Source organism: Mauremys mutica, chromosome 2 (assembly GCF_020497125.1).
Source record: "Mauremys mutica isolate MM-2020 ecotype Southern chromosome 2, ASM2049712v1, whole genome shotgun sequence".
Lineage (NCBI taxonomy): Eukaryota > Metazoa > Chordata > Testudines > Geoemydidae > Mauremys > Mauremys mutica.
The window spans coordinates 123,940,745-124,083,193 of record NC_059073.1 but is presented as its reverse complement, the minus strand read 5'-3'; the positions used below and the strand labels follow the sequence as shown (position 1 = coordinate 124,083,193).

Sequence of the window (142,449 nt, the reverse complement as noted above, 5' to 3'; positions counted from 1 at the left end):
TCCTTCCTCCCACCCCCCCCAAAAAAAAGCTTTATTTTTTTTTTGGAAGGATTGCCTCTGGCTTCCACAGCATCTGATTTGTATGTACCATGAGTGATTAATGCTGTTTATTTACAAAACCAGTTCTTGATGAATTCTGTTTTGGTTGGGAGCAGTCACTTCCCTGAGCTGTACTAATGAAATAGAAGCTAATATGGTATTCTCCATATTAGAGGAAATGACTCATAGCAAGTTTCAAATCATAAATCAATTTTGAAACGTCAACCTACTAGTGCTAAATTAGTGTCATATTTTATCTTTCCTGACATTAGTATAATTGCATTAATTAATGTCTCAATGAGTATTTCAAGAACTGTTCAGTTAATTCATAGCTCCCCTCCCCCCACCTCATAGGAATTTAAACAAAATTATTAGGTGATTTTCTAAAGTTTGAGAATATCAAATGGATAATTTTACAACAAGCAATTTTTCTGTCTTCAAATAGTATCCTAATTATTGATATATTTATTTAATTGCTATCTTTATGATAGCAATGCCAACAACTATTGCTGATTAATATTTATTTAGAGTGCTTGATGTGTACATAGAACTTTATAAGTATGAAAGAAAACATGGTTCTCTGGGCCAATGGTATCTAACTGAGACAATTACAAATAAAAAACGGTAAATGCAAAAGTGGGAAGAGAGGAGACAGCACTCGCAGGCTAAGATAAAGAAGTGGGTTTTAAAGAGATATTTGAAAGAGGAGAGAGGTCATTTGGCACCTAGGAAAACATAAATGGTGGTACAAATAATGAATATTATATTGACTGAGCTAAGGAGGCAAAGTTTCTGCTTAGAGGAGCATTTGAGCAGACAGCAGGGTTGGAAGGATGCAACACTTCAGTAACAAAAATTACTGAAACACCTCTGACCAAATTAATAGCTGCACTGACTGCCTGCAAAGGAATCCACTGTCTAGTTTTTAAACCAGCAGCATGATAACTTTGAAGGTGTGGAATGTAAAGGTGTGGGATGATCTAAGCTCTGACTGTCAGATACTCCTTAGATCATTACTACTTCCAGTGGAATGTTTCTGTCACTAAAGCTCCTAGTTGTTTCATCTGTACCTATGATTTTAAAATTTGTATTTGTAACATTCTAATTAGCTATTAGGTATTTCACTCAATCATAGGTCTAAAACATTTGGGGAAGTCATGACACACACAGGCATGTAAGTGATAATTGTCTCTGTCTCCAGTCATATCAGACATTCTTGGGCAGCCCTGGAAAGACAATCCGCTTCCACAGATTTGAACCATAGCATACACAAACACCTTCAGAAAGACCAGTAAGCCTCTTAAAGATCCTCCTCATCTTCCCTTTTCCCAGCTAGCTGGGGTTGGGTCACTGGATCAGTCTTTTCCTGACTTGCCAGTCTAATACTCACTCCATATTCACTTGGTCCTCCTTTACACAGTCTATCTACCATTTTCTTGTTCATCCCCTTGTTTTCCATCCATGAACTCTAGTCTCAAATGCCTCCCTAATAAGATTTCCTTCATCTGTCCATCTGCCCGTACCATGTCAGCCTCCTCTCTTGGACCATCTAAATGATACTGGAAAACTTGGTCTCACTCCTGATGACATCATTCTGCATCTGGTCCAGTACAGTCACTCCCTCACTGCTCTCAAACATCTAATTTCAATGGCTTCTGGTCATCTCAAGTACCTCTTTGGTTGCCCATGTCACTGATCCATACAGAAGAGCTGGTCATATCGTGGTTTTGTATAGTTGTCCCTTAAGTAGTCTGGGCGTCAGTTTATCTTCTGTCACTCTACTTATCTTGCACCAGACTTTCCCTGCACTCAGCAGCCTTACTTGCAGTTGTTTTTCAATTTCTGCTTTAGGAGCTAGCAAGCCTCCAAGGTACTTAAACTCAGAAACCTGATTTAGGCACTGGCCTTTGATGTTGATATTAATCTGTCTTGGTTTTTCACTAGGCTCCCATATGACTTTAGTTTTCTTTTTGAGGCCATAGTTTATTAGTTTCCTGTTTGAGGCATCAGTCGCCTGGACCAAATCTTCCTCACTATCAGCCCTAGTGCACAGATCAACTTCATACCACCTTTCATTAGGATTTGCTTACTTAAGAAGTCCAGCACAATTATGAATAATAATGGACTAAGCGCTGATCCCTGGTGGAGCCCAACCTTTACCTTGAAACCCTTCATTTCACCATAGGGCATCCCCATTTTTATCATGGAACCATCACACAAACCATCTGGATAAGGTCCTCCAGTACCTCATAGAATTGTAACAGAGGTACCAGCAGTTACCTAAGTACCTTGTAAAATGTCAATTCTCCAAATTGAGGAAAGCACAATCATGCTTGATGTTTCACTCCAGCTTCTTTTTTTACCATCTGTCTAGTGATGAACGTATTGTCGGTTGTCCTTTTCTAAATCCAAACTGCTCCTTTCCTAAAATAGGTTCAACTATTCGGTTAATTCAATTATCTATGATTCTCTCTAATAGTTTCATGGAATGGGACAGCAGCTTAATTCCTGAGTACTTCGAAAAATCGTGTACTTTCTCCATTCTCCAGGGATTTCCTTCTCTTTCCAGTCTTCACACTCGACTCAGATGAGCCAGCATACACCAACCTCTCTCTAGGCTTTGATAATTTCCTCTGTGACTTTATCCGGACCTGCTGCTTTTCCACGTGCCATCTTCAGCAGCACTGTCTTGATGTTTGCCTTTGACAGATCATCAACATTTGTAATTATTGGTTATTAGCATATAAAGGGTCTCATTAAATAGACCCTCATAGCATTTTCACCATTAGTTTAGTACTATGTCTCCTGTCAAAAGCAGTCTCTCCCTACACCATTTACAAATGGTGTGTTCGTGCCATCTTCCTTCCTTTTGTTTTTTGGATGTGAAAATTGCATATATTTTCTTTCTGGAAAGTTGAGGGCAGTTGTTCAACTCATTATACAGCTCATCTAAAGCTAGATTTCTTTTAAAGATAATGGGCCAAACTTAGATCTTCCTTGTTGGGTCTGATGATTGACCAGGGACTGGCTGGTGGAGAACTTTTGTTTTGCCTATGTTCAGTGTTCACCCTAGGCTTTTGTAAGCTTCAGAGAAGCAATTAAGGGCTGTTTGTAGGTCCTCCTTTGAGTGTGCAACTACAGCACAATCATCTGCATACTGGAGTTTGGTTATTGTTGCCGATATTACTTTAGTTCTGGCATGGAAAATGTAGAATACTTTGCCTATCTTGGCAGCCATCTCTCACAGAGGGCAGACATAGATGTCAAGATTCAGTACAGCATCTGCTGCGCCAGCCTTGCCTTTGGCAGACTGTCTCACCAGGTGTTCAACAATCACAACATCAGAACACATATTAGACTTTTAGTTTATAAAGCAGTGGTAATCCCTACTGTCCTCTATGGCTGTGAGACTTGGGTGACCTATAGGAAACACGAACACCTGAAAAACCTTGAACGCCAGCACCAGTACTTTCTTTGGAAGATCCTCTATATAAAGTGGGAGGATCATCACACTAATGTCAGTGTCCTCACAGAGGCCAACATTTTCAGTGTTGAGGCCCTGATTATCTAGCACCAGCTGAGGTGGAGTGGGCACTGTGTGCGCATGCCTGATATATGCTTACCAAAACAACTGGTGTACACCCAACTCACCAAAGGAGAAAGGAAATGTGGAGGCCAAAAGAAACACTTTAAAGACACCCGCAAGATAACATCAAGAGATGTGGCATTGACACCACACACTGGGAGACAACAGCCCAGGATAGGGATGATTGACAAAGACTTGTCAGAGAGGGAACGTTCACTTTTGAGAAAAATCGCCTTTCCTTGGTCGCAGAAAAAGGCCAGAGAAGAAAGGAAAGACAACAGTTATGCAGTGATCACGGCCCAACCCTGTCTTCCAACACCAGCTGCAATGTCTGCCAACAAACCTGTGGCTCAAGGATTGGACTCCTCAGTCACCAAAAGACCCATGAAAAATAAAACCTGTGAAAGATCATCCTCGACCTCGAGGGATTGCCGATGATGAATGGGCCAAATCCGGAAGTCCTTAGTCAGTTATTACGCATTGAAAACTCTCATTGAAGTCATGAGTTGGTTTGCCTGAATAAGGACTGAGGGAAAACTGTATTTGGATCACCAGTTCCAGGGAATTTAGAGCATCTGATTCAGCGTATGTCAAATGACAAAGGTGCTCATTTGGCATGAGACGTAAGTATAATACATTGTTATTGAGCAGATCCCATTATTCAAGTTCACATGTTATCAAACTCTAAGAGTCCATGTAATATAGTTAATATTTAAAATTGATTGTATGTTTATTATTATTTATTGGGGTATTACCATAACAACTGGTGGTGTCAGCTGAGACCATGGCCTCATTGTGTTAGGCACTATACAAACACATTGTTGAGGCCAGTGTTACAAGGTGGCACTATTACATGTAGTCTTCCAAGTTTCTTAGTGTGTAAGTAAATGATCAGTCGTCTTAGTTGTTAATTTTTGTTAGCCAAGATTCTGTGCAGAGGCAGTGGCCTTTGGAGAGGAATAGGAGTTGGGAAAGCAGCAGGGAGTTGGCTCTCTGTCTTGGTCTCTGACTGGAGTCAATCCTTGAAGCAGAGTTGCTGTCTGGGAACCAGGCATTAGTGTTGAGCTGAGATTCAGGAAACAAGGAACTGCCTGCATGCTGTTTAACCACCTCCGTTTCTGGACTGGTGTATATGTATAAATAAAACAAGTTACACTTACAACATACCCAGTCTCTGTGTCACTGATTTTTCCTCCACTGTGAAGCTGACCTGCAAGGCCCCAGACACCTGCTGCCAGCTGGTAGAGGGAGATGATGTGAGAATTGGACACTGGTGTCATATAAAGGGGCAACAACACAGTAAGAGACAATTCTTGCCCTGATTAACTTGCAGTATAATTGGCATGATGGAAAGAACATGGGAAAAAGAAACATTTTACAGATGATGAACGGAGGCACAGAAAGTCACACAGGAAATCAGTGGCAAAATTACCATACCTTAATCACCAGACCTCCCTTCCTTCCCCTCTAACTTAAATTGTGTGTCACTGGGGGAGGGATGTTGACTCCTCACTGGTCTGTAATCACCACCCATGCCCTTGGAGATAAGTGATAATAAAGAAGTAGTTGAGGTAGATTGTGCCTGATAGCAGGGGTGAAAGTAATATTAAATTCTTACTGGTACGGGGGCATGGCTCTGGGCCTCCAGAAGGGGTGGGAACATCAGGTGAAAGGGGCGGAATGTCAGGCAGAAGAGGTGGGGATGAGGGTCAGTCTCCCCCCAGCCAACCCATCCGCGGTGCCTGGCCTGTTCCGTCTGGGGCTCCGGTGGTGATTTTAAAGGGCCCGGGGCTCCAGCTCTGCTGCGGTAGCAGCGGTGGCCGGGAGCCCCGGGCCCTTTTAAATCGCTGGCCCTGGGGCAGCTGCCCCTTTTACTCCTCCCTGTCGGCGGCCGGGGGGGGGGGGCAAAAGGGGCAATGACGTTAAAGTGCTGCCGTGGCAGCGCTTTAAGAAGGGTCCTTTTCCACGGCAGTGCTTTAACGTTGCTGCTCCTTTTGCCTCTCCCCCTTGGTTGGTGGCCCAGCTGGTAGGGTCCCTACTGGCAGGGCCGCCAATGGGGGAGAAAGGGGCAGCACTTTAACGTCGGCTGCATATGGGCCGGTACCGGCTCACTTTCACCCCTGCTTGACCAACATTTGTGGTGGGGTGGAGCCTGAAGAGGCACCATCCCACCCACAGCTCCCTGTACAGAAGGAATGCGTGCTTGCTGCACCATCCCTGCTCTTCTACCTGCCTTCTTAGGACATTTTCAGTGTTGCTAACTCTTGCAATTTTATCACAATTATTAATTATTATTATTATTTATTTTAAACAGCTCATCATGGTCTCCAGATGTCTGACAGCATTCTTGCAAACGTTTGCCCTTTGTCAAAACAGGTTCTATCTCCCAGTACTTTCTAAAGGACCAAAGCCGCAAGCCACCCTCAATAAAGATGTGCAGAATCAAAACCAAATCTGGGCCAAAACAATGTTGAGTTGCTTCTATAGGAGCACTAGGGGCCTAAAGACCCTTTGAAGACACTATTAAAGCATGGAAGGGCCACTTTCCCAAGAGCCGTCTGATCCTGTAGGCACATCTCCTGCCATATGGATGGCAGAAGTGCCAGCTTTGCTCTGAGGTTTTTAGGGATGTTTATGAAAAAGCTTTGGAAGGAATTAGAGGTTGCCTGGACCTCTCTCTCACCCCCTCTCCTCCTCATCCCTCCATTCTCCCCACACAGATCAAGACCTCTCCCTCCTCCCCTCCCCTCTCTGTCTATGGCCAAAGGCAGGAGAACTGGGCCCCCTGGGCTCTCCCCTCATTGCACTCATGATCCTCTCACACCCACCCCCAAACAGGGAAAAAGGGAGGATTGGCTCTAGGAAAGATGCCCTTCTATGCTGCATAGGGCCCTTATTTACCTTGGCCAGTCCAGCAGGGTCCACATGGGGCAGTTAGAGCATAATACCCAGCTTGTGGTTTGGGCGGTGATCCAGCAGCACCCCAACCCATTCAAAAATCACAGCAGCTTTCCTTCTATCAGATCCTCACTGTGCAGTCTGCATGTGTGCCACGGGCCATGTGGAGAAAAATGCCTCCTCAGCCAGAGTGCTATTTGCTGTGTTCATTGGACCCAAGTGATGGTGAGTGACCAGATCATATATATGTGATACATGTGTGCTTTCAAAATTAATAGATTTAAGCCTGAATTGGTAATTTCATAATTACATGGGAAATTGGCTTGATTATGGATAATTAAGGAAGGTTGGCATCTCAGGGGTGGGGAGGTTCCCCAGTGACTGTGAGCTTCATGATGCGGCTCAGGAAGCTTTGATTTCTTGTGGATCAGCCAGTAGATTCCTCATCCAAAGGATGTTCTGATGTCCTATTGCATCCCAGCTCTGGCCTGCTCATGCCACTTTCTAAGGCTTGTTTCTGTGGTTTAATGCCAAGTACTACCTGGTACAATTCGGGGAATATGATCCTCATCTCAATAGTGTCCTTTGTCTTTGAGTCCCCTTCCTGGGCAGCAAAGAGCAAACTAGGGAGCTGTTTTAAAACAAAGAAAATATATATTATAAAAACCTCACCCCACGGTTTGACTAGTACTCATTCCTGGACAATGAGAGCTGGGGTGGTGGGTCGCGGTGCCTGCAGGCGAGAGCTAAGCGGAGCCGCTTGTGTGCCTCCACCTAAGAGCCGGACCTGCTGCTGGCTGCTTTGGGGGGTGCAGCACAGTCCGCGGTGCCAGGACAGGCAGGAAGCCTGCCTCTGCATCCGAGCTGGGCCACTGACCGGGAGCCACCCGAGGTAAGCCCACGCCCGAACCCCGCGCTGCAGTCCCCTGCCCCAGACCTGAGACCCCCCCAAACCCAGAGACCCCCTCCTGCACCCCAAACCCCTCATCTCCAGTTCCACTGGGTCTCGGGCATCAACAATTTTCTTCAACTGGGTCACCAGAAAAAAAGTTTGAAAACCACTGCTCTAGGGAGCAGGGCCGTCCAGAGGATTCAGGAGGCTTGGAGTCTTCGGTGGCAGGGGCCCCCCGCTTCGGCGGCAATTCAACGGTGGGGGATCCTTCTGCTCCGGGGGCCCCCCCGCCGCCGAATTACTGCCGAAGCGGGACCCAGAACCGAAGTGCTGGGTCTTCGGCGGTAATTCGGCAGTGGGGGATCCTTCCGCCCCGGAGCGGAAGAAGCTCTGGGGGCCCGGCTCCGCAAGAGTTTTCCGGGGACCCCGGAGCGAGTGAAGGACCCCGCTCCAGGGGCCCCAAAAAACTCTCATGGGGGCCCCTGCGGGGCCCGGGCAAATTGCCCCACTTGCCTCCCCCTCTGGGCGGCCCTGCTAGGGAGTGAGGTTCAGCAGGTGGGAGTGGAGAATTTCTAATACAAAAGCTACAGACTTTCATTCCAGGGTAAAGAAACTATGCTCATAACAGAGAGTGAGATGTTGGTTTTAGGCAGTGAAAACAGGGACTGTTTAACACTTAGGGCAACATTTTCAAAGGGCCTAAACTGATCTCTAAGTTATACACAATCACTGGGGCATGCCAGTGATCAACTCTGCAGCTACAAATGGCACTGGCCTTTCATTTGCACACACATATCCTGTTTTCAGATATGGGGTCTATCATTTGCACATAGCAATGACTCTGCCTGCAGAATCATTCATGCAAAATTAGAGGGCCTGTTTTGAAAATGTGGTTGTCAGTGTACATTTACCCTGTGCATTTTAAAAAATAATTTCCTATACATCCATGTATTAACGTATTTCAGAGCCTTAAAAATTCAGTAACAAATACACATTTAAAATAATTTTGCATTTAAATAGTTTTAGAGTATTTATTTCATCCACAAACATCAGGTTTTGTTTTATTCACTCCACTGCAGTATTTTTGTAAATGTGCCTATGGATCATTACTCTTTATTCCTTTGCCATTGTTGAGCCAAATCCTGACATCCTTATTTTTTACTCAGTCCTTATTTAGGCAACCTCCCATTGATCCAGTAAGTACTGCAGTAAAAATAAAGTAAGGACCTCAGGATATGGCTGGTTACTTCAGATAGATCAAGTCTTATTATCATATAGTGTTTTTTAAAGCAATCAAATAGCTTTCCCTCTATGCCTCTTGTGTTGTAACAGTGCCATCTTGTGGTCAAACACCATCATATTTTGCTGTTCAGTTTATATATGTATATATCACACAGTGGGCAGGCTCATCAATATTTTGATTTTTAAAAAGCCGTTTGATCACCTTCTATTTTTGTACCTTAATATCATGAAGAATCTTTAAAATAAATTCTGTCAAGCCCTAAATCTATTGTGCAAAAAAGAAAAAAGTGAGACAGCAAGAGGTGGCTGCAACATGTCATGCATTTTGTGTGACAGTTGTTTTTTTTACTGGACAATGCTGATTTGTCAAACTATTCATGGAAAAAGATTAGTTTCAACGAATCTTCCACTATACATTTTTTTGAAAAAAAAAAAAAAGGTTTAGAAACGATTGAAACAAGGCCAACATTTTCAAAATGAAAAGTTTGTTTTCCAGTTCAAAATGATATTTTTTGTTTAAAATTTTAATTAATGTATACTAAAAAAGGTCAAAATCAAAACAAATTGAAAGAAACTGTTTTGATTAATCCAATCTAATTTTTTTTTCAGATTCTCAGTTTGCAAAAATTTTTGAGATTTCAACTTGTCATCCGTGTTCAGGACAGGAAAAGATTTCAAAATCTTGTCAACTCTCATGGCACGGGAACACTATTTCCCACCCAGCTCTAACAGTTACACATCTGGTTCTATCACATCCAGCTGAACTTCAGAAAATCAACAGCCATTCACCTGCAATTGTGCCTTCCTACTGTGTGAAGCTGGAGTGACACCTACTGAGCAAGCAGCTCTCCGCCTTTTCTCTGGCTGCTCGCACAGCTGGATCACAGCCAGGAGAAGATGGAGGTGATGTAGCAATGGCAGTGGCAGCACCAGAATCAGCACCATCAGAAGAATGGCCCAATATTGATCTTGGTCTCTCTCATCCCTCTTGTCAGACCCTATCAGGCACCCCACCCCCCATGCGCCTAGGTGCCTCATACGCTGCAGTCCTCATCCACCCACCAGCAGTCCCAGGCACACAGCAAACATACTTAGCAAAGTTCCCACCATTCCTTGCTACTCAAGCACCCTTCTATCCAAACTTTCCTGCACCCAGAACCCACCTCCAGTACCCCTCCACACCATCTCACCTCCCCTACCCACAAGAGCCAAGTTTTGTGCAAGTTTTGTCCTATTTCTGCCAATACAAGCTGATGGTTGTGGTTATATGAACATTATCCCATTAAATGTTTTGCATGTAATGTACAGGTGGAGCCGTCCAAAACCTGGCAGCTGTTGCGGCCATTTGGAGTTTGTTAAGAGCCTCTTGGTGATCATATACCTGTGTGCAAGCAAGTGAGCTAACTGAACTTCATCTGTGCCCCAATTCGATAGTCAGATGATACCATGACAATTTACAGAGGCCCCAGTGTCAAACACAGCGTAGCATTTCCCTATTCTTAGAACATAAAATAACTGTTATCTTAGATACCACAGTGTAGCTGAGGCTGAAAGTCAATAGGAACTCCTGAGTTCTAACTCCAGCTCTGACACTGATTTGCTCTAAGGTCTAACAACATGCCGATATCCAACTGTATATCACGTTCTCCACCAACGCAACCACCGCCACTAAAAAGATGCCAGAATATCTGAATCTAAAAGTCTGTCTTTAGAAGATACTAAGAAAATCTTCCTCTTTGGCAAAACTTTTACACCATAGCAAGAACGATGCTCACATTGATACCTCTTCTACCTGCTCGCAACACCACCATATTTAATCCCTGCCAAACCAACCCACCACCCACCTTACTCCAAACCTTATACCTTAAAAAGAGAGTACAGCCAAAGATTCCATGAACTCTGTTAGAGACTTTGCTGCAGTGCTGCTAATCCATTTTACTTGGGCTATGGCTACACTACAGAGCTTACAGTGGCGCAGCTGCACTCTGTGGTGCTGCTAGTGCAGATGCTCTAAGCCAATAGGAGAGAACTCTACCGTTGACTTAATTATTCCATCCCCTGCAAGCGATGGTAGTTATGTTGGCGGGAAAAACTTTCCTGCCGACATAGTGCTGTCCACCCCGGTGCTTAGGTTGGTGTAACTTGCGTAGATGGGTGGCTTATTCACACCCCCGAGAGACATAATTTATACCAACGTAATCTGTAGTGTGTGTATATAGCCTTGGAGAGCACGCACTACTGTGGTGACAGGTGGCTGTATAAAACTCTGAAATAGCCATACAGATGCCTTCCACTACTATTACAATAGGCCCCATGGTGTCTATACAATGACGGTGTTATTTCTTACATTTTGGTGTGAATTGTGCATTTCTTTGGATTTGTCGCTGCTTTAGCAGTGTTTAGCTGAATTGTGTTTGTATTTTGAATGTACTAATACTTGAACTTTTTTTGTTTGTAATAGAGCTAGGTGATTTTTTTGGCAAATATTTTATTAATTGAAAAATGCAGTTTTGGGTCAACCGAAACTGTTCATGAGTTCAAGTAGAATTCAGTAAAAAGTTCTGACAGAAAAAAAATGATTTTTTTTTCTGGGAAATATTCTAAATGAAACATTTTGACTTTTCATTTTGAAATGACTTTTTTTTTTGGCAATTTAATCGGAAGGGAAATGTTACAATTGTTGCAGGTCAAATGATTTAATTTTTTTTCCATTAGGTGAGGAAAAAGAGAAAAATTGCCATTTTGGATTGACAGCACACGCTTTCCGCCCCCCTGGACTTTTGGGTTCAGCTACTGCTCCAGTTTATAAGCATGTACAGGCCCAAATATGAAAATGTTTCAGCAAATGGTTGTGATGAGAAACCAACCTTGTAATACTATACCTTTGCCTTGAAAATACAAGATTTGGCTTTGATTCATATGTGTGTGAGAAATATTTTACCCCGAGTGTGAAATGCTAAACCTTAAAGGAAATGTGGGCTGTTTATTTTCTTTCATCATGACACATTTCACATGGCATTATATTTTCAATGACTCTTTACTAAAATTTTCACACTAAAGACACAACAGCTATTGTAGTATAACTGTACCACTGTATGTCAATATAAGTTGAAAAAAGAATAGTAAATCTTTGTAGGTAGTAAATCAATGTTACCTGAGGGTGAGAGAGAAAAAAGAATCAAAGATACAAACAAGTGAAATTAATCCCTTTCTTTAGTAAGTTTAAACAAGTGTCAGTGGATCAAATTCATCCCTGATATAACACCAGTGAAATTATACCTGTATAAATTCAGAGTATCTCCACTACAGTTAATGGAGTTTTACACAGAAGTGATTAAGAACTGAATTTAGTCCAGAACATCAGTAAAAGAGGTTGAATAGATAAATACAAAGCAGGAGTTAAGGAATGTTGTGCAGATATTCATGTGATCTTTTGACAGAATGCAGCCACAAAAAGTTTAGCTCTTTTTGTTTAGCTTGTAAACTCCATAGGCCAGGACTTTCCTGTGCGTTTGTACAGTACCGAGTGCAATAGGGGCCTGAACCTTATTACCTGATAGTTGCTTGGCCTATATGAAGTGAGTTTGGTGATCTGCAACCAATTCCTCATCACAAATTTGTCTCATAGTTGGCACTAATTGGCACCCTTATTGGCAGGGCTAGCACTAGCCCATTGGGGCCCTAATCAGGAATATTTTTGGGCCCCCTCCCACAAAACACATAATAAAAAGCAAATAGCCATCCTCCCCCAAGCTGTTCATGGCACTAAGCAATTGCATAGTCTGTTTAGGCCTAGCGCCGACCCTGCTCAGTGGCAATCTTTATAGAGAGGCCAAGAACACAACTGGGATAGAGATTGAACTTTCTGGTTCCCTGAGGGGTAGTTTCTCTAGAAATGTGAGGAGGCACATTGTTTGGAGAAGATCATGTTTTCTGGAGTTTCATTTTTTCTTTCTGCAGTTCTCACTAGATTCATTAAAAAAAATTAATCCAAGCCTCCTTTTCATACTGCTTCATACAAATAAATAATCTAACCAACTCAGTACAATTGACTTAATAGTAGGATTCTTATATTTTGTGGTGACACCGCTGACTCATACTTGAGTAACGTCTGAGTTGATTTGTTGTTGCTCATTTGGGATATTCAGTTAGAAAGATTTTGTCAACCACAGCTGCTGACTCCTCCATCATGTGGATTCTGTAATGTACATTGTTCAGTTAAGTGCAGTAGTCTGTTTTTCTTCTTGTCTCTTTTTCTTTTAAAATATCTTTACTAGCATCTCTTATTCAGTTGGGAACACTTCACAGAGACTAAAAGTCAAGCTTCAGTTTCTACAAAAAGCATTTTTCTGGTTTAAAATGCATATTTATAAAACCTGTTTCACATTACTCATTTAATATTTTGATGACCTGTAGAGCCATTGGAAACATTTATCTAGGGACATGGTGGATTCTCCGTCACTTGTGGTCAAGACTTTATATCTTTCTAAAAGCTCAAACAGAAATTCTGGGCTTGATGCAGAAATTACTGGGTAAGATTCTGTGACCAGTGTTATGCAGGAGGTCAGATTAGATAATTATAAGGATATTTTCTGGCTTTAAAATCTATGAATCTACAAATCTAGCAAAATCTTGTTTGTGGGGTTCTGCCTTCCAGTGCAAACCAGAGTCCACATTCTTATCATAATACCACAACCTTAAGATGTACAGGAATACAGCTGAAAACAGAAAGACAATCATGTCCACTTAGTCTTTCCATAAATAGGTAACCAAATCCCTCTAGACAAATTATGGAAGAAAAATTGTACCATTGAAGCATGCAGAGGAATAACTACCTAAGCTGTTTCAGAACAAAGAGTCCCAGTAGGAGCCAGTAGGAGGTGGCAAACTGTCCTAACACTGCTCTGCTACCTCATCAGTTTCTGCAGAATTTAAATTTAAATTAAAAAACCCCAAAACATTTCTAACCTTTATGACTGCAAAGGACTCCTTTTGGAATGACTGAGTTGGGAATAAATGGGAAAAGAAATGAACCAGATGCTTGGCTCTACTATGAACCCTTTGAACCATTTTTCTTTCAAACTAGTACATATCGTGTTGATTCCTTGGATCAGGTATCTTAAGGAATAAGAGCCTAAATTTGCCCTCCTCTCCATGGGTGCAAAAGGCCCTAAGTAGAATTTGGGTATCTGCGGGGAAGTGTGTAAGCATGGAGAGGCCGTGAGGGTCTCTGCAAGCCAATGCAGTGCCTCTCTCCAAAGTACTGGAGTAGTAGGGACCCTACCAAATTCAGGGTCTATTTTGGTCAATTTCACAGTCATGGGATTTTTAAAATCATAAATTTAATGATTTGAGCTATTAAAATCTGAAATTCACAGTTTTGTAATTGTAGGGATCTTGACCCAAAAAGGAGTTATGTAGTTGTCACAAGGGTATTGTAGGGAGGGTTGCAGTACTGCTACCCTTACTTCTGCATTGCTGCTGGCGGCAGCACTGCCTTCAGAGCCAGCCAGTAGCTGCTGGCCAGGAGCCCAGCTCTGAAGGCAGAGCCGCCATCAGCAGCAGTGCAGAAGTAAGGATAGCATGGTGTGGTATTGCCACCCTTACTTCTGCACTGCTGCCTGCAGAGCTGGGCCCTCAGTCAGCAGCTGCCACTCTGCAGCTGCCCAGCAATGAAGGCAGCAGCGCAGAAGCAAGGGTGGCATGGTATGGTATTGCCACCCTTAGTTCTGTGCTGCTGCTGCAGGTGGGGCACTGCCTTCAGAGCTGGACACCTGGCCAACAGCCCCCTCTCTCTGGCCACCCACCTCTGAAGGCAGCAGGGCAGAAGTGAGGGTGGCAATACTGCAACCCCCCACCTAAAATAACCTTGAAACCCCCCTGCTATGCCCTTTTGGGTCAGGAACCCCAATTTGAGAAACACTGGTCTTCCCCCTGAAATCTATATAGTATAAGGTAAAAGCACACAAAAGACCAGATTTCACGAGGGGAGACTAGATTTTACGGTCTGTGGCGTGTTTTTCATGGCCATGAATTTGGTAGGGCTGACTGAATAGGTAAGTGGTGAGCAAGTTGCTAGTCCAGCTACCACTGTGCAGATCCATGTGCCCAAAACCCCTCTAGGGGGCACACAGAGGCTCCATTTCTGTAGTAAGATCATCAATATCTAGCAACCACTCCCTACCAAACACCTGGGCTGGAAAAGGGAAGATTTCTTTTTCCCTCCCAATCCCTCTTTGATCCTCTGCTCAAAGCCCTTTTAATTGTGCTTTGCATGGGGACTGGGAGGTGCCTGAATTTGGGACTAGTAGTCCTTTTCTCTCTCTCATTAGTCAGAACATTCTTAGGAAAAAATCTTCATCTAAAGGAGGAGAACTTTTAAACGAGGTTCAGTAACACTTTCCATATCATTTTAGCAAACGTATAATCCAAATACAGGTATGCCACAGCCTTTTCCTCATTCAGTACACTTCTCACTGGCAGTAGGTAGGCAACACATCCCTGCTCATTATTTCATCTCCTTTCACGCAGAGTCACAAATCACTAGTAGCCTGATCCAAAGGCCTTTAAAGCCAATAGGAATCTTTCTATTTTACACTGAATTAAAAATTGACTTCTCTCATGAGTTCTTATAGACCCAATCTCAGACTTCCTAGCTCCTCTTTTCAAGGTATCACTTTTTTAATGTTACTGTAAAATATGTTAATTCACTGTGCAGCACCTTAAATGTCTTCAGAAGCTTTCCCAATAAATAGTAACAGGGCTTGTGGCAATGCAGAAGAAATGAAGACGGACCTGTATCAATAGTTTATTCACCTACTGAGTAAATGCCATTGGGGGCAGGAAAAAAAACCCTGTCCAGAAAACATTTGTTATCTAGATCCATCACCAATTCCTTGTGCAGTCTTTTATAAAATTATGGAATGGCAGTGTCCTCTATTGGGTAATATAATACTCTCGCAAGCATATTTTGTGGTGGAAGTTTAGAGACGCTGGGATGATTGGGCGAGATCCTCAGCTGGTGTAAATTGGTGTAGCTCCATTGACTTCAAGGGAGCTACACCAATTTACACTAGCTGAGCATTTGACCCCTTATTTACAAATCTTACATCTGGGAATCAAGAATCGGTTCCATGCGTAACTGTTAAATCTGCTGAGTATCTGATTATATAGAGGTGAATGCAGAGGGTGTGTTCCTTAAAGCAAAACTTCAAAGGGCAGAGTGTGATTTTTGTTGCCCTTAACAGACTTGTCAAGTACCAACTGCAGAAGCAAGAAACAACATGCACATACCTAGCCCTGCCTGCATTCCTAAAACACAAATTCAAATGAGAAGTTATTTGATTTTTTCAGTTGGTACCTTTTGTAGTGAAAAACGCCAAGTTTATTTTCCATTTAACTGACAGAGGAAAGCCTTATGACTAGAAATGAAATCTAAGGTGTGGAAAGTTTGAGCAGATTTTGATGTTATATTATGTGACTATCAGTTGTTTCTTGTATAAGAATTTATGCAAAGCAATTGTGATAACCAATCCAGTAACACGATCTGAAAAATCAGATACTGTAAGATGGTTGAATAAAATAAAATACCATTTTTTTTGTGTGAAATGTAGACATGGCCTTAAATTGGAGTGTTGGCTCCAAATAATGCCTGTCCTTCCAAATATATACACTCAGCAAGAGGAAACTGAGCTCCAGATTCAGACCAGAACTTTGTGATTGAGCCCCATTTTTAGTGAAACATTTAATAAATATTGATGCTAAAGAGTTTTTTTTTTAAAGTACAGATATTCTGGAAACAAAATTATACCAGAATTTGTTGATCCCCCCCCAAAAAACAAAACAAAAAACCCAACTACTTGAGAAGGTGTATTTCTTCATCCAGGTTAATCACTCAGACATACTGTAACTGCCTGGATTTTGGACTAAACTGACTCATCAGTCCATAGCTTTGCTGACGACATTGGATAAAAGAGAGGGGGAAAAACCCCCAAACCCAGAGCATACAAAAGAAAGAAGTGAGGGAATTTGGATGTTAATTCCTGTGGACTGTCTTCTAATACATCTATTAACTCATCTTACCTCAGACTATTTAGTAACTTATTCTGAAAATGGGTCAGCGATGCCTCGCCAACAGCTGTAATTTTCTGGCATGCATGTGTTCAATTCATGGCTTGAATAATAAATATTTAACAAAGGGTGGGGCAGATGAGATTTTTCTTTCCCGTCAGTCCTTGCTTCTACATATTGTATATTAAATTAGTTTCTACAGTTCAGGTTTAGCTCGCACTAGTTTCCCTCTTTATGAGTTCAGAATGGTATTGTTGTTAAGACATAAGATTGGGACTCAGGAAATAGGGTTCACTTCCTAGCTCTGCCATAGACTTTCTGTGTCACTTTAGACATGTCATTTATGGCCTAATTTACAAAACAGCTCAGCTCCCACTGGCTAGGTTTCCAAAAGTGTTCAGCATGGAGTAAATCCCATTGTTCTCAAACAAAGCTGCTTGGTATTGGCTCTGGAAAATCTAGCCTCAATTGTGAGTGTTGAGCACAGTTGAACATCTGTCCCCTAATCTCTCTGTGCCTCAGTTAGCCACCAATAAACTGGGGAAAACACTACTTCCTGTCTCTCACCTTGTGTCCTTTTTATCTGCTTAGAGTGCATGATCTTCAAGACAGGGACTAACTCATCTCTTACAGTGCCTAGCACAATGAGGCCACGATGTTAGGGCTTGTGGATGCTACTATAGTACAATAATAATAATCAGCTATTAATATTTATAAAGTGGCATGTGTCCATTGCCTGAGCCTCAAGGCACTTACAAAAATTAAGAACACAATCCTATATTTATTATTATGCTGCCAATCTAATCTCTCAAATTTACCCCCACCACCAATCAGGGGCGGCTCTAGGCACCAGCAAAACAAGCTGGTGCCTAGGGCGGCAAAATCTAGGGGGCGTTCCCTGCCGCCGGGGGGGGGGGGGCGGCAGGCTGGGCCGGCGGACCTGCCGCAGTCATGCCTGCGGGAGGTCCACCGGAGCCCCGGGACGAGTGGACCTGCCGCAGGCATGACTGCGGAGGGGGCGCTCGTCCCGCGGCTCGGCTGGACCTCCCGCAGGCATGACTGCGGCAGCTCAAGCGGAGCCACCGGACCCGCGAGCCGTCCGCAGCCGCGGGAGGTCCAGCCGAGCCACGCGGGACCAGCGGTCCCTCTGCAGTCATGTCCACGGGAGGTCCGCTGCTCTCGCGGCTCCGGGGCGCCTCCCGCGCATGACTGCTTGGGGCGGCCAAAAAGCTAGAGCCGCCCCTGCCACCAATACAGTAAAATGCATCCACCCAGAGATAACACACTAAAGAATAATGTGGCCACCCTTAACCATAGAACCTTCCCTATCAGCCTGTCTCAGGCAAAGTCCTGAATGAATAGAAAAGCTTTTCACGACACTCATGATCTTCAAGATAGTACCTCCCAGAGTGCATTGCTTTAGTCCTATGTCACAAGAGCATGGATAACAAGCCAAGGTCCACATCAGAAAGCAGAGACCTCAGTCACCATGGTAAAAAAAGCATAGATGGAACGAAATACCCATGTCACTGAAACCATACATGAGTCCAAGGCAAAGAAAGAACCAAAAGTAACAATATTTAATACCTCCTTGTAGACGGTCGGACTCACCCCCGTGGCGCCTCCTGCTGGTTACTCCGGGAATTAGCTCTGTCCAGTGCTGGAGCGCCCTCTGCAGGCCGGTGATCCACCTGTCCTCTGGCCCCCGTGTCCCTCCCTGGACCCGGTGCCCTTTCACATGGGGTGCTGCCCCTGGCAGTAACCCCTTTCTCTTAGGGTCTCCCCTCCTCAGGGAACCCTCACCCTCTATCCCCACCTTGCCTCAGTATTGGCTACTGCCAGTCATTGTCTAGCCCCACACTCTGGGGCAGACTGCAGTATCAGCCTACTCATCACAGGCAAAGGGGTTTGGACCTGCTGCCTTGGCCTACCCCTGGGCTGCCTCTGCAACCCCTAGTACCTGTTGGCCCACTGCTAGGCCGCAGCCTGGGGCTTTCTAGGCTGGAGCTCCCCAGCTCCTCAGCCTTTCCCCAGCCCTGCTTCACTCTAGGTACCTTGCCTATAGCCCCTGCAGCCAGGCCCTTCTTCCTCTTCAGGCAGAGGAAGACTGTCTGTGCTTCTGGCTTCCCTGGCCTTTTATAGGGGCCAGCTGTGGCCTGATTGGGGTGTGGCCCAGCTGCAGCTACTTCCCCAATCAGGCCAGCTTTTAGAGCCACAGCTCTCAAGCCCTGCCAGGCCGCTTTTAAACCCCTCAGGGCAGGAGCAGGGTCCACCCTGCTACACTCCTTAATAAAACTTGTGTGGAATAGGAATTAACCCTGCTTTACTCTTACATTGTTCTCTCCAAATATCACCTACCTTTTTTCTGGACGTAGTAGACAGTTTGCTCTCATCTAAGTCCCCATTTTAGCCTGACACTACAAGTTCAAGGTTCATTTCCTTTTGGAATTAGGAGGACACGTCTTAGTGCTCAGTGCCTCTCCTGATTGAAGACATCTACTTGCAGCTGTTCTGATATCTCTTTCATAGTTTTAGCAGCTTGTATAGTGGAGGAAGAGATTAATACCAAGTTTATGTGACAGGGAATTTTTATCTTGTAGATATGCGCTATTTTCCTTTATATTTTGATTTCCGGGTCAAATTGCTGTACTACTTCCTTATGCCCTTCCAAATTATTAGTCACCTCCGTCATTTTATCAAAGCATCTAATTTAGTGACTTACTTGCACAAGGTAACCCACACACCTCCTGGGTGTAGTGTTCTGTCCCATCTAGTGGCACCAAGACCACTTAGAGAGAGATTAATGAGTCTGCTCTACAGCCTTAGCTAAGAGCCTTACAGTTTTTAACTCATGCAGTAGAGGCTCATGCATATAGCTCCAGAGGTTTGATCCCGCCCGCTGAGACTGGGGTCTGTCAGCATTACAATAGCACCAAATGTTTGCTAGGTACTTAGACTACTAAATGAAGAGGATTCAGTCTTTTTTTAAGATTGATTTTTGCATGTGGAACCATTTGCCTCCAGTTTGCCAGATCAAAGTTTGGTTCTGACTAAAAGTTGTTGCCATTCAATAGCTCTTTGGTGTCCTGTGTGCAAGAAGTTTCAACCCTATTCTTATTAGATGCATGTCTTCCTCAGAGGTGAAAGTAAGCCGGTGCGGTCGGTACCACGTACCGGCAAGAGCCAGTACGCCGTGCTGGACCGCATCAACTTCCATGGCGGGGATTGAAAGGGCAGCCCTGAGCCCTTTAGATCTCAGCCGCGGCCAGGATTTAAAGGGCTCAGAGCTCCCCGCGGCTGCGGGCAGCCCAGAGCCCTTTAAATCCCAGCCGCAGCTCTGGCGGCAGGGCTGGAGCCGGGATTTAAAGGGCTCAGAGCTCCCCGCGGCTGCAGGCAGCCCAGAGCTCTTTGAATCCTGGCCACAGCTCTAGTGGCCGGGCTGGGGCCAGGATTTAAAGGGCTCCAGGCTTCCCTCAGCGGCAGGAGCTCTGGGCCCTTTAAATCCCTGCCCCAGCCCCGCAAAGCTCAGGGTTCCCCTTGGCGGCCAGAGCCCCGGGCCCTTTAATTTGTCCCTGAGTCCCGGGGGGCTCCCAGCCACCTCTGCAGCTGGGAGCCCCTAGTTGATTTAAAGGCTCTGGGTCTCCCAGCCACAGCTGGTTCCCCAGGGCCTTTAAATCTTGAGAGGCCACGCCTCTTCCAGATGAGGCCACGCCCCCCTCAGGACTCCGGCAGTACCGGTAAGTCCTGTAAATTACTTTCATCCCTGGTCTTCCTCACAATACTATCACAATTGGCAGTCTCAGCAGAGGCATCAAAGCTAAATGGGCATGAATGCTAAGGTCTCACAAGAATTTTTTTGGTGACCTCAGAGTGCAGCCACCAACACTTGCTGGTGGCTGCTCTGACAATTTTTCCTAAAATACTTAATTAACTTTAGGAAAAGCAAGTAAATACGCACATACACATGTCCAAATCATAATTTATGTAGGTTTTTATTGCAGACTCAATAATAAAAATAATGTAAAATTGTCTCTATGCTTTACTGGACCTAACCAGAATAGAAACAAATACGATGCTTTGCACGTTCTTGTCTTTTTGTTGTTGTTGTTTCTTTTGCTTTTTTGGTTACTTTTTTAAAGACTTGCTAGCTAGTAAGTCTGTTTCTGTGAAAAGTGATATTTGTATGTTTGTTAACACTGCTTTGCTCCTCCTCTGCCCACAATCACTGTCCAGGAGGCTGTGGCCGCATGAAAAGCCCCTGGTGGCTGGATGCGGCACGGCGGCTGCATTTGAGAAACACTGCGCTAAATTATCCTCCTGTTCTTAAAGGAAGTCATTCCAGAACAGTGCTTGGACATCAAAAGGCAGGTTTGTAAAAATCTAATTGCTACCCTCCATATTATATTTGTCTGTGGCTAGAGGACTTCAATCTACATGGCTATAGGTGGGCAAACTACGTGTCCGGCCCATCAGACCCTTTAATCCAGCCCTCGTGCTCCCACTGGGGAGTGGGGGTTGGAGGCTTGCCCTGCTCCATGCCTGCTGTGGCTGCACGCGGCTCCCAGGAGTAGCGACATGTCCTCCCTCTGGCTCCTAGGCATGGGGCAGCCGGGGGCTCTGCATGCTGCCCCTGCCCCAAGCGTGGCTCTGCAGCTCCCATTGGCTGGGAACTGTGACCAATGGGAGCTGCAGGGGCAGCACCTGTGGATGGGCCAACGTGCAGATCCACCTGGCCACACCTCCGCATAGGAGCCAGAGGCGGGACATGCTTCTGGGAGCTGCTTGAGGTAGGTGCTGCCCGGAGCCTGCACCCATGAGTCACCCCCCCATGCCCTAACCTCTTGCCCCAGCCCTGATCCCCCTCCCACCCTATGAACACCTCGGTCCCAGCCCAGAGAACCCTCCTGCACCCCAAACCCCTCATCCCCAGCACCTGCACCTCAGCCAGAGCCCTCACCCCCTCCTGGACCCCAACCCCCAATTTCGCGAGACTTCATGGCCCGCCATACAATTTCCATACCCAGATGTGGCCCTCAGGCCAAAATGTTTGCCCATCCCTGCCATAGATGCTAACACTTTAGGAAGAAGAGAGAAAAATGAGAGGGTTAACTGTTTACTGTCATGTTTATGTCCTTTTCAGTGCAGCTGTAGGTATAATACATTATTACTCCTGGTCTATTTTCTTTTAAATCACTTATAGGAGATATTAACGTTAAACAGGGATCAGCACCCTTGTTATTTGAGGAATACAAACCACATGCACAACTGGAGACTTAACCCCCTCCTCCCCGCTATTTTTATTATAGACGTATTTTTAAAATTTAGTTAAAAAAACAAAAAGCTGGCAAATCAAAGTAAAACTGTAAAAATTATTTTGTATAAAACTGACTTCCTTGCAGCACCCTTTTAGACAAAAGTCCCAATTGGATTACAAGACACTTTACATTTCAGGATGGGGAGTACTAAAGTGTACACTAAATTGTTTTATTTGCTCATCAGTTCAGTTCATGGGTGAGTTATCCTGTACCTAAGCCCGGCTATCATTAATAGGGGTCAGGCATGCTAATCCCCTGAACATCAATGGGAGAAAAAAATGTCCCCTAAGAATTGATACTAATAATACTTCACATATACAGCATGCTTTCCATCTTCAAAGTATTTTACAAATATAAAGGATTGAATCTTCATAACATCCTGTGCAGCAGGAATATGTAGTATTATCATCTCCATTTTAAAATGGAGTATGTTTCAGAATTGTCTGATGATTTTGCTGAAGTAAGGGTTGGAGAGAAAAAAGTTTTTTGTCACAGCATGTTGGAACAAAGCTCTCATAAGGTGTTCTAAGGGAGTGGCAGGCAAGGTCTGTCAAGAGATCACTAGACTGGAAAGCTGAGTAAATAAATGAGCAAACAGTTATAAGGTTACTTCTTACATGCAAAGAAAAATACCCCATCTACCACTTTATTAAATAAACCTATATACCCCTGGTGTGTATCTGTTGACTATTAGTTCCCAATGAAGCATCAGCTCATGCTCTTGAAGAAACTCCAGGGAGGAGTGCTCAATGGCTATGCATTAAGCCTATCAGCTATCTCAAACACATCATTTGGTCAGTGATGACAAAGTGAAAGTGGAAAAAAACATAATTGTAAAATAACTTTGGGGTGAAAAGGGTGTGTGCCACTGTACATTTTAAAAATATGGTAGAACTGTTTCTAAAATGAAAACTTTTGGGGCTATTAAAAGTGGGAAAATTACCTGGAAAAAAGACTCATCAGAATATGACAACAGATTATAATTCCAGTCTATGCGAAGTTTTAGACTTTATGTTTAAAATGGTTTCACATGACATTTCCACTCCTCCAGTGCTACCCAGTTTCTTGCAAATTGTGTTTGTTTTCCTTGTTAAAGGAGTTAAATATGAGCCCCCTAATTCATTTGTGGTGGTGTTGTAGCCATGTTAGTTCCAGGATATGAGAGAGAGAGAGGGTAGATGAGGCAATATCTTTTATTGAACCAACCTCTGTTAGTGAAAGGCACAAGCTTTCAAACTTCACAAAGCTCTTCTTCAGGTTGGGGGAAAGGAAACCAGAGTATCTGAGCTAAATATAAGTTGGGATAGATTGTTATGCATGAGGGGGCTGTCCCAACTTGTATGTATCTCAGACACACTGGTTTCCTTCCCCACCTGAAGAAGAGCTCTGTGCAACTCAAAAGCTTGTGCCTTCCATCAACAGAGGTTGGTCCAATAAAATATATTATCTCATCTACCCTCTCTCTCTCTCTCTCTCTCATTCATGACAGGGAAGATATTGGTTATTACATTGTTAGTAAAAAAACCTGTTTTGAATCTATTTATTTTTAACATACTGTGGGGAATTCAGGTCAGAATGTACAAGTCTTGTAAGTGCTTAGAGTAAACTGAACAAAAATAATTGAATGAAGGGTAGATATGGCCTGTGGTAGTTGTAGAAGGTGGTGGAACCAACCATTCAGTCAACCGAGTGAGAAAATTTGCTAAGAAAGAGCCAGCAAGTTTTAGTTGGTGTCCCCTGCAAAGATCAAGTAAAGACTTCATGCTAGTTTCTCTTGCTTTTTCCCTTCTCCCTGACAGAGCAACATTTAAGGCTATTCAAACCCTGCTCCTGAAACCACATATTGTTAATATGAAGGTGTCAGAATTTCACTGCCGTGCTAGCACTAGCACTCATATCATGGAAGCTCTGCATATCCATAGGAGGTGGCGTGGAATATTCCACCTAACCCATATGATATCAGCATTAGTGTCATATGAGTACATCTGTAGATTCACAGGCACCATAATCCCAGTACAGCCTGTTGGTATCATAGTAATTGCACACATAGTATATTCCTCATTATTATTATTAAATGTATGCTAAATAACTTATGTATTGATTCTGCTAACTTTAGAGGGTTTTGCCAGGGTTCTGAAGTGGATGTGTGTTTTGCTGTTGATTTCAATGGAATCAAGATATGGTGCATGGAGCCTCTCATCCTGAAAGCTTCCAAACTCCTTCACAATGGACCAAATTCTATAGTCTTTGGAAGTTTTGCCTTAATAAAGGCTGAAAGCTTTGGCCTTGCATCACTTGTGCACTCTCTGAGTGGAACCCAGTACCTTCTGCATGCAGCAGGCAAGACTCTATTCTAATTCCGCAATAATTTCTCCAGTGGAAACTACAAACAGATATGTAATGATATTATACTGGCTGGTCACCAAGTTTACTATGGAGATACAGGGGTGCTGTGGTCTTTAATTTATGATAATTCATTAAGTGTTTGCTATGTTTTTCTATACACACAGAGCAAATGTATTTGCAGTCAGAATGCCTTTTATTTTACATTAGGAAAAACAAGAAAAGAAGCAAAGCTTTGAGAGAGCATGCATATGTTTATGTTTGTGGGTGCTGCAATGAGCCTGAGAGCAAAATGACTGTTGTCTTCACACAAGGGGAAAACAAAAGCAAAGGTTCCAGCTTCATACAGCAGGTTTGACTTGCAGGACCTTTTAATTAGCTTCTTTAAACACACTACTTCCTTTTTCTCTGTTATGAAGTCACCTATTATTGCAAAATGAAAACACTTTCCATTTCAATCTCTGGGTAAGTGACTGAAAACAAATCCCTTGTCACTTTATGGAATTCAACAGGATTTCATTTGGAGGGTTTGGGTTCAAAGAGCCTCTTTGGGAGCAAGTATAGCTAATTAGGAGGTCACAGCATAGGCTGTTAATCGGAACAATGTGAAAAATTAAATGAGAAACGGCAGCTTCATAATGTTCCTCTCAGCTTTCAAATTCTGATTGTGTCTGAGTACGTATAACATTTGAAGCGAATGGAAAGAAATTCTCTTGTTTCCTATTCCTTCCCTTTAGACCAGTGGTTCTCAAACTTTTGAACTGGTGACCCCTTTCACATAGCAAGCCTCTGAATGCGACCCTCCCTTATAAATTAAAAACACTTTAAAATATATTTAACACCATTATAAATGCAGAAGGTAAAGCAGGGTTTGAAGTGGAGGCTGACAGTTCATGACCCCCATCCCCACGTAATAACCTCACAACCCCCTGACGGGTCCCGACCCCCCGTTTGAGAACCCCTACTTTAGACAACTCTAAATGTCAGAGTTTCAAGTCTGAAAACAGACTTTAATCATTATTTTTAGTAACCATTTTTTTCTATCGTAATAGCACCCAATGGTCCCCGCACATATGACCACATTGTGCTATTAAGGTACTAGCCTGTAGTGGAGGTGATGTGGAGCTCTACTGCCTCAAAAGAAGCTTAGCCATTGTACCACAGAAATACATGATGCTTCCAGGAGCTCCAGGGAAGCACAGGTGCATATGCTCCCCTCTGCAGGAAGCTAGATCTGCTGGTCATTGCAAAGGTGTGGGGGAAAGGGACCCAGCCTTTGCCTCCTGGGTAGCTAGTGTCCCAGTGGGCAGTGCAGTCCTTGCATTCACAAGAGCATGGTATGTAGTTTCAGTAAACCCTTATACTAGAGGTGCAAGAAGAGGTGTGCAACTGGTTCTCTCCCCTATGCACCTGCACAGAGACCAGTCTCAATCTGGCCATGTGCTTTTTAAGAAGAAAGTAAAATGCACACAGGGGCCAATCTAAAATAGTAAAACATTACTTGAGAGCTAAAAAAAGGGAAGGATTTAAAGTGGCCATGAGCACACATGTAATTTGCTTATTTTTCGGTGTCATTTTCCCAAGTGGCATGAGTTTACATGTATCCTGGAGCACTGGTTTTGGTGAGAAGATCGTTTAATTGCTCATTCACTCCTATTTTCTACCTTTTAGACTCTTCCCCCCACTCCAGTGCTCTTGTAATCTGAAGGCAACATCCAAAGACTGCTGCTGCCTGCTAGAGCATGTTGTCATTTATGAGAGGTGTGCAAGCAACAGCAGCACCAGTGTGAATCATTATTTTCCTACTATGTGTGAGTTGCCAAGAAGGATGATTAAGGAAAGAAGAAAAGAGAGAGTCTATGCACAAATTAAGATTGGGAAAGTGGGAGTGGCATTACTTGTCAGGTGAGTTAATAGATTCTTTCTGCTCTGTGGGGTGGCACCACGAACACTTAGTTCTTTCTGCTGTGCCGATTTAATTTTTGTCTCTTCATTTACCAGGATTATTGCCTAGCAAGGTAAGTGCAGATCAAAATTGTTTACTCACCTCTAACTAATATCCATTGTAAAATATCAGCAAGTGGGATAGAAAGGCCGGTAAGAAAAAAATGAATATTTTAAACTGCTGCATGTATTTCTTTTGTTTAATTCAGTAGAACTTTTCAGTTCCACCCAAAGCCAATTTCTTTTCCTAAGTTACCTTCCTCTCCACGGAAATGGTGTATCGTAAATAGTGAATAAGATCAGGCAGCCGTTGTTGTAAAGAGTAGGAATGATTACAATCTTCACACTTTCTGTTGTAGAAATTACTTTCCCTGTGTTACAACAGACTGATTGTGTCAAGGCACCCTTCATCTGTGTTTTAGGATTTAGATTATTAGATTGTTGTAAGAACTTCTGCTGCAGAAGGAATTTTCCTGTCAGTTTCTATATGGGTGTGTACACCCTGCTCTGCTTTCTGTGTACTATGATTAATCCTGACTAGGCTGCGCTGTGGGGCTGGGACATTAACCTAATAATCATTTTGATTTTCAACCTGGCTGTTTAGTCTCCTTAATTCACCCCTTATATACTAGGCACAGTACATTTTTTGGTTCAATTTTTCTCCTTTTCCCAAAGTTTCTTTCTCTTTCATATCCTCTGACACAGGACCTTATCCTTCTTTCAATAAAATCAATGTAAAACTCTTTGCTCACACTGAAGTCAACAGAGCAGACCTGTACTTTGCACAATTTAAAGAAATGACAGTTCAGAGGAGATCATGTCTTTCACATGTTTGTCCTTTATACATCACTGGATGATCTGCCAATAAGAGAACCAGTCTTATTTTCTTCTTCTTTTAAAAAGGGCACACAAAAGCCTTCTAGTTCTTGTACACCTTTCTTCCTTAATATAAACCGGTTAAGGGTTGAACTGAGCCCATTTTTGTTTTAAAGGTCAATGTCCTACATGTCAAGCATGGATATGAGAAGCTGACACTATTTACTCTGCTCAGTGAAAACTTCCATTCAGTTTCAGTCTTGAAGTGAACATATTGGTCATATTGACAGCTCCAGAAATTCAAGTCCAATCATTATTCCCAGGATTGTGTAGATAGCAGCAACAGAGGGTTCCACCCACTGCCAACACAAGGGTGCCCCATGCTTCTTTTTGGGTACTGCTCAGAATAGATGGTCCTTCTCCATGGCTGACCTATTATTTCCATAGGGTGGGGAAGGAAGGATGCAACAGGAGTCTATGCTGCAGTTTTTTAAATCCCCATTCAATTTTTTCTTGACTCCTCCCTGTGATTAATGGCTCAACAGCTGGGTCTCTCTATAGTTTGATTCTTTTAGAAATGTACCAGTGTAGTCTTTCTAGGTCTGCTAATGGGCTTTCCCTTAGTAGATGTCCCAAACTTCTTCTCTTTAGCTATTCCTGTTCCCAAGGCTTTAATGGCAGGGAAATGAGGGACATGGCCCAAGGCTCTCCAACCTTTAAAGGGCCCTGATATTTCATAATATTTAATATAGTAGCTTCCTTTCAAACATTAGATATCAAGTCAAGAGCCTCTAAATCTCATACATCTCTGATAGGAGAACATCATTCACCCGTAATCTGACCATGGCTGCTCCGCGTGAAAGGATATTTAAAACCAGTGATCTGAAGGTTTGGATAGAGTTTGAAGCTGGGTTCTGCGTGATGCTGAAATGATTTTGTTAAGGAAGATAATGCAGACTTTGATTGGTTACCTTAAGCTTTTCCACACCTTGAGGTCTTTAGCCTCCCTGCTTCTCTGATTCACATCCTTCTGCCGTCTTTTTGACCCAGATAGATTATTTTCTTCTGATCCCATCTTTTCCCTCTCTCACTTGTTCCTCCACCTTGATCCCTTCCCTCTGAATAAAAAAGATCAATAGACTGATCATTCCAATCTGGACACAGGGTAATTCTTCTTCCCTATTGTCTATAATCTTGGTGTGGCTCCAAGGTGTGTCCTACCATCAATAGGGATCATAATCTTTGCTAACAGTCTGCCAAATCAGTTGGATGTGGGGGATGGTGAGGCTTCAGCAGATCTCCCAGTCTCTCTTGGACCTGGACTAATTACTGTCTTCAGATCTGGTGTGCTGGGATTCCATGATTCAGAGGAAACCAACTGTGTGTGTCTTTGACTCCTGTAGGACACCACAGTACTTTAAGTTTAAAGATTTGTGTTGGGCCAGCTGCTGTGTTTTGATCACAGATGTTTATCCAGATTGATCCAAACCTTCCATAACATTTGAATTTTACCTGGCTCAAGGTTTAGGGTGAAGTTCAGGCTGGGTATTTTTACAAACTCATTCATCCACCCCAATTAGTGCAGACAAGAGAGTGCAATGGGTGTCACCAGAAGAGAAAGTGCCTTTTGCTTCCTCCCAGTTGGAATGCTCAGCAAGCAAGAACTAGCCCAACCCTAATGCTGAGTTACACTTGCACGGCTCCAGCCAGAGTTGGGGAGGACTGGGACATCAGGAATAGATTCCTGCACTTTCAGAAAGAAATAAAACTACACCCTTGTGGGGAAAGGGTATTGCTGGGGGCTCTTTCCTCTTCCCCTTCACTCCAAATACCAGAAGGAAGGGTGGGGTTCAGCCTTTTCCTGGCTCCATTTTCAAGAGCTATCAGCCAAGGAGGTTTGTCTGTAGACACACTGCCCAACTCAGCCACTCCTTGGCTAACTATCATTCATTCAAGAAAGTTCTTGCCCACCTAATAAGACGGGGCGGGCAAACTTTTTGGCCTGAGGGCCGCATGGGGTTTTGTAAATTGTATGGAGGGCCAGTTAGGGGAGGGGGTCGTGGCCCAGCCCCCACCTCCTATCTGCCCCCCCCCCGGACTCCTGCCCCATCCAACCGCCCCTGTTCCCTGACGGCCCCTCTGGGACCCCTGCCCCATCCATACACCCCCCGTTCCCTGTCCCCTGATTGCCCCCGGATCCCCGCTGCCCCATCCAACCCCTCCTCTCATTCCTGCCCCCCCAGACCCTTTCCCCATCCAACCACACCTTCATCCTGTCCTCTGATGGCCCCCCCAGGATCCCTGCCCGTGCCTGCCCCCTGCCACCCCATCCAACCCCCCCTCCTTCCTGACTGCCCCTAAGATCCCTGGCCCCATTCAACCCACTGTTCCCCCCCGACCACCATCCACACCCCTGCCACCTGACCACCACCCCAAACTCCCCTGTCCTCTATCCAACCCCCCCTGTTCCATGCCCCCTTACTGCGCTGCCTGGAGCACTGGTCCGGATGTGGCCCGCAGGCCGTAGTTTGCCTACCCCTGTATTAGGAGATCAAGTGAGACACTGTAAGTGCTCTGTGCCTTCCCTGATGTGATTCCTTCATAATCTCCAACTTCTCCCTAGGCCAGGGGATCATAAACCTATCTCTAGTGGAGACTATCTGTGATTTCTGCCTGCCCTAGAAACCCCAAAGAAGAGTAATACCCTACCAGAAAGAACAGAACCAGATGAAAACCTTTTTGGTTTATAACTCACAGCAACAATCTTTGATATATGCAAGTGGAAAAAAATGATGGATTTGGCACTATTCTTCCAATCCCAATACAGTGTCTTAGGGAAAATGACAACGTTAGAGCCTTTTGAAACAAACATTCTACGTTTTACTGATGGCAGTCAGATCACTAGAAAAAAAAATTATAAATGTTGAGTCGTTTATCATCCCAAAAATAGAATCTATTTGATAAAAAGTCTCTCAAATAGGACTAATTATTGGATCAATATACAGTACAATGAAAGGTTCTTCATGCAATACTTCCAATTTTCAGTAAGGAATGCACTTGACTCCAAAACAAGCATGGTCATATCCAGTGGTGAGCTGGAGCAGGTTCCCACAGGTTCCCAAGAACCGGTTGCTAAAATTAGACCTCCATGGAGAACCGGTTGTTAAAGGGCCAGGAGGTGGGCAAAGAACTCCAGTCCGTGGGCCGGACCATCCTGTTGCTCCCAGGATTCCCAGCTGGGGAGGCTGAGGCTCCCCCTGCCCTTCCCCTGCTTCCTCCCAGCTGCAGCGTGGCCAGCCACCGGCATCAGCTGGGCAGCTCAGCTGAGCTCCGGAGTTGCTTTGAGCTGCCAGCAAGGTAAGGGGGGAGGGCTCTAGGGCTGCTGGGGGGGCAAGTGGGGCAATTTGCCGCAGGCCCTGCAGGGGCCCCCAGCCCCACAAGTATGTCTCCGCCTGCCCCGGCCCCTCCCCCGCTCCCCCCCTTAAATCAGAACTTTTTATAGGGAACCGGTTGTTAAAATTTTGGCAGCTCATCACTGGTCATATCCATTCATGTGTCTCCAACACTAGTGGAGTTAGGAATAGAGATGGAAGGGAAGGATTTCAAAGTCATATATTGCAGCTTTTTATTGCAATAAGGAAGAAGAATTTCACTTAATTTTGAAAAAAAAATTTTGTACTCTTACTCTCTGGAAACCAAGTCAGACACTTAACTCACATGCATTTCCACAGTTGAACGATGTGCATTAAGTATGAGAATAAAAATTCTATTATGGCTTTGTAGAATCTTTTAGTTACAATCCTGAAGGACCAGATTCAGGTATAATATTCTATTCTGATGGGGAATAGTTTAGCATTTAAGAAGAAAATCTTTCAGATAAGTTGCACATTTCATTCTACATTTTGTAGAGTCTTGCCAAGGAGACCAATTGTCCATTGTCTTTTTGATGATGTCACACTTGTACACCAGTTCCCAGTAATGCATGGCTGGGACCACATTACTGAAAATGAAATGAAATAATCCCTACCTTAATAATGCCAGAAGCATGGGGAAACAAGTTAAAATGTGTGTGCTGGTGGTGGGGGAGGCGTGTATGTAATAATGCAGGCAGCATTGGGAAGGAGTGCGGGAATGTCATATTTTACATATATGCACACACACAAAAGTGAATATGTGTAACTAGCAAGTGCATAAGAGAGAAAGACTCTAGGAGAAATAAAAGGACAGTTTTAACCTGTTCTTTCCTCCCTATTTCTTGTAACTGTTCTATATTCCATGTTTTGTTTAAAGTGGCTGTTGAGCCCTAAACTACTACTGAAAAGGCAGCCTGGCTTTTAGGGTATGGAGAAGAAATTTAAATAGTCCAGGGAAAGGAAAAAAGATAGAGAAATTTAAAAGCTAATAAGTCAAAACAATAAGTACTTATAAATCTTTTCTCTATTTTCTATGAATGCTTTTCTCACAATGGAAGGATACACTGCATAACCTTTGGGTCTCAGAACTTAAAGACATTTTTATAAGAGCTCAATACAAAATGTAAAATGAATGAGCTATACTCTACTAGGAATAAGCCATGCCTGTCTGTGAATATGAGTGTGTGGCATAGATTTGGTTGCAATTCTTGGTATAGACAAGTGGACTCACCCCCGCAGCACCTCCTGCTGGTGACTTCTGGGAATTAGCTCATTCCAGCTCCGGAGCACCCTCTGCAGGCTGGTGATCCACTTGTCCTCTGGCCCCCATGTCCCTCCCTGGACCCCGGTGCCCCTTTAAATGGGGTGCTGCCCCCTGACAGTACCCCACTGATCTGGGTCTCCCCTCCCTGGGGAACCCCCAACCCACTATTCCCACCTCACCTCAGTCTTGGCTACTGCCAGTCATCACTTAGCCCCCGTTCCCTGGGGCAGACTGTAGTGTATCAGCCACTCATCACAGGCAAAGGGGTTTGGACCAGCTGCCTCGGCCTATCTCTGGCTAGCCCTCTGTAGCCCCAGTACCTGTCTGGCTTTACACTAGGTCGCAGCCTGGGTTTTTTTTAACCAGGCAGAGCCCTACAGCTCCCCTGCCCTATTCCCCAGCCCTGCTTCCCTCAGGTTTTTTTTTGGTTTGTTTTTTGTTTCCCTCTCTCTTTTTTTTCTCTCTCTCTCAGCTTCCAGCAGCCAGGCCACTCTCTCTGAAGGCAGAGAGAGACTGAGGCTGCTTCAGCCCAGCAGTCCCATTATAGGTCCAGCTGAGTCCGTTTGGGGCATGGCCACAGCTGCGGCTGTTTCCCCACTCAGCCTGGGCTGTTCTCCCAGCCTGCCAGCCCTCTCTGAGGGCTGGTTCCAACCCTGTCAGGGCTGGAGCGGGTCACCACCCTGCTACACTTGAGTGGTAGCAGACAAGTGGCTCTTTTCCTTATGCCTCACAAAGCATTCAAGGCACGTTTCCAATGCCTTGCTGTGCACACCACAGTGTGGCATACAGCTGTGGTAAAAATATGATAGAACACTCATGGCATATGTTTACCAAAGCATTTGAAAGGTTGCTGGGAAACAGGTGCGTCTTGCAAGGAAATTAATCCATTGCCAATATTCACTGACGCTGAGAAAACCTTTCGAGAATGCAGCATAAATTAGGTGTGTTTTTTAAACAGGGACCTGGTATGATGCCATTTGGTTGCTTCATATACTGGTAATTAAATTGTGAAATATATTTCAATAATCTTTTTACATAGCGTCTTTTAGACTAAAGATATCTCCAAATGCTTTACAAAAGTGAATCTAGAATTACATACCGAAGTTAATTAAAAAGAAATCAAAGCTATTTTTCTTATAAAAGGCCCTCTCTAATAAAAAAAATCTTGACTATTAAGAAGACAAGTTAATTCTAGTGTACAGGAGACACTAATATGCACACATATGTATTCCCATAAAATTTACAAATACTATTGTTTATTTTAGAAGTCTCTACTAAACAGCAAGGGCCATATTTTCAAAGGGTCCCCTATGCAGCATCTCTCTGCATACACACAGCAATGTGCATGAATACCACACCCATACCACACCCATACCCTACAAATGTGCACACATGTTAGAATTTACACAGTCAGAAGTCTTTGCACTTACTATGTATATGGAGGTAAGTGTGTACAAATTCTTTCACAATGTGCACACAAAAAAATGTGCTATATGCAATATTGAACAGGTACCTGATTACAGACAGTCCATTGTGCACATGGCTAGTGGTTCTTATTGCAGTTCCAACATACTCTGCTGCTACTTGGGATTAGGGTTGCCAGGTGTCTGGTTTCAATCAGAACACCCAGTTGAAAAGGGACCCTGGTGGCTCTGGTCAGCACAGCTGACTGGGCTGTTACAAGTCTGGTTGGTGGCGCAGCGGGGCTAAGACAGGATCTCTGTCTGCCCTGCCTCTGTGCGGCTCCTGGAAGCAGCCAGAATATCCTTGCTGCCCCCAGGCGCAGGGGTGGCCACGGGAGCAGTACGCGCTGACCCCGCCCTGAGTGCTGACTCTGCAGCTCCTATTGACCAGGACTGCAGCCAATGGGAGCTACGGGGATGGTGCCTGTGGGCACAGGCAGTGCGCAGAGCTCCCTGGCCCCTCCGTCTAGGGGCCAAAGGCAGGAGCGGCTCCAGGCACCAGCACACCAAGCGCGTGCCTGGGATGGCAAGCCAGGGGGATGCTCTGCCGGTCACCGCGAGGGCGGCAGGCAGGTTGCCTTCGGCGCCATGCCTGCAGAGGGTCCGCTGGTCCCGCAGCTTTGGCAGACCTCCCACAGGCTGCCGCCGAATCTGTGGGACCGGGGACCTCCTGCAGGCAAGCCGCCGAAGGCAGCCTGCCTGCAGTGCTTGGGGTGGCAAAATACCTAGAGCCGCCCCTGGCCAAAGGGACATGTCGTCCACTTCCAGGAGCCGTGTGGAGCCAGGGCAGTCAGGGAGCCTGCCTCAGCCCTGCTGAGCCGCTGACCGGGAGCCTCCTGAGGTAAGCGCTGCCAGGCCAGAGGCCGCACCCCAACCTCCTGCTCCAGGTCAGAACCCCCTCCAGCACCCCAACTCCTTCCCAGAGCCTGCACCCCAACCCCTGCCCCAGCCCTGAGCCCCATCCCTGCACCCAAACTCGCTCTCAAAGCCTACACCCTGCACCCCCCCTCCTGCACCTCAACCCCCTGCCTGAGCCCTGAGTTCTTGCCTGTACCCCAAACCCCTCATCCTCAGCCCCACCCCAAAGCCCACACCCCCAGCTGGAGCCCTCAGACCCTCCCGCACCCCAACCCACTGCCCCAGCTCTGAGCCCCCTCCCGCATTCTGAACCCCTCAACTCCAGCCCAGAGACCCCTTTTGCACTCCCAGCCCCACCCCAGAGCCTGTACCCCCAGCTGGAGCTCTCACAACCTCCCGCACCCCAAGCTCTTTCCCCAACCCGGTGAAAGTGAGTGAGGATGGGGGAAAGCGAGCGATAGAAGGAGGGGGGAATGGAGTGAATGGGAGGTGAGGCCTCAGAGAAGGGCGGGGCAGGGGTGTTCGGTTTTGTGCGATTAGAAAGTTGGCAACCGTAATGAGATCGGTTATGACGACAGAGATGTAAAATAGCTTAGTAAATGTTTGAGAATGCAGCAGAGTTTCAGAGCCCAGGTCAGCTGACTTGGGCTTATGCTACAGAGTCAAAAATAGCAGTGTAGAAATTCCTCCTTGGGCTGGAGCCTGGGCTCTGACACCCGGTAAGGGGGCTTCATGGCTTGATGTCCTGTAACGTCTTAGTATTCTCTTTCATCTCTCTCTTTCTCCTTAGTCTTGACTAAACACTGTGCTGTGTCACCCAGGGTTGAGGCTGAGGAGTAGTTATAAACCTGGGTATTGTGTTTGAGTGTTTGTTGGGATGCATCTTATCTAGGCCTTGCATTGCCTTTCCTGCTTGATTCATTTAATATTCCCTTTTGATCTAATTCTATAGCAAGTAACCCATAACAAACGACCCACAGAGAGACATGGGATGATTTAGTTGGGTTTGGTCCTGCTTTGAGCAGGGGGTTGGACTAGATGACCTCCTGAGGTCCCTTCCAACCCTGAGATTCTATGATTCTATGAACTGTATTCATACAAAACAGTACAAGTATTTCCTAGTTCATCTCAAGCACATAGCTAAGTGACTTTTGTTAAGGTCTCAGGGTACAATCCTAGTCACACAGAAGTCAATGGCAAGATTCCCATTAATGTCAATGTTTCAGAATTTCTGTTTCTCTGTCTCCTTCTGCGTTACTTCGCAGAAAAACTGTGGAGCAGTTAAGGTGAGTTTTTCCTCATTTCCGTCTTCTATACTTCATAGTATTGCAGACAGATCTGGCCCAAATTAACTAAACCAATGGGCCATATTCTTCTATAAATCCAGAGGAATGCTTAAATCTTACTATTCAAATTTGGCTCATTGACTACAGTACAGCTGAGGTACACCTCCTTACACGAGGGCTGAATTTGGCCCAAATCTGTTCCCAATAACTTGACAGTCTACAAGATCAAAATGTTCCTAAACCCTTTCTTAGCAAGGACCACATTTTAATACAAAGATTGTCTCATGGACAATCCCTTCCTGATTTCACAGATCACCTAAACATCCCTGTGGCAATGACAGTAATTGCTTACATATAAAAATCTTAGGAAAGTAATTGCAATGTAAACAGTTGGAAATGATAAGTCAGCATGATAGCTGGGATTTCCATAGGAACCTAAGGGAGTTTGGTACCTAACTCCCATTGAATTTCAAAGGGATTTAGTCTCAAAAGGATACAAAATGAACTTAACTCATTTAGGCTTCTTTGAAAATCCCAGCCTACAGGACCAGCCTGCTCTTTGCTGAGCACTAGTGAGGGAGCCACCAGTCACCATCTGGGAATGGGAACTTCTGCTCTAGAAGATCAACATGCACAAAAATTCACCATAGGCTTTGATGGAACAGTTCATTGTAAACCAAGAGACATGAAGGTCAATGAAACAAATAAAGGGGTGTTTCAGTATCAGAGGTACCTAGCGCGCAGGAAAGGTACCTTTTAAATCTGTGTAGTTTAACTGTATACATCAAAAATAGATTAAATACAGATTTGGCCCTTTGTGCCTCAACATGCACTGTTTTATTTGATCTGACCTCTTCCTGCTGGTGTTATGATGAACAAATCAGTGTTGCACCCCAGAAATCTTTACAGCATGAGCAAGTGGTAGATTTTTTAATTACCTTGGTCTTATTTTTTTCTGTTTCAGGAAAATGGCTATTGATGCTCTGCGTCTAGCAAACACTGGCTTTGCAGTTGATATGTTCAAAAAATTGTGTGAGAAGGACAAAACAGCCAATATTGTTTTTGCTCCACTGTGTACTTCAACTTCTCTGACTCTGGCATATAAAGCTACCAAAGGTGACACCGCAACCCAAATGATAAAGGTGAGCCTCTAGCTTCACTTTTAGGTATAAAAATATGCAACTGGCGATTATAGACAACCTTTGGCACGTAGCCCGTCAGGGAAATCTACTGGCGGACTGAGACGGTTTGTTTACCTGCAGCATCTGCAGGTTTGGCCAATTGCAGCTCCCATTGGTCATGGTTCACCATTCCAGGCCAATGGGGGCTGTGGGAAGCAGCACGGGCCAAGGGATGTGCTGGCAGCCACTTCCTGCAGCCCCCATTGACCTGGAACGGCGAACCACGGCCAGTGGGAGCTGCAATCAGCCGAACCTGCGGACACTGCAGGTAAACAAACCATCTCAGTCCACCAGAAGATTTCCCTGATGGGCCACGAGCCAAAGGTTGCCGATCCCTGATCCATCACCATGTGTCCTTGCATCCTCACTCAGCCACCCCTTCTCCCCCCACCCTATGTATCCCTTTATCCCCCTCTCCTCTGTCCCCATGTGTCCCTGAACCCCCACTCAGCCACCCTCTCCCCCGTCCCCATGTGGCCCTGCATCCCCTCCTCCCATGTGGTCCGGTACCTCAGTCAGACAACCCCATCCCCCGTCCCCATGCATCCCTTGACTCTCTCTCCCGTCACCATTTGTCCCTGTGTCCCCACTCAGCCACCCCTCCCTCCATCCCCATGTGGCCTGGAACTCCCACTCAGCCACACCCCTCCCCTCATGTGGCCCTGCACCTGCTCTCCCCATACCCATGTGGCCCTTCACCCCCACTCAGCCATCCACTATCCCCATGCATTCCTGTATCCCCTCCCCATCCCCATGTGTCCCTGCACCCCCAGTCCCATTCAGCCCCTGCCTCAGTCTGTCCCCCCAACTAGCCCTTCTGAACCCAATTCTGTGATCACCCCCACCCAGCAGCTCCATGCTGTTTGTCCCCATATATACCGTACCTCCTGACCTGGCCCCGTGGACAGGATGCTGTGAGCAAGGCAATGTCTTTCTCTTCTCTATCCATAGCTGGGGCTGCTCGCATCTGGGAGCAGTTGCTGTATTCTGGCAGCCAAAAGGAGTAACTGCATCACCTTTCCAGCAGAATGTATTTTCTGTAAAAAAAAATAATTCTGCACAGCACATGAATTCTCTGCATGTGCAGTGGTGCAGAATTCCCCCAGGGGTGCCAGGGTTCCACTGTGGTTTACTGCACAATTGAGACCACTGAACTTTCTGGAGAATGGCTTTTCATTACAGCACAACTCAGCATGATTGGCAATATCTACTCAGGATAGGCCTGGTGTTTTAACAGCAGGGTGTGTTGCAGGGATGTCTAGGGAAACATGCATAAAACAAATTTTGCCCAAATCCATTAGTGGTACAGTAGAATCTCAGAGTTACGAACACGTTGGGAACAGAGGTTGTTCATAACTCTGAAATGTTCATAAATGAACAAAACGTTATGGCTGTTCTTTCAAAAGTTTACAACTGAACATTGACTTAATACAGCTTTGAAACTTTACTATGCAGAAGAAAAATGATGCCTTTAACTGTCTTAATATAAAGGAAACAAGCACAGAAACAGTTTCCTGGCCTTGTCAAATCTTTTTTTTTAAACTTTCCCTTTATTGTTTTAATAGTTTACATTTAACACAGGACTGTACAGTATTTGGTTTTTTCCCCCTTTTTTGTCCCTACTGCTTTGCTCTGATTGCACATTTCTGGAGCCAAATGAGGTGTGTGGTTCACCAGTCAGTTTTTACTCTGGTGTTCATAACTCTGTAAAAGTACTTAATTCCCTTGGCAATAAAATTCACCCTTTCCCCTGAAAGTAATCAAGAGAGGCTTAATGCAGTAGAACAAGCAGTGATGGCCCATGTGGACACAGCTACAGTGCACTGAAAGGTATGTAATGCACATTGATGTACTGCTGTTGTGCACTGTAGTAGTGCACTTTGATATACTGGTAGTGCCCTGTAGCAGTGTCCACCCTGGGTGCTATTATGTGGCAAACTAGTGTGCTGTAGAGCCTTCCTTGCCAGGTGCCAGTGTCCCCTAAAATAATCCCTGATATAGCTCTGGAAGTGTTGCTATTTGCAAACTGCTGAAGAGTCTCCCACTGCTGGATAAGTAACAGGGTTGCAGCTTTACTAACTGCTTCACGTATGCTGTAATTGCCATACAGATATATTTCCCATGCTTAAACGATAGCAGTCAAGGCATGGGGCTCTTCATGAGGAGATAATGGGTGAGGCTTGGCCAAGATAATTTTGCTATGGTTACAAAGACAAACTGGAAAGAAGATGACATAGGCTTGGAGCTTTTCTTTTTTCTGTGGGGGATACGCATCTCACTGGTATTTACACAACATCTCTATAGAGATAATGCCCTATATATAATAATTGGAGATATACCAATCTTCTAGAACTGGAAGGGACCTTGAAAGGTCATTGAGTCCAGCCCCCTGCCTTCACTAGCAGGACCAATTTTTTGCCCCAGATCCCTAAGTGGCCTCCTCAAGGATTGAACTCACAACCTTGGGGGTTTAGCAGGCTAATGCTCAAACCACTGAGCTATCCCTCCTCCTATATTAGCCAGTCAAATTTCTGGAATCATCCTTGAACGTTTAATCAATCATTTTGTGTGCTCTCTTATACCTGCTGAGGTGGGGCACTTAAAGGGTTATGCTTGCAGGGGAATAAATAAGGTGGCAGGGGATTTAGTGTATGCACACTGGCAGTGAATGGATTACATCTACAGGGGAAGGAATGATGTGGGGAAGAGGCAATTACACCCTACTGTTCCCTGTCCCTCATTTCAGGAACTTGAAATAGATACTGTAATGACCAGTGGGGAGTCAATGAGAGCTGGGTGGGGCTTTTTATTTAAAGCAGTGTGACAAACTTAATGGTATGGATTAGTTTACATTTAGAAGGCGATCTTCAAATTGAAACTGCTAGAAATTCTCCTCCCACTGTCCAAAAGCGAAAATCAGCACTTATATTTAAAGGGGTAGCAGTATAGTCAATTCTCAGGATTTCATTGTGACTTTCGTAATATTTGGTGATTTTCTTAAAGCCCTGGCTCTTAGAGGAAGGTGATTAGTAAAAAGCCCCACTGCTTACATTAAAAAGAAAGTTTCTAGCCCTAATAGTTGCTGAGAAAAGCATAAAAATGTGACCAGAGTGTACCTGAAAGGCTCAGAAACCAGAAGACAATTAAAAAGAATCCAACACTTTTTTTAAATCTCATGACCTTTTGGAACCTGACTCATGATTTTTGAATGCTTGGGCTTTGCATTTCTGAGTTAGCTACCCAATCGTCAGCTGTATTTTTCATGTCACTGTAGCTGCTGGCATCTGATTACTCTTTAAGCAATTCTGCTTCTGCTCCCCCTTCACCTCCAAATAGTTTATATAACACTGTGTTGTTTAAAAACTGCTCTTCCCTGTTAACTAATTCTTTGGGAGGTGTAAATGCATAAGAAGTTTGAACTACTGATATTTCCTTACCTTAAAGTTATAATTCAGTAAAGCTTCTGTAATTTGCTTCAAATTTTTAAAAAGTTTCAGCTGCCCTGATCCTAAGAATGATATTTTCTAAAGCTACAAGAGGTTACTCAGAGTTTTTTTGGAGGGATTGGAATTTGTGGACACGGTGACAGCCCAATGCTGAAAAGACAAATGTGATTAGCATCACTTGCATGAGTAGTCCTATTGATTTCAGTGGGACTATTTCCACAAATAACGTTGCAGGCTCAGGACTTTAGCTTTATGTGAGATTTGCAGACAGGGCTTATAAGGGGAGAAAGAAGCTTTGTTACCATTGTAAATATAAGGAGCAATGATAGTGGCCACATACTAGTGCTGTTTATTACTGAACAGCTAGGGATTTTAAGCCAAGACAGACGCATAATATCTTAACATGTTCATTAACAGGCACTCCATTTAGAAGACGTCAAAGATGTTTTGTTTGGGTTTCAAACAGTAACGTCTGATGTTTCCAAACTCAGCTCTTTCTTTTCATTGAAAATGGTCAAACGGCTCTATGTAGAAAAGTCTCTGAACCCTACCACGGTAAGTAGTTAAGGAATACATTTGATAGGCTGCTTGGCCAATGTATTGACTGGCTATACAGGCCTTATGGTTATTTTAACATAATAGCCTGTCTCTGTTTGGATGTTACTGTGTTGGCCTCAGAATTAAAATGTCTTTATCCACTTAAATTGCATTTCTTTCTAAAAATTTTTTTAATCAAGCCAACTTATCAAAATGCCTAGCTTATTGTTGACACTAAATAAGTTACTAATAATCAAAAATCTCTCCCTTTCCATGCTGTTCTAGTAACTTTAGAAAGTAAGCCCCCTTGCTTAAAATTGATATAATGGTAGTTTACTAATTTCCGTCTAGTTATACATTAGCATGCACTGCTGAAATAAAAAAACAAAGTTACAAAGTCAAGTGCTCAGAAATTACAAAATGCCAGAATTAAACTTGCCCATGCTGCCTTAACTCTGCCTCCTTGTGCACAGTCATTATGATAGTCTTTAAATATATGCTCACATCAATTTTTTTCCCTTCCTCTGGGTCTCCCTTTCCCTTCAAACATAAATGACTTTTCTGTGCCTTGAAGACCCTGCACAACATAGCAGCAGTATTAATCCGCTTTAAAATGTTACTGTCTGAAATTGTTTTACCTAGGACAGGGATTCTCAACCTTTTTCTTTCTGAGGCCCTCCCAACATGCTATAAAAACTCCACGGCCCACCTGTGTCACAACAATGGTTTTCTGCATATAAGAGCAAGGGCTGGTGTTAAGGGGTAGCAAGCAGGGCAATTGCCTGGGGCCCACAGCACAGGAGCCCCAGTGAAGCTACATTGCTCAGGCTTCAGCTTCAGCCCCAGGTGGCAGGTCTCAGGGACCTGGGCTTCAGCCCTATGTGGTGGGACTTCAGCTTTCTGCCTTGGGTCCCAATGAATCTAACACCAGCCCTGCTTGGAGGACCCCCCAGAAACCTGCCCGCCAGGGGGCCCCAGACTCCTGGTTGAGAACCACTGACCTAAGAGACTGTAATCACCTAAAGATAGCTAAAATCTATTTCTCTGTTTTTCCAGGCTGAACATTTAACACAGTGGCTCTCAAACGTTTGTACTGGTGACCCCTTTCACATAGCAAGCCTCTGAGTGTGACCCCCCTTATAAATTAAAAACATCTTTTACATATTTAACACTATTATAAATGCAGGAGGCAAAGTGGGGTTTGGGGTGGAGGCTGACAGCCCGACCCCCAGTTTGAGAACCCCTGATTTAATAGGATTCTGTGTAGTATCAGTTTCACTGTTTCCCCTATAGAGTCAGTTTCACTTTTTTGTAATGGGTCATTTTTCTTGTGATTGTAAAACCACAATAATTAGAATGGGGAGCCAGAGGCAGTCTGTTACCTGAAACTATTTTTTACTCACATCTGGAAACTAACTTGATATCAAGTTAGTGTCACTTTAAATTAAGAAAAACAAGACCAAAGAAAAAAGTTCTCTTCCCCCCAACAATTACTCTATAGCTTCCACCAATTACAATTTATTTTCCCTAATATCAGGCTTGAAGTTTTAATTTAAAGTATTGAGTGGTTAGTGGAAGCTAAATAAAAGTCTCTTGTGATATACTTTTTAGAGGGTATATTAGACTTTGTCAGATCTGTATCACCTGCTGACTCCTATAAAGGGTCACCACACTGAGGACCATTCAATTTTTAGGGTCAGCAGGAAGAGCTATAGTGTTATGATCTTAAATAGGCATGCATTATAGAATTACAATATTGTAAAAAAATAAATAAAATTGCCTATAAGCTGCGTGCTATATAAGTATTATTGTATCTGCTCCCTATTTGTTTAGTAGTAATATGTGTTATGGAAACATTGTGTCAAATAAGTAACAGCATTAATTAAATAATGTACAATGTAGAATGTTAAAATGTTATTGTAATTTTACCTTAAAAAAAAGTTTAAAAACAAACAAAAAAATGAAAAAGTTAATTTTTTAGTAGCAGCATTAACACTTTTGCATTGCACATCCGGTGTGGTTTTATGCTAAGTCTTTTATGATGAATAGATACATATTAAGCTACACATGTTTATCCAGACAAACAGGAGCTGAATTACCACATGCAATACGGGTACATCAACATTACATCTGGAACCTTAACTTAGGCATTTCCTGATTTTTGGAGACTTCCGCTGTGCAATTAACTTTGCATTAACAGGGTTTATTTGCATTTAATGTGGCAGATTTTTTTAAAAAGGAAAATCGTTAAGGCAGCATCAACTCTCAGAATAACCTCATATGATTAAGATGGTTAAGAACCTTTTCTGCTAACTTAAACATTTATGTCAGGATAAGAATGTCAGCTTCCTTACAGCTGCATAAATATTTAAACTACCTGAAATCTTTACAGCAAAAAGGCTTTAAGGCACAATAGGCATTTATGCTGGGTTAAAGATTTGTCACCTCAAATTCTTCCGATCTTAAACTCATGAGTCCAAAGGTGGTGTGTAAATGTGCCCCTAATTTACACACACAGACACACACACTATGATTACGTATGTCAGGTTTGGAAGCTCAGCTGTTTTTTCACTTTTGGGGAAAAAAAACAAGTGTGATTAAAAAGAAAGGAAAATGATTGTTTGCTTTTTCAACTCGCAGAATTAAAAAATGGCTGAAGAGATTTAAAAAATTAAAAACAAAACAAACAAAAAAACCCCCACCACCATCATTCCTTTGGACAGAGCTCAAGCATGGAAAATTTCAGCCCAAAAGCTGATTTTTTTTCAGAAAGCTAAAATCCAGTGAAAACAAAGCTATGATTATGGAAACTTTCTCAGCTTTATTTTAGTGGTGACCTAATAGCATCCATTAAACTCTTCAAATATATTGTCAGGATGTTGAGGATGTAGATTGTATGAATAGTCTGTTTTTACCAATCATTTGCAACAGGAAGACCATGAATGTGGTGTCGTTTTATCATCTCAAATTATGGTAAGATAGGCACTTTTTAAAGGCCATAGGTCAATTTATTCCCTCATGTAATATAATTGAATCTTGACTCCTGTTGAACCTCTGAGCTGATGACATTCACAGGCTCTCTCTGTGTCAAATGAACCCATGTAGTAGGAATATTAAATCAGTGGGATTGCACCTGGGATGTATTTGACTCTTTGTGTCTTTCAGGAGTTTATCAATGCCACCAAGAGACCCTTTCCATCTGAACTGGAACTAGTAGACTTCAAAGAAAAAATGGAGGAAACCAGGCAGCAGATCAACAAATCTGTTTCGGAGCTAACCGATGGCAAGTATAGTTTAATCCAGGAGACCCTACTTAACGTCTCTGAAAAGAAATAAGAATTCTGTTCCCTTGTGACATTTTTAGTTAACATTTTCAGACATAATTATATAGTGAAAGAAATGGGAACATGCTTTTTTAGTGTGATCCTTAAAATTAATGATGTTAAATATATTCTGACATAGAAAAGATGCAGTAGTGAAACTGAACTAAGGACTAGATTGTGAAAGCCTTCCTTATCCTGGTGAGTAGTTACACACTTGACTTCAGTGGGTCAATTTGAGAATATTTGCTCTTTGATGTAAGGGGTTCACATTCGGGCCTAAACAAACATTCAAAGGACCGTATTAATAATTTTAATCCAATATCTGACCTGCTTTAAAGTTATATGCTAATGGCAAATGTTCCCCAGATTCCAAATTTTGTGGTTTTTTCCCCCCCCAAATAATTTCATATAGGCCATTCATTCCTTGGCCTGTTTGCTGACATAAAGATGCCAAATGGTGGTGATGTTTCCTTATCTGGATACGTCTTTATGTAATAATTGGACTGAGATCACTTACTCATATCAAATAGGCCACCAAACAGCTGTCAGAAGTTAATGATGTTTTGGACACCACCAATGGATACCAGACTTGGACCAGTGAGCAGGAGACTAAGGGTCCCAGGGCAGAGCATGCAGAATTCCTTAGGGGAGGGGTTGCCTTCCCAGCTCTTGCCAGCCTGCTGCTGAGTTTAGTAGCACAGGGCTTGATAGCACTGTGTGTATTTACTGAGCACTCACAGGATTTCTTGGTCACTAGTGCCCCCCAGTGGTAGGACTATGAAATTAGATGTACATGATTCAGGTTTTCATTCTTCCAGACAGGTGGGATTGTGCAGGTAGCTTGTACTGCCTATTTTGTGCCTAAGTCTGTGCATAAAGAGAAGTTATGAGTCTAGAATGCTGTCAATCCAGTTCCTTTCGTGACATTGCTAAAATTTTAGAGTGTCTGGAAAACAACAAAAATACCTTTCTATGACTTTAAAGCGTACCATGCAGTACTAGGTAGCGTGCTATAACTGAAACAGCACTTCTTGCTTTTTCCCATTTGTCTGATACCATCTCAATCTGAAATTAGCAGCAACTAGCTTTGAAATTTGCCTTTTGCTCCCAAAATTACAAACTGTATCTCACAGAAACTTACTATAGAAGCCTGCAGCTCTCTAGCCATTACCTTTCTGTATCTAGTGTCTGAATGGCTGCAGTTCTCTCATAATAGCATTTGCTATTTACTCTGACCACAATGGATCAAATTCATTAAACTCCATTACTTCCAAGACAGTTACACCAAATATGAATTTGGTCTACAATCCTTAAAATAGTCCTTGTAAAAATGTAACCAATTATAAAAATAAAATAACCATCTGTAACTATTTCACTAAAAATGAAAGATCAATAGCTTTTAAGAATTGTTTTTATTATAATATACCCAATATAGGAAAAATCATCTGGATTCCAACACCACATAAAATACAAAATAAATATTTTGCATCATTTGGAAGTTCAGGTCCCTCCCCACCCCAAAGTTAGGCTACAAATACTAAAATCACAAGTAGAGTGTCTCCCTCTTGAATTAAATTTCCTAATCTATGAGTACAGTATCTAGCCAACCCTAGTATTGTAACCGGGCAGAGTATTCAACTATTCGAACAACAATATTGCTGTATTCTATTAATGATGTGCTTTTTTAAAAAAACATGTGCACAGGTAAAATGGAGAACATTTTGAATGAGGGGAGTATAAATGACCAGACTAAGATCCTCCTGGTTAACACAGCTTATTTTGTAACAAACTGGATGAAGAAGTTCCCAGAGGCACAAATCAAAGAATGTCCTTTTAAAATCAACAAGGTATGTTTTAAAAAAGCATTTAAATTATCCTGTTTCAAAGTAAGTAAATGTTTGGAAGAACTGAAATAGAAATCTTCAGTATTACTAGGCTGTCATGGAGCTCTCTACTGAGACTTGTTGTTTTGTGTCCTGGGTGCCATAAACCAGTTAACATTTTAATGTGTTGGTGGTTTTATATAAACCTTTCAAAGACCCCACCTCATCAGTTTCTATGATCTGAAGAAAAATTACCAGATATACTTTTCTCTATGCTGTGACGTTTACTACACATGTTCTCAACCTTTTTCTTTCTGAGGCCCCCGCAACATGCTATAAAAACTCCACATCCCACCAGTGCCCCCCCAACAACTCTTTTTCTGCATATAAAAGCCAGGGCTGGTGTTAGAAGGTATCAAGCAGGGCAATTGCCTGGGGACCACAAAGCTAAGTTGCTCAGGCTTTGGCTTCAGCCCCAGGTAGCAGGGCTCAGGGCCCCGGGCTTCAGCCCTGCACGGCTTTATGCCCAGGACCTCAGTGAGTCTAACACTGGCCCTGCTTGGAGGACCTCTGAAACCTGCTTGCCGCCCCGCAGGGGGCCCCAGACCCTTGGTTGAGAACCACTGTACTACACTATGACTAGAGTGTCATTGACAGAAAGAGTGATCATTAACTGCCATTATGTGAGTGAGGGAGAAGTGCAATCTCACAGGTAACTGCACCCCAGAGATTGTAACCAATACCAGAAACTGCATCCTAACCCAAAGAGGTAGCCAGTGCAGGGCACAGAATATTGGTGTTATACACTCAGAATGGCTCCCCCGCTCGAGACACACTGCACTAGCTGAAGACTTCAGATACCCTTGAAGTAACCTCAAGTAGCTCACATTGCAGAAAGCTAGTCTAGAAGTCACAGAACAGTAGATCACTGTGGTGGGATTTGTGTCAAAGGGAATGGTCACAGCCTGTAGGCCACGCAGAGACAGAAAAAAGTACAACACACTACAACTAACTCCTGATGATCCAGAGACATCAACGCCTCCATCATAACCCAGAGACTGGTAACATCACTGGTGAAGGCTAGTCACACCTCCCAGAGAAGGCATACTCACAGTTCCCGCCCATTCCTCAGTCTAATGCTTCCCCCTGCCCATCAGAAACACTTCCATTTTATCGGAGTGGAGACGCTAAACCGGTGTTTTCCAGGGAAAGCACAGACAACAGTGTCTGGGTTCAGCCAGGAGGTGGTGCAAAGCTAGATCTAGATCTTCATGCTAGAGCTTTGGAGCGCCTATCTTAAGGTCATCTACAAACAAGGAACATTTCAGGCCACAGTATTTCACTATGTCATCTAGTGAAATAGCATGTCCTTGGCTTGTGTAATGTGGACTGTTATTTTCTTACTGGGTCAATGATATGTTGGTCCAGCTCAGGATTAGTTAATAGTTTTGTTTGACAGTAGTCAAAATGTTAATGACAGGAAGCATTTGGTGGTATTGTATGATTGAACCCCAAAAGTTCCTTTCGGACTAGTACTAAAACAGTTTATGGAAATAAGTATCAGAGGGGTAGCTGTGTTAGTCTATAGCCACAAAAACAACAAGGAGTCTGGTAGCACCTTAAAGACTAACAGATTTATTTGGGCATAAGCTTTCATGGGTAAAAACCCCACTTTTTCCATGCATCTGAAGAAGTGGGTTTTTTACCCATGAAATCTCATGCCCAAATAAATCTGTTAGTCTTTATGGTGCCACCGGACTCCCCGGAGTTTGTGGAAAATGTAAGGTTCTTTATAAAAAAAGGGGCACTCTTACTGCTTTCCGCTTATAGCAGAGGTGTTGCCAATTTTTTGCTACCCCATGCTGATAATGTTGTGCCTCAGCCATTGGCATATCTTCAGTGCTTTAGGCTCACTGATATTGCAATGCCCTTTAGATGTTATACATTGTAATTTACAGTGAAACTGCTACCAGAGGCCACCAATCTGAGGCAACCTCCTGTCTTCAGAAACCTCCCCAAAGTGTCCCCCAGTGTATTAAGTAGAATCCTGATCCACCATTAGTAGAAAAGCCATTTCCACCCATGTCTGTCATTCTGGAATGAGGCCAGACAGGTTTCACTGTATATGAAGGCAAACAAATGCCCCAATCCAAAGAAATGATGCATAGGTACAACTCTCATCCAAGCACACATACTTTCCTTCCTTCCATCCCATTTGTGAAAGAAAGGGGCTGCCAAGTTGTACTCTGTATGTTTTACAGACTGAAACAAAACCAGTGCAAATGATGAACCTGGAAGCTACGTTTTGCCTGGGCTATGTAAAGGAATTAAAAACTGCAATCCTTGAGCTCCCTTGCCTCAACAAGCACATGAGCATGCTCATTCTGCTACCAAAAGAGATTGAGGATGATACCACTGGCTTGGAACAGGTAAGAGAAACAGACAAGGTTTAAATGTTGTTTTCAAGGGAAGCATTCCATTTACAATAATTCTGCCTCTAAGGTATATTTTCTGTATTACTCTCAAGTTACTAAGAAGGGAACAGGATAGTGGTTCCTTAGGAGTTAATTGTCTCCTTCTGCTTCTCTGCATCTGATGTTGTGTTTGTGAAATCGCATTGCCACCTCAGCTAAAGGAAATCACTTGGAGTGCTGTGTCTAGGACCAAGTGCTTTTGTAGAGCCCACTAAGTGCCTCACTGCATCTTTAGGCACCTAAATACCTTTAAAAATCTGGCCCAGAGATCTAGTTTCCATGTTAATGTACGTGTAGCCTGGCGATTATAGCAAAGCACTTAGGCCCAGATCCACAAAGGTACTTATGCTTCTAACTTGCACTGAAATTAAAATTTGCAGTGTATTTGTAGCCATGTTGGACCCAGGATGTTAGAGAGACAAGGTGGGTGAGGTAATAGCTTTTATCAGACCAACTTCTGTTGGTGAAAGAGACAAGCTTTAGAACTTACTCAGAGTTCTCAAAGTTTGTCTCTTTCACCAACAGAAGTTGGTCCAATAAAAGATATTACCTCACCCACCCTGTCTTGCTATTGAAATAGAGGGTTGTTAGAACCTAACTATATTTGTGGGTCTGGGCATTACAGTCATGATTACTGGGTTCTCCTATCAGCTCTGGCCTGAACTTGTTCAAAAGTAAAAAAACAAGTCACTTCACTTTTCATGCCTCAGTCTCCCTCATTTGTCAAAGGGTATATACTAGTGCAGAGATTGGCAACCTTTGGCAGGGCCGGGCCAGTTTGTTTACCTGCTGCATCCGCAGGTTGGGCTGATTGCGGCTCCCACTGGCTGCGGTTCACCACTCCAGGCCAATGGGGGCTGCGGAAAGTGGTGCGGGCCGAGGGATGTGCTGACCCCATTGGCCTGGAGCGGCGAACCGCAGCCAGTTCACAGTTTAGACATTAAGGGTCAAGGAACCCCACTTACGTCTGTGCTACTCACTGTGAGTAAGGATCTCAGAATCTGGCTCTAATTGTGTTAGCACTAGCATAAGCACATGCAGTTTTGTGGGTACTATCATTTATACATGGAAGTTGTATTCAGATCATGAGACATCCTTTAATTCAAGTTCGAGATGGATTCCAATGAAATCGCCTGCTCTGCACACCCCTCAGACTTTGGGCCAAATAAAATATCTGGAAACAAACACTGACAAAAGCTGATCTAGAACAGGGTGACCAGATAGCAAGTGTGAAAAACTGGGACAGGGGGTGGAAGGTAATAGGAGCCCATATAAAAAAAAGCCCCAAATATCAGGACTGTCCCTAATCTAGATCCAGATCAGAATTTTGAAGCTTGAGTCTGTTGTCTAGTTCAAATGAACACAAGAACATAAGAATGGCCATACTGGATCAGACCAAAGGTCCATCCAGCCCAGTATCCTGTCTTCTGACAGTGGCCAATGCCACATTGCAGAGGGAATGAACAGAACAGGTAATCATCAAGTGATCCATCCCCTGTCACCCATTCCCAGCTTCTGGCAAACAGAGGCTAGTAATTCCATTGCTCGTGGGCATGGGAATCAAGAGGCCTTGGCTCACGTATCAGCTTTGCTATTTCACTTGCTATGTGGCCTTGGGCAAATCACTTAAGCTGTCCTTCCCAATTTCCTTGAGGTACCTACCTCAGAGGGCTATTGTGATGATTACTCACACAGTACTTGTAATGTGCTAAGGACCAGATTATACTCATTCAATGGAGTTACTATAGAAACCTACACCAGTGAGTTAAACCAGAGTGATATCAATGGAACTGAAAGCACCATTTACCCTTAGGCATGATAATTACTATATATCAAGGGCAAGTTTAAGTCCCTTATCTTTGGTTTTTAAACAGAGGAGGACAGTGGGGAGTGTCTTTTCCCCCCTTAAATTGACCATTAATATGCTCCCTTGCTTTATTATTTCAGCTTGAACAGGCGCTCACTCCTGAGACGTTAGTACAGTGGACCAATCCCAGCGTGATGGCCAATACCAAAGTGAACGTGTTTCTTCCCAAATTTAAGGTGGAAGGGGATTATGATCTGAAGCCTGTTCTGGAAAGCCTGGGGATGACAGATATTTTTAACGAGAATGTAGCAGACTTCTCTGAAATGTCTGAGACTAAGGGTGTGGTTTTGTCCCAGATCATCCATAGAGTCTCTCTGGAAGTAAATGAAGAAGGTGCTGAATTGAGAGAGGTACCAGGATATCGGATCCTGCAACACAAAGATGAATTTAAAGCTGACCATCCATTTATCTTCTTGTTTAGGCATAACAAAACTCGCAACATTATTCTTTCTGGCAGATTCTGTTCTCCTTAAATAGGGCATATCTATTGAGAAAAGCAGAATCCATTTGTTGTGATTCATATTTCGGTAAAGCTTTGCATCCTGAGTACCACCATTGAAAGGTAATCTAAGATGTTCATATATCAAACAGGCAGCACCACATACTTTTCACATGCAGCAGTCATATAAAATGATGCAATTTAACTCCTTTTGTTTCACTCACCTAGAATAAGGAATTTAGCACCACACAGGAACTCTCATGTGTTTCATCAGGAAATACCCCATCTCCAGCAACAAACAAACATTCATGTTTCTCTGATGCATTTCATTTTCTAAAAGAAAATTAAATCAAAGTCCATTTTCCTGGAGGAAGGTGAATTGGAATTGCTGAAGGATCTGAAATTTCATAATGAAAGCTAGCTAAGTTTTCTATAAATTTACCTTGTGCTGTGTCTAGAATCTTTCCAAAGTGTATTCCTACTTCCAAAAAAAAAAAGTATTTTGACATTTGGGATTATAGCTCTGATCCTTCGGTTGACTGTGCAGACACAGTGCTGTGCTTCAGTGGAACGTTACTGGCTTCAGTGAGACTCCATTCGGTTTGAGCAGTGTGTCTACACAGTCTATTGGAGGACTGGGGCTGCCATCTGTAATATGGAGTTAACAATTCTTATTCACCTTCATAAACTGCAGCGATATCTAGGGAAGAAATGCACTAGATAATACAATAATTAATGATAATACTTACAGTTGTTACTGTAAGCGCCAGATCCTCAGCTGGCAACCTCAGTGGAGCACTAGTGTAGGATCTGGCCCCAGTAGCTTGGAAATTCCCTAATGATGCTCCTTAAATGATGAAATCAAGTTAGCAATGTAAGTTAGTTAAGTGGCAGTGATGTAGTGATAAAAAAAGAAGTGGGTAAATTAACCTAGACTGAACTCTATATTCCTCAAATGAGAAGTGGGTAAACTCAGTTCACCCTTGACTATGCTACTGCTCAGTGGCAGTTCCAGCTATGAAGAGCCTAGGTTGTGTATATTCTGAAAATGAAAACTGGAAATATTGAACGTACCAAACATTTGCTATGGAGTGAGAACTGCCACACGTCTCAGGCTTATGTTGCCCTATCATTTCTGACTTCAGAGTAGTCGTTAAAGATGATCCCCGCAGTGAATGTGATGTGTAAAAAGGAAATCCAGACATTAACATGGATTAATATATTTAATTCCTGATGCAAGAATGGAAAAAAATGATATTTTTTTATGAACAAGGTCTTCAAGAGAAACATAACAGCACTGTAAGTAGGTTTAATTTCTGGCTAAGGTCTTCCTGCTGCATGTGTTCAGTATTGGTTTACCTTATACCATTCAGAATAAAGCATTATAAAAAGAAGTGTGTGTCGTCTACTTTTAAACTGGTTCAAAGGCCAAAAATTGGTTTCTGTTATATTCATGCCCACCCTTTAATCCTGTACTATCGATATTACAGACAGATAGGATCTAGACACACTTTGGATATATTTTTTGTTAAAAAAATTGTTGTGTGGTCAAAACAGCAGATGAGAAAAATGGTTACTGCATCTCCAAATATTGAATGAGTTTTTTAAGATATTGCGCTAAAGAAGGTTATGTGATGAATGGATGACTGATGGGGAGAGATATACAATTAAAATGGTTGGTTAAATAGTGCATCTCTTCCAGATGTTCACATCAAATGTAAACTGGAGCTTTATTTGGAGGTCTGCATTTTTCTAGGAATGAGTTTTCAGCAAAATGCCTGCAAAGCCTCCAAACAGAGCTGGCTCTTGGTTTTTTGCTGCCCCAAGCAAAAAAAAACCCAAACAAACAAAAAAAACAGAACAAAAGCCGGAGTGCCGCTGCTGACGAGAAAAAAATAAAAAGCTGAAGTGCCGCCCCTTGAGAAGTGCCGCCCCAAGCACATGCTTGGGATGTTGGTGCCTGGAGCTGGCCCTGCCTCCAAAGTCAGTATGGTGCAATTGGTCCTTGTCTTCTGATAGATTGTGGGCTTCTGAAAATTCACCTCAGCCTATGAGCCAAGATAACAGACCTAATATTTCTGGATCACCCTGGGAACCAATATATCAGCATTTCACTGTCAAATGTACAATACTAATGGTTCAAAATCTGCAGTAAGTCCAAATAGATGTGAACATTACAAGCAAGAGACTTCTTTTGGTACTCCTGAACTGAAAACAAAGCCAAAGGGGATTCCCAAAGCCCCCCTCAGTGGGAATGCATGTGACTCAGGCTATGTCTACACTACCACTTATGTCGGTATAACTTATGTCGCCCAGGGGTGTGAATAAGCCCCCCGAGTGACTTAAGTTACACTAACCTAAGCTCCAATGTGGGCAGTGCTATGTTGCAGGGAGAGCTTCTCTCACCGACATAGCTACCGCTGCTCATTGGGGGTAACGGGAGATCTCTCTCCCGTCGGCTTAGAGCAGCTCCACTACAGAGCTTACAGCAGTGCATAGGTACAGCTGTGCCATTGTAAGCTCTCTAGTGTAGCCATAGCCTCAGAAAATATAGGCATCTACCTTCCAGAAACAATACTTCGGCAACAGAGGGGAAAGCCCTGGGTCTAGTGGTTGGAGAGCTGGTTTGAAGACAAGCGTTCTGGGTTTTATTCACAGCTATACCACAGACTGTGTGTAACCATTGGCAAGCCACATAAGTCCCGTGCTTCAGTTTCTGCATTTCTAAAATGGTGGCAATAACCCTACTTATGTTGCTAAGTATATCTAGAGACGATATAGGGCTTGTAGGTGCTACCATAATACATAGCCATCACACCGGAAAATGAGGGATGGCAAACATGTAGTAGAATCCTTGTCTGGGCCTACTGAAAGGGAAATAGTTCATTTCCCAGCAGCCTGCAAATATCTCTCTCCTTCTGAATGGATGTTCTCAATAACAATCAGCTAACACTGTGCAATAAAGTGAGGAACAACTAAGGGTATGACTACACTGCAATAAAAACCCTGCAGTTCTAGCATCCTGTGAAAAGGGAGGGTCCCTGAACTTGGGCTGCCACCAAAGCCTGAACATTTACACTGCAATCAAACAGCCCTGCAACCTGAGTCTCAAGAGCCCAAGTGAGCTGGCACGAGCCAGCGGTGGTGTCTAATTGCAGTGTAGACATACTCTAACTGGCTAATTCTTTTGGTGAAGTGATCTTGTGACCAGGAAACCCCGATCAATAATTATTTTGGCTACAACTATGGCTTTCCAAATTCCCTTTTTCACGCCTCCTGCCAGTTTCAGAATAACAGAGTGTGAAAATATTCTATTTGGTGAGTAAGGCCCAGTTCCACAAAGTGATTTAAGCTCCTAACTTCCATTGACATCTGTGGAAGTTAGGAGCCTATATATCTAAATATTCACTTGCTGCAACTTGCTTGCTGTTTGAATTAGAAATAGAACGTCACACACATGCTCCTCCCATTACAATTAGAAATCAAGGCTTCTCAGACCTAATGCCACCCCACTGTGAGCTATTATCTGACCTCACCACCTAACCAGGATTGGGCCTGGACAGTATTTGATGGGAAATCTCTTAAGGAACACTTCTGGTAGGTATTGCAGAAAGTGCTGTTGCTGATTCAATAGGTGGTGTGATGTCCTTGGAGATACAGTGGAGTGCCAAAGGACGCAGCTGAAGATGCAATTGTGATGAATCTCATCTACTGGAAGTCCATGGAACTGATTGGTTTGCCCACTGATACCAAGCACTGTTTCATTGTACACATCTTCAATCTCTATGTAGACCTCATTACCACAGTGTCTGATACCTCACAGTCTTCACAGTATTTATGCTCACAATACCCTTGTGAGGTGGGGAAGTGCTATTATCCCCATTTTACAGATGGGGAAAGTGAGGCACAGAAACTAAGTGACTCACCTAAGACCCTTCATGAAGCCCGTGGCAGAGCAGGAACTGGAATGCAGCTTTCCCAAGCCCTAAACTAGTGCCCTACTTACTGAACTATCCTGCCTCTCCACATAATTCCTTCACATAACTCAGGAAAGAGGCAACATCACTTACCAAACAAGGAAACTCTTTACACTTTATTCTTAAAAAACCCGAGTGTAGCACAACAGCCCAGCGTGTGGAAAAGAGTATTTTGCACAAAGAGAGGAAATTACTTAGCACAACAGTTTTTCTGCCCCAGGAAAACTCTCTGAAACTATTTGCCTAACTGGAACGCATTAGGCATGCAAAATGAAGCATCTTGATGAGTCAGGGATTATAGTCATCATTCTCAGGGATAGTCTGGCAGTGTCAAGGAAGGGCCTGTACTCCAGCTGAGACAGAGAAGTCCCAACCAATTTCCCTTTCTTTCACTATGCTGCACCACACTAGTGGTATATGTCAGTGGTTTTCAAACTTTTTTTCTGGAGACCCAGTTGATGAAAATTGTTGATGCCTGTGACCCAACAGAGCTGGGGATGAGGGGCTTGGGGTGTGGGAGGGGCTCAGGGCTGGGACAGAGAGTTGAGGTGCAGGGGAGAGGGCTGCAGGGTGGGGCTGGAAATGACGGGTTCAGAGTCATTTCCAGGGGCTCTGGGCTGGGGCAGGGGGTTAGGGTGCAGGGCTCTGGGCTGGGGGGAAGATCTGGAGTGGGGCCGGGGATGAGAGGCTTGGGGTGCAGGAAGCGGCTCTGGATTGGGGAGGGGCTCAGGGCTGGGACAGGGGATTGGGGCATGGGCTTGGGGCATGGGTTTACCTTGGGCAGTTCCCAGTCAGTGGTGCAGCAGGGGTGCTAAGGCAGGCTTCCTGCTGTCCTGGCACTGCAGACTGCATTGCACCCTGGAAGCGGCCAGCAGCAGGTCCAGCTCCAGCTCTCACCCACAGGTTCCCAGACAATGGGAGTGCGGAGCCGGTGCTTGGGGTGGGACAATGCATGGAGCCCCGTGGCCCCTCTGCCTGGGACCTGCTGCTGGCCCCTTCTGGAGCACAGTGTGGACTAGCCTGCCTTAGCCAGGCAGCACTGACCAGAACCGCCGCAACCCAGTGCCTTACGTTCCACGACCCAGTACTGGGTTGCGACCCGCAGTTTGAAAACCGCTGGTATATATAACCCTTCTGCCAGGTGGAGCTGGCAGCAACGAAGGTCGGGTTCTATATCTAGAGGTCTCTATTAACAACATAATACACAACTGGCTTGAGTCCCCACCCAGTAATCTGGGAAAAATACCTACAACCCCAGAGTGCCTCTAAAAGGCCACACTTCCACTCTCATGAGCAGTCTGTGTATGGAAAAGAAAACTTTTAAAGAGAAAGGGAAAGGAACCCAGCATTAATTTGAGAAAATGCCACAAGCATATAACAATAAGCAAAACTCCCATCCCAGAGTAGGCTGGGCAATGTCCTTTGCCTTAGTTTCTCACAGTGCAGTGTGAATGTCCGACAAACTAATGTTCTTTTATCATGCCGTTCCCCAATCCCTCCATGCACCCCATTCACTGTTGTGGCCCTTGGCCAGCGATGACTCAGAGTTTAGAGGCGCATTTATGTGAGTTCACCTCCTGCCCAAACGGGAGGGAAGGCATCAAGCAATGCCGCAGCTGCTGCTTCCTTGCCATCATTCACATCGCATCACTGACCGCCATGCTGCCATTCACTACTGCATCATTGTTTCCTCTGTCACTGTTCTGCTGTTCACGCCACTGCTGTTGGCTGCTGAGCCATCAGTTTCTCCGCTGCCACCAGCCTCCCTACTACAACCTCTGGAGGTTCTTGAGGTCCCACCACCTAACACAGCTCTCTGATTTCAGCAGAAGCCACACCACCACCTACAAACACCTGTCCCCACACCTCTCTCCCTTTGACTGGGATTTGGCCTCCCTATCCCCTGCTTAGCAAGTGGAGTTCAGTTGAGGGTGAACCCTTCAACCAGGTCAGGCCAAGCACAGCCTTCTGCCCCCAACTCACATACCAAGGACAACAACCTTTCATCACTCCTGCACTCAACACCAAAGTGACTTGCAATCCAACACCAGTCAAAAGTGATCATTTGGGCAAATCTGCTCCATGATGCTGAGCACCTAGGCGGAGTAGGCATGTCTATGCAAACAAGGTTGGTTCCTGAAGTCTTTTTCCCCAGCTCATCACTAGATGTCAGGGGAGAGCTCGTTCAGACCCTGCTTAGACATAATTTGTATAAGCAAGGAGTCAGATAACCAGCACAGGATGTATTCCAAGACAAAGATGCGTGCTAGGCTGGAGTGCAATGTAAATATAGGTAGTGCAATGGTAAGAAAAGGCTTAGCAGAACATTGCCTTTATCATTAATAAAAAAGCAACCGCTAGATTATTCAGAGTGAAGGTTAAACTCAAAAGAACCCAAACATTTGAAATACGGAATCCACAGTTAAGGTCAGTTGTAACTCTGCCCCATAGTGATATCAGCCATCCAGCTTTTTTTTTTTTTTTTTTGGTCCTGATGACCCTACTGCCTACGTTGTGTTATTTTTGCACCAAGGATTTTTCCTAAGAGCTTTAAGAAGTTTACAGCCTACTTCTTTTGAAAAGCAGCATATGCTTTCTTCTCATTCCTCTGCTTTCATATTTACCTCCACTTTTTGGGGTCACCCTGTGGAATCATATTGTCTTCTCCTTTCCTTTGCTGCTTCTGTTTCTGTCTGTTTCCCTGCTCCATGTTGCTTTCCTTCCATCTTTTTGCTGTTTCTCTCTTTCCCTCCTTTTTCCTCCTTCTCAAATTCTCCCTGAGGGTCTTCTCACAGGTTGCTATTACTAATACTATTATTTGTATCACCATAGCACCTAGGAACCTTAGTCACGGACCAGCGTCCCATTGTGCTAGGTGCACAAACACAGAACAAAAACATGGTCTGGACCCAAAGAGTTTACAAACTAAGTAAGAGATTGCGTCTCCCTGCGCTGAATTTCTTTGCTCCTCCTCATCCCCGAACTTCTCCCAGCATCTACCTGCTTTACTCTCCAGTTCTCGGGGAACTCTGGAGACCCCAGGAGTGGAGGGAGGGAACCTGTGATGATACAATAAGATGCTTCATGGATCCTGTTCTATGTTCTCCAGCCCACTCTTAAATTTGATTCTCCCCTAAAAAGTGACTTCAAGTGACCTCTCAGTTCCATATCCAGTGGCTCACTGATTACCACATCTGATTTTCTCAGTTTGCAAACAAAGAGATTATTGTTTTCACTAGCTGCCAGCCCTGCAAACTCACTCCAAGAGCCAAGAGTCATGCGGAGTTCTTTTCATCTTGTACACCACACCCAATAATAGAGATTCTGCTGAATGATGCCCCCAGCTACACCCCTGGTGAGCTCCAGCCGGTTCGCACTGGTTCGCAAGAACCGGTTGTTAAATTTAGAAGCCTTTTTAGAACCGGTTGTTCCAGGACAACCGGTTCTAAAAAGCTTTTAAATTTAACAAAGGCTCGGGCAGCTGTCCACCCGGCCCCTGGCCCCAGCTCACCTCCCGCTCTCCCCTGAATGCTCCGCCCTCCTTCTCCTCCCCTTCCCCTGCTTCCCGGGAATCAAATGTTTGCGGGAAGCCTGAAAAAAGCAGCAGGCAGGTAAGCTGGCACGGGGAGGGCGGAACGGCTCCCCCTGGCCCCGGCGGAGCGCCCCAGCCCGGTCCCAGCCAAGCACCCCCGGCTCGGGCTGGTCCCGGCTGCGCGGCTTGGACCCGGCCCAGCTCGGGACCTGTGGCTCCGGCCCTGGCCCCAGAGCCGGCCCGGCCCGGGGAGTCGGGCTCCGCGGCTCTGGCCCTGGTGCCAGCCCGGCCTGGCCCGGGGAGTCGGGCCCCGCGGCTCCGGCCCCGGTGCTGGCGCGGCTGCAGCCCCGGTGCCGGCGCGGCCCCGGCACAGCCGTGGTGCCAGCCCGGCCCTGGCCCTGGCCCCGGTGCCGGCCCGGCCCGGGGACTCAGGCCCCGCGGCTCTGGCCCCGGCCCGACCCGGGGAGTTGGGCCCCGAGGCTCCGGTTGAGGTGCCAGCGGAGCGGACCCAGTCCCGGCCCCAGGCAGTGTGGTAAGGGGGCAGGGAGCAGGGAGGGGGTGTTTGGTGGGTTGTGGAGGGGTGGATAGAGGTCAAGGCGGTCAGAGGGCAGGAAACAGGGGGATTGAATGGGTGCAAGGATCCCGGGGGGCAATCAGGAAGGAGCAGGGGTTGGATGAGGTGGTGGGGGCACTCAGGGACAGAGAGAAGGGGTGGTTGGATGGGGCAGGGGTCCCGGGGGGCCATCAAGAATGAGAGGAGGGGTTGGATGGGGCTGCAAAGGGCAGTCAGGGGACGGGGAGGGGGGGGATGGGTCAGGGGTCCCGGAGGGGTGTCAAAAAACATGGGTTGGATGGGGCATGACCCCTCGGGGGGGAACGACCCCCTCGTGAGGTGAGGAGGAGGGAACCGCTTGTTAATATTTTGGCAGCTCATCACTGGCTACACCCATATGCAAACAAAGATATTCATGGCAATGGAGCTGCACTCAGAATTATTGAAGGCAGAATTGGATCTGCAGAGTTTTTATTCCTGGTGATGCTGCACAAGAGGAGAAGAACGCACCTGGCTGGTGACTATGTGGGGCTGACAAGAAGAGAAACAAACAAACAAACAAACAAACCACCACCATCATTGTATTTGCTCTGCCAGGGAGTGAGCATTTGGAAATCAGAGATAAAGCTTCTTGTTGAATGGGCTTTAAATCAAGTCCCAAGTGAGCAAGACTCCCTCTTGTAAGCAGGGGCGGCTCCAGGCACCAGCACGCCAAGCGCGTGCTTGGGGCGGCAAGCTGCGGGGGTGCTCTGCTGGTCACTGCGAGGGCGGCAGGCAGGCTGCCTTTGGCGGCATGCCTGCGGAGGGTCCACTGGTCCCGCAGCTTCAGCAGACCTCCTGCAGGCTGCCGCCGAAGGCAGCCTGCCTGCCGTGCTTGGGGCAGCAAAATACCTAGAGCTGCCCCTGCTTGTAAACTTTACCAGCTGCTGCTCACTGACCGGAATCTGACAGGAAGACCTGTGTTCCAGCAGAAAGTTTGCTCAGGTCCTGATGTTGTTCATTAGGTTGTAAGCTCCTTAGAGAAGGGACTGTGTGTGTTTGGCACCTAACACAACAGGTCTCTGACTGGGTCTTTTTGGTGATACAGTAATATCAACCTGTTGGAGTTTTATCTCCCAGGTGAAATCCTGGCCCCATTAAATCAATGGCAAAACCCACATTGACCTCAGTAGAGTCAGGATGTCACTCACTGTGTCCAGGCCACATTTCTAAACTGTGTAGTTCCAGTCTTCCTCCCTAAATTCTGCACATTAATTTGGAAAAGCTGTTGTATAGAGTTGCATCCATTTCTTCCTTCTATTAAGAAGATTAGCAGCATATGACTGAAAAATGATGTGACACACCCTGCTTTGAGGAATTATACATCATAGGTTCCAGAACTCATTTTATGTTTTATGAAATGTGCAATTGTGCTCATTGTGAAAAGTTTGCAACTCTCTTTGTACTCAGCTTTTCCTTCTTTCTCTGAAGCCCAAGGCTGGCTTTACGGGGCAATGTTTAAGGGATATCCAAAAACAGTCCAAAATTAATAATGCAAAGCTAGACTCTCCTCCACCTCCTCCCCTATTGATTGCACAAACTTTTTTATTTCCCTTCTTTCATGGCCATGATACTCTGGTTATCTGGGCTCCTGATTCTCCACTGCCCATCAACAAAAAGGATTCACAACACATGCAAAATATAATTAAAAGAGAAAAGTTTGTACTCTTGTTTTTCCTTTTCCCTTCCCGATTTCTTTGGTTCCTTCTTTCTGTCCTTTTACATAACATTTTTCTTATTTCACGGCCATTCTCATTTTTCTTGCTATATTTCTCTATTTTGTCCTCTTATACTATTTTACTTTGAGTCTTCCCCTATTCCTCTTTCCTTTTTCTCACCCCACGCGCATCTTTCTTTCTCCTTTGGGCCTCTTTCACTGCCCATTCTTTCCACCTAATTCCTTCTGCCATTGAGTCTCCTATACCTTTTCCCCTTGTCTCCCCCATCAGTTTTCCCCTTTCCTCATTACATTCCCAACATTCCCCCATCTCTTTCCCTTTTTCTTCATAGTCCACATTTCCTCCCTGGCCCTCATACTAACCCTATTTTGTCCATTAATCTATCCACTGCTTCTTAAACACATCCCCTCAGCTCTCCCAATTCTCTAACCCTGTTTTGTCTGACTCCTCTACTCTGAAACTTCTTTTCCCTCTCAATACCGCCTTGCTATCCTTCAGCCTTTGTCCTTTTCCCACAACAGCTGCCATCTCTCCCCATAAAATCTACACACATTTTCCCAGGTCCTCCCCAAACAATCCTCTCATGACATTCCCCACAAACTCCTTCCCTTCCTTCGCCTGCCTGCAGACCTACACGATAACAGCAGCAAAGATAGTGATTGCTCAGGTTTGAAATTCTGGCAGTTTCCTTCTAGAGATGGCCTTCTAGAAAGCCATGGGAAAGGTAATGTTTGCCCTTCCACCAGCCGTTACCTGTTGCTCCATTGTTGGCCTCCACATCAGTAAATCTTGGAAGTCCAGTTGCCTGTGCTGGGTGCTTGATAGCTGAACTGCTTCTCCAGTGAGCTTCCTCAAACCTTCTGTAGCTGCAGGATGGGTTTGTGGCTCTGCTGAGGAGAAACTAGCTGCAGTAATATGTCCAGAATCTCAGAGGACTGTGCTGTCCCATGTGACCATGTGGAGGGGGCCTTATAAATTGGATGCCCTTAAAGTCAGTCTTGGCTAATTACCTGCCATGTTTCACTATAGAGTTGGCTGTTCTTGAGTGGTGGAATGTACAATGTTCTCACTCACTGGGATAGCCATAGATAAGATGGTAGTCAGCAGAAGTATGCAGAAGAGCTGTCATTGGTACCCATCAGATTTTTCTTTCCCTTTTCTAATGTTGCTACTGGAGTCAGGGAGAAGGTGGATTTTAATCAGGTTTTGTTGCAGGGGGAGCTACAACTCAGAAAAAACGTCCAGCTTTTAGAAACACACTCGAGCTGTCACTCCTGATCTATTTTTACTTGTAACTAAGATTTAAAAGCTGTCCTGACTGGATTATTTTTTATTGTTCAAGGAGGCAATTTTCTCTTCTTGATTAAAATCTTTAAATACAAATGAAAACTAGCTTTCTGTATTATCTTCAAATAAAATAAAATAAAATAAAATAAAAAGAGAGATGGACAATTTTCCTTAGACAATGGAAAAGTAACACATCTCAATTGTTTCCTCTATTACTGCAATTAGACTGAATTCCAAGCAAGGAGTCTGAAGATAATACCACCCTCAGGCCTCAACTCTGAAATGAGCTCTCCCTGGACAGATTTCTGTGCACATGCAGAGCCCCATTGACTTCAAAGGGGTGCTCCCGAGGGATCCCCCTTCACCAAACTCATTGCAGGTCTGGATCCTGAGTTTCAATGTGAAGAGAATCTTGGTTTTATGATCAGGAGATGTTGGCAACAGATATAGACTGTCAGACTGTTAGGCAAAATAGTCAAAATAAAACTCTCGTTGCAGAGAGTTGGACACTATCTTCCTCCAAAACGCTGCAAGAAACTACAAGATGATGGGACTTTGACATGACTAAATTATAATGATTTCACCACCACTGCAGCAAGTGGGTGGAATATTATGCAGGGGGAGTGGCAGAGACTTTTATATTCTAGCAGCCACAGAAAACTGCTCGGAGCTCACATACTCAGCAGACAAGAAGACAAGAAGCAGACAAGAAGGTAAACATTTTTTAAACAATTTTGTTTTTTAACTATGAACTGTGATTGGTGAAGAAGGCTGTTTTAAAAGCAAACTTTTAAAATTAAGGAATTCTGTATGTTTGCAAAATAAACAATGTTTCAAAGGGGACAGACAGTTTGATCTTTTAGGTTGTTCATCTTTTGGAGAACTAGGCAACAAAAGCACCATGAAAAATCTGACCATGGAGGAGATAAGTTCAAAATTCTTAGAAGTGTATGTTGTGTGATAAAATCTGTGGTGACATATGTATGTATCTGCATGTGATACTGCTGAAGTTGTAATTAGTGGAGGCCCTTGGATAAAATAACCAAAGTCCGTTCACTTGAATGGCACAATGAAAATCCTATTTCCTCTCTTTGGCTTTTGGAGAGCTAGAGGTGACAGGTGGGAGAGTTGAGTATCTTCAGTTTTTCAGTATTGGTTGGGAGGTTAATGTCAGCTCTGGAAATATCCGATGTTGGCTTTGATATTTGGATTATGCTTTAATGTTTGGTAGAAAGCACACAGAGCTCAGGATAGATGTAGGTGAATACACAGATATAAAAGATCTTCATGCAGGAACAATAGGGTCAGAAAGTAGCGGAAGGAATGCATTCCCAAGGCACTAGCTACTAATTAGTGGAACACTGCCAACTGCTTTCCCACAGAGGATAATCAGCATTATTTCATTTAACAAATGGGGAAATTGAGAGACAGAGGTTAAGTGTCTTGCCCAAGGCCATTCATAAAGGTAATTGTACAGCTGGGATGAGAATCCAAGTTTCCTGACTCTAAGCACAGTGCCACACGCACTGGACTATGCTGTCTCTCAGTGAAATCCTGTACAGCAACATGGGCACAACAAACGAGAAAGCCATGACAGGTCTCTTTAAAGGCAACTTTGATGGCTGAACTCTGCTTGCTTTGCTCATGCCTGTAGTTCTATTTAATGGGATAAATCTTATAAACAAGACAAGCAGGTTTGTGCTGAAGTCCATAAAAATGAGAGTGTTAGTGACATGATTCTCACAGAAGGAATTTATCTGGCCCAAAACCAACACAGAGGGGGAGTAGGAGTGCACAACTCATATTCCACTCCCGTTCCCAACAGTAACCAGCACGGTGACCCTATAATGTGTGTTGGGGCTCAGGATTCCTTCACTCTGAGCTTTGCTATGTTGTAACTACAGCTGGGCAGAACATTTATCATGACAGCTTTTCAAATGTAGTTCACCTGCTTTCTAGTTTGCAAAACTTCCACGAATTGAACCAATTTGAAAGGAACAAAGTTGGGTGAAATACTGTTTCATAGAAGTATGTCTGAAAAAGAAAACAGTCATTTTTTTCCTCAAATTCCCACTCAGAAGGATATGAATGAAAAAGAGCCCCTTCCAATACCACTGAGGCTTATGGATTAAACAGAGAACTAGGAGCCACAAAATCTTGAGTTTTATTCCCTCTTCTTTTAATGCTCTGCTAATATTTAATTATGAAGTAGGTAATTATTCAAATTCCCCATTTTCCTGCTGTAAAAATGAAGGTTCAAAGAGATTAATTAACATGCCCAAGATCACAAACTCAGGCGCAGATTCTCTGCTGGTATAAATTGTCACAGCTCCACTGAAGTCAATGGAGAAAGATGGTGTAAATTATCTGAGGATCTGCTGCATTGTGTCAGCACCAGGATTAGAATTGGAGTCTGGTGACTGTCTCCCAGACAAATCAATTAGTCACCTCTCTTCACAGCTTTGTCTGAGTTTAGGGATATGTCTTAACTTAAAACGCTACAGCGGGAGGGCTGCAGCTGTGCTGCTGTAGTGTTTCAGGGTAGACACTTATCATGCTGATGGGATGGCTTCTCCCACAGCTATAGGTAATCTACCTCTCCTCGAGGTGGTACCTAGGTCAATGGAAAAATTCTTCCATTGATCTAGCGCTGTCTACACTCGGGATAGGTCGGTGCATTTATGTCTCTCGGGGTGCAGATTTTACCTATTGCCTTTTGGGGAGGTGGATTACTTATACTGATGGGAGAAGCCCTTGTCATTGTAGGTAGTGTCACATGAAAGTGCTTTAATGTACTGAAGTGCAATGCCAACTGCTCTATCTGGCTCAACTGCTCAACTACGGAAAATCAGGCCCAAGATGTTGCAAGACGAGCATCCAAAACAAAGGACTTGTCTACACTTAAAACACTACAATGGCACAGTCTTTTGAGACTTTGCACAAAGAGGGCTTTTCGAGATTTCACAAAGCCTCTGAAAAATTCAGGCTGCTAAAATTTTGAGGATACAAGGTGAGGCATAACTCATAGGTGAAATACTTACATATATATATATGCATCCCTTTCACCCACCACAACTCTTCAAGTGAACAGAGCCTTTTATATGTGCTTTTCACACTCCTTAGAATAGGAAGCATACCTATATTTTTGTGTCCACCAAATACCTCCCTTCTTTTCTTTATGAGAAACAATGGAGCATTAAAAGTGGCTTAGTGAGAGCAGATGATGCAATGCAAACTGCCATAAGGCACTGTGCACAATAGGTTCCAACTTGCTTTAAATCTTATTAAATATGCAATTATGCTCAGACTAGGTTGGCATCTCTCCTAGCACCCAGCCCTTCTTTCTTCCATTTCTGTTCCTTGTATAATTTAATATTTTTACTGATATTATAGCTCTCTTTCTTTGAGCACAGCTTTTACCCTTCTAATAGTATTTACTAAAATTTCATATACAAAACTCAAACATTTGATAGAAAGGTTTGCATAAGAGGGGTTTCTCCCTATTTAACAAAGGCATGGAAAAAGGTTTGTTACCTCCAAAAGGATTGTAGCTGGGTGGTTCTCTCCAAAAACATCTTTTCCAAGTAGCTATTTGCTTTTCTTGCAAATATCAGCAACTGACAGCCCATCTTTAGAGCATCTTTGATTCACATTAACCATCAAAGCACAACTGTGGTTACTATCATCAGACTTGCTACTGTATCTGTGTGCAAATACTTAGCTTACTGTATTTGTGTCAGGAAAATTGCTTTCTCAGAAAGGTGTATCAGCATGGCCTTTTCCTGTGTGATCCTTTTGAAATGTTCTGTTTCCATTTTGAGATTTTAAAGCACATTTTGTATTTTTTTCTGGATATCAGTGTCATTTAAATTGTTTTCTGTACATAACACAGGGCTTTTCCCTTGTAAGGAACATTTGTATCCTGATCCATGCTCTGAATTGGCCACCCAGAGAAGGAGAAATTAAGAACACCAACCACCATCTTAGTTAAGCCTGAGGTGCAACACAGAGAGAGTAAAGATCAAACCCCACCACATATGAAAGAGCTCAAGCTACATCTTGGCACCAAGGAAGATATCTGTAGATATCAATTTAGATCTAAGCTAAGATCAATCATGTGAACTAAAGACTCTGAGAAGGAACGAAAATCCTTTGGAAGAGCAACTTGAGGATGCTTAAATTGCTCCAATGCCCACTAATGTGTGTGTGTGATTGTGCATCTTTGTGTGTTACTCATTGTACCCCTAAAGTAGATACTAAACCCTTAAGTCTGTTGTTGAAACTGCAAAAGATCTGTAGGTTAAATCAGTGTTCTAAAGCTGCTATAAATCTAGATTTTTAGAAAACATTCTGTGTGCCAGATTGCGAGAAGGTTACAGGCATTGTATTAACGTGGTAAGGGAAATATGTTAAACCGAGTATAATGCAATCTTTTTGAATAGCAAAGTTTAATGGGAGAAAGAAGCAGCCAAAAGGGAAGCTACCAGGGAATCTTTTTAAGGGTTGTACTTTAAAATCAAGGCAAAGTAACAGCCTCTGCTTTTTATCAGAATCTGAGCTAAATTACTCAAGTTAAAGGGAATGAAGTCTCCCATTAACCTTGCTGTAAAACCTTAAAAGGATCATTTTCTTTAACTTGCTCATTTAATTTGGTTTAACTTCCTAATTGTAGCAACTGGTGAGACAACAAATTATTCCATTGATTGTATTTCAGTTGTATCAATTTGGCCATTCATTGTGTTTTTCTGTAAATTATAGAGTCACAGAGTGTAACACCAGAAGGGACCATTCAGTCAGGAGAACTATAAATTCACCTCACTAGCGGTATAATTTCACTTAAACTTATGTTGGTTTTATAACTCCCTGCTTATAATTTATATACCAATACACTGACTTAACATGGTTGTTCCTCAAAACTTGAACACAAAGTAACTTACATGGGACGGGGAGAACAAACTTAGTCATCCTGAGCCCAATCTATATTTCAATCATTTAAAATATTGCCTGATTCTTCCTATACCCTATAAGTTGGTCAGATGGCATTTTTTCTCTTCTTTATAAAAAAGGGGATATAAATAATCCTGGTAATTATTGGCCAATCAGCCTTTTAAATTTGGTCTTTAAAATCTAAACCAGTTATTGGAGGTCAGAGGACTGTGCTGAGAGCTTTGACCTTTCTCTACAAGAACAAGCCAGCTTTAGGCATGGCTGCTCAACCACAGATAATTGTTTCATGCCCAGGGGCGGCTCCAGGCCCCAGCACGCCTGCAGGAGGTCCACCGGAGCCGCGGGACTGGCGACCGGCAGAGCACCCCCTGCGGCATGCCGCCGTGCTTGGGGCAGCGAAATGTCTACAGCCGCCTCTGTTCATGCCCACACATCTGATTTATAAATATTGTTGCCTTAAGAGGACAGTTTGATGTGCCTGTTGATCTGAAGTCTCCTTTTGATTCTTTGGAAGAAATTAAGGAAGGCTGGGATAGATCTTAGTTACTTTATCTTTTGAGACCCCCTACATGGTCAAATGGTGGCCAGGGTCAGAACAGGGTGGAAAGCACATTAACTGATCTCATTCCCATTACAACTGGCAACAAGGCTGTCTTCTGGCCCCCTTTTAGTTTTACTTTTTTTATCAATGAGGTTTTGGTGGCGTTAGAGGGGAGGCGGTATTTCCCTCCCAAAGTTTTTAACCGACCTGGGCGTGCTGAGGACGTGGCCAGGGGGAAGATTTGCTGTGTTGCCCATTATTTTGCAACTTTTATTGCTGTTTGATAACAAAATGTTCCTTCCCAATCTTGGCTCAGAAGCCTTTTGCATCATTGACTCAAAAACTGGAATATTAGTTGTACAGTGATAATGTTTCTGTTGTATGGGCAGTTGCTCTATTTGCCTGATTAGCAGCCAAAAAAAACAAACAAACAAACAAACGTGCAAGGGATATGCTCTTTATGACCTAAATTGATCTGTTTATTCCTAACTTCTGTAATTTTATTTTTGTATATTGTTTTATGGACTATTTAAAAATGTAAATTGAATCTTGGAGACTGGTGGTTAAATCCATGCTTTTTAATTACTCCATTGTAATGATTTTAAAACTTGCATTGTTCAGTTATGGCTAATTGCTAAGATGCCATATTAACAAGAGATTTGATTGGTAAATTGCTTTCTCAGTCGACACTTTTTTGAGTGTTCCTTTTGAGCTTATTTTATAATTCCATTTTGAGATATTTTTGTAAACATTTGAATTTTTTCTTATTTCCGGGTTCTTGGGGCCCAGTTCTGTCCTCAGTTACAGTACAACTCATTGATGTAACTCATGATTATGGTATATAGATGATGCACACAATGTAATGATTGTGAATCCTTGAAAACCAATCTTGCCTGTAGTGGATTAGGGGTTGTCCCTCCCACTCTGGCTTAAAGGGAGGCCACTTGGCCTCACTGCAGGGGTCAGCCCAGTTGCAGGAGGAGGAATTAGCAAATCAAGGGCTAAGATCTATGGGGTCGGGCACAGGTCCTCAGGCAGGGCAGAGCAGCCAACAGCCATTCAGCCTAAGCTGGGGAGAGGGTGGGGTGGGGCTGGCAGCAGGGAGTAGGGTCCCACCCTACCCCACTAGGTCCCAGCCAAGGGCCCTGACAGTGGTGGAGGGCTCTGCTACAGGGTCAGTGGGGATTCCACCAAAACACGCCGACAGAGCACTGACAGCAAAACCGGACTGAAGTCTGGTTTCGCGGGGCTACTTCCTACCACAATCCAGGGAGGGGTTCTGGTGGCCAGGGATAGTAAGGGTAGTCGGCTGCTGGCAATCTCAGCAGCTCCTCTCCAGACTCGGTCTCTTCTGGGGGCTGGGCGCTACCCAGCTCAGTCTCAGGGCCAATGGCCTACAGCAAGTGACAGTGGTTTCCATCCCTGGCTCTTGCTCAACAGAGCTGGGATCTGAAATAAGCTCATTTTTTCCATGGTGCAGAACAGATGAACAAGCCTGCCTGAAAGGCATGTCCTGATCATTTAGTTAGACAGAATAGAGGAGGATGCAGTGGAATGAGGGACCCGGCAAGCTATTCACATTCTGTATATAGGATAGTTTTCATTAAGGATCAAGTAGTAAAGTTATAGTTCATATTTTTTCCATTGAGTGTTTTATCCTGTAATAAATATAGTGATTTTGTAAGTCTATTCCATGGCTACTTAGCCTATTATTGTGATTGCTAGAGATAGTAACAGACCTATTTATTTTCCCTTACCGTGTGACTAACTATTCATAGTTATAAGGGAGAGGTAGGTTATATCTAGTATATAATTAGGTTATTCTCTCCTAGTGCTGTTTTAACTAATCCAGAGTAGTCTAATTGTGATCCACTCTCAAAAACATGACCTGCTCATCATGAAAGAGAAAAGCAAACAATTTTAGCCAGGGCTTTTTCAAAGTTCTTACTTGCTTAGCTATCATTCAGTAAGACAAGATGGAAGAGGAAATAGCTTTTACTGGACTAAATATTCTGTTCGTGAGAGAGACAAGCTCTTGAGCTGACAGAGGTCTTCTTCAGGTCCTCCCACCAACAGAAGTAAGTCTAATAAAAGATATTATCCCACCCACCTCATCTCTTTAATATCCTAGGACTGACACGGCTACAACAACACTGCAGACCATTCAGTAAGGCAGAAAAGAATCCAGTCCTACGTTAGGAAATCAGAGCGTGTTCAGTTCTGGATCTAGTATCATTGCCCAGGCGAGCTGCATTCTTGCTGCTAAGCTGGGCACAGTCAGGAGCTGTACCTTGGAAAGTGGAGAAGAGTAGAAAGAAGATGTCTCATGGCTATACAAGATGGTTGATGATGATCAGTAGTAGCTTCCTTGGCTCAGGAGCACCTAAGCTTCTGTTGGTTACAGTAATTTCATCTGAACTCAGGCTTTAGTCTCACACAGTTGAGCAAAGTAAATTATTCAGATTTGGTTCTCTTCTTTTTGTTTCTAGCCCACCGTGACTTCACAATGGGCTCCATTTCTCAAGCAATTACTGAAATGGGCCTTGATCTTTACAAAGAACTGAACAAAAATGCTGCAAACAAAAACATCTTCATCTCCCCTATGAGTATCTCTACTGGCCTGGTCATGGTCCTTTTGGGTGCCAGAGGTAACACTGCTACTCAGATGCAAACGGTAAGTGTTAACAAAACACTTGTACATGTTTTTATATTTTACAAGCTTTTTTCTGTTAATGCAAACATTAAAAGTAATGACCAACTATGTGATAATTTTATTTAAAAGTGCATTTGCTGCATCATGATTTCTATCACCTGTATGTAGTGTCTGTCTAATGATACAATTAGGATTCAGCAGCATAGAGGCAGGACTTAGGTCACATGGTGGCATGGCAGTTTGCCACCATTCCCTTACCGCCATCTTGGGCTCCATTTTAAAAATAATGTTTCTAGTAGTTATGTTTGTCAAGAAATCCTTGAAACTGGGAATATAACCAGTGCAGAGATGTCTGCAGAAAGTCTGGAGCAATTGTTCTGAGAGATGTGAACTGTCCTGTTCATTTTAATGAGGTGTTAGCTCAGCTGTGCAATGTTGACATTTTGGGGTCTAATTTTCTGAAGTGCTGAGCCCCACAGCTCCTTTTGAAGTCAAAGGGAGCTGCAGAAGGTCTACTTCTCTGAAAATCAGGCCTTTGAATATAAACCTTACTTTTTCACTGCTCATCAGAAAGTCAGAGTTTAGTTTGCCACTGCCTCTTTATTTTTCCTAAGTTTGAACACTGCGTATGACTCATCCTCTCAGAATGTCCTTCAAACTTCCTGTCCACTAGCAAAATTGTAAGAGCTGGTCAGAAAACAGGATTTTTTTCCTCTGTCAAAAAAGTTTTCCTTTTCATCCAAAAACCAAAATGTTTTGGCCAAAAGCTGCTGAAAAAACAAAAAAAGTTGGTCAAAATCTTCTGAAAGAGTGGACAAAAGGCTGGACAAGATCAGTGTTTCTCAACTTTTTTGATACCATGGATCAGCATGCTGCCTTTCTAAACTATGTCACGGAGATTTCAAGGACTGGTGCCAATCCATGGATAGGTTGTTGAGAAACACTGGACTAGATGACCTCTTGAGGTCCCTTCCAGCCCTACATTTCTATGATTGGTATTCTTAGGTTACCATGTGTAGAACCTGACTGCTGCACGAACACTTTCTCAGGGCAGAGCTTGCTCCCTTTTCACCCACCCAATGGCCTTGACAGCTATACTGAAAATGCTTATGTTAAAACAGGGATGGAGTTCCAATCTTCCCCAGAAAGGGGCTAATACCATCTCTTCTTTCTGAATTCAAGTGTCAGTCTCGAATTGAGATTCACACCTTGAACATTTTCAAAATGAAAATGTTGTTTTCCTGTTCAAAATGACTAATTTAGTGTAACCCTTCTGCCCATCTGAGTTGGCAGCAACAAGGGCCGGGTTCAATATCTAGGGGTTCCGTTTCAATAACGTAATGCAAAACCGGCTCGAGCCCCCACCCAGTTACCTGGGACAATTACATACCACCCCCCAGGTGCCTCTAAGAGGCAATACTTCCCCTCTCGCAAGCACCGAGTCTGAGTGTAGCAAAATCCTTTTAATAAAGGAGGGAAACAATGCGGCATTATGTTGGGGAAAGACCACAAACAGGATTCATAACACAAACCATGAGCAAAAGACACCCTCCCCCCACAAGTAAGTTTGGCAGTATCCTTTTCCTCTCAGGGTCTTAAGTCCAGCAACCCAAAAAAATCACCCAAAGTCCCCAAAGTCCAACATCCCAAAAGTCTGCGTCCCTGGTCAGTGCAGCCCCAGAGTTCAAAAGTTTATCTGCAGAGTTTTACCCACCCTGGGTGGAAATGGGGGAAAAGGCGTGCACGGGCTGTTAAGGGGCACCTTATGTGATCTGAGGCCAACTGCCCCACCTCTCCGTGGGGTTCTGCTGCAGCCTTCACCACGAGCCACTCTACTTCACCCAGCCATCTCATGAGCTGCTCCAGCATCCCACAAACTGCTCCACTCAGCTCTGCTCTACTCGCCATCCCGTGGGCTGCTCCAACCATCCCACAAACTGCTCAGCTCCACTCTGCTTCACTCCACTCGCCATCCCGTGGGCCGCTCCAATCATCCCACAAACTGCTCTGCTCTGCCAGCTGCTTAGCAATATATATTCAGGCTCCCCCACTAGTTAACACAGCACTCAGTGATCTCAGCTCTTAGTAATTTTAGCTCTTTAGCAATTTCAGCTTGTAGTAGGGGAGCCCCAGTGCTGCTGCACCATTGGCCCAAAGTGAATTCAGCTCAGCAGCCTGTAACTAGACTCTTAAGGGAATCAAAATCAGTTCTTTCTACTATTCAATAGTGGAGAGAGGAGAAGGTGCAATTGGTATTTCAGGCCCTCAAAAGAGGCCCATACCACCAAGTACACATGCCTGCCCCAGCCTCTCTCAATTCACTGGGTTTTGGAACCCATGTCCCTTGTCTAGCGAGTGCTACTTAGTTGTGGTGAGTCCTTCTGTCATAAAACAGTTCCACTGTCCTTGATTCACATAATCAGGGTAACAATGCTTTATTCTTCCTGCCCCAATAACAGAGAAACTGGGGATCACAGCAGACAAAGTGACCATTTGGGCAGCTGTGGGCTCTTGCTAGGCAGGTGGGTGTGCCTTTGCAAATAAGACCAGCCCGTGAAGGTCTTTTCCACAACTCACCATCAGATGTCAGGGTAGAGCTCATCCTGACTGCTTACATTAGAAACAATCTACTTATAGTTTAAAAATGTAAAGTAGAAATTGAAGTGTTTCAAAAATCATCAGAACAAAATGTTTTGATTGACCCAACATTATTATTAATTTATTATTATTATTATTATTTGCTTGTGGGTTCAAAAATTTTAGATTTAGACATTTTATCCCAATTTGGGACTGGAAAACTTCTCAAAATCTCAAGTATTTTGTCAGGACAGGAAAACTGTTTCCTGCTCCGCTGTAATTAGTATCTAGTGTTACAAACATCATACAATAAGAAAAAGCCTTTCTGTGGAATGCATTTATGCCACTTACAGCTGCAGTAATATTACAATTTCAACCACAGGCTCTTCATTTGAATAGAGCTGCAAGAAGTGCAAATCTCGAAACTGGGCCTGTCTCTGAAAGTGGGACGACAGAAGCTGAGCCAGAATATCTCAATGAAGGGCAATATCATCAACTTCCTCACTTCCCAAAGGTACCTCCTCTGAACAAGACTGAGTAGCGTTTTCATAGCTATAAGGGGAGCTGCAGGCTGTATAATGGTCAGTGACAGCCATTAGAGGAGTCATGATCACAGGCAGGAGGCCACTCTAGTATACTAGAAAATACTTGATCTGGAAAATACTTGATTGATTGATTAAGGGCCCAATCCTGGAGAAATCAATGGACACACGCACACATCCATGGAAACACACTCTATACTAAGAGCCGGGGGAGCAATTTCCCTGCTTGTGTACAATTACTCATGCTAGCTCTCAGTGGAGCTAGCATGAGTATAACTAGCAATGTAGCCGCAGTAGTAGAGGTATAGGCTGTGGAGGCACTGCTGAGCCATGCTGAGTACATGCCCACCAGTTTCAGGCAGGCTTGTACTTGTTGCCGCTAGCTGTGCTACAATGGTTATGCTGCTATTTATATTCATGCTACCTCACACTGATAGAGATAGTTACATTATATGGATGTTTGAGTATCGGTCCTGGTTTTTTAACCTTTATATAAATTTAACAAAGAGAAAATGAAGCGTCTTTATTTCTACCTTGTTTGAAGCCTTCTCCTTCACGATGTGACTTGGTTGGAGGAATCCACACAGAGTTCCAGACACTCCTTTCCCAACTGAAAAATCTCAACAAGAGCTATGTATTGAGTCTGGCCAACAGTCTGTTTGCACAAAAAGGATATAATTTTCACCAGGTAAGTTACCAGTGTTTGTTACATGTGAGAATTGATTCAAAGCTCAGCTTCATACCAGAGATTCAGGGTTGCCAACTCAACAAGACTTTTTGGTGGGAGTTGGCTGCCTAACTCCTCTTTGTGGCCTTGGGAAATCTTCCTTCATGGTCTGGAGACTTTTCTCTTTTTGTTCAACTACATGTTAGTGGGATGAATGCACCAGATGCTCAACATAAATAACAACAACAGTAACTTTCTATGTCTTATCTAATCCTTATTTTTACACTTATTGTAGGTAAGTAATTCTCCATGAAAAATCACCAATGTAATAAGGGTCCAGTTCATGATTGTATTATAAGGCAATTAGCTATGTCCAAATGCTCAATGAATAAACTTCTAGTACTTGATGTCAGGGCTAAACTTTAGTTTCCCCATCAAATTTAGTCCTGAACAAATTGTAAAAGAGCATGGCTTTTTTTCTAATTGGCTTAAGTCACCCAGTTTCTTACGGAGGATCTGATTTATGGATTCTAACATTAATGAATTATTTTTATTTTACTGTACAGCAATATTTAGAATGCACTAAGGAATTATATGGAACAATGCTGCAAACAGTCGATTTTGAAAATGCTACGGAAGCAGCCAGGCAGACGATAAATTCCTGGGTTGAAAGCAAGACACAAGGTAAGAAAGCATAGGTCCGATTGTCATTGGTTTTTCTCACTCTTTCAACAAAACAAGAACCAGGATTTGAAAGCAAAAGGTTTTCCACCTGTGGGTGTGAGTCCTTGTCTAAAATATTTTTACATTAAAAATATGAATTTGCTATCACATCCTCATTTTTATAACATTGCCTTCATATCCTGGTTGATGGCAAGAATATGGGACCACAGTGCTGGGGCAATAAATGGGGGCAACAGAAGCTGTGGGTCTAGCTGTGAGGTGGAGCAAAGCCAGGGAACGGGAGAAGACAGATCAAGAGTCTGATCGTGTGGGAAGCAGAGATTACAGAGCAATGCCCAGGGTGTGGATGATGTCCTAACTGCCAGGGAGGGTCAGTCACATCATGAGTAATACATTTTCTGTTACCATCTCCTTTAAGGACCCAAACATGAGTAATGATCTCTTGCACACTGGCTTGAGCAAAGTATATGGCACGTTCCCTTTACCTAGGCTGCAGTCTCACCTAGCCAAAGATAATCAAGCTTTGAAATTTCAAGCTGAATGTGGACAGAATGGCTCAGAGGACTGGTTTTGAGTGGTGGAGATTTTTCTCTAAGGGTAGGTCTATACTTACCTGCCGGGTCGACGCACAGCGTTCGACTTCTCGGAGTTCGAACTATTGCGTCTAATCTAGACGTGATAGTTCGAACTCCGAACGCGCTCCCGTCGACTCCGGAACTCCACCACTGTGAACGGCGGTGGCGGAGTCGATGGGGGAGCAGCGGACTTCGATCCCGCGGCGTCTGGACAGGTAAGAAGTTCGAACTAAGGTAGTTCGACTTCAGCTACGCTTTTCGCGTAGCTGAAGTCGCGTACCTTAGTTCGACCCCCCACACCCTAGTGTAGACCAGGCCTGAGTCATAGATTTGTCTTTGTCTCTGTAAGCAAGTCAGTTGTGAAAAAGAAGTTATCAGCTGACGACTGTCCAATGACCCATGTAGAAAGAGTTGTTATTTTCAGTCAGGTTCCTAGTATCAGAACCTGAGGCCCACATTTCAAAAGCAGCCTCACAATGCTGGAAATGCATGATTGTACAGAGAACCAGCCCAAGGGTTGTGCACCAGCTAACTCCAACTTCAGGCCTCAGAATGGAAGTAAAAAATGACACAGATTATTACCAATCCCTGGAGCCATTCTGTCCATATTTGACTTAAAAAATGCAACTGAAATGGTGCTGGCCCCCTGTGCAGTGGTGAATGTCTATACCCTCATTGAATGTGGTGGGTTTAGTGAACTATCTACTTAATCCTTCTAAATCAGGGTTGAGTCATATTAGTAGCAGTGCATAGAGATGCTTACAAGGCAGCTGGCTATTTCATAACCGTTCTGTGGATAAACAGAAAGATTTAATTTGCAGAGCCAAGCTCTAGGTTTTCCCCATGTTAAATTAACCTTGCAAATAAATATTGATATATGAAAGTTCAGCTAGATCCATCTTGTCTCTATTGATAATTTACATGTAGCTTGTTTTTCTCTGACTGTTTTTAAGGTAAAATCAGGGAACTCTTTGTTCCTGGTGTTATTGACCCAACCGCTGTGCTGGTGCTAGTGAATGCAATCTACTTCAAAGCAACATGGGAATATAAGTTTGAAGAAAAATACACAATGCCAAAAGACTTTAGGATAAACCAGGTACTATAGCAGCATTCTATATTTTTAGCTTTGTTTCATCTTAGACACCTTCAACAAAGTCACTGTGGGGCACAACTTAGGTATGGACCTATAGACATTGGCATCCTATCAACCTTACAAGCAAAATGTGGGTATATATTAAGCATAACCTGACTCTTCTACTGTATGAAATATGTCAGGGCTGTTTTTCAGTAGCGGCCAGTGATCTCAAAGTGAATGAGGAAAACAAGAGCAAAACTGTAGCAAGATTAGATGCTTAGTACGATACACACTTGGAACATGGTATAAACACCAGGATATGGATTTCTTTTTTGTAAAATCTACAACAGCGCTTCCCTTAGGCCATGATCCTGGAAAGACTTAAACATGTAAGTAATTTCAGCATAGGTCCGTTGACTCATGTGACTAAAGTTGAGCATATGCAGAAAATTTGAGCTTCGACTTTCAGAATCTTAAGCCCAGTCCTGCAGGTGCTCGTAATACCAGATTAGTGTCAGAAACCTAGGAAAGGAAGGTTGGGGTTTAGACATGAATTTGTTTATGATACTAGTGATGTCACACACATCTGTCAGAGAAACAAGAAAGTCTGAAGTTCAGATTTCTCACAGTGTTAAGGCAATTGTGTTAGATTTTATTAAGTGATCGTTATACTTTAATAAAAAGTGTAAGTTTTGGGAATTTAAAAATGAAATTGCAACAAAATGCCTATTATACGTCACATTCAAAGGCAAACAGCAAAGGAAAAAACAAAACAAAACAAAAAACAGGTTTGTGTTTGCTTTTTTATCATGTCCGAAAAATTTAACTTTTTTTCTTTGTTTGCCATAGGATTTCAGGGAATGTCAAAGCTGGCTTTCCCTGTTTAGCTGAGTCCTTAGAGGCCTCACGTGCCAGTTCAAAAGAGTTGGGACATATTGAAACTTTACAAAAATATTTTTCCAGTATTTGAGTCCAACTGATGTTATCAGAAATAAACAGTCATTTCTCTCACTTAATCCAATTTTGCTTGCTTGCTATCTATTGTGCTGACATTTTACCAGTTCTCATCCATGAGTTCTTTTAAGAAAAACAAAATACATAAGATGAGACCTGAATTTCTACAGTAATAAAACATGCAGATTTTTGTTGAGAGTCCCGTTCTTCACTCATTAAAAACAAAAAGGTCAGCAACCTATATCCCCATCCTCCCCTTTGCAGGGTTAAGAGACTAGCAAGATGGTGTTGCTACAATAGCTAATGGGTTCATTTATATCTGAAGCTTTTACTATTTTCTTCAGAATATGGACAAAGAATCTGTTCTACAGCTGAGAACAGTCAGTGCATTTGTGAGCACCATATCGCATACAAATCTCAGCTACACCTTTTTATTTTAATACAGATTAGCAGGGAGGGGAATTTTACTGAACTGTAAAAAAGGGTGTCACCTTAAAGATTCCTTGCTGAGCAAATTGGTTACACCTAAAATAAGACTTGAGCAACGACTTAAACAAAGATATTGAAAAGGATGAGACGTGCATTAAAGATGGTAATTTCTCAAAGATGAATGATATGAATGGATGACTGCCAGGAAACCTAGATATGATTGTAATCTGGACATGGGTGCTGAACTGCTACATCGTACAGAAGCCCACAGAGATGGGGAGAAATTATGAAAGTGAATTCCCAACAAATGTTGGGAAACAAAAGTCAGCAAGGTATTGAAATCCCATTTGTTAAAATGAGCAACTCTATTTGCATAAGCAGTGAACTTCAGAGGGGGTTAGCAGTTTAAAGCCATATCTTCTTCACGCAGGGGGAAGAGGAATAATAAATAATTGTTATTAAGCTCTGTCTTTGTACAGGGCAAGGTACAAACAAATGGGGGAGCTTCCTGAGTTGAAGTGCTCATGGTTCTAGGGGACAAACTATGATTTGGTTGCATGGTTCATAAAAACAGGAAGGCTACACTTGTACGGCTTGTCAGACATCAGCATTTTTTTCAAACTTAAGTCATCCCAGATCTCTTCCTGTGTGGAGCCTCTGAAGAAGCTGTGTCACAGGCAGAATGGGGAAGGGGAAGTCTCCCTTCCAAAAAGCTTCTATTGTACGGCTTTCAGCAACACTACAATTCTCCTTTACCTAACAGTGCCATAGTGATGTTATTTAAATGACTGGTTAGCAGTGATTTTAACCTCTCCTGTGTTGTTTTATTCATGCCAAGTAGTTCCAATGACATAAAATGTTTGAAAGATAGCAGGAAGGTGAACTGAACCAGTTGGGGTGTGTGTATTTTCCTTGATCTTGTCACTTGAGGAATGATCACATGTATGCTGGTTTTATGCCAGCATAACTCCAGTAGACCTGATTCTCCTCCCACTTACACCAGTTTTAAACTGACTTCAGTGTTGTTACTCCTACTTACACCAGTGTAAGAAAGAACAGAACCAGGCTCACTGACCTCAATAGAGTGTCTCTTGATTTACGCCAATGAGAGAAGGATTGTGTTCATAATCCCTAGGTAAAAGCACCCCAGTGATTTTGAAGTTTTCGTCCTGTTGTGATTATCATGCCTAAAATTTACCCCTATTGTAAGGTCAATTGTAAAGAGTATAAGAAAGTTCATAAGATGTCGCAATACCTTATAATTTTTTGCCTGCTAGGAAATTAACCATGGAAAATAGGTCAAATGGTTTTCAACAATGAATGTTACGAACACATGCAAGAGAACAAGACAGAGAAACTGGATTAGTCCAAACAAAAAGGCCTGCTGATATGGTTCAAAGACTGTTGAAATCATGCTTGGTAAAAAATAGATGACATGGAGCCAGAAGTTAATGAAGCAGAATTGGCATGGTGGCTATTAGGCCTAATCGCTGGACAAAAAATGAGGGGATAAACTATGCTGCCCACTTTTCCCTTTTTTGTGGTTCTTAAAAGGAGACATTTTGGAAAAAAATCTTATGTCCCTTCCTACCTTGCATCCCACCTTGTCCCATCTCATCTCCCTTGACCCATAAAAGAAGGAACAGACCAGCTTGAAAGATTTTCATCCCAAGAAGAAGACCAGTAGACCCTGCTCTTGTTCAGGGAACTTTGTTTTTCGCTTGTGTCCTGAAAAACAAATGACCGCCAGTCCTCAGTCCATCGATGGGGATACTTAGTTGCCAGCACCACAGAGGCACATAAGATCCTCTTCTGCCTCTTTTTCCTTGTGTGTTATTTTCTGCCTCGCTTCCTTCCTCTCTCTCACGCTCTCAGCTTTTCATCAAATTCTGAAATCTCCAGGTGCTGATGCAGTGCAGTTGATAACATGACCACAATCCTGCCCTGTCTAAGGTGAAAAGGCCCAATCAGACAATGTCCCTGACTGGAATGTGACTCAGAGTCCAAGCAACAGGTGTCATGGTCAGCTTGCCAGCCAAAGCATCTATTTGTAACTGAACAGCCATCCAGTGCTCCAAAAACATCAACAAAAGCTGTATTCCCCACCATAGGCACCGACTCCATGGGTGCTCTGGGGCTGGAGCACCCATGGAAACAAAATAGTGGGTGCTCAGCACCCACCAACCACCTGCTGATCAGCTGTTTGGTGGTGGGCAGGAGATGCTGGGGAGGGGAGAGGGGGCAGAGCTGGGGTGAGAAAAGGTGGACCAAGGGTGGGGGTTTGTGGGTAGGGACAGAGTGGCAGGGCCGGCTCTAGGTTTTTTGCCGCCCCAAGCTTCGAGAGCGCAACTGCTCTGCCCAAGCAAAAAAAAAAAAAGGCCAGAATGCCACCCCTGGAATTGAGCCGGTCCTGCAGAGTGGGATGGGACCTCAGGGGAGAGTGAGGGTGGAGAAGAAAGTAAGAGCCTGTGTTTCCCCCACCATTTCCATCCTGTTTCTCCTCCACCTTGTGTGTTTGTTAAAAATAATAGAAGTGAATAAAAAAAAAAGAGAAGTGAATAACCTTCACATACCCTTTCTTTTTCATCAAAGAACAGTTGCTGAAACATGGGAAACTGATATTTCGCCTCCTGCAAAAGGAAACAAACTTTAATAGGTTTTAATTAAGTTTGTTTTGCATTATCACTCAATTCCAGTTTCACTATAAATGCTTATTTTAATGTCGCATTCCTTCTGGAATCAATCAATCAATTAATCAAGTTTATCAATTAGTCAATAAACTTTCAACTTTAGAATGAATGTTTTTGGGTGATTGTCGAGGAACAGAGTAAATCCAAGGCATCTGCAGAAAATGACGTATCACTGTTGGACAGTGAAAGAGTTAATAAAGATTTATCTCTTTCAGTCATTGATATCAATTCAACAGTCCCACTGACTTTCAATGATACATAGGCTCCTAAGTGCCTTAATAATGCTTGAAAATAGGACTTAGGAGCCTAAGTTACTTAGCAGCTTTTGAACATTTTACCCTAAGTTAACATTGCCAGACCACTTGTCTATGATCTATGTTAGGTCCAACTTCTCTCCATTACACCACTTTAAATCTGGAGTAATTTCACTGAACTCAATTACAAGTGGAATTACATCAATGCACTGAAAGCAGAATTTGGCCTATGCACTGGAACTCAGATGCCTGATTTTTTGTGAGTTGACTCTCACACCAGATCAGTACTGACTTCACTAGAGGCTATCCTGATTTACAGCAGAGTTTGAGATCCACATCAGGCCCCAGATCTTCAGGTGTGAAAGTCCCTGGTATTAATCTACTACGTTCCCTCATTTTGTTCAGTTTTCAGCACCTTCTGTTTTTCAAATGATAATCCTATTTTAAATACTAGCTTGAGTAATACTCTGATATACCTTGATTTATAGTTTCTCATTTACTAATATAAATGACATAAAATATTTATCCTATTTGCAATCAGTGTTCCTGTGAACACTTCACATTGTCTTTTGTTCAAATGCAGGAGGACACTGTCAGTTGTATTTATGTATCATTTTCTTTTAAATAGAATGAGAGCAAATCTGTGCAGATGATGTATCAAAAAGACAGATTTAAAATTGCCCATATACAGGAGATGAATGCTCAGATTCTTATGATCCCATATGCCGGAAAATCACTGAGTATGATGATACTGCTACCCGATGATATCACTGGTCTGGAACAGGTAAAGACATTATACCACTGAATATCTGTGAAGTAGCCTGAACTTTGGCTCTCCTTTTTATCTGAATTAAGCTTGGATAAAGATCTGAATTTTCAGAACTTCTCAGTTCCTTTGTCATTTATCTTGGTCTCTCTTTTGGACCCTATAGGTTGAAAGGGCAATGACTTATGAGAAATTAATACGCTGGACTTCCTTGGAAAGTATGAGAGATAGAGAAGTGGAGGTGTATTTGCCCCGGTTCAAGCTTGAAGACACCTTTGAGCTCAACTTACCTTTACAAGAGATGGGGATGATTGATGTCTTTGAGGAATCAAAAGCTGATCTCTCTGGAATGGCTCCCTCAAGGAAGCTGTTTCTGTCAAAGGTTGTCCACAAGGCCTATGTGGAAGTTAATGAGGAAGGCACTTTGGCAGCAGCTGCTACAGGAAGTGTTGTTGTTAACAGATCCAATCTATCTGGTGATCCGTTTATGGCTGACCATCCTTTCCTTTTCTTTATCCAGCACAATCCCACCAATACCATACTCTTCCTTGGAAAACTCTGCTGTCCTTGAAATCAAGGCAATTTTCTACCTCAGCAAGCACAGACAGATTATCTTATATTCTTCTACCCTGAAATACTAGGACAGGTTTCTTTTCTTAGTGCTTTTATAATCCTTTGAAATAACAAGCTAGGAATTTAGGTGATAGCTTTTTAGACCCTTTCCCTAGAAAGGAGAGAATTAGGGTCCATATCAGAGGCACAGGCCACTCCCACAAAGCAGAATCTCTTTTGCTAACATAGGTCAGCAGTTCAGCCTGAGCTCAAACTCAAGAAGTACTTGGCATAGCACCTTCATGCTTGTGATCAGTGTAGTTATAATGGAGTCTTACTCTGTTACTATACTTTTAAGCAACCTACACACTACCCAATTGCAGCTCATGTGCCATCTTTGAACTAGGTCTTTAACACCGTCAGCCACATTCTTGGTCCCAACTAAGAACACTCAATTGCAAAGCAGCCACACGGTTGCTGTGAGAGCATAGCCAAGGACTCCTGTTGGTAGGTATCTGGCCCTATGTCACCTTCTCCCTCCCTCGTCCACATAGGGTACGTCTACACAGCAATTAAACACTCAAGTCTGGCCTGAATCAGCTGACTGAGGTTCGCGGGATTAAAACTGCTGTGTAGATTTTTAGGCTTGGGCGGGAGCCCAAGCTCTGGGACCTCATGAGCGGGGGAAGGGTCCCTGAGCCTGAATGTCTGCACAGCAAATTTTAGCCCCACAGCCTGAGCCCAAGGCAGCTGTATGAATACATCTCCCTAGAGAATATGGTGGGGTTAGAGAAAGGAAAAGTGATTAGTGCTCCACTGATCCTGGTCCCTGTGTCACAGTTGTTACTGCAGCCCTTCCAAATTAGAACAGTGATTACAATGCGTTAAATCATCATAGGGGCTATTTGGGGCCCTGGCCAGCCCAGTATCAGGAGTAGAAAAATGGTAGAGAAGGGTCGCATTTCTCCCTACCCCACTTTCTGCAGCTGTGTGCTAAGTCTGAACTTGACTCAGATGACCGTTCAATCCTGTCAATTCTCTTTTCTCATTTATGTTCAAATAAGAAATATTTCCCTACAGCAAATAACCATGTATGTGCCGATAAATGCATCACCTTACCTGTGATAATGGATGCTTGATTTGTCTTTGTGCTATTTTACACTATATTAAAAATCAATTGCACATAAAGCCCCCCTCTTCCTTTTTTGGACATAAATCCACAATATTTCAGTTTACAAAGGTTTACACAGGAGAGTGATACAGTGTGACTTGGGTGTCTTATCTACATGAGATCTGAATTTTGTCACATAGCTGGAGTAATGTTTTGTATTATAGCAGCACATAGGCCCCATATCACAACTGCAGCTCCTATCACAGGGCAGCTCAGTGGCTACCCAGTGTGCCACACTGCCTGCCCAGTTCATGTGGTCTCACAATCACAAACACACACTAGGCTGTTACCCTTTCATCACTTATTATTTATTATTTCCTTACAAAGTATAACAGGGTATGGCAGGCTTATCACAAGAGAAAGCTGCCATGCAGCCATCACTCCTCACTCCAAACTCATCCTCTGAACTTAGACTCATAGGGTTAGAAGTGACTGTTCCTCCCACTTATAGCCTTTCATTTACTGAGCCCATTGCCCCATTAGTCCAGCAATTGCCATCCCAGGGTCACCAATCCCCAGCAGAAATCAATTAATTGGCTTCAATTAAGCCTGCGCTCTTCCCAGTGCTGCAACAACCTCCGTGACCAGGGTGCTACTAACAGTGCCCTGTCAAAGAGCCCCATCTGTACACATGATAGAAGATAAATTCTTCAGGGCAGGAATTGCAAGACAAACACGGGGTGGGAGAATGGAAGTGTCATCTCTGTGTTACAGATGGGGAACAGAGACAGAGATTAAAGTGATTTGCCCAAGAATATACAGGAAATTTAACCCAGATCACCTGTATTCCAGTCCCATATCATAATCCCCAAACCATCCTTCCAGGGGTATGTTTATTGCCAGAGACATGAACGTCAAAAGTCCAGAAGGGAGGCCAGGAAAAAAAACAGAGGAAATAGTCCACTATGTCATGATCAAAAGCACTTAGTATACTGTATCTAAGGAGCATTTGTGATTCTAAGTCCATGCCAAACTGTTTCTGTATGTTTCGCTCTGTATAAGAGCCACCCCACAAGGTTTGTTACCATTATCACATTCATGTGCACTATTGCCAGGCAACTTTGAAGGAAAATGAAAATCACTAGTGTGGTTTTGATTTGGTATTGTCTCTTGCATTCACAGAGACAGTAGTAAAACAGACAGGTATGAACTGGGAGAAGATCACTAATGATGGAAGTTATACATCAGTTAAAAAGTCATTGGCCAGATATTCATGTAGATTGGAACCCATTAAAATCCTAGACCCAAATTCTCCAGTCATTAGGCAACTTCCAGGAACATCAGCTAGAGAGAAATCTTTATAAAAGCCTGCCAGGATTTGGCCTAGAAAGGAGTGAAATCGGTACATTTCAATGGAATTTCATCTTACCTATTGGTCTTGACCCAATATTCACTCCTGTCAATAGGAGTCTTTCCATGAGAGCTAGATTGGGCCTATAAAAAAAAGCTTCACTCTATTTACAGTGAAGTTTCACTCTGCAAGGGTAATTCTTTGGAAGGTAACAATTACCAACTAACAGACATGAATTAAGTGCACCCTGCCACTGCTTAATATTTATTATTGGGCATCTAATCTATCTGTGCAGAGTGTTGACATTATTTTGTTAGTGGTTTATCCAGCCCAACTTTAAATGCCTCAGTCAATAAAGTGCCTAGTCTTTGCTGAGCAACAAAGCCAGTAGCAATGCTGTTGTTATAGAGGGAAGCATCTGAAAAACCCTCAGACTTTAGTGCAAGACATAATGCCCCCTTTTTTAGCCAATCTTCTTTTGAGCATCTCCAGGGACAGCTCCTCAGCCACTATCCATGCTCTAGCCCAATGCCCAATTACCTCTGCAAATAAGTGTTTCCCTTTACCTGGCCTGAGTTATTTTGATTTTACTTTGGAGACATTCCTTTTCTCACATCTTCAGATAACGGGAAGAGAGGACTTGTGTTCCCTTTTCATCTTTCTGTGATAGTCAATGGCAGAGACCCCACAAACTGTAGGGAATTCAGAAAATAATGGTTAAAAATGCATGTAACAGAGGCATTGCAACAAAATGGCATGGATTAACATTAGACTGACATAATTCATTTATTTGCACTAATAAAGAGAAGCATTTTGTAGTCTCCCAGGACCTGTAAAGCTACCAGCAGTGCTGCAAATATGCAGTGGGAGAGATCCCCTTGTACTCTGTCCAACTCACAGGCCTCATTTAACAAGACTGTAGGTGGGAGCTGGCTTGTAGACTGTAGTTCTGGCATGAAGTACACTATAGTCTTTATGGAAGTTCCATGGAGCAAGCTGCCCTGAATTGCAGTTTTGTTCTCTACCAGATCAAAAAACCTGCAAGTTTTGATGTGTACAGATACAGTAGACAGTATAACTGGTGAAATCATTTGTTATACAAAAAAGCAATATTGAAGGGACATTCAGGGTGCAAAGTTTAACAGTCAGAAGCTAGGAAATGCTCAACTTAAAGTTGCCTCTGAAACCTTAATTTGGCCCCTTTGTGGCTATGAAACAGTCTTTAGTTACCTCATACTAATACTATGTTTTCCAGAAGACCCCTGTGTCATTCAGTGCACATGGTGGATAGTGCTGGGGCTGAATCCAGGTTGTGGAGTGAAGGAGGCTGTTGTCTGTAGAACCTCTGTGTCATTCATTTCAGCAGTTAGAAGGTATGTAACGAATGAAACAGGGAATGGCAGGAAGCAAAAAGATGATCTCATAGTTAAAGCAGTTGAATGCTGCCCTGAATAATTGGATTATATCCCTTCCTCTGCCACAGAGTTCCTATATGATGCTAGGCAGGTAGCTTAACCCACACGTTTTGCAGGTGGACAACTAGTTGTTTGTTCCTTATTTTCTGGATGCCCAAACTGAGAGACCTGGGCTCTGATTTGCACAAGTGCTGAGCACTCAACCACAACTGAAGTTAATGAGAGCTGTGTGCCAAAAGAAATAAAATGCTAGATTCTCTGAAGAGTCAGGCCATAGGCATTTCAAATTGGGCACTCCAAATCAGTGCATACTATTAACATTGATGTCCCAGTGCTTCTGTTCCTCATTGTAAAATGGGGAAAAGATCACATCACTTCTTAGCATATGTGCAATGTGCCTCAGGTGGCACTTGACCAAGATTCATCACTAAATTTGGTCCACTGGTTGGATCATTAGCTTCTCCAGTCCGGAGCAGGTACTGACAAGGAGTGTGACGTGAATGTTAATCCATGCCCCCCGTCTCCTCACTGTGGCATTGTGAAGGTAAATTAATTAACATTTGGGAAGCACTCAGATGTTATAGTGATGAATGCCACAGAAAAGCTCATAAGGAAATTAATAATTCTGTCTGCAGTGCTGTGTTTGAATGATGTGCAATAAATATTTACTGAAGAAACACTAAAGCTGCTCATTCATTTAACATTGTCCATCTTGTGCACTGAATGAGGCAGCAGTCCTGTGACAAGATGTGATTGTGTAATTAGATACTGTATCATGATGCATGGACACTTTAATTAGGGCCTTTCCTAACTTTTGTGAGCATGGCTTTGCAATCTTAATGTTCCTTTAACAAAGCTTTGTGTGTGCAACTTCCTAGTGTTTAAAAAACAAACAACCCTGAAAACAAACAAACATACCAAATGTACAGAAATTCCATCCTATGGAACCATACTGACTTCCAAATGGCTCATCAACCAAATCCAAGGAGGTACCACAGCAGCCTTTTATTTTTTTGAATAAGTGTTTTTCAGTTTTCAGCTGAAAACCAAAATATTTTAGGTTTTGGGGTGCCACATAAAGTCAACATTTTCTGCACAAAGCAGACACTTTTGGTAAAATCTTTTAGTCAGTGTCACAGCCCCATCAAGATCCCTCTGCTGGACACTTACCAGGCTAAGCTCCCCTTGGCCTAAATAGGCTCCAGGTGCTGTCTCATTCTTTGTCTTCTAGGGTCACTCCTAGGGTACAGACATAGGTGTAATTTGACTTCTATACTGGGGAGAGGGGCAGCTCCATTTATATTTGCAGGGCTCGGCCTGCTGTGGAGTCCTACTGCCATGTGTGGGTTTCCTGTAGACTCAGAGCTGGCCCCACACTCTGACTCATGGTGCCGCTGGGTCCCTCCCTGGCAGAGCCGAGCCAGTCAAGTAATCTTGGAGGCTGGACAAGCTGTGCTGCGAGCTGTGCCTGTGAGGAGATGCAGGAACAACTGCTGTGCGCTGCAGGGAGGGGTCGCTGCTTTCCGGGGCAGTGAGACTGGGTGTAAAGGGGGGGTGTCTGTCCAAGGAAGGGCCGTGATTTGAGCTGTTCACAGGGCAACTGAACCTTTAAATTGTGCTCCCCCACTATCAATGTGTAGAGTTTGATAGTGCCCCTTCCCACAGGCAGGTGAGCCATTGTCCCCTCAGGCTGATCAAATGGGAAATCAGGCAAGGGGCTGCCAAGCAGATAGCCTGGCCTCCCCAGGCTCAGCATGGACCAAGGCCAGCAAAGGGCAAAGCAGCCAGGCAGGTGCCATAGCCAGGCTCTGATGACACCCTCCGCCTCAGCCACCCACCCAGCAACCTGGCGTGCCTCGTGGACACCCCCTGTCTGGGAACGATGGAGGGGCTTGGGGGCCACCAGTGCTAGACAGAGGCAAGCGCTTGGGACGGGTCTGGCCATTACCTGTGACAGTCCCATGGTGTTGTCCAGATGGAAACAGAGCAGCACCACCAAGCCCCGATCCCTGGGGGGTGAGGGAGGCACAGGGGCACTACTCCTGGGGGCCCAACAGTCATGGACAGGGCTGACCTTAGTAAAATGGCACCCTGAGAGAACTTGTATTTGGTGTCCCTGGTCCCCACTGCCCCAGGCCTACCTTGCTCCTTGCCTCTTGACCTCGGTGCCCCCCTGACTGCCAATCCATAAGGCCAGATCTGGCCATAGATTGCAGGGTGTGGTGGCTCAGAGCGGGAACAGCTGTGAATACTCTGGCCTCCCTGGGAGCCACTACCTTTCAGGGCCGGGCCTCTTCTCTTGGCCCTCCACCCACTGCCTGATGGGTCTACTTTGCTCTTTGCCACCTGCCAGAGGCACTGGACTCCTCTAGCTCTGTGCAGGGGCCATTGTCGGCTTGCACTCCACCAGCATATACAGTTTGGTGGGAAAAGCCTTCCCATTCCCCCCCAAACTCCACCCAAGGGTACAGACTATCTGAAACCCCTTCTTGGAAGTGGCCTCAGCACTGCTGACTCCTTCCATCCCACAGCTCCACCCTCCTAGTGGGGACTCTGGTTTACACTTTAACCCTTCTTGGAACCCTTGATGAAGCCAATAAAACACTTTGCAGAGGGATTTCTAAATCAGTCCAGTATTGCCAACCCCCAGGGCTTAAAAATCATGTGTCTGTCCCGCAGCCCAATGAGATTTAAGGGGGGGATTATATTGTATTTTTTATCTGTCTTTTGATTTTTGACTTCCCATTGTCCATATCCTCTGTGTGAGTGTGTGTGTGTGTGAGAGAGAGAATGAATGAATGAATGAATGAATGAAATGGCCTTGCCAACACTCCCATATTTATTAAGGTGATTTTTGCCCCTGCTGCAAGAACTCTCACTCCCACATCTGCCTGTCCCCTGTTCCCCACCCCACATCAATTGTGCTTCATCCCCAGCCTCACCTCTGCTCTTTCTGCAGCTCCTGGGGCTCTTCACTCCTCTCTCCCTGGAAAGGGGGCAGGTTCATCAGGTCCTCCTTCTAGGCTAGGGGCAGCTCCAGGGACTCTTCATGTCCTGCTGTCCCTTCCCAGGCCAGGTGCTGCAGGGAGCGGGAGGAGCAGAGGAGTCATCCCCATTGCTCCCATTGCTCACAGGGAGAAGGGGATCATAACACAATTCTAGAGTTTTGATGAAATTGGACAAGGCCTTCAAGCAACAGTAAGAAGTGTGCAGCTTAAATAGCTCAACTGGCAGAGTTTACACCTCAAAATGGATGCTGAAAATTGGAATATGTTCAGAAAAGAACTACAAGAATATTTTAAAGTCTGGAGAACATACCACATTGTGAGACACTTAAGGTCAACCTGATTAATTTATCCAAGAGAAGGTTTAGAATTGACTTGATCACAGTCTACATCTACCTACATGGGTAAGATTCTCTATCACAACATCTTTAAATCAAGACTGGTGTTTTTTCTGAATGATATGCTATACATAGCTCAGACAGAAGTTATGGGCTTGATGAATTTAATGGGAGAGGTTCTTTAGCCTGTGTTATGCAGGAGTTGAACTAGATCAGTGTTTCCCATGTGGTGGGTCCTGACCCACCAGTGGGTCATGGTAGGTTACAGATCGGCTATCATGCCCAGGGCCAGAATTGGCCTAGACAAACATATAGTTCTCCCAGCCCAACCGGTGTGGAGGGGAAGCCCTGGGGGAAGGTGCAGGCTTGGAAAGCAAGCCTGCCTCTTGCTCACCCCACAGTAGCTGGGGCAGGCTTTCTCTCTCCAAATCCTGTCCCTGGTGGCTTCCCTCCACACCAGGCTAGGATTAGAGTTGTGGAGCCTGGCAGAGGGTGCACATATGTAATAATGGATTACCCCAAAAAAAGAAAAGAAAATGCAGTTGGTGGGTCACCTGGTGCAATGTTTGGGAACCACTGAGCTAGATGATCATAATGGTCCCTTGTGGCCTTAAAACTGATAAATCTGTTATCCAGTCCCATGCCTTGTCAGATCTCTCAGCTATGAAATAAAGCACCACTAGATTATCCTATCTCTGTTCTGAGATTATTTATGAGTTTGGTGAAAATATAAAATTAAGGTCCCAATCTGACAAAAACGTAAGCACATATACTACTTTATTCATGTGAATTCAATGGGCCTTCTCATGTGAATAAAGTTATGCACATTCACTTTTCCCTAGCTGCACTCTGTTCATTAGTCATGGCTACGGTGGCTCTATGGCAGCGGAGGAGGATTCCCAAGGGGGCCTAATCAGGGCCGGTGCAAGGTTATTTTGCGCCCTAGGCAAAACTTCCACCTTCCGCCCCACCCACTTCCTCCTCTCCCCCCAGAGCATCGCTTATTATCAACTTTCAAAAATGAATACTGCATAAATTGGCATTGTTCATTATAATTAATACACATTCAGCTTGAAAATTTATTAATTTCATTATTTAGACTACACATTTAATAAAAATAAATGAATAACCTGACAGTGTTGACATTGTTATTTTTTTCAGTTTGCACAACATAGCACGGATATTAAAATAAATCACATACATTATACACAATACACTGTCACTTCCTCCCTTCATTCTTTCATATCAAAATCTACTACATTTTATTCTACCTTTATAATATCCAATTATTGTTATTAATAAAATTTATAAAATTAGAGCCTTGCATGGTGTCAAGTATCAGGGGGTAGCCATGTTATTCTGTATCCACAAAAACAACAAAGGAGTCCACCAGCAACTACACACCATACGCAGGAACACTAACCTAGGAACCAATCCCTGTAGCAAACCTCGTTGCCTATTCTGTCCCCAGATCTACTCTTGTGACACTATCAGAGGACCCAACCACATCAGCCACACCATCAAGGGCTCATTCACCTGAACATCTACTAATGTTATATATGCCATCATGTGCCAGCAATGCCCCTCTGCCAGGTACATTGGCTAAACTGGACAGTCCCTAAGTAAAAGAATAAATGGACACTAATCGGACATCAGGAATCATAACATACAAAAGCCAGTAGGTGAACACTTCAATCTCCCTGGTCATTCTATAATAGATTTAAAAGTCACTATTCTTGAACAAAAACACTTCAGAAACAGACTTCAAAGAGAAACTGCAGAACTAAAATTCATTTGCAAATATAACACCATTAATTTGGGCTTGAATAGGGACTGGGAGTGGCTGGCTCATTACAGAAGCATCTTTGGCTCTCCTGGAATTGACACCTCCTCATCAATTATTGGGAGTGGACTACATCCACCCTGATTGAATTGGCCCTGCCAACACTGGTTCTTCACTTGTGAGGTAACTCCCTTCTCTTCATGTGTCATTATATAATGCCTGCATCTGTAATTTTCACTCCATGCATCTGAAGAAGTGGGTTTTTTACTCAGGAAAGCTTATGCCTAAATAAATCTGTTAGTCTTTAAGGTGCCACCGGACTCCTTGTTGTTTTTATAAAATTAGAATGGCAGATACTCTGTCATACTGGGGGATTGGGTTTGGTGGGGAAGGGAAGCAGACTGGGTTCGGGTCAGTGAGGGTTCGGGTTTGACTCGGGAGTGCAAGGGGAACAGAACGGATTCAGTCACTGGGAGAATCGGGTTTGGCTGGGGAGGGGAAGGGAAGCAGACGGGGGTCGGTCACTGGGGGATTGGGTTTGGCTGGGGAGAGGAAGGGAAGCAGACTGGGTTTGGTCAGTGAGGGTTCGGGTTTGGCTGAGGAGTGCAAGGGGAGCAGAATGGGTTCAGTCACTCGGAGGATCGGGTTTGTCTGGGGAGGGGAAGAGAAGCAGACCGGATTCGGTCAGTGATGGTTCCAGTTTGGCTGGGAGGAGAAGGAAGCAGACTGGGTTTGGGTCAGTGGGGGATTGGGTTTGACTCAGGAGCGGAATGGAAGCAGACTGGGTTAAACCAGTGGGGTATCGGGTTAGGTGGGGAAGGGAAGCAGCAGTAGTTTCCCCACGAATTGAAATTAGGCGGGGTGTTCAAATTTATGGGTGTGCGTGTGTCAGGGCCGATGAGATATATAAAAGAGATATGAATAAAGTAAATGTTTTGTTAGGATAATGCAAATTTAACATAAGGATAATGCAAGTTACACCAAAACATATAACAGGTCTAGATTTCTAAAAACATATAATTAAAAAAAAAATGTATTTAATTTAAATTGACTTTTGAAAAGTAAGCCATCATGGGATAAGAGGGAAGTCCTCTCATGGATCAGTAACTGGTTAAAAGATGGGAAACAAAGGGTAGGAGATAAATAGTGGTATCCCTGAGGGGTCGGTATTGGGACCATTACCGTTCAACATACTCATAAATGATCTGGAAAAATGGGTAAACAGTGAGGTGGTAAAATTTGCAGATGATACAAAACTATCTAAGATAGTTAAGTCCCAGGCAGACTGCGAAGAGTTACAAAGGGATCTCACAAAACTGGGTGACTGGGCAACAAATTGGCAGATGAAATTCAACTGTTGATAAATGCAAAGTAATGCACATTGGAAAACAATCTCAACTATACATACAACATGAAAGAGTCTGAATTAGCTGTTAACACTCAAGAAAGAGATCTTGGCGTCATTGTGGATATTTCTCTGAAAACCTCCACTCAATGTGCAGTGGCAGTCAAAAAAATGAACAGAATGCTGGGAATCATTAAGAAAGGGATAGAAAGACAGAAAATATCATATTACCTCTATATAAATCGATGGTATGTGTACACCTTGAATACTGTGTGCAGATCTGGTCACTCCATCCCAAAAGAGATATATTGGAAATGGAAAAGGTACAGAGATGGGCAACTAAAATGATTAGGGGTATGAAACAGGAGGAGAAATTAAAATGACTGGGAATTTTCAGCTTAGAAAAGAGATGAGTAAGGGGGGATACGATAGAGATCTATAAAATCTTGACTGATGTGAATAAGGAAATGTTATTTAATCCTTCACATAACACAAGAACTAGCAGTCACCCAATGAAATTAATAGGCAGCAGGTTTTAAAAAAACAAAAGGAAGTACTTCTTCACACAACATAAAGCCAACCCATGGAACTCTTTGCCAGGGGATGCTGTGAAGACCAAAACTACAATAGGATTAAAAAAAGAACTAGATACATTCCTGGAGAATAGGTCCATCAGTGGCTATTAGCCAGGATGGGGAGGGATGCAACACCATGCTCTGAGTGTCCCTAGCCTGTTTGCCAGAAGCTGGGAATGGGTAACAGGGGATGGATCATTTGATGATTCCCTGTTCTGTTCATTCCCTCTGAAGCACCTGGCCTTGACCACTGTCGGAAGACAGGATATTTGACCCAGTATGACCATTCTTATGTAAAAATCAATTATAATAATAAAAATGTTTATTACAGAAACTCCCCAACATAATGACCTCTCAAAATAGCAACGATGTGAGATAACAACCTTGGCAAATAATGCATTTTAAAAATCTTGGCCTACTAGGAAACATATTTATATAAGTTTCCATTCCCAGTCACAAATCTAGCATTCTGGAGCAAAGTCACTAAAATATAATTCAACAAACAAATGTTTATTTAACATGCCCCTCACTTTTCCCTTCACCGCACCCCACTTATCGGTGTTGTCCTTGGTCAGTGGAGACTCAGAGTTCAGAGGTGCTTTCATGTGAGTACACCTCCCAGGTGGGGGGCAAGAAGGCATCTTGCTCGTTCCTCCAGCTGCTCACTGTTCGCTCTGGCCACGGCTGTCCGTTGTGCCACCGTTCACTCCACCGCTCTGTTGCCAATGGCCCTGCACAGTCACCTTCTGCTGCCACCTGCCACTGTGACCTCTGCGAGTTGGTCTCTTGAGGTTCCACCAGCTCTCAGTGATTTCAGCTGAGCTCTTAGTGCAGTCTGGGCTGTCTTTTGCACAAAAACACTGTACCCACAGCAGGACTAAGCACTTAGACCTGATTATCAGTGATTTCAGCTGCAGTGGTCACTTAACAGAACAAAAGACTATCTATGGAGCCTAATCAGCTCTGTCTTTAAACAGTGGAGAGGGACAGGTCCCCACCCTCTCATTTGATGCCCTCAATCAGCACAATAAGAACAACATTTCATTCCCCACCCCAATCCCGCATTCAAGTGATTTGTAACCCAACCCCAGACAAAATCTATCACTTGGGAAACACAGCTCTGTTTGCTGGATACCTAAGTAGATTAGGTGTGAATGTAAATACAGTCTGGTCCTGAAGCCTTTCCCCCCAGCCCCCAGCTCATCACTAGCTGTCAGGGAGAGCTCATTTAGACTTTGCTTACAAATCATCATTTGAAATTATTAAGTTGGCCAACATCACCGAAATGAATGCACTGACATTGTCATAAAAAAACAACAGCTGTATAAGGAAGCTAGTCTATGTTCATATTTTTCAAATCTACTATACTTTCAGATACACGTATTTTATCATACACTGAATATGCTTTTAAAGTGTGTATTAATGTTTCAATTTCAATTCAAATTTCCAAAGAGTCACTAAATTGGCATGTTTCAGGGTAGCAGCCATGTTAGTCTGTATCCACAAAAAGAACAGGCGTACTTGTGGCACCTTAGAGACTAACAAATTTATTTGAGCATAAGCTTTCGTGGGCTACAGCCCACTTCATCGGATGCATAGAATGGAACATATAGTGAGGACATATATATACACATACAGAGAACATGAAAAGGTGGGAGTTGCCCAACCAACTCTAAGAGGCTAATTAAATAAGATGAGCTATTGTCAGCAGGAGAAAAAATACTTTTGTGGTGATAATCAAGATGACCCATTTAAGACAGTTTGACAAGAAGCTGTGAGGATACTTAACATGGGGAAATAGATTCAATGTGTGTAATGGCTCAGCCATTCCCAGTCTCTATTTAAGCCTAAATTGATTGTATCTAGTTTGCATATTAATTCAAGTTCAGCAGTTTCTAATTGGAGTCTGTTTTTGAAGCTTTTCTGTTGCAAAATTGCCACCTCTAAATCTGTTACTTACTGGCCAGAGAGGTTGAAGTGTTCTTCTACTGGTTTTTGAATGTTATAATTCTTGACGTCTGCTTTGTGTCCATTTATTCTTTTGCATAGAGACTGTCTGGTTTGGCCAGTGTACATGGCAGAGGGGCATTGCTGGCACATGATGGCATATATCACATTAGTAGATGTGCAGGTGAACGAGCCACCCAGATGTGATTAGGCCCTATTATGGTGTCACCTGAATAGACAGAGTTGGCATTGGGCTTTGTTGCAAGGATAGGTTCCTGGGTCAGTGTTTTTGTTCAGTGGTGTGTGGTTGCTGGTGTGTATTTGCTTCAGGTTCAGGGGCCTGTCTGTAACCTTTCAGGATAGGTTGTAGATCTTTGATGATGCGCTGGAGAGGTTTTAGTTGGGGGCTGAAGGTAACGGCTAGTGGCATTCTGTTATTTTCTATGTTGGGCCTTTCTTGTAGTAGGTGACTTCTGAGTACTCTTCTGGCTCTGTCAATCTGTTTTTTCACTTCAGCAGGTGGGTATTGTAGTTTTAAGAATGCTTGATAGAGATCTTGTAGGTGTTTGTCTCTGTCTGAGGGACAGAGCGGGTGTACCTTAGAGCTTGGCTGTAGACAATGGATCGTGTGGTGTGGTCTGGATGGAAGCTGGAGGCATGTAGGTAAGTATAGCGGTCAGTTGGTTTCTGGTATAGGGTGGTGTTTATGTGACCATCGCTTATTAGCACAGTAGTGTCAAGGAAATGGAACGCTTGTGTGGATTGGTCTAGGCTGAGTTTGATGGTGGGATGGAAATTGTTGAAATCATGGTGTAATTCCTCATGGACTTCATTTCCATGGGTCCAGATGATTAATATGTCATCAGTGTAGAGTAGGGGCATTAGGGAATGAGAGCTAAGGAAGCATTGTTCTAAGTCAGCCATAAAAATGTTGGCATACTGTGGGCCATGCGGGTACCCATAGCAGTGCCGCTGACTTGAAGGTATATATTGTCCCCAAATGTGAAATAATTGTGGGTGAGGACAAAGTCACAAAGTTCAGCCACCAGGTTTCGCATGTAACTAGTTCACAAAACTGGGGGGGGGTGTTGGGGAAATTCGGGGGGGTGTACACCCCCACTGGGGGGGTGTAGGGAAATCACTGGGAAGTAGACTGGGTTCAATCAGAGAGGGAATCGGGTTTGATAGGGAAGGGAAGCAGACTGGGTTTGGTCAGTCAGGGTTCGGGTTTGGCTGGTGAGTGCAAGGGGAGCAGGCTGGTTCGGTCACTGTGAGGATCGGGTCTGGCTGGGGAGGGGAAGGGAAGCAGACCAGGTTTGGGTGTGGAGGGGGGAGAGGGCGCAATCTGGGTTTGGCTGGGGGGCGGCGTGCAGGGTAGGATTAAAAGAGCTGCAAGGTGAAATGGGTGCTCTCTTCTCCAGTCCCTGGCATGCAGCAGTGGGCCAAGTGCAATTGCAAAAGGTCAATGGGAGCATGTTGCCTGCTTTGCCGTCACGAGTCCGTCCTGCGCCGGGGCTTGGGAGTTGAATGCTGGGCTCTCGCTCTGGCAGGGGGTGCGTGGCTCTCACGCCAAGGCAGGGTTGGGAAGGTAGAAAGCTGGGGCACAGGGAGGTGGGTTAAAGCGGCTTAGCCACCCCTCCATGTGAGAAAGCCCACAGAGCTGCCAGCCGCGGCGTCCCTCCCATCTCTCCCCAGGGAGAAGCAGAGCCTCTGCCTGCAAATCCTGCAGCCCGCTCTCCGAGCATGCCATGCAAGCCGCCCTGCTGCACCTCACTGACAGCACAGCTCAGCCCCAGCGAGGGTCTTACACTTCTCCCCCTCCCCACAAGCTGCTCCACTCTCCTTCTGGCTGCTGTGCAATCTACAAGACAAAGGAGCTATTACTGTGTAAATGTACCTATCAACCCAGCAATCAAATCAAAAGCTGACTTTCTAAAGGCAGGAGAGCTATTCATTGGGAGTGTGGTTCTTATCATATAGTCTTCCCTCCCTACAGTCTGCGATCTGCAGCCAGCGTCTTGACTGGCCGCAGTGCCCCCAAATCTTGGCGCCCTAGGCGGCTGCCTAGTCTGCCTAGTGGTTGCACCAGCCCTGGGCCTAATCCACCAGATTTAGGGCAGCTTTGTGTTCAGGGGTGGCTCTATGTATTTTGCCACCCCAAGCATGGCAGGCAGGCAACTTTTGGTGGCGTGCCTGTGGGAGGTCTGCTGGTCCCACGCCTTCAGCGTCCCCGCTGCTGAATTACTGCCGAAGCCACGGGACTGCCTCATGGCGACCGTCAGGCTGCCCCCCTGTGGCTTGCTGACATAGGCACCCACTTGGCGCGCTGGTGCCTGGAGCCGCCCGTGTTTGTGTTGGAGGATCAGTGAAAATATACAGCAGAGGTAGCCTCTGACAAATAGTGTCTTATCTTTCCAGGAGTATAAGAATGATAATTATATTTTATGACTAACAAAAATATTCTATGGATTGCATTCTAATTAGTTATGCAAGATACCGTTAAGCAATAGTACATTTAATAATTTCGACATAAGATAATGCCAGTGGGCGTTGCAACTGATTTATATTCCAGCACCTTCCAAGACACCACACCAAACAGCTAGCAAGTTTCAAACTTCCTCTCTACAGCCAGGTAAGCATTTCTTCTATGTACATTTACAGTCTTAGTTACTGTTATGATTTGTGAAGGGAATATTTGTAAGTCCTTTTGCTATACCCAGTCCATTTTAGGATTGCACAGATTAGTCCAGCTGTCCAGAATGTTACATCCCCAGTGGAGCGTTTGCCAACGGTACAAGGCTGGGGCTCAGGAGTCTATTCCTGACTCTGCCATTATATTCCGGTGTGACTGTGGGTGAGGCACTTTGGCATCAATTTTAGACGTGGGTGCTTAAAGGTAATCACTTAACCCAGATTTAGGTACCTAAATAAACAGCTTGATTTTCAGAAGCACTGAGGCCCACACATCCTGCTGGTTTAAGGTAAGTTATGATGCATTTATATCAGTGTAAGCGCAAAATTTGGCTTGCAGAGTTTACAGAAAATGTTGTAGGTGTCACCACTTTCCAAAGCATATCACATTACTACAGATAATCATCAGCTCTTGTGAAATGTGTAATTTGCCAGCTTTTGATGCAGGGCTGCCCGAGTGGGGGCAAGTGGGGCAATTTTCCCCAGGCCCCCATGAGAGTTTTTCGGGGCTCCTGAAGCGGAGTCCTTCACTCGCTCTGGGGGCCCTGGAAAACTCTCGCGGTGCCCAGGTCCCCGGAGCTTCTTTCGCTCTGGGTCTTCGGCGGCAATTCGGCTGCGGGGGGCCCCCGCCGCCGAAGACCCCAGGTCCCCTGAATCCTCTGGGCGGCCCTGTGTTGATGATTAGAAAAGAAATTCTCAGCAATATTATTACTTTTTCTATAACAAAGCATGTTGTACTAACGATAATACACAAATTTTTCTTCTCAACTTCAGACATCAGTAATACTGTGCATATTTTTGAAAAGAGTCTGAGATAGAAACAAAATATTTAAGTAAGAAAATCATATAATGAAGGACTGGAAGAGAACTGAACAGGTCATCTAGTCCAGTGTTCTGCCCAAGGCAGGACTAAGTATTATCTAGGTCATCCCTAACAGGTGTTTATCTAACCCATTCTTAAAAACTTGGTGATGGGGTGTCAGTTCATGATCTGTTCCACCTTGCATTTTGCTGTGATGCTGAGAGAACTTTCCCAGACCCGAATAAAAGCTCTGTGTTGCTCAAAAGCCTGTCTCGCTCACCAACAGAAGTTGGTCCAATAAAAAATATTACCTTGGCCACCTTGTCTCTCTAATATCCTTGTAGTTAGGAAATGTTTCCTAATGTTAAATCTAAATCTCCCTTGCTGCCATTTAAGTCCATTACTTCTTGTCCTATCCTCCTTATAACCATCTTTTACATACTTGAACACTGTGATCATGTCCTCCCTCAGTCTTCTCTTCTCCACACTAAACAGGGGCAGCTCCAGGCAGGGGCGGCTCTAGACATTTCGCCGCCCCAAGCATGGCGGCATGCCGTGGGGGGCGCGCTGCAGGTTGCCGGTCCCGCGGCTCTGGTGGACCTCCCACAGGCATGCCTGCGGAGGGTCCGCTGGTCCTGCAGCTCCACCGAAGCCGCGGGACCAGCGGACCCTCCGCAGGGACGCCTGTGGGAGGTCCACCGGAGCCGCCTGCAGCCCTTCTGGTGACCGGCAGAGCGCCCCACCCGCGGCATGCTGCCCCAAGCATGCGCTTGGCGTGCCGCCCCCTGGCTCCAGGCCCCAGCACGCCACGCGCGTGCTTGGGGCGGCATGCTGCAGGGGGCACTCTGCCAGTCTCTGGGAGGGTCCTCTGGTCCCGCGGCTCTAGTGGACCTCCCACAGGCGTGCCTGCAGAGGGTCTGCTGGTCTCGCAGCTTCGGTAGGTCCACGCCTGAGGGAGGTCTACTGGAGCCGCGGGACTGGCGACCGGCAGAGTGCCCCCCCGCGGCATGCCGCCTTGCTTGGGGCGGCAAAATGTCTAAAGCCGCCCCTGACACTAAACAACCCAACTTTTTCAATCTTCCCTCATAGATCATGTTTTCTAGATGTTTAATCATTTTTTTTGCTCTTCTCTGGACTTTCTCCAATTTGTCCATATCTTTCCCAAAGTGTGGTGTTCAGAACTAGACACAATATTCCACTTGGGGCCTTATGAGCATTAAGTAGAATGGAAAAATTATTTCTCATATCTTTCTTACAAAATGAAAGGTGATGTTGTATAACACAATTTCAGAGGAAGAGTGGATTAGAATTTGGAAGGGGAAAACCACTACATCATCCACTTGTGTAGTGAAGAAGAAAGGGGGACTCACATTCAAGTCCCTGCTCCAATGACTATTTAATTTGTACAAAGTGGAACAGCTTCAGTGGGAGAGACTCAATCCATAGTACCTGATGGCCATAACGACTAGGCTATCTTCGGATTGGTGAGAGATTCAGATTGAACGCTCTGTTCTAAACCGGGGAGAATTGAACCTAGGTCTCCCACATTCAGGTATATACCCTAACCTTTGGGTAGAAGGGAGAGCACCACCACCTAAATACTAGGCTAAAGCTACAGCGGGGCAAGGAGGACACCACCAACCACTTAATGAATCTAACCTGAAAATGTTTTTTTGGCCCAAACTCTGGTAAATTTGTGTCAAATGCACAAATAATTTCAGGTCAACCAGGATTACATTTTTTAGCAGATAAACTATTTGTCAGAAAAACTTCACTCACTTCTTTTTTATCAATTTGTGAAAGTCTTGAAATAGCTACCTGGGAAGATATCAAGAGTATCCCTTTTCAGAGTGAATGGAGATGGATTAGACTATAATCTTCCTCTCAGTCAATCTCAATTGGAAAATGAATTGCAATAAATAGACATTCACACATCTTACATAGTGTATATTTCTTTTATAATAGAATAAACTGATTCAGTAATATCTTACCACATATTAATCAAATAATTTTCTACCCATTGTCTGTTGTTGTTACCTAGACACCAGGGGTCAAATTGGGCTCTCATTTACACCTGTGTATATCTGGATTCACTCCTCCGAAGTTGCTCTAGCTATATCTGGGTGCAAAAGAGAGCTTAATGTGGCCCTGATCACATACAAACAGAAATTGGAGCATCCAATAATTCCTCTCAGGAAGCCTGATTTTGAACTCATACTGCTGTAAATCATGCATAACTCCCTGAAGTCAGATGGGGAGATGCATCAGCGTGTTTCATTGCTCTAAGAAACTGTGTTGGTAGAAGATTTTACTCATTGTAGTGTTGTACATTAGCCGCAGAAGTGGAAGAAAAAGGATAGTCTCAGTTTCCTGAGTGGAGAATTGAAGATGAGGCTGTTTTCTTAATAGGAATTCTCTTTTTAAAAGTCTGTATCACAGTCTTCCCAGCACTTATGCCCATGGGCGCCAACTTATATGGGCTCTTGGAGCTAAAGCCCCAGGAATATTCATAATCAGGGGCTCTGCTCCACCAATATTTGGAGCTAGATTTTTCCCCATCCCTGGAGCTTCCCTGCCTGAATGTAAAGAGAGCGCACAGCGCGTCTCTTTCTCCTTTGCTGCTGCTGCCGTAGCCTAAGGGCTGCAGCATTAGCATAAGAGGAATGCTAACTGCTGCTGAAGCACTCAGGAGGGGGAGGGGAGTGGAGGGGGCCTCCTCTCCCCTTCCCTCCCCTCTCCTCTCCTGCCCCTACCTGGAGGAGACACAAACGGGCCAGGAGACAGACATCACTCACCTTAGCAGCTGTTGGGGCTTCCGTGAGTGTTTGACCCTATGATTTTTTATTATGTTTGAGTGTTTGACCCTATGATTCCCCCCCAGCCCCAGTCCCCGCCCCTACTCCTACCCCCAGTGAGGCACAGCAGGCTGCACAGGGGAGGCAGGAAGCCACATGTGAAGGCAATGCTCCCTCCCCCAGCACTCACCAACCCACCCGCCACAGGAGGGATGGGAGAGGGAGGCTTCCTAGACCTGAGCAGCTGGGGCTTGGGTGAATTTTATGACACCCTGCTCCCCCGTCCCATAGCCAGCCACCACCCTGCCTACCCCACTTCTGCCCCATGCTGGGCAAGGGGCAGCCCCATCCACAGTGAAGTTATGGTGAGGGGCAGCAACATGGAAGGCCACCTGTGCCCCCTCCCAGTACCCATCATAGGGGAGGGGAGTGAGCTTTCTGGACCTGAGAGGGGCCCTAGGAGCATGTGCAGAGTGTGTGTGCCGTGGGGGGCAGGAGGGGTCCCTCCCCTGGAGCTTGCTGCTGCCAGTGGTGGTGATGGGGAGTCCTCTCTGGCCCTAGCCCTGGGGCAGCCTGTCTGCACCCCAAGTTCCTCATCCTCAGCCCTGCCTCACCCCAAAGCCTGCACCCCCAGCACCGAGCACGCTCCTGCACTGTGAACCCCTCATCCCCAGCCCCACCCCAGAACCCTCACCTGAGGGGAAAAACATGCAACTTAAATTTGGTGGTCAGTTTGGAGTATCATTGTATTTAGCACAATATTTGATTATTTTACACCCTTCAAAGTATGTAACTGGTCATATACAGGTGTTTTCTCTGAATACTGTCTGTGTGCCTCAGTTTCCCCAATGCATTTCTTAAGGCTCTAGATGGTGGGATAAGGGGGTGTGATTGTTGTAAAGCCCTAGAGGGCCATTGTGATGCCGTCTGCACAGAGAATGGCTGCAACCCTGCCTCCAGGCAACTGATGGCCTGGGCCACACTCCTGCAAGGTGCCAACTGAAGGTGTTGGAGAACAAAGAGATCAGGTGGCCTCCTAATGCCTGGAAAAGAGACAAAGGCCAGAGGAGGGAGTGTCAGTGCCTGTGCAGACTTCCGGGAAGCGCATGGTGTGGAAGGGGATGCTGGGATGCTTTGGAACAACTCCATACAAAGCCAGTCAGGACTCTGGGGGAGCCTCCTCTCTGAGCATACTGTCTCCAGGGCAAGAAGCTTACACCTTCCTGGGTCTGACCTCGGAGCATTCAGCATGCCCTTCCACACCATGCACTTTCCGCAGCTAGTCTGCCCAGGCAGGTCCTGGGGCAACCAGAGGTCCCTGCACCCCAACTCCGCAGTCAGATGTGACTCTCAGCCAGACAGTAAAACAGAAGGTTTATTAGATGACAGGGATACAGTCTAAAACAGAGCTTGTAGGTACAGAAAACAGGACCCCTCAGTCAGGTCCATCTTGGGGGGTGGGGAGCCCAGACCCAAGTTCTGGGCCTCTCCCGATTTCCCCAGCCAGCTCCAAACTGACACTCCCTCATCTGGCCTTTGTGTCTCTTCCGGACAAGGAGGCCACCTGATCTCTTTGTCCCCAACACCGTCAGTTGGCACTTTGCAGGGGAAACTGAGGCACCCACACAGTATTCAGAGAAAACATTAAGAACATTCCCACTTTGTCACAACAGGTGCAACAAAATTTAATACCGTATATTGAAGCAGGCAAGTGCTGCTTCTGACTTTCCACTTTTAATTGACCCTTGTAATCTTGTGGTGCTGACGCATTGTAGCTTCATTTTATATCAGCTTACAGGGTGAGAGCGGGGGGGGGGAGGGGGGACGACCACCATTTTGGGCCCCACCAAAAATTATATGAACCTGCCGCCTATGCTTATGCCCATGCCCACCCTGAGGCTAGACATGAGTTAATAACTAGCAAGAAAGCCACTGAAACCTTCTGATGCAGTAAGAGGTTGAGAAAAGAGACTGTTGAACTCTGTTGATTTGGTTTTTTTTTTTCCTCTGCAGCTTTTCATTTTCACAATGAGCTCCATCAGTGAAGCAACTACCAACTTTTGCCTTGACTTTTTCAAAGTACTGAATGAAGATCATCCATCTGAAAATATCATCTATTCTCCTCTGAGTATCTCAGCTGCCCTGGCCATGGTCCTTTTGGGGGCCAGAGGTAATACTGCCACCCAGATACAAAAGGTAGGCAATAATAAGGCATTTGTTTTATTCCTTCATATTTATTTAACAATGGCAGACTATTCCCACATGCAATATCACCTTAGTGCCTCAAGGCTCTTCTTTTAACACAGAGCATTTTCCTTTTCCACATGTAATATAGCCTGCACAAGCAGCAATTGCCCTAGTTCAGGTCACAAAGGCGCTTTTATATTGAATGTAACTTTATGGAGTTTTTAAACTTTATGGAGTTGAAAATGTGCCTGGCAGAAGCTGCAGGCTGAGAACATTATAAACTGGAAATAACATTTCCAGTCCAAGAGCAAGAGGTTTTCCCTCTCAAGCCCTGATCCTGCAAACTGCTCCATATATGTGTGTCATTATATACATGAGTAATGGTACTTGGGTGTGTTATTGTTTGTGAGACTATGGCCTATGGTGCCACTTCACTTACCTTCTGCCTTGGCTGGTCTAATTTGGCCCATATAAATGTTTTCAGCCCCTCACATTCACTTTACACATACATTTCTGTTGTAATGTTATCGTGCACTGCCTGGTGTCTCTGGTTTTAAAAGCATTTTTATTTGTTTTGTTTTGGTGACATTTTTGTGTTCTGCATTGTACCAAAAGAGAGATACATAGAGTAAATGGTTATTTCAGGAATGTGTATCTCAGATGCAGGGTCCTTTCTAGTTGCTTACTAAGAACGTGCTGAGCATCAGACTTCCTAGTGCTGAAGTGTCACAAGTTTGGGTCATAGTAATAAAAATATAAATTGAACATCTAGTTTGGCAAAAATATTAACTTATTTCAGATCCCATGAGCCTGTATGAGTCAACTTTTTTCATTGGAAAATTATTTGTACTGCTCAAGCTTGGATTGCACAGGAGTTAGTACTAATCAAGGATCACGTATCATCAGTCTTTGAATAAATCAACTGCCATCATTAGAGCTTTGAGATGAATATTTTGCTGTGAAGGCTAGAAGCGGGACCCAATACAGTTAGCAGATGGAAAGGGATCTGCAGACGAGAGGAATAAAATTTAAAAAACCCACACAGGTTCCAATAATGCCGGCACAGAAGTCAATGGCAAAACTCATATCCACTTAAGTACGGGCAGCAACTTACTCTGTATTTGACAAACAAACACTGTATTTGTTGGAATTAAACCTAGCAAACTCTGAAAGCATTTCCATTGGTCTTCAGATTTTTCCTTTCATTTAGGTTTTGTAAAAAAAGCTTTTATCCAAGTCCCAGTCCTGTGATATGGTCCACTATTGCAGATCACTGCATGCCTGCAGAACCCTACTGAATGTATTGCCCTACTGCAGCACAGTGCTAAAAGATCTAACAAACTGAATATTATGGGCAGAAATAGGAAGTGATTACCACAATCATAGAAATATAGCTCTCCCTTCTAGTGATTTTAAGTAGTATTCACCAAATGGCTTGCTGATTTTGATGTCAATGGATGGACTGGAGCATCCAGTGATAAAAGTTGGGAACACTTGTCTTTTGGAAGCATGATATCCATCTCCAGTAGAAAGGACAGTAGGTAAGACGGACAACTGAATTATCTGTGACAAGTTTAGTTTCACAGATTGTCATAAGTAAATCAATACAGTGTATGACTGTTGCAATGTTACATTTCTACTTCAGGCGCTTCACGTCTTTGAATTTGCAGAACATGAAAATCCAGGAAGAGGAACCTTTTCTGAAGCAACAAGAAGTTATGGCAATTCAGAGAGCAGTCGCAGACTACCTCGTCATTCCCGGTTACTGGTATATTAGAACAAATGTTGGAATTGGAGAAACTTTGGGAAATTTGAATGAAAATTCAAAATTGGCAGATTTGAATTATAACATAAAAATAGGGGGGGGAATACTGTGATGGTGAGTGACAGAAGGTATAGGGAGAACGATAAAAATGTACACAAGATAGCAAAAAGTAAGGTTTAGGGATTTTTATTGAAAATATTGTACAATTATATGCTTGATTTGTGGATGCAATAGTCATAACCACATTTACATGTGATGAGTTCAGTTTGCATCATGTTATTTTAACGAGCTTCTACAATGATTGTGAGTGCATTTGCGTGTATAAATCAGACATACAGAAAGCATTTGAAACTCTTCTACCCTGAACCTTTTTCATTGTTCAACAAATTTTCACGTGTGGGTGCTCCATAAGTAACGAGTGGAACATCCCAAAAGAGCCACGGATTACTTAGTCCTTATAACAGGGCTTTTGTGCCACAGATCTGCACTGTCAGGAACAAGAACAAGTCAGAGAAGGCAAAACTAGCTTAGTTATTGAATCTGAATGGATTAATAGGAGAACAATTATTAAAAAAACAACAAAAAAAAGTGTCTGTCACTCCCAGCCTTCTTCAGTCAGAAATAAACTATAGCAACTTTGTGTTATTTGAAGGTTCCTGATGATCAGTGTGATATACCTGGAGGGATTCATTCCCAGTTTCATGACATCTTCTCAGCAATCAACAAACCCACCGCTTCTTATGAGCTGGCTATTGCCAACAGACTGTATGGAGAAAAGACATTCAGCTTTCTTCAAGTGAGTTGCATTGGGATTCACTTTAATGGCCTGTGACATTGTAGGACAGATAGAGATGAACAACAAGGGCTTAGTTCAGTTGAGGTCCCATTTCCTGCTGACTTGATGGGAGGTGTATTCACTTAGACAAAGGGTGGAGTTGATCTTATGGAGGTACCGAATAGTAGGGCAAAACAGCCAATTATCGTAAAATAAATCATGTGGTTCCAGAATGGAATGTTTAAGATAACTTTAAAGCCTTAGTTACAGGCTCTGCTCATTCCCCTCTGGTCACAAGAGCATTGTAATTAGGTGTGTTGAACAGCACTGAAAGCATAATTTCTAAGTGTTTACTATTATTATTTGTATTTTGGCAGTGCCTAGAGGCCAGGGTCCCATTGGGCTAGACACTGTACAAAATATAAAAAAGAGACAATGTTATGTAAGCCTGTCCCTCAAAAGCTGTTTTATATAGTACACTGTTACCCATGTTTTTCTTCAGCTTTGTAACTATTAAATTACTTCCATATATCAACAGCAAAATAAAGTTTAAAGGGTGGCTATAATAATAAAAAAAACCCTATTTAATCCTGGCACCAGCTTACTCAACAGATATATATTTGGAGTTATAGCTGGTTAATTGACTGACAAAATTAAGATTTAATGCTTTCTATTCTTGTTAGCACCATAGAAGTAACACAGTGATTGGAAAGTGAGCTAGAATTATTCTGGCTCATACATTTTCAATAGAATTACTAACTATGTTCTGGGATGAATTATTCCTCCAGAAAGTTTCATGCTGCATTTTTAACCAATTCATTTCATGTTATTTACAAGATCTCATCATTTGATTTGTGTGAAATTTCATACGCCCAAAAACTGTTCACAAATCATCTTTCAAAATTTACTTCTAGTTTTTAATTTCTTGTGGATTGCAGTCATCTTTAGTTATCTTGACTGAAGGGAAAAAGAAACATTGAAACAGTGCTTCAAAGACATTCATGAATTACATATAAATATATAGTCAGTGACACATAGGTTAGACAGGGACAGAAGTGGCTAGAGACATACATATCTCTAGGATAAATTCAGAGTTCTAGCGGTAGAACCATGAATTTAACAGAAAGATCTATAGTGGGTTCTGTTTCACCAGTTTTTCCTAGTTTGCAGTCCACCCAGAATGGAAAGTAAAATTGAGAGACCTAACCACTGGCTGCTGCAAGAGGAGGCAGCTTTATCAGATCTGGAGCACCCACAGAGTCGGCTCCTGTGAGCAGGACTCCAACCAAAACATGCCAACTTCCCACTGGATTATAGCTAGTGCATTTCCCCCCACACCCTCCGGCCATATCTTTTGGAGCTGTAGTTTAGGCATTGTCTGCAGGGTTGGATTTACACCTTATGCATTCCTAGGTACAGCATCTTCAGTGCTTCCCCTGCCTACAGCTGACCTCTGTGTTGCACATGATTTTAGAGACTTATGGTGCCCCTTAGAATGTTGGTGCCCCTAGGCACATGCCTAATATGCCTAACTGGAAATCTGGCCCTGATTGTCGGGGTCTCCAGGCTTTTTGTTGTGCGCGGTTTTGTGTGACTCAGATCCCTCTCGGATGTCCACATTCACTTGGGCTGAGTCTCCATGGCTCCAGCTTCCACTGTCAGGGGTTCCATCTGCTCCTGGGCTGGAGCCAACAAGGAGCATCTTTCCTCCCCAGAAGTTAGCACAGACTGAACCGGGGTGCTCCTTTTTATACTAGTGCTGCATCTTGAGCATGCCCAGTAGGGATGTGGGGGTGTGGCTTCCTCAGCCTACAGTGAGGAGTTAACTCTTCCCCATCCAGTGCGAGGTGAGTTCCCCCCATCACAGAGTGTTTTATTCAAAATCTCCAAACCTATCAAGCCCTTTGCCTATGCTATACCCAACTGGTCCAGTTCATTCTGCTAGTCCAGCCTATTTCTAGGATATAGGAAAACACTTTTGCAGTGTTGCAGAACTAAAAAACAGGAACATTTTATTTTATTTCGCACACAGTCTAAAAGAGAGAGAGAGAGGGGGAGAGAGAGAGACCTGTTTTCTGATGTATTGTTCTGACATTCTCTCTTATTGTACAGAAATACCTATCCTGCATACAAAAGTTATACCAGGCAGAACTGGAACCAGCTGATTTTCAGAATGCTGCAGAGGAAACCAGGGAGCAGATAAATTTGTGGGTTGAAACCTTTACAAATGGTAAGGACAGGTCAGCCATTGGCTGCTATTACTTGATATTTATTGCTTAAAGTGTACAAAGTGCTTAAGAATCTGGAGGAGAAAAAAGTTTCCTCATAATTGGAGCATGCCCAGTATGGGCCTGCAGTGGCAGCTCTCCACAATTCGACCACTTGAGTGACCTAGAGCTAGATCATTAATTCCCACAGAGAACACATATTTGAAGAGAACAGTAGCCAGCAGACTCTGGACCCTAGTACAACACCCATTGAAATCAACAAGAATTCTTCTGACAACTTCAGTGGGTGCTGGACCACCTGTGACCACCTGTGTGTCTGATTGCATGGAGTTTAAGGAACTATCAAATCAGATGCAAGAGGTATTGGGGGCAAGTAGTGGGTACCTTCTGAAAGTACCTTGATTTATGAGCTCCTATACAGATAAGGTAAATGACAGCGCACTACTAAAAATTTGACGTGGAGCCAAGCCTAGTCAGGAGAAATAAAGAATAAATTGGCCATTTTAGGAGACATCTACTCTCCTAAAATGTACACTTGAGGCACATCAGTGGGTCAGTTTGGGGAAAATCATAGTAACACTGCTTGGGTTCCACTAGTTCTGTGAACAGATAGAGGACTTCAGCTTCTCAGGGCAATCAGTCAAACATCTTTCATGTGTGTCCAGTATCATGTATATATTCTTACACCCAGGTACATACAAGCACTAAACATCATAATTATTACAACAGATAAATGGAACTAATGTTACCGATCTGCCAAAACAAACTAATTTGCCTCCCTTTCTTTAAGGTAAAATCAAGGATCTCTTTGCCCCGGGCACTCTTTCTGCTCAGACTACGTTAGTCCTCGTGAATGCTGTCTACTTCAAAGGGAAATGGGAAGTGGAATTTAAGAAAGAAAACACCGAAGAAAGACCTTTTCAGATTAATGAGGTAGATTACAGAAGTACACATCACATTATTCATCCTATTACTTCACATGCTTGGTAGACTATGAGGCGGACTGGGGGAAATGGCCCTTTAAATGTAGGGATCCATTATGGCCTAGGGACCTGCTCAGGGGTGGAGAGGGATTTTTTCCCAAAGCTTCAGCTAGGAGAGTGCATCATGCCTGACACTGGTACAATGCCTCACATAGCCACCTGGGGCACAGGGGAAGCCAGTGTATAAGAAGCTGCAGCATCTGCCCCCTCATTGGCCTGTCAGCTCTTCTGGCAGGAATGGAAGTGTTCAGGACATAGCCCCACTTTCTCCCCATCATAGGCACCAAGTTCCTCTCTACTCCCCTCTGCTTGACCCCCACCTCTGCCCGAGGCCTGCCCCCCTCCACCTCTTCCTCCAAGCCCCACCCCACTTCTTTCCATCCTTGCTCTGCCCTCATCCCCCCACCCACTCCACCCCTTCCCCCAAGCCCCCAGACTGCCTCTTCCAGCCCCTCTCCCTAGCATGTCCCATCCCCGCCCATTCCCCTCCCTCCAAGCGCCTTCTGCGTACTGCAAACAGCTGTTCCACAGCATGAAGGAGGTGCTCGGATGGAGGGGGAGGAATTGATCAGTGGAGCTGATGGTGGCTGAGAGGTGCTGGGGAGAAGAGGAGGTGGCTGCTGGTGGGTGCTAAGCACCCGCTAATTTTTTTCCATGGGTGCTCCAGCCCAGGAGCTCCCATGGAGTCAGTGCCTGTGCTCCCCATTCCCTTTGGGGTTGCTGGTGCAGTTAGGTTTACTTCCCTTGTATAGTTTTGCACTCAGAAGAGCAAAGACTGACAGGCCCCTGAGCAGAGGCCTAGCATAAAGATGCATCTTGTACCTTCCCCCACTATGTACCTCATTTGGAGCAGTCCACAGTCTGGTGTCTAATAATTTTCTACACAGACTTTTAACTGGTTTGCTTTTATTCAGACCTACAATGAGTTGTTCTGCTGCAACATTTACAATGACTGCCACCAAGAGATCCATTTAGTCTGTGTTCAGTTTCCACATTCTGTCACCAGATTGATCTCCTTCTTCATTTTTCTCATTAGGTTAAATATTGAAAGTGGGAATTTTTTTTAGTTTACATTCTGTACATTGTCCCTGTGTTATTCCACCACATGTTGTGTGGTCAATGAATGTAATATAGCCAGCTTCATATTTGCTTCAATTCAGTTTCACTTTCTGTTAGTCACACATTAGTACAATGTAGCAAAAATACGTTGGGAACACTGCAGGGAAACATTTGTTTAGCTAAAGGAAAATTGTTCTTAGTGGAATTTGTTTCCATTAAATTGTTTTGTAAGTGGCTGTTGCTTTTAGGTTTTGTAAATTTCTGGGTCAATTTGACCTGAGAACATGCTATTATATCAAAATTTAAATTAAACGAAAGATGAAAACCTGTAGTTTTATTGTCCTTAGCATGGTTCTCAAGCTGGACAACCAAACTGTGACACACACTATCAGTGGCAATGTCTGAAAGTGTTGGTCCTAGGAAACAGTGTTGACTGTTCTTCTAAACCTTCTATTCATCTTGCAGGCACAGGGAGATAATAAATGGTATCTCAGCTTTAAAGGGGCAGGGGAGAAGCAGCATGGTGGAATCCTGGATCATGGGGATGGGCTTTATGGGGTTTCCTAGTCACCATGTTCTCATACCTCACACTGATCCCTTTCCCTTGACGCAGAGAGGGAGAAAAAACTGTTGTGAGATGTTTGAAGGGGTTCAAGAGGACTTTATACCTTTCATTAGAAGGTGCTAATCTGCCCTACACAACCACTGCAGCATTTAGGTCCATGTGAAGATGTAATACAAGGAAAAACATTTAAATACAGGAGGATACATTGTATGTATTTCATTTGTTACTAATTGTCATTGCTTTCAGACTACAAGCAAACCTGTGCAGATGATGTACCAGAAGGGCAAGTACAAAATAGCTGCAATCGAGGAGCATGACTGTCAGGTGCTTGAACTCCCATACAAGGGTGGTGACCTGAGTATGTATATACTGCTGCCAAAAGACTACACGGGTCTAACACAGGTAAAGTTGCCTATGATGAGATGATAACCTTATAACCAGAACATGAACATGGCAATGTCTTGGTATCTCTGATCACCTGGACAGACAGTATAGGAGAAAATTACCTTTCCTCCTCCTTGCAGAGAATGCAGCACGTTGAATAGTAAATCTGAGGGCAGGCTGCTTATGCTGTTCCTGTGTCATTGAATGTTCAGAAAACAATTAGCCAGCCATTTTATTCTCCAAATAGGGCACAGTGACAATGTAATTAATAGCTAATTGCTACAGTTAATACCCACACAGACTAGTCTTAAAATGAATGAACAATAAATGCAAACAATATAGGTAACACATCGGCAGATCCACAAAGGCTGTCTGCCACATATTGCTGCAAGACTTAACTTCTGATCCAGCTCCCTAACCCTTTTTTCATACAATTCAATTGCAAAACACCCATTGACTTCACTGGTGCAGGATCAAGTCCCTTAGCTTTAATGGTAGAAGTCAGAACACTGAGGTTAAAAGTTTCACCATTGACTCCCACTGGTGACCCAGCATTGTGGTCATTATATTTACATTGATTGTAGAATCTGGTTTTCTTTTTTCCAAACACTGCATAAACACTTATTTGGAAATCTTTAGGGTACAGCTAAAGGGAGATAAAAGCCCTGTGGGCTAAGGGGCTAAAAGGTGCTGTGCAGACATTGAGGCTCAGTCTGGAGTTGAAGCTCTGGGACACTGAGGGTGGAGGGTCCCAGGGCTTGGGCTAGAGCCTGAACCAAATGTCCCCACAGCAATTTTTCAGCCCTGGAGCCTGAGCCTTATGATCCTGAGTCAGCAGACATGGGCCAACCATGGGCTTTGGGTTTTTTTATTCCCTTTGTAGACATACTTATAATGAACCTCATGCTACTGACCTCAGTAGCATTCTAAGAATCATGCCTGACATGGTTACCAGAGTGTGAATGAACGTCACTTTTCCAACTTTCTCACACAGTTCTGTGTCTTGTTGATATTTATGCATAACCACAAGATTCTGATTCCCATGTATCTTTATACCTGTAGCTGGAAAAGGAACTTACCTATGAGAAATTAACAACTTGGATCAGCCCCTATTATATGAAAGAAGATGACGTGGAGGTGTCTCTTCCTCAGTTCAAAATTGAGACAAGCACTCAACTCAACCAATATTTGAAAGCTTTAGGAATAACCGATGTGTTTAGCCATGAATCAGATTTATCTGGAATAGCAGAAGCAGGTGACCTGTCTGTCAGTGCAGCTGTCCATAAAGCTTATATAGAAGTCAATGAAGAGGGCACTGAGGCAGCAGCTGCAACTGGAATTGGCATAGGTGTGACCTCAGTCGGACGACGTATAGAGTTTGTGGCTGATCACCCTTTCCTCTTCTTTATCAGACACCAAAAAACTGAAAGCATTCTCTTCTTTGGTAGATTCTCGTCTCCTCAAGAAAATTTCTAATTAACATGAATGAGATTCTGGACCACGGAACCATGATATGGAAAATACAATGGAAATGTTTATTTTCTTATTTTTTCTCCTTTTCTTGCACTGTATTTAGCCACTGACTCCACAGTTATATACTCATGGCACTGTGAGCTGAGTTTAGCTAGTCTATAGAAAGAGCGTTATTTTGCTTTATATGTAACATATATGTGACATTCTTTTGATGAACGAGTCCTACATTGTCTGTTGTTTCTCTCACAAGCTTGCTTATGGTTCCTACTTAAAGAATGTCCCACTCTCTCAGCAGCTGAGGAAGGGCACCTCTGCTAAGTCCCAGCTCAATAGGAATCACGTTGAACCAAAGCTTTGATAATCAGTAGTGAAGTAAAGAGCTATGAATTTTCTTAATCATCCTGAACTGAATTGGTATCGACATAAACATTGACCAAACACTTGCAGTGGAGAACCTGGCCCAAAGTTGCAGCAATGTAATGTAAGGATCAGTTCTCAGTTATTGTTATTGCCCTTCTGCCACCTGTACTCACAGAGAGTTGTGCTTACTTCATAAGGAATCCTGCTGAAGTGAGTAGGACTACCGTGGAGGAAGGCACTGCTCAACATGATATAGAACAGAGGGAGAAGGGAGAGCTGGAACAGAGTCTGACTTCTTAGTACTTGAATATAAAGTTAACACTGTACACTGATACAAATGTCTACAGACAGGGTGTGAATTAGGGATGATGTGGGAACTTTGTACTTCCTGACACCTGCATTGATAATTAACACAAATGTTGCTGTGACCCAAGAACCTCTTAATTCCAGCTGGCAAGGGGGTGCAGAGGGCTCCAAGGTTCTCCTGATTCTCGATCAAAAGAATGTCACATGAGGTCAGAAATAAGAGTCGGTGTTGCACTCTTCATCAATATTGTTATGAAATGTATGTAAGGATACTATGTAAGGAGTGGTGTATGTACACAGAACATATGTTCTTAAAGTCTGTGTCTAGGGGCTGGTCCCAGCAAAGGTAAAAAACAGGTTTTTTTGTCATACATGAAATGTTTAGTCACCTACAAATCTACATGTAAATTGAGTGTTGTCTCATTCACAATGGGTCTCCTATCACCAGTCTGAACTGAATGCAAATGAAGGATTGTGAGAACTTCAGAAAAGAACTAAAAGGAAGAAAAGAGCAGAGAGGGAGAACCTTATCTTGAGGTGTACATCAAAGGTTTGTTCTACTATATTTGCAGGGCAAAAAAGATGCCCAGGCATCCCTCAGCTAGGAAGCAAATGAACAGCAGATTTGCTTCATGAAAGTGGGATCTCAGCCAGACTGGGCCGAAAACACTGGAGAGAACTTTGGGTGTGATAAGCTTCTTTAGCAGGAGGTCAACCTGTTAGTTGAGTTTAGCTAGTCTATAGAAAGAGCGTTATTTTGCTTTATATGTAACCATTTGATTCCAAAATTCTTGCTCACTATTACTTGAATCTCTAGTCTTTGATAATAAATGTATTCTTCTTTTCACTATAAACATATCTAAGTGCTGTGGTGATAAGTAAAGTGATGATCCTGAGTTGAATCTTACAAGCTAGTATGTAATGTTTCTTTGGGAACGGCAGGCCTGGTAATTCTGTGAGTGTTCAGTGGATCAGGGACTGGACACTGCAGGGAATGCTCTAAGGACTTGAGGGTTGATGCATATCCATCACTACTTGTGCAGAGAGAACAAGGGCTGGAAGGCAGTGCTTGTGTTGTCAAAGGCTTTTGGTTTCAGGAGCTGATCCACAGCAGGCGCAGACATGACTTCTTCACACTAAGGGCAGGTGGTGGTGAGGTGCCTCATCACCCTGGGTACCCCTGGGGAGCATCACAGTTGCATTAGCACTTTTAAAAATCATTTAATTGGTATAATTTAACTAAGTCCAGTTGTTTGCCACCAGCTGTGAGGCTACTGTGAACAGGAAAATTGGGATCTTCCAAATTTCATGTAGCGTTTTCCTGTCAGTTGTTTAAAGTTTAACACAAAATTAGAAAATTTTGTAGACTCATCAAAAATCTAAACTGTAATTAACCAATTGTCTTCCAAAAGGGCAACTGGGGAAAATAACTGTCTTTCTGCGGAGTTCTTGAGATTGTAATTTTATGGCTTTTCTTTGGTGAAGTATTATAGATGTATTTTGCTTTTGACCTTTTAATTTGCACAATTGCAATGCATCTATGCAGCTATCAAGTTAAGCACTCAATAAATCACAACATATTTTTTTCATTTTCAGTAGTGGCAGGGAAATAAGCCAAACGGAAGTTGAAGACATACCTGTGTGCATTCATGTAAAACAGAAGCAGCAAGTGTAGAACATACTGCTAGTGGTGACATGCTGATAGACAGTTCATAGACCCCATTCCAGACAGCACTTGGCCATGCACTTATGTCCCATGGATTGCAATGGGACTCAAGCATGTGCTTAGCATTTGTTTAAGTGCTGTTCTGAAGATGGATGAACTCCTTGGGGTCGTAACATACATCTTCTTCTAATCATTCTTAAGTGGACAAGTGAGTACTAATAATACATATTGATATTTTGGCAATCTACTCAGTTTCATTTTTCAGTTTTATACTCCCTTGGTTCCTAACCATAAATGGTTAGTCTTAAAATATTGTTTCTGTAATATACCAATATAATCTACGTAGACCAGTATTTAGATACGTTATGTCCCCTGAGAAATGCTTAAAAGAATGAAGCTCTAATGTACAAGGTACTGAGCATTTCTTGTATATGAGGTGAGAAACAAGCTTCCGGTCCATAAAGTAGGGCTTGTAGCAATCTGCATGGAACTGGGAGTGAAGAGTTTGGAGCCAGCATCAGGAAGCCAGTCTGTGTGTACAAGGCTGGAAATGTTGCTGCAGTTACAGCATTGTGTAAAAGTTGCACTCACCACAGGTGCACCCTTGTGGTTGGGTGATGTGTAACAGCTCATGATGTAGCACCCCTTGTTGTCAGCTGCTACGGCCTTGGGGTAGCCTCTTTTCTCATGAATTAGCCTTCCTGTCAGGTCTCTTTAGAGTCTCTCTTCTGCCAGGGCTTCTGTGTGCTACATGGACAGCGCCCTACACAGTACTGGTCATCGATCTGTCATCCTCCTCCTATCCCAGACTCCTCTTCCACTCTACTTTTCTATCAGACTAGCAGCCCTAGGGCTTTTCCCTGGACTTTGTTAACCCAACTCAAAAGCAAACCACAAATTTCAGGGAAAGCAGCGTCAGGCCTTTTTCCTGCCTTGTATTTTTAAACCATCCTGTGTCCACACCCCGTCCCTCCCCAAGCTCTCCATTCTTCTGCAGAGTGCTGACTTTCAGGGCCTGCCCTCCTTAAGTCTTGCCCTGTTTGGATCCTCAACTCCAGTCCCTCCCAAGGCTTTCTGCTTGTGGGGTGGCCTTCTCTCAGGCCCACTTCAAGATTCCTCTTAAACCCTGCTCCCTCTTCCATCCAACTTCCTCCTGAACTTCCTGCATGATCTACTATCCAGACTACAGGTTTCTTCCCCTTTCTCTTTCTCCCTAAAGCCCTTTTCTACTCTGGGTTTCCTCCCTTTATAAAAAGCACCCACATTCTCCACCACCTGAGACTCATTTTTAACTGGTCCTGGCCTGCACTCCATGTGCCATCACCTGGGTGTATTGATCTCTCAGGCCCAGATTAACCATTTCATTACCTTGTGTAGTAAACACCACATCACACACCACTGCTCTCTTCAAAAAGAGCAGTTTAGTTTTAGGATCATGGAGTCTTCTCATCTTATTGCCCTGTACATGGTACATGAAACATGGTGGCAATGGTCAGTCTAGAAAGAGACAATAAGGAAGAGTGTGTGATTAACAGGCCTACAAAGCAGCACCTAGAAAGAGAGGAAACATGCAGCATGCAGATATTCAGAAGAGCAAAAAGGATGGCAGGCATTCAACTGCCATACTTGCAGCTACACCAATAGATTGCTTCCATTCCAGGCAGGTTGACTAGAACACAGAGGCTGTGTCTACACTAGAAACACTACAGCTTTGTGAACAGGAAGTTTCGCAAGGGAGTTTGGAAGGGGAGTGGAAGGGGACAAGGGCCCCTTGCTGTCTTGTAAAACTATAAACTAAACTACATTCAAAAACTTCTTGATTTAAACAAAACCCTTTCATTAACTAGGAGAGAGTGGGGGCTATCCAGTGTATTGTGCTGAGTGCAGCATATATGATTAACTGCCCTGTGGGCAGGTGGCGTAAGTGTGCATTTGTTGCAAGGAGCTCCTGGCCCTCAGAGACCGAGTGGAACTGGAGGAGCTAAGGGAGGCAGAGAGGTATGTTGATGAGGCATTCCAGGACACTGCAGAATTGTCCCACCTCCAGTCAGACATCCCCTGTGCTGTTGAGGATGAAAGGCCCAGGGAAGCAGAGCAGTCAATGGGAGTGGAGGGAAATCTTCCCATAGTTGGGACCCTCCTTCCAGATGGTGTTAGGGTATCCTCTTGCACTGAGGTTTCCTCTCTGGGAGAGGGAACTCCAGTCACTAGGAAAAGGCAGGTGTTAGTAATGGGAGATTGGATCATTAGAAACATAGATAACTGGATTTGTGATGACCGGGAGAACTGTATGGCGACTTGCCTGCCTGGTGGGAAGGTTGCAGATCTCTCGAGGCATCTGGATAGACTTATGTGTAGTGCTGGAGAGGAGCCAGTGGTCGTGGTACATGTAGGTACCAAAGACATAGGGAAGGGTAGGAGAGACATCCTGGAGGCCAAATTTAGGCTGCTAGGGAAGAGACTGAAATCCAGGACCTCTATGGTGGCATTCTCAGAAATGCTCCCAGTTCCACATGCAGGGCCAGGTAGGCAGGCAGAGCTTCACAGTCTCAATGAGTGGATGAGACGATGGTGTAGAGAGGAGGCGTTTAGATTCATTAGGAATTAGGGAAACTTTTGGGATGGGGGGAGCCTATACAGGAAGGATAGGCTCCACCTAAACCAAAGTGGAACCAGACTGCTGGCACTTAACATTAAAAAGGTTGCAGAGTAGTTTTTAAACCAGGAGATGGAGGAAAGCTGACTGCTGCAGAGGAGCATGTGGATCAGACAGAGACTTCTCTTAGAGGAGAGACTATTGATAGATATTCTCTAGGTTATAGTTAGGAGCAGAGGATGGAAGAGGATAATGCAAGGGCCAGATCAGATGAGAAACATTCACATAAAGAATCAGACATATCAGAAAAGGGCAGACAAATAAACAGTGACAAGTTTTTAAAGTGCTTGTACACAAATGCCAGAAGTCTAAAAAATAAGATGGGTGAACTAGAGTGCCTCATGATAAAGGAGGATATTGATATAATAGGCATCACAGAAACCTGGTGGACAGAGGACAATCAATGGGACACAATCATTCCAGGTTACAAAATATATTGGAAGGACAGAACAGGTCATGTGGAGAGTGGCACTATATGTGAAAGAAAATGTAGAACCAAATGAAGTAAAAATCTTAAGTGAATCCACATGTTCCATAGAATCTCTATGGATAGTAATGTCATGCTCTAATAAGACTATAACATTAGGGATCTATTATCGACCACCTGACCAGGACAGTGATAGTGACGATGGAATGCTAAGGGGAATTAGAGAGGCTATCAAAATTAAGAAGTCAATAATAGTGAGGTATTTCAATTATCCTCATATTGACTAGGAACATGTCACTTCAGGACGAAATGCAGAGACAAAATGCCTTGATACTTTAAATGACTGCTTCTTGGAGCAGCTGGTACGGGAATCCACAAGGGAAGAGGCAACTCTAGATTTAGTCCTGAGTGGAGCTCAGGAGCTGGTCCAAGAGGTAACTATAACAGGACCGCTTGGAAAGAGTGACCATAATATAATAACATTTAACATCCCTATGGTGGGAAGAACATCTCAATAGCCCAACACTGTGGCATTTAGTTTCAAAAAGGGGAACTATGCAAAAATGAGAGGGTTACTTAAACAGAAATTAAAAGGTACAGTGACTAAAGTGAAATCTCTGCAAGCTGCATGGGCACTTTTTAAAGACACCATAATAGAGGCTCAACTTAAATGTATACCCCCAATTAAGAAACACAGTAAAAGAATGAAAAAAGAGTCATTGTGGTTTAACAACCATGTAAAAGAAGCAGTGAGAGATAAAAAGACTTCCTTTAAAAAGTGGAAGTCAAATTCTAGGGAGGTAAATAGAAAGGAGCACAAACACTGCCAAATTAAGTGTAAAAATGTAATAAGAAAAGCCAAAGAGAAGTTTGAAGAACGGCTAGCCAAAAACTCCAAAGGTAATAACAAAATGTTTTTTAAGTACATCAGAAGCAGGAAGCCTGCTAAAAAACCATTGGGGCCCCTCAACGATCGAGATACAAAAGGAGCGCTTAAAGACGACAAAGCCATTGCGGAGAAACAAAATTAATTCTTTGCTTCAGCCTTCATGGCTGAGGATGTTAGGGAGATTCCCAAACCTGAGCCAGCTTTTATAGGTGACAAATCTGAGGAACTGTCACAGATTGAAGTGTCACTAGAGGAGGTTTTGGAATTAATTGATAAACTTAACATTAACATGTCATCGGGACCGGAGGGCATTCACCCAAGAGTTCTGAAAGAACTCAAATGTGAAGTTGCGAAACTATTAACTAGGGTTTGTAACCTGTCCTTTAAATCGGCCTCTGTACCCAATGACTGGAAGATAGCTAAGGTAACACCAATATTTAAAAAGGGCTCTAGAGGTGATCCTGGCAATTATAGTACCGGGCAAATTAGTCGAAACAATAGTAAAGAATAAAATTGTCAGACATATAGAAGAACATAAATTGTTGGGCAAAAGTCAACATGGTTTCTGTAAAGGGAAATTGTGTCTTACTAATCTATTAGAATTCTTTGAAGGGGTCAACAAACATGTGGACAAGGGGGATCCAGTGGACATAGTGTACTTAGATTTCCAGAAAGCCTTTGACAAGGTCCCTCACCAAAGGCTCTTATGTAAATTAAGTTGTCATGGGATAAGAGGGAAGGTCCTTTCATGGATTGAGAACTGGTTAAAAGACAGGAAACAAAGGGTAGGAATTAATGGTAAACTTTCAGAATGGAGAGGTGTAACTAGTGGTGTTCCCCAAGGGTCAGTCCTAGGACCAATCCTATTCAACTTATTCATAAATGATCTGGAGAAAGTGGTAAAAAGTGAGGTGGCAAAGTTTGCAGATGATACTAAACTGCTCAAGATAGTTAAGACCAAAGCAGACTGTGAAGAACTTCAAAAAGAGCTCACAAAACTAAGTGATTGGGCAACAAAATGGCAAATGAAATTTAATGTGGATAAATGTAAAGTAATGCACATTGGAAAGAATAACCCCAACTATACATACAATATGATGGGGGCTAATTTAGCTACAACGAGTCAGGAAAAAGATCTTGGAGTCATTGTGGATAGTTCTCTGAAGATGTCCACGCAGTGTGCAGAGGCGATCAAAAAAGCAAACAGGATGTTAGGAATCATTAAAAAGGGGATAGAGAATAAGACTGAGAATATATTATTGCCCTTATAGAAATCTCTGGTATGTCCACATCTTGAATACTGCATACAGATGTGGTCTCCTCATCTCAAAAAAGATATACTGGCTCTAGAAAAGGTTCAGAGAAGGGCAACTAAAATGATTAGGGGCAGGGCCGGCTCCAGGGGTTTTGCCGCTCCAAGCAGCAAAAAAAAAAAAAAAAAAAAGCTGTGATCACGATTGCGATCTGCGGCAATTCAGCGGGAGGTCCTTCGCTCCGACTGGGAGTGAGGGACCCTCCGCTGAATTGATGCCAAATAGCTGGACCTGCCGCCCCTTTCCAGAGTGGCCGCCCCAAGCACCTGCTTGCTAAGCTGGTGCCTGGAGCTGGCCCTGATTAGGGGTTTGGAACGGGTCCCATATAAGAAGAGACTAAAGAGGCTAGGACTTTTCAGCTTGGAAAAGAGGAGACTAAGGGGGGATATTATAGAGGTATATAAAATCATGAGTGATGTGGAGAAAGTAGATAAGGAAAAGTTATTTGCTTATTCCCATAATACAAGAACTAGGGGTCACCAAATGAAATTAATAGGCAGCAGGTTTAAAACAAATAAAAGAAAGTTCTTCTTCACGCAGTGCACAGTCAACTTGTGAAACTCCTTACCTGAGGAGGTTGTGAAGGCTAGGACTATAACAGTGTTTAAAAGAGAACTAGATAAATTCATGGAGGTTAAGTCCATTAATGGCTATTAACCAGGATGGGTAAGGAATGGTGTCCCTAGACTCTGTTTGTCAGAGGGTGGAGATGGATGGCAGAAGAGAGATCACTTGATCATTACCTGTTAGGTTCACTCCCTCTTGGGCACCTGGCATTGGCCACTGTAGGTAGACAGGATACTGGGCTGGATGGACCTTTGGTCTGATCCAGTACAGCTGTCTTATGTTCTTATGTAGCTACACCGCTGTAGTATTGTCATGTCAACACTCACTACAGCAACAGAAGGGGTTCTTCCATTGCTGTAGTAAACCCACCTCTCTGAGTGGCAGTAGCTAGGTCAATGGAAGAATGGTTCTGTCAATATAGCAGTGTCTACAATGGGGCTTAGGTAGGGTTAACTATATTGCACAGGGTATGAAATTGTTCGCAGCTCTGAGCAATGTAGCTAAGCTGACCTAACCTGATAAACAGCACTATTAGCCTGGAGAAAGGTGACCACAGGTGGCTATGTACAATTAAACCATTTGGAAGCCAGTGGGAAAATACAGATGGTTGATTAGAAACCCACAAAACAAGTGATAAGCTTGGAACTTATAGTAGTTGACACACAGCTGCACCACCCACTGCTGGACAGCTGGGCAGTGTAAGCCATGGATTTGATCTTAGTACAACACCAGAATATCCTTAATGTGAGAGAGGAGGGATACCAGTCACCATGCACCCTGTCCAGCATTCTAACAGAACGTAAGGATGTAATGCAAGGAGATGGACACTGAGAGGGCAAGTGGAAGTTAAAAATACATCCCCACATGAAGCGCAGGAAACTACCAAAATGCAGAGTTTCATTACCTCTGGCAAAGCCACAGAAGAAGGATCTGACAAATCTGCAAAGAACAAGCATATTACACCCACAGAAACTAACACAAAGTGGATAAGCTGTCTAGTCATGGTGAGAAAACCAACAGGTAAACTGAGGATCTGCATGGACTCCAAACCATTGAAAACAAGCCACTAGCCATTCCCAATGACCGAGGACATACTACATGATGTATACAGGGCAAATGTATTCACTGCTTGTGATGTCAAGAATGGGTTCTGGTGTACTGAGCTAGACGAGCCATCCAGCCAACAGGCAACCTGTCAGACTTTTTGGCAGGTGGTGTGGGTACAAAAGCTTATGGGCATCAGCTTGGCCCCAGAAGTGTTCCACTGTCAATTGAACTGAGCACCTCAAGAGGATAGTTGACAACATTCTTATTGCAAAGGAAGGCAATATCAAGGAAGAAGGAATTCAAATCCTCAATACTAAGCTATGGCAACTTCTAAACAGGTGCCAGGAGACTAATATTAGGCTGAATACAGACAAGCTGAAAATGAGAAGAATTGAGGTTCTTTACTCCAGGAATTTGACTTTTGAAGGATTTGGTGGCACACAGAGAGACGTTTTGAGTGCCATTAAGGAAATGCTCGGACCAAAGGGAGTCCAGCAATTTACATGGATGGCCAATGATTTTTCCAGATTCTGTTCCACCTGTTAGAAGCCTGTGAGCCTCTGAGACTGTTAACATATAATGATGCACCCTGGGAATGATCAGAGACCCAAAATCAGGCAGTGATGCTGGCAAACCAAGGGCCAGTTCTTGCCAAGACTTTAGGCTTCAGCTGAACACTGAGAAATTCCTTACTGGAAACCAGACCAGCTCATCTGTATGTTACTATGGTTAAGATGGATATTAGACTTATAACACGTGTTTAAACTTTATGAAATGCTTGTAAGTTGCTGCATGTATTAATCCTTCTTATAATGTCTGTTTTCCACGCTGTAAGGAAATACTTAAGTATTTGCTATACAGTTTGTAGAGAGGTTAGCTGGGGGCTCGTCCCTCTCCGGGGTGGCAGGGAACCACACTGCCTCACTACACACTGTGGATGTCTTGGGAAATTAGTCCAACCATGAGAGTCCCCCTCAGCAGTCTGTTTGAAAGCAGAAATAAATACAGCAAGCCCAGGCCCTAGGTCAGGGTGGGAAACAATGAGTCAGGCGCTCAGGCCCTCAAGCAGGGGCTGAGCAGTAGCAGTACAAGAAGTAGCAATGAGCCCAGGCCTCCAAAGGTCCTGGGAGAGGGGGAGACTGCCACCTGTGAGTTGGGTGGCAGGGGGGATGCAGGCCCTCCCACTCCACTGCATCCCAGCCTGGGGCCCTAGCAGTGGAGTGGGGCAGGCCCGGCAACTCCTCTGCGTAGCTGGTGCAGGGCAGGGCAGGGCAGGCCAGTCCATGGGTGCACCGTGAGCCGTGGGGGGTTCCCAGTTACGGGCTGGGCCAGAGGTGTCTGGCCTCCCGGCGCTGTCTCTCAAGTGAGTTCTGAGGCTGAGCCTTTATACTTCCGGGGCACCGCCTGACCCTCTAAGGGGTGGGCTCAGAGCTCTCTAGCTCTGCCCACACCAGTGTCCGGAAGGGCTCGTCCCTCTCTGGGGCAGCGGGGAACCACACTGCCTCACTACAAGTTGTAAAATGTTTGTTTTGAAATATCTAACTCACCAAACAAAGGAAAAAAATGTTACCTAGTGCAAAATGCTAAATCCCTATGAAAGTTTTTACCTCTTGCACATCAGAAGGGGCTATCCAAAACTGAATGGGCCAGTGTGAGATATCAGAGTACAAAGACTTTGCTAATTGCCCCTGCACACCCATGAAAAGGCTACATGCAAAAGGGCTCATCCGATCAGCTTGAATTCTGGAAGAAGGAAATACGTTTGCTTGCTTTAACCTTGTAAAAACCCTCTCATTTCTTTTCTTAGTTAATAAGTCTTTAGTTAATTACTAGGATTGGCGTTTGTCTTTGGTGAAAGATCTAAGGTACTAATTGACTTGGGGTAAGTGACACAAAGAAGAGGTGGGGGCCTGGTTTTAAGACCAACACATTTGAAGGCATATGAAACCTAACAGGCCACAAGGGGCTGGAGGAAATGATCACAGCTCCCTAGTGGGTTATGTACTAGTAACCGGTGGCCCGAGCAAGTAAACAGAAAAGTCAGGCCATACGCATTTCAAATTTGGCACTCTCATTCAATGCAGACTGTCAGTGGCGCAAGAACATTTTTAGTAGTGGGGTTGCTGAAAGCCCAGCCCCTTTACCCATCTGCCCCCTGCCCCTGAGGCTGGGAGCAGGCTGTGTCTCCAGGATAGGGGGACCTGGACAGAGGTAAGAGGGCCAAGGCCACAGTGGGGGGCAGGCGTGGGGCCAGGGTAGGAGGCTGGTAGCAGGGCCTCAGGTGTGGGGCCAAGATCAGAGCGCCGGCCGTGGAGCTGGGCATGGGGACAGTGGCCAGGGACCAGGGCCAGCGGCTGGGGCCCCAGGAGCAGAGCCCCAGCACAGGAACAGGAGTGGGGTGGGCCCTGGAACCAGAGGCCTGGGACAAGGGTGAGATGAGGGGTTGGGGAGCAGAGTGTGGGTGGAGAGCATAGGTGCGGGAAACACTCCCAGGTTTTATGCACAGAGCCCCACAGCACCCCGCAGTACCCCTCACTTCCCACACCTGTGCATACTGTTGACATTGATGTCCCAGTATTTCTGTACCTCAAGTGTAAAACGGGGAGATCGTCATGTCACTGTGGTGTTGTGGCCTCATTACCATTTGGGACGCACTCAGCTGCTACTGTGATGAGTGCCACAGAAAAGCTCATAAGGAAGTTAATAATTCTGTCTTCAGTGCTGTGTTTGAATGGTGCGCAGTAAATAAAGGTGGGGGCCACATATTTAATGCAGAAACATCATAGCTGCTCGTTTACTTAGTGCTGTCCATCCTGTGCACTGAATGAGGCAGCAGACCTGTGGAAAAATGTTATTGGGTAGTTAGAAACTGTAGCATGAAGAACAGACATCTTAATTTGGGACTTTCCTAACTCTTGCATGCTTGACTTTACAATCTTCATGTTCCTTTAACATAGCTTTGTGTGTGCAAACATAGCTAGGTTTTCTTTAAAAAAAAAAAAATTAAAAAAACCCAAACCAAACCCCCAGCAATTCCACCCTGTGGAACCGTACTGACTCCCATCTGGTTCATCAACTGCACTACAACTCCAAGGAGGCATCACAGCAGGCTTTTGGAATAAGAGTTTTTCAGCTGGAAACCAAAATATTTTAGGTTTGGGGCTAGGACATAAAGTCAACATTTTCTGCACAAAGCAGGCATTTTTTGTAAAATCTTTTTGTCAATGTCACAGCCCCAGTCAACATCCCTCTGGGGTTAGACTACTTGATACCCCTTGGAAGTGGCCTCAGCCCGATGGCCACCGCTGAACCCCAACAAGCAAGCTCACCTTCTCCTCAGCTCCACCCTCCCACTGGGGACTCTGGTTTACAATTTAACTCTTCTTGGAACCCTTGAGGATGCCAATAAGACACTTTGCAGAGGGATTTCTAAACCAGTCCAGTATTGCCAATCCCCAGGGCTAAAAAATCACGTCGGTCCCACACGCCAAAGAGTTTTAAGGCGGGGGGGGGGCGGCGGATTATTTTGTATTTATTTTAATCCATGTTTTGATATTTGACCTTTCATTGCTCATCCCGTGTGTGTGTGTGTGTGAGAGAGAGAGAATTAGTATTGCCAACACTCCCATATTTATTAAAGTGATTTTCACCCCTGCTGCAGGAACTCTCCTGCCTGTCCCCCAACCCCCATGAGAACTGCTCACCGCCAGGCTTCCTTCTGCACTCTCTGCAGCTCCTGAGGCTCTTCACTCCTCTCTCCCTGGGAAGGGGGTTTCCAGCAGGTCCTCCTTCTCCCCCTTGTAGGCTAGGGGCTGGTATGGGGTGTGGGGGGCTTTAATCCCCTGCTGCCCTTCCCCGGCCAGGTGTTGCAGGGGGAGGGGAGGAGCAGAGGGGTCATCCCCATTGCTCACAGAGGGAGGGGGAGCTACCCCAAGCTGCAGGGCTCTTTCTGCTCCCTCCCCATCTCCCCCTCTGAGAATGGAATCAGCTCCTGAGGAGAGGGGCAAGTGAGCTCTGCCTGATTCAGGCAGTAGCTCTGCTTTGCTACTGTTCCCTAGTGGGGAAAGCAGCCTGGCTGTTTTCCCCCTAGGCAGAGCTGACATTCACCAGAAAGCTGGAGTGTTTTATGTTGTCACTAGACTGTCTGCAACCCCAGCCCAACTGTTGTGAGTCAGGGAGATATCGGGAAAGTTGGCAGCGCTGCAATCACACTTACTTTTCAACAGCACAAGGAAGGTACACATCCATGCAAAATACAGAACACTTGTATGTCATTTCTGCCTCAGTTTCCTCATCAGTCTGGATTTTCGGGGCTCCAAGTCCTTTTTCCTGCATGTCACTCCACCAGCACAGGCTGCTCTTTCTCTTCTGCTTGGTGAGAGCGAGCAGGTGGTGCTCCAAGCAGTCCTGATCTTTTGATAACTTCCAGTCCCCTCTACTGTGGGAAACCTTGTGGTCAGCCTCCAGTCACTCCCTCAGGAGATCAAGATCCCACATCATGTGGTTTGTGGACCTGCAGTCCTGACTTGAATAACTGGCTCTAAGTAGGCTATTGCCCTGCCTCCCCTGGTGTTCTGATGTAGATTGTCACTAAGGTTCATCAGATTCAGAGGCACACACCCAAGCACTACCCCCCATTCTTATCATGATTAGTATGGTGAAAGAATTACAGCACAACATCCACAAAACAATAACAAAGTTACCTTGCCTCCAGATTGAGCAAACAACGTCCGAGTCCCTGAGCAATCTGAGAAAACAAAATATCTGGAGCCTCCTTTCTTTTAGAGAGAGGTAACACAATTCCAACAACCTTCTCCTCAAGATTTAAACAAAGTCTTCAGCTTCCATTTCCTTCAGGGAAGAGATATGGGAAAAGTTCCACACAATATTTAATGAAGTCTCCAGTTCCTTCTTCTTTCACAGAAAAGATATGAGGAAATTCCAAACAGACCTTAAACAAATTAATGAGCATCTTAGAAAAAGCCCCTCTGTAGCCCATTGGTTTTGTACTCTTAGCTAGCCAACATCAGATCCCAAAAGCTAACTTCTTCCATGTACCTGCTCCAGCCTGGCTCCCTGGGTCGGGAGGCCAATCAGTTCCAGCTGTTTTCTGACTCCCTGCATCAAACCTTATCCTGGAGTTTCCTGATGCAGCTTCTTCTGACCTTCCTGAGCCCCAGGGGGCTAGCAAAGTATACTTCTTACACAAGAATAATTATTATTTGCCTAGCAGAGACCTCCATTTTGTTAGAAATACATTAAAAAGTAAATACCCCATTGTGAAAGAATGATATATATACATATATATACACATTTAAATTTCTTCAAAATATAACAAAATTCTAGAGTTTTGGTTAAATTGGACAAGTCCTTGCAGCAACAGTAAGAAGTGCAGCAGCTTAAGTAGCTCAGCTAGCATAGTCCACACCTCAAATGGATGCTGAAAATTGGAATATGTTCAGAAAAGAACTACAAGAAAATATTTTGAGGTCTGGAGGACATACCACATTGTGAGAGATTTAAGGTCCACCTGGTTAGTTTATCCAAGATAAGGTTTAGAATTGACTTGATCACAGTCTACATCTACCTACATGGGTAAGATTCTCTATCACGACATCTTTAAATCAAGACTGGTGGTTTTTCTGAATGATATGCTATACATAGCTCGGACAGAAGTTATGGGCTTGATGAATTTAATGGGAGAGGTTCTTTGGCCTGTGTTATGCAGGAGTCGAACTAGATCAGTGTTTCCCATGTGGTGGGTCATGGAAGGTTACAGATTGGTTATCACGCCCAGGGCCAGAACTGGCCTAGACAAACTTATACCTCTCCCAGCCCAGCAGGTGTGGAGAGGAAGCCCTGAGGACAGTGCAGGCTTGGAGAGAGGCCTGCCCCTTGCTCACCCCACAGCAGCTGGGGCAGGCTCTCTCTCCAAATTCTGTCCCTGGTGGCTTCCCTCCACACCAAGCTGGGATTAGAGTTGTGGAGCCAGGCAGAGGGTGCACATATGTAATAATGGATTACCAAAAATAAATAAATAAATAAATAAATAAATAAATTTAAAAAAAAAAAGAAAATAAAATGCAGTTGGTGGGTCGCCTGGTTCAATGTTTGGGAACCACTGAGCTGGATGATCATAATGGCCCCTGGTGGCCTTAAAACTGATAAATCTCTTGTCCAGTCCCATGCCTTGTCAGATCTCTCAGCGATAAAATAAAACACCACTAGATTATTCTATCTCTGTTCTGAGATTATTTATGTGATTGGTGAAAATATAAAATTAAGGTCCCAATCTGACAAAAACGTAAGCACATATACTACTTTATTCATGTGAATTCAATGGGCCTTCTCATGTGAATAAAGTTATGCACATTCACTTTTCCCTAGCTGCACTCTGTTCATTAGTCATGGCTACGGGGCTCTATGGCAGTGGAGAAGGATCCACAAGGAGCTGAATACACCAGATTTAGGGCAGCTTTGTGTTGGAGGATCAGTGAAAATATACAGCAGAGGTAGCCTCTGACAAATAGTGTCTTATCTTTCCAGGAGTATAAGAATGATAATTATATTTTATGACTAACAAAAAATATTCTATGGATTGCATTCTAATTAGTTATGCAAGATACCGTTAAGCAATAATACATCTAATAATTTCAACATATGATAAAGCCAGTGGGTGTTGCAAATGCTTTATATTCCAGCACCTTTGCAAGACACCACACCAAACATCTAGCAAGTTTCAAACTTTCTCTCTACAGCCAGGTAAGCATTTCTTCTATGTACATTTACAGTCTTAGTTACTGTTATGATTTGTGAAGGGAATATTTGTAAATCCTTTTGCTATACCCAGTCCATTTTAGGATTGCACAGATTAGTCCAGCTGTCCAGAATGTTACATCCCCAGTGGAGCGTGTGCCAATGGTGCAAGGCTGGGGCTCAGGAGTCTATTCCTGACTCTGCCATTATATTCCGGTGTGACTGTGGACAAGGCACTTTGGCATCAATTTTAGACATGAGTGCTTAAAGGTAATCATTTAAACCCAGATTTAGGTACCTAAATAAACAGCTTGATTTTCAGAAGCACTGAGGCCCACACATCCTGTCGGTTTAAGGTAAGTTATGATGCATTTATATCAGTGTAAGAGCAAAATTTGGCTTGCAGAGTTTACAGAAAATGTTGCAGGTGTCACCACTTTCCAAAGCATATCATATTACTACAGATAATCATCAGCTCTTGTGAAATGTGTAATTTGCCAGCTGTTGATGATTAGAAAAGAAATTTTCAGCAATATTCTTACCTTTTCCATAACTAAGCATTTTGTACTAACAATAACACACAAAGTTCTCTTCTCAACCTCAGACGTCAGTAAATCTGTGCATATTTTTGAAAACAGTCTGAGATGGAAACAAAATATGTAAGTAAGAAAATCATATTATCATAGAAATGAAGGACTGGAAGGGACCTAAACAGGTCATCCAGTCCAGTCTCCTGCACCGAGGAAGGACTAAGTATTTTCTAGATCATCCCTGACAGGTTTTTGTCTAACCTGTTCTTAAAAACTTCCAGTGATGGGGTGTCAGTTTATGATCTGTTCCACCTTGCATTTTGCTGTGATCCTGGGAGAACCTTTCCTAGCAGGGCCGGCTTTAGGCCTATTCCACCAATTCCCCTGAATCAGGCCCCACGCCCAGTGAGAATCCCTTCCCTGGCTAGAGGCGCCTTTTTAATTTTTACTCACCTGGCGGCGCTCTGGATCTTCAGTGGCACTTTGGTGGCGTGTCCTTTGCTCGTTCTGGGTCTTCCACAGCGGGTCCTTCAGTGCCGCCGAGGACCTGGAGCGAGTGAAGGACCCGTCGCCGAAGTGCTGCCGAAGACTGGGAGCACTGTCCAGTGAGTACAAGCCCCACATGTTTTTTTACATGTGTTTTTTTTTTTTAGTCATCCCTGCCGGATGCCCGTAGAAACTGTTCGAATTGGGCCCCGCACTTCCTAAAGCCGGCCCTGTTTCCTAGACCTGGAGAAAAGCTGTATGTGGCTCGAAAGCCTGTCTCTCTCAACAGAATTTGGTCCAATAATAGAGGATACCTCACCCATCTTGTCTTCCTTGCAATTAGGAAGTTTTTCCTAATGTTAAATCTAAATATCCCTTGGTGCAATTTAAGTCCCTTACTTCTTGTCCTGTCCTTAGTGGCTAAGGAGAACAATTTATCATTCTCCTCATTATAGCAATCTTTTACGTACTTGAAGGCTGTGATCATATCCCCCCTCAGTCTTCTCTTCTCCAGACTAAACTAACCCAACTTTTTCAATCTTTCCTAATAGATCATGTTTTCTAGACTTTTAATCATTTTTTTGCTCTTCTCTGGACTTTCTCCAATTTGTCCATATTTAGTGGTGCCCAGAAATGGACACAATACTCCAGTTGGGGCCTTATCAGTGCTAAGTAGAGTGGAAAAAATATTTCTCTTTTCTTGCTTACAAAATAAAAGGTGACGTTGTATAACACAATTTCAGAGGAATAGTGGATTAGAATTTGGAATTAGATCATCCACATGCATAGTAAAGAATCTCTTCTCAGATGAGGGGGACTCACATTCACGTCCCTGCTCCAACGGCAATTTAATTTACATAAAGTGGAAAAGCTTCAGTGGGAGAGACTCTAGGCCACCTGATAGCCTAGGCCTCATGGTATTTTCCTGAGCAGTGAGAGTTTCAAATTCAACTCACTGTTCCAAATCAGGCAGAGGGGGGAATTGAACATCCCAGCTGAACACCCTCACCTTTGGGCAGAAGTTGTACAGGACATTGCCACCACCTATACATTGGGCTGTAGATAAAGGGGGGCAAACAGCCCACCTCCAGCCAATGCCGGCTTTAGCAAGTGTGGGACCTGATTTGTACTCACCCGGCAGTGTCCTGGGTCTTCGGCGACACTTCGGCAGCAGGTCCTTCACTTGTTCCAGGTCTTTGGCGGCACTCAAGGACCCACCGCCGAAGACTCGGAGCAAGTGAAGGGCCCACTGCCGAAATGCCGCTAAAGACCCGGAGCGCCACCATGTGAGTAAAAATTAAAAAGGCACCAGCATGGGGCCCTCTTAGGTACAGGCACGGGGCCCAATTCCAGGGAATTGGGTGAATCGGCCTAAAGCCAGCCCTGACTCCAGCCACTTAACAAATCTATCCTGAAAATGTATTTTTGGCCCAAACCCTTTTGTAAATTTGTGTCAAATTGGTGAATAGTTTCAGGTCTACCAAGATTATATTTTTTATCAGATAAACTATTTGTCAGAAAAACTTTGCCCGGGTCTTTTTATCTATTTGTGAAAGTCTTGGAATACTTCCCTGGGAAGAAATCAAGGGTATCCCTTTTCAGAGTTAATGGAGACAGATTAGAGTATAATGTTCCTATCAGTGAGCCCCAGCTGGAAAATGTATTGCAATAAATAGATGTTCACACATCTTACATAGTATATTTCTTTTATAATAGAACAAGCTGATTCAGTGATACCTTATCACATATTAATCAGATCATTTTCTACCCATTGTCTGTTGTTGTTACCTAGACATGAGTGGTCAAATTAGGTTCTAATTTACACCTGTGTATATCTGGATTAACTCCTCCAAAGTTACTCTTGATATATCTGGGTGCAAAAGACAGCCTAATGTGGCCCTGATCACATACAAACAGATATTGGAGTATCCAATAATCCCTCTCAGGAAGCCTGATTTTGAACTCATACTGCTGTAAATCATGCATAACTCCCCTAAAGTAGGATGGGGAAGATGCATCAATATGCTTCATTGCTCCAAGGAACTATGTTGGTAGAACAGTTTACTTCTTGCGGTATTGTCCATTAGGCACAGGAGTGGAAGAAAATTTCCTGAGTGGAAAACTGAGGATAAGGCTGCTTTCTCAGTGGGAATTCTTTTTCTAAAAACCTGTATCCCATTCTTCCCAAAACTTATCGGTCAGAAACTTGAGTATTATCCCCATCTATATTATTTAGGTGGATTCCCACCCTGAGGCTAGACATGTGTGCATAACTAGCAAGAAAGCCATTGAAACCCTCTGATGCAGTAAGAGGTTGAGAAAAAAGACTGTTGCACTCTATTGATTTGGTTTATTTTTTTCTTAGGCAGCTTTTCATTTTCACAATGAGCTCCATCAGTGAAGCAACTACCAAATTTTGCCTTGACTTTTTCAAAGTACTGAATGAAGATCGTCCATCTGAAAATATCATCCATTCTCCTCTGAGTATCTCAGCTGCCCTGGGCATGGTCCTTCTTGGGGCCAGAGGTAATACTGCCACCCAGATGGAAACGGTAGGCAATAATAAGGCATTTGTTTTATTCCTTCATTTTTGTTCAACAATGGCAGACCATTCCCACATGCAATGTCACCTGAGCTCCTCAAGCCTTTTCTTGTAACTCAGGGTATGGCTACACTTGCAGCTGTACAGCTCTGGGAGTTAAACCTGTCTTCGTACAGCTGAGTAGGGAAAGCGCTGCAGTCTGTCCACACTGACAGCGCACTGTCGTGGCCACATTTGCAGCATCTGCAGCGGCATTGGGAGCGGTGCATTATGGGCAGCTATCCCAGCATTCAAGTGGCTGCAACGTGCTTTTCAAAAGGGGGAGGTGAGGTGGAGTGTGACAGGGAACGTGGGGGAGAGAGAGAGTGGATTTTTGGAGCCTATACTGTGTCAGCTCCCTGCCTTGCAAGTTCTCACCCCCTTCCCCACCCCTCTCTCACTCACTGAAAGCAAACAACAGCTGTTGTTTTTTTTCTCACAGACCAGATAAGCAGCCACTCCGAAACGGCCCCCCACTCCCTCCCGCCCGCCATACTGCTCCTCTCCTCAAGCAAACACTAGCCATGGGCGTTCCAAAGGGAGCCCCCCTGCCTCTGCTCATTCACAGCAAATAGGAGCTGTGGTTGTTTTTTTTTATAAGTAGCTCCCAGAGCCCAGAGTTCACAACAAAAAAAAGAGCAGATCCTTCACTTCAAAGGATTATGGGAAGTTTCCGGAGGTCAGTCACTGTGTACTAAGATTATTCCCTGTTTACACTGGCGCTCCAGCGCAGCAGCAGCAGCAGCAGCGCTATACTCTTTATTCCTCTCAGGGAGGTGGAGTACAAGCAGCACTGTAGCCACAGAGATACAGCGCTGTATGTGCCTTGCCAGTGTGGACAGGGAGTGAGTTACAGCGCTGTTGGTGGCTTTATTGCACTGTACTTCTCAAGTGTAGCCAAGGCCTCGGAGTGGTTTCCTTTTCCATGGGTAATAAAGCCTGCACAAGTACTGCACAAGTAGCAATTGCCCTAGTTAAGGTGAATCATGAATCATGTGTCATCAGTCTTTGAGTACATCAACTGTCATTATTAGAAATTTCAGATGGATCTTTTGCTTTGAAGGCTGGATGTGTGACCCAATACTGTTAGCAGATGTAAAGGGATCTGCATACAAGAGGAATGCAATTAAAAAAAAATCAGGTTCCAGTGATGCCGGCACTGAAGTCAACTGCAAAATTCATGTCCACTTAAATATTGGCAGGAACTAACGCTATATTTGACAAACACTGCATTTGTTGGAATTAAACCTAGCAAACTCTGAAAGCATTTCCATTGGTCTTCAGATTGTTCCTTAAATTTAGGTTTTTTAAAAATAAGCTTTTATCCAAGATCACTGCACACCCGCAGAACCCTACTGAATGTATTGCTGTAGCGAAGCCAGACTCAATGGCGCGGCACCTCCTGCCGGTCATCTTGGGAATTAGCTCTTCAGCCTCTGGAGCGCCCTCCGCTGGCCGATGTCTTGCTTGCCTCAGGCCCCGTGTCCCTCCCGGACTCCGGTGCCCTTTATCTCGGGTTCTGCCCCAGCAGTACCCCCACGCTCTGGGTCTCCGGTCCCAAGGGAACCCCCAACCCTCTATGCCCACCTTACCTCAGTGCCTACTGCCAGTCTTCATCCAGCTCCCTTTCCCTTGGGCAGACTGAAGTCTGTAATGGCCACTCATCATTGGCAAGGGTTAGGACCAGCTGCCTCTGCCTAACCCTGGGCAGCCCCTCTGCAACCCCTGTACTGGCTTTGGCCTTTAGCAAGGCCCGCGGGCTGGGGATTTGCCAGGCTGGAGCTCCTCAGCTCCACTTGCCTTTCCCCAGCCCTGCTCTACTCCCAGTACCCTGAGCTCCCAGGCAGGTAGCCAGGTCCCTCCCTCCCTTCCTTCCTTCCTTTCCCAGCCTGGCCCTGATTGGCCTCTCAGCCTTTTCTGATTCATTCTCAGCCCCAGCTCTCTCCAAGGGCTGGCTTTTAACCCTTGCTGAGCCGGAGAGGGGTAACTGCCCCACTACAATTGCCCTATTGTACATTGTGTAAAAACTGAATATTATGGGAATAAGTAGGCAGTGAGTTCCACAATCATACAAATATAGCTCTCCCTTCTAGTGATTTTAAGTAGTATTCACCAAATGGCTTGCTGATTTTGATGTCAATGGATGGACTAGGGCATCCATTGATAATAGTAGAGAACACCTGCCTTTTGACATCATGATGTCCATCTCCAATAGAAAGGACAGCAGTTAAGACAGAAAACTGAATTTTCTGCGACAAGTTGTTTCACACATTGTCATAAGCAAATCAATGTAGTGTATGACTGTTGCAATGTTACATTTCTATTTCAGGTGCTTAACTTCACAGAACTTAGAGAAAATGAAAATCCTGGGACTGGAAGCTCTTCTGAAGCAACAAGAAGTGATGACAATTCAGTGAGCAGTCGCAGACTACCTCTTCCTCCCCAGCGGCCTGTATCTTAGAACAAATGTTAGAGTTGGACAAACTTTGGGGAATTTTCATATGAATTCAAAATTAACGGATTAGAATTATAACATCAAAATTTGTGGGGAGAATGCTGTGGTGAGGGGTGATAGAAGGTATAGGGAGAAGGATAAAAATGTATACAAGGTAGCAAAAAGCAAGGGTTAGGGTTCTTTACTAAAATGTTGTACAATTATATGTTTGATTTGTGGATGCACTAATCACAACCGCATTCACAAGAGATCAGTTCATTTTGCATCCTGCTATTTCAGTGGGCTCCTACCATGATCATGAGCACATGTGCATGTATAAATCAGACATACAGAAAACATTTGCAATTCTACTAACCTGAACATTTTTCACTGTTCAACAAATTCGCATATGTAGTTCTCCATAAGTAACAAGTGGAACATCCCAAAAGAACCACGGATTCCTTAGTCCTTATAACAGGGCTTTTGCTCCATAGATCTCCAGACTATCAGGAACAAGAACAAGTCAGAGAAGGCAAAGCTAGTTAAGTTATTGAATCCGAATAGTTTCATAGAAGAACAATTAAAAAAACCAAAACAAACAATGTCTCTGTCACTCAGCCATTTTCGTCAGAAATAAACTATAGAAACTTTGTGTTATTTTGAGGTTCCTGATGATCAGTGTGATATACCTGGAGGGATTCATTCCCAGTTTCATGACATCTTCTCAGCAATCAACAAACCCACCACTTCTTATGAACTGGCTAATGCCAACAGACTGTATGGAGAACAGACATTCCAGTTTCTTCAGGTGAGTTGCACTGGGGTTCACATTAGTGGCCTGTGATATTGTAGGACCAAAAGAGATGAATGTGGGCTTAGTTCAGTTGAGGTCTCATTTCCTGCTGACTTGGATGGGAGTTGTGTCCACTTAGACAAGGGGTGGAGTTGATCCCATGGAGTTACTGAATAGTAGGGCAGAACAGCCAATCAGCTTGAAATAAATTCATCTGGTTCCAGAATGGAAAGTTTAAGAGAACTTCAAGCTAAAGTCTTAGTTACAGGATGTGCTCATTTCCTCCCTGGTCTCAGAGCACTGGAACCTAAGAGCAATTAGGTGTGTTGAACAGCACTGAAAGCAAAATTTCTAAGTGTTTACTATTATTATTTGCATTATTGTAGTGCCTACAGGCCAGGGTCTCCCTGGGCTAGACGTACAAAAATATAACAAAGAGACAGTGTTATGTAAATCTTGCCCTGAAAAGCTGTTTTATGCAGTACATTATTATTACCCAGGTTTGTCTTCAGCTTTGTAACTATTATTTATATAATTACTTTGGTAAATCAACAGTAAAATAAAGTTAGAGGGTTGCTATAGTCAAAAAAGTAACTGTTTAATCATGGCACCAGATACTCAGATATATATTCAGAGTTGCAGCTGTTTATTTGACTGACAAAATTAAGATTGTAATGCTTTTTACTCTTGTTAGCACTCTAGAAGCAACACAGAGATGAGAGAGTGAGCTAGAATTATTCTGGATCATGCATCTTCAATAGAATTGCTAATTATGTTCTGGGGTGAATTATTCCTCCACAGAGTTTCAGGCCACGTTTTTAATCAATTCATTTCTTGTTATTTACAGGGCCTTGCTGTTTGATTTGTTTGAAATTTCATAGGCCCAAAAACTCTTTACAAATCAGTTTTCAAAATCTACTTCTAGTCTGAAATTTCATGTGGAAGTACCGTTGCAGTCATCCTTAGTTATCTTAGCTGGTGGGAAAATGAAACATTAAGGGACAATGCTTCAAAGACATTCATGAATGACATATAAATGTACAGTCAGTGACACACTAAGTTAGACAGGGACAGAAGTGACCAGAGACATATAGGAAATGGACTAGCTAAGAATAGTCCCCCAGCCCTTTGGAGCATGAGCAGGCATTTAAGGACCACAAGAGAACCTGTGACAATCAGATATTTTTGTTACTCAAGAGTGACCTAAGTCTTTGTGTAATAAGAACCTGATGTTCTGTAAATGCCTGCTCATGTGGTTGGGCTGTTAGGGGGATATATGTGTTTATTGCATCTAAACAATAAATAGTAAACGAGCCTCACATAATAAGATTGCATGTGAAAACTCACCACAGCAAAACTACTTAAATCTGGTGAGTAGTCATTATTTTCACAGTAGTAAAACCTAGGTGCCCTAACTAAGGTCAAGGCCCTGTTGTGCTAGAATGTTGTAGAAAAATAGTAAAAGACAGTCCCTGCCCTAAAACTTCCAATATAAACAGACAAGACAGACACTGGGGTAGGAGAAAAGCAGTATCACTATCCTTATTTCACAGATGGGGAACTGAGACGCAAAGATTAAATGACTCTCTCAATGTCATACAACGAGTCTGTGGCAGAGTCATTTATCAGCTGGCGGAACTTCAGAAAGGTTCAGTGTTTGGCTGTTTTATGCAAACTGTCCAAACCTGCATGGCCCTGTATCCCTACGCTCTACCCAACTGGTCCAGTCCATTCTGCTGGTCCCCACACTGTCTCTAGCATGTACAAAAATCCTTTTGCAGTGTTGCAGAACTAAAAAACAGGCACATTTTATTTTATTTAGAACATCTTTTATTAAAAGACCTGTTTTCTGATGTATTGTTCTGACATTCTCTCTTATTGTACAGCAATACCTATCCTGCATTCAAAAGTTATACCAGGCTGAATTGAAACCATCTGATTTTCTGAATGCTGCAGAGGAAACCAGGGAGCAGATAAATTTGTGGGTTGAAACCTTTACAAAGGGTAAGGACAAGTCAACCATTGGCTGCTATTTCTTGATATTTAATCAAAAGCAGCGAGGTGCTTAAAGTGTACAAGTTGCTTAAAAACCTGGAGCAGTAAAATGTTTCCTAATAATTGCAGCACAGATGTATGGAGCTACAGTGGCAGCTCTCCATGATTTGACCACCTGAGTGACCAAGTGGTAGATCATTAATTTCCATAGAGAAAACAAATTTGAGGAGAACAGAGTAGACAGCAAATGCTGGGACCTAATACAACACCCATTGAAATCAACAGGAGTTTTTCTGACAACTTCAGTGGGTGCTGGATGAGACCACTTGTGTGGTTGACTGCATGGAGTTAAGGAATTATCCAATCAGATGCAAGAGGTATTGGGGCAAGGAGGGGGGACTTTGAGAAAGTATCTTGATTTTTGAGCTCCTATTGAGATAACGTAAATGACAGCGCACTACTTAAAATTTGACCTGGAGCCAAGACTAGTCAGGAGAAGCAAAGAATAAAATGGCTACTTTGGGAGATGACATCTGTTCTCCATTTTTCACTTGAGGCACATCAGTGTGTCAGTGTACATAAGCTACAGAAATGCTGTTTGTGTTGCACTTGTTCTGTGAATAGATAGAGGACTTCAGCCTGTCAGCAGGGCCGCCCAGAGGGGGGGGGCAAAGGGGGCAATTTGCCCCGGGCTCCGCAGGGGCCCCCAAGAGAACAGCAGAGGCTCCCGCCTCCGCCCCTCTCCTGGAGCCTCAGCGCTTGATGTCTCCGGCGGAGCCCCTGAGCCCCGCCCCGCTCAGAGCCACGTGGTGAGGGGGCGGGGCTGGGAGCTCCGCTCCCTCCGCTCGGCGTGGAGCTCCCAGCCCCGCCCCCTCCCCACGCGGCTCTGAGCGGGACGGAGCTCAGGCCCCGGCGGGGACACGCTGCGGCTGTTCCGGCGAGGCGCTGAGACTCCGGGCGAGGAGGGAGCCGGGGGTAAGAGGCTGGGGCCGGGGCCGGGGCCGGGGGGAAGCGGGACCCGCCGCCAAAGCGCAGCCCGGTCTTCGGCGGCGGGGGGCCCTTCCGTTCCGGGACCGCCGCTGAAGTGCCCCGAAGACCCGCGGCAGGGGCCCCCCACCGCCGAATTACCGCCGAAGCGGGACCCGCCGCCGAAGTGCGGCGGGCCCCCGCCGCGGGTCTTCGGGGCACTTCGGCAGCGGGTCCTGGAACGGAAGGGCCCCCCGCCGCCGAAGACCCCGGGCCCCCGGAATCCTCTGGGCGGCCCTGCCTGTCAGTCTAACATCTTTCATGTGTGTCTAGTATCATGTATATAATCTTACACTCAGGTACATACATGCACTGTACATCTATGTTATTACAACAGAGAAATGGCACTAGTGTTACCGATCTGCCAAAACAAACTAATTTGCCTCCCTTTCTTTAAGGTAAAATCAAGGATCTCTTTGCCCCGGGCACTCTTTCTACTGATACTGTGTTAGTCCTTGTGAATGCTGTCTACTTCAAAGGACAATGGGAAGTGGAATTTAAGAAAGAAAACACCAAAGAAAGACCTTTCCAGATTAACGAGGTAGATTACAGAAATACACATATCACATCATTGCTCCTATTGTTTTACATGGTTGGCAGATAACAAGGAGCTAACATGGGATGTGTCCCCTTAAATCTAGGGCTCTATTATGGCCTAGGGACCAGCTGTGGGTGTGAAGAGGGATCTGTTTCCCAAAGTTTCTGCTAGGAGAGTGCATCATGCCTGACACAGGTACAATGCCTCACAAAGCCACCTGGGGCACAGGGGAAGCCGTGTATAAGAAGCTGAAGCATCTGCCCCCCCTGTGGTCTGTCAGCTCTTCTGGCAGGAGTGGAAGTATTCAAAATATAGCTCTGCTTTCTTCCCAGCCCCTTTGAGGCTGCGGGTGCAGTTAGGTTCACTATTCTTGTAAAGATTTGCATTCATGTGAGCAGAAGGGTACTTCTTGTGCCTTCCCCCACTACACTCCTAATTTGGAGCAGTTCACAATCTGACCTCTAATCATTTTCTTCATAGACCCTTAACTGGTTTGCTTGTATTCAGACATACAAGGAGTTGTTCTGGTGCCACATTTACAATGACTGCCACCAAGAGATCCATTTAGTCTGTGTTCAGTTTCCACATTCTGTCACCAGAGGGATCTCCTTCCTCATTAAGGTTGAATATTGAAAGTGGGGTTTTTTAGGTGACATTGTGTACATTGTCCCTGGGCTACTCCCTCGCCCTCTCCATGTTGTGTGGGCAATGAATGTAGAATAGCCAGCTTCATATTGTTTTAGTTCAGTTTCACCTTCTGTTGGTCACACTTAAGCACAATGTATCAAAAATAGCTTGGCAACACAGCAGGGAAACATTTGCTTAGCAAAAGGAAAATTGTTCCTAGTGGAACATTCACAAAACACTTTCATGGAAATATTTCTATTGCTTTTAGGTTTTGTAAATTTCTGGGTCAGTTTAACCTGAGAACATGCTTTTATACTGAAATTAAAATTAAATGAAAGATGAAAAGCCTATAGTTTTAACCTTAGCATTGTTCTGAGGTTGGACAAACAAACTGAGGCACACATTACCAGTGGCAGCTTCTGAAAGTGTTGGTCCAAAGAAATAGCATTAACTCTTCTTCTAAACCTTCTATTCATCTTGGGGTGGGTGCGCCTAAGCGCTGGCACAGGAAGATGATAAATGGTATTTCAGCTTTAAAGGAGCAGGGGAGAAGCAGCATGGTGAAATCCTGGATCACAAGGATGGGCTTTATGGGGTTTCCCAGTCCCCCCTTCCATCAGACCTGACTGACCCCTTTCCCTTCAGGCCAAGATAGAGAAAAAACTGTTGAGATGTTTGAAAAGGTTCAAGAGGACTATATGCACCTTTCTTTAGAAGGTGAAAATCTGGCCCTAAACAACCACTGCAGCATTTTGGTCCAAGAGAAGATATAATACAAGGAAAAATGTATTAATATAAGGGGATTCGTTGTATGTATCTCATTTTCTAATTACTTGCCACTGCTTTCAGACTACAAGCAAACCTGTGCAGATGATGTACCAGAAGGGCAAATATAAAATAGCTACAATCGAGGAGCATGATTGTCAGGTGCTTGAACTCCCATACATCGGTGGTGACCTGAGTATGTATATACTGCTGCCAAAAGACTATATGGGTCTAACACAGGTAAAGTTACCTATGATGAGATGATAACCTTATAACCAGAACATGAACATGGCAATGTTTTGTGTATCTCTCATCACCTGGACAGACAGTATAGGAGAAAATTACTTTTCTTCCTCCATGTTGCAGAGTAGGCAGCATGTTGAATAGTAAATCTGAAGGCAGGCTGCTTATGTTGTTCCTGTGATTACTGAATTTTCAGAACACAATTAGCCAGCCATTTTATTTTCCAAATAGGGCATGGTGACAATGTAATTAATAGCTAATTGCTACATTTTTGTATTATCAACCTTTTGAAATAGTTAATACCCATACAGTCTGAAAATGAATGAATAATAAATGCAAACAATATAGGTAACACATCGGCAGATCCACAAAGGCTGTCTGCCACATATTGCTGCAAGACTTAATATCTGATCCAGCTCCCTAACCCTTCTCCCATACAATTCAATTACAAAATACCCATTGACTTCATTGGTGCAGGATCCAGTTCTTTTACTTTAATGACAGAAGTCTGTCCACTGAAGCTAAAAGTTTCACCATTGACTCCCACTGGTGACCCAGCATTGTGGTCATATTTACATTGGTTATAGACTCTTGTTTTCTTTTTCCAACACTGGACAAACACTTATTTGGAAATATTAAGGGTACAGCTACAGGGAGATAAAAGCTGTTTGGGCTGAGGGGCTAAAAATTGCTGTGCAGATGTTAAGGCTCAGGCTGGAGGACGCTCTCCAGGACCCTGTGTGGGTGGAGGGTCCCAGAGTTTGGGCTCCAGCCTGAGGTTGAATGTACACACTGCAATTTATCAGCCACGCAGCCTGAGTCAGCTGATGTGAGCAGCTGTTGGCTTTATCCCTTTGTAGACACACTCTTAGTGTATGTCATGCTACTGAGCCCAGTAGTATTGTAAGAATCATGCCTGATGTGTCTACCACAATGTGAATGAAAAATCACTTTTCCCACCTTCTCACACAGTTCTGTGTTTTGTTGATTTTGATGCATAATTACAAGATTCTGATTCCGATATATCTTTATACCTGTAGCTGGAAAAGGAACTTACCTATGAGAAATTAACAACTTGGAATAGCCCTGACCATTTGAAAGAAGATGAAGTGGAGGTGTCTCTTCCTCAGTTCAAAATTGAGACAAGCGCTCAACTTAAACAATATTTAGAGGCTTTAGGAATGACCGATGTGTTTCGCCCAGGAGTAGCGGATTTATCTGGAATGGCAAAAGAAGGTGGCCTGTTTGTGAGTCAGGTTGTCCATAAGGCTTATATAGAGGTCAATGAAGAGGGCACTGTGGCAGCAGCTGCAACAGGAGATGAAGTGACTACAACCTCAGCCGGGATACCTGTACAGTTTGTAGCTGACCACCCTTTCCTCTTCTTTATCAGACACCAAAAAACCAAATGCATTCTCTTCTATGGTAGATTTTCTTCCCCTTAAAGGAAAATCTCCAATTAAGACAAGAGAAATCCCAGGCCATGGAACTATAGTACAGAAAATACAACAGAAATGTTATTCTTTTCGTTTTCTCTTTTCTTTGCACTGTATCTAGATAGTGACTCCATAGTTATGGGTGAAAATGCACACTATGCTCATGGCAGGACTGTGATACTAGTCTTACCTTGGCTGCTGTTTCCCTCCCCGCACAAGCTTGCTGCTGTTTCCTACTTAAAGAATGTCCCACTCTCTCAGCACCTGAGGAAGGGCTCCTCTGCTAAGTTCCAGATCACTAGGAATCTCCTTGAACCAGAGCTCTGATAACTAGTAGTGAAGTAAAGAGCTATGAATTTTATGACTTTTCTTTAGTGAAGTGTTATAGATATATATTGCTTTTGACCCTTTTAGCCCATAAAACTGCAATGCATCTATACAGCTATCAAGTCAAGCATTCAATAATTCGCTACATATTTTGTCATTTACAGCAGTGACAGGGAAATAAGCCAAACAGAAGTTGAAGACATACCTGTATGTTTTCACGTAAGACAGAAGCAGCATGAATATAACACTACTACAAATGGTCACATGGTGATAGACAGTATATAGACTTCCTGTTCAAGAGAGCACTTGGGCATGTACTCATGTCCCATTGATTGGAATGGGACTAAAGCATGTTCTTAGCATGTGTTTAAGTGCTGTTCTGAATACGGATGCACTCCTTGGGGCTGTAACGTACATCTTCTTCTAATCATTCTTAAGTGGACAAGTGAATAATACTAATAAAATTGATATTTTGGCAATTCTACTCAGTTTCATTCTCCAGTTTTATACTCCCCTGTTTCCTAATAATAAATGGTTAGTCTTAAAACATTGTTTCTCTAATAAATCAATATAATCTACTTTGACCAGTGTTTAGCATAATTATTTCCCCTG

At 44.0% G+C, this 142,449-nt stretch overlaps 4 protein-coding genes and 1 long non-coding RNA gene across 5 annotated transcripts; 4 read left to right on the top strand and 1 right to left on the bottom strand.

Moving 5' to 3' along the window:
* Window positions 1-26,320: 26,320 nt before the first annotated feature.
* On the top strand, window positions 26,321-51,800 carry SERPINB5 (serpin family B member 5). The gene is made up of 7 exons (XM_045006918.1): window positions 26,321-26,403; window positions 36,394-36,571; window positions 40,474-40,611; window positions 43,759-43,876; window positions 45,621-45,763; window positions 48,001-48,168; window positions 50,161-51,800. The coding sequence occupies exons 2-7, from the start codon at window positions 36,398-36,400 to the stop codon at window positions 50,551-50,553; spliced, it is 1,134 nt and encodes a 377-aa protein (XP_044862853.1). The 5' UTR covers window positions 26,321-26,403; window positions 36,394-36,397; the 3' UTR covers window positions 50,554-51,800.
* Window positions 51,801-62,243: 10,443 nt separating this feature from the next.
* Window positions 62,244-82,588, top strand: LOC123363412 (leukocyte elastase inhibitor-like). Its single transcript, XM_045004355.1, has 8 exons — window positions 62,244-62,299; window positions 69,564-69,748; window positions 72,687-72,818; window positions 73,391-73,534; window positions 74,080-74,197; window positions 75,726-75,868; window positions 80,803-80,958; window positions 81,107-82,588. The coding sequence occupies exons 2-8, from the start codon at window positions 69,581-69,583 to the stop codon at window positions 81,509-81,511; spliced, it is 1,266 nt and encodes a 421-aa protein (XP_044860290.1). The 5' UTR covers window positions 62,244-62,299; window positions 69,564-69,580; the 3' UTR covers window positions 81,512-82,588.
* Window positions 78,824-85,304, bottom strand: LOC123363413. Its single transcript, XR_006576746.1, has 5 exons — window positions 85,185-85,304; window positions 84,521-84,646; window positions 81,231-81,336; window positions 79,804-79,860; window positions 78,824-79,178 (listed from the first exon to the last, which is right to left on the bottom strand). It is a non-coding gene; the product is annotated as an uncharacterized LOC123363413 (long non-coding RNA).
* Window positions 85,305-102,678: 17,374 nt separating this feature from the next.
* LOC123363201 (ovalbumin-like) lies at window positions 102,679-112,072 on the top strand. The gene is made up of 7 exons (XM_045004083.1): window positions 102,679-102,846; window positions 104,483-104,605; window positions 105,255-105,398; window positions 107,490-107,607; window positions 108,396-108,538; window positions 110,459-110,614; window positions 111,659-112,072. Exons 1-7 carry the CDS (start codon window positions 102,679-102,681, stop codon window positions 112,070-112,072), a joined length of 1,266 nt encoding a protein of 421 aa, XP_044860018.1.
* A 19,384-nt stretch (window positions 112,073-131,456) lies between these two features.
* On the top strand, window positions 131,457-141,519 carry LOC123363843 (serpin B4-like). The gene is made up of 7 exons (XM_045005296.1): window positions 131,457-131,624; window positions 133,983-134,105; window positions 134,752-134,895; window positions 136,767-136,884; window positions 138,300-138,442; window positions 139,916-140,071; window positions 141,115-141,519. The coding sequence occupies exons 1-7, from the start codon at window positions 131,457-131,459 to the stop codon at window positions 141,517-141,519; spliced, it is 1,257 nt and encodes a 418-aa protein (XP_044861231.1).
* Window positions 141,520-142,449: the final 930 nt, after the last annotated feature.

Excerpts from the sequence above, each read along its gene's own strand:
- SERPINB5 (XM_045006918.1), top strand. The coding sequence starts at position 36,398 with ATGGCTATTGATGCTCTGCGTCTAGCAAACACTGGCTTTGCAGTTGAT. Across the intron at positions 40,612-43,758 it reads AGTCTCTGAACCCTACCACG|GAGTTTATCAATGCCACCAA; the intron begins GTAAGTAGTTAA and ends TGTGTCTTTCAG. Across the intron at positions 48,169-50,160 it reads ATACCACTGGCTTGGAACAG|CTTGAACAGGCGCTCACTCC; the intron begins GTAAGAGAAACA and ends TTATTATTTCAG.
- LOC123363201 (XM_045004083.1), top strand. The coding sequence starts at position 102,679 with ATGAGCTCCATCAGTGAAGCAACTACCAACTTTTGCCTTGACTTTTTC. Across the intron at positions 102,847-104,482 it reads CTGCCACCCAGATACAAAAG|GCGCTTCACGTCTTTGAATT; the intron begins GTAGGCAATAAT and ends TTTCTACTTCAG. Across the intron at positions 104,606-105,254 it reads CTCGTCATTCCCGGTTACTG|GTTCCTGATGATCAGTGTGA; the intron begins GTATATTAGAAC and ends TGTTATTTGAAG.
- LOC123363412 (XM_045004355.1), top strand. The coding sequence starts at position 69,581 with ATGGGCTCCATTTCTCAAGCAATTACTGAAATGGGCCTTGATCTTTAC. Across the intron at positions 73,535-74,079 it reads AAGGATATAATTTTCACCAG|CAATATTTAGAATGCACTAA; the intron begins GTAAGTTACCAG and ends TTTACTGTACAG. Across the intron at positions 80,959-81,106 it reads ATATCACTGGTCTGGAACAG|GTTGAAAGGGCAATGACTTA; the intron begins GTAAAGACATTA and ends TGGACCCTATAG.
- LOC123363843 (XM_045005296.1), top strand. The coding sequence starts at position 131,457 with ATGAGCTCCATCAGTGAAGCAACTACCAAATTTTGCCTTGACTTTTTC. Across the intron at positions 134,896-136,766 it reads AGACATTCCAGTTTCTTCAG|CAATACCTATCCTGCATTCA; the intron begins GTGAGTTGCACT and ends CTTATTGTACAG. Across the intron at positions 140,072-141,114 it reads ACTATATGGGTCTAACACAG|CTGGAAAAGGAACTTACCTA; the intron begins GTAAAGTTACCT and ends TTATACCTGTAG.